Raw genomic sequence first — 144,179 nt, 5'->3', positions numbered from 1 at the left:
ATGGGTCAGAGGTCAGGTGTAAAAAAAAAAATGAAACCACACAACTACTAGACGAAAACGTGGGTGAATTCTTATATGATCCCTATATGAAAAGCCTTTTTGTTATGACTCAAGCAAGATGCAGTTAAATAAAGAAGCTTATAAATTTCATTATATAAAAGTAAAAAACGTGTTGCATAAAAAAAACGAGATTTGAAATCAAATAAAAAAATTTGGAGAAGATACCTGCAAATATAACACAGATAAAGGGCTAATCTTCCTAATAAAGAACTTCTTAAAAATGATAGGAAAAGAAATACCAAAAACCTGATAATAAATGGGAAAAAGACACAGTTGACAGAAAATACAATGCAAATAGTCTCTCAAATAAAAAGATACCAAATTTTTTCCAAAAGAATAATGTAAATCAAACTATAGTGAGATCTACTTCTCATCCATCAGATTGATAAAAACTCCAAAGATTGGCAACACGCTCTATTAACAAGAGTCTATATTGTCAGTAGGAGTGCAAGATGGAACCACACCTATGGAGGGGAATTTAATTCTATCTACACAACATAAGTATTCATTTACCCTTTGACCCAGCAATTTCAATTTTAGTAATTTACCCTGGAATTACACCTTAACAAATACAAACAAACATATACACAAATTTCTTTATTGCACCACTGTTGGTTGTAATGAGATACTGGAAACAACACAAATGTCCGTCCACAGAAGAATGCTTGAGTGACCTTTGCACAGCAAAGTACTATACACATAAAGACACACAGAATGAGGAAAATGTCCTGAACTGTGATACAGTGATTTCCAGGATATACTGTCAAGTGGGAAAAAAAGCAAGACTCAAAGGATTAAAAAAGTTCACACTGAATCTAGCCTTGAAGCTACAATCACACGAAGCAAACTGTGGAAAATCACACAAGATATCAGACTGCAGGACGCTTTAAAAATGTCAGTGTAATGAATGACCAGAAAAAGAGAAATATACAAGGCAGTGGACCTGTTCTAGATTAAAAGACACTGGAGAGACTTGGCAACCAAATGCAGTCATTAATTTTTGATTGAGTCCTGGATCCAACAACAACAGTTATTAAAGACATTTTTGGAAAACTCGAATATGGACTGCATATTAAATCACACTTTTCAGTGTTAAATTCTTAGTCGTGATATGGGTATTGTGGTTGTATAGGAGGATGTTTCTGTTCAATGTAAACAAGGTACATGCTGAAGTATTTAGGGATGAGGTGTCATGATATCTGCAACTTGTATTCAAAGAGTTCTAAAGAATATATGTAGATAGATAAAGGTATATAGGTGCTCAGTGTGCTCTTCAACTCAAAAGCAGATTTGAGATTATTCAAATAAAAATGTGAGAGATAAAAGAGAGGTCAAGAATGAAAGATAATTTAAAGTAGAGCTATGTCTTTTATTTATTTTGTAATTCACTGAAATTTAGACTTATATTTTAATAATGTTTAAAGGTAAAAATTTCATTTGATTCATTCATTGATGCCTGTTATATTTGAGGTATGGTAGAGGACAAAAGAACCTAATGAGGTTCCTAAAGAATAGACATATGTAATAGAAGGAGAAAAGAATCAAAGGAGAAAAATGATCAACATACCGGGCCAAGTTTTAGTGAAAACGTGAATGTAGGATAATTATGTTGTGTGTCTAAAAAGTTGGTTTTCGTTTCCTCTGAGAGCTCTCATTAAAAAGAAATGTGGTCCCTTGTATTAGTTTCCTGGAGACTGACATTCCTCTTTAAAGTTCAAAAACTAAAACCCTGGCTCCAGTTTCAATCTAAAGAAGTATTTTTAGCAACTGATGATTGCTTATAGTGTGCAGTACATGAAATTACCTAGTAAATAGAGTCAAGGAATGCTTCCTTGATGAAATGATGTCAAAATGAACTCTGAAGGATGGGTAAGAATTAACTAGGTGGGGCACCTGGGTGGCTCAGTCGGTTAAGCGTCAGACTCTTGATCTCGGCTCAGGTCGTGATCTTATGGTTGTGGGATCAAGCCCCGCGTTGGGCTTCACACTCAGTGAGGGGTTGGCTTCAGATTCTCTCTTTCCTCTCCCTCTGCGCCTCCCTGCTCATGCTCTCTTTCTCTCTCTCTCTCTCTCAAATAAAATCTTTAAAAAAAAATTAGGCAAATGGGTGGATGAGAAGGTGTTGTAAGCACAGGGGACAGCTTGTGTAAAGAACAAAAGCAAGAAAGAAACATGGCACATTTGGGAACTACGAGAAGGCCAGTATGGCTAGAACACAGAAAAGGAAAATGGTAATAGTAAGAAAAAAGATCGCATTTTTTTTTTCCACTCGCCCCTCCCCCTACTGCTCAGTTCTGCCATCTGTATTGGCATGGCAACCACAGGGGGGCAACCCAAGACCTGATACCTGCTCTGTGGCCCAAGAGCCATCCCAAAGGTATTTCCTTTGTTCTTTATGGTTCTGCACAACCATCCTGGGCAGCTCCCACCTCTTTCACATATACCCCTGCCAACTGAACAGCAACAGCAAAATAGAAGTGATTAAGTTTCAAGTTGCTGTCACCACACAATAGATGCCATGTGTCTCACTCATCCTCCCTCTTGGGTTAGAAATTGAGATAGCTGCCTGGACACGTGGGGATTAACAGTACCTTCCCCCTTCCATTTAGAATGCCCCCCGCCTTTTTCTTTCTTTCTTTTTTTTTTTTTTTTTTTGCTTTGGTTCAACTTCAAAAAGACTAATCTTTCAGGGTTAGGGACTTGATGTTTTTACAGGGGAAAAGAGGAGAGGAGAATGTTTGGTTTCATTTCTTACAATGCCCCTATTGTGCCTGGCTCCCCCACCCCCCACCCCCAACACACACCTTAATAGACATTGTATGGTACAAAGACATTTAGAAGTAACTCAGCATGCCTGTTCAGAATGAATTTGGATCAGTAGGAATATTGAAACTTCTGATATTAGAAGTATGAGATACCAGAAATCTTAGGTTTGGTGAGATAGAGTGAAGCTTAAAATGACCTTAATAAAACAAAAATAAAAGACCTGAGGGAGAATGATGGCTTTTTCTTATCCATTTCTGTGTTTGTTATCCTCAGCTTTATAAACGGAATCAGAAGGCACAGTGACTTTTGAGTTGGTTATAGACCTATAACCCTACATTGGGCTTACTTTGGAGGACACCCAGGCATTGTCAGACCACACCACCTATCACAGTCTGGGCTCCTGGTTCCCAGGACTGGAGTGACTTGGAATGGGCTTCTGGGTTCCAAAACCCTAATCAGAATTTACTCAATAACCCATCCACCAGACACTGCCCCCATATATTCTACAAAACGGAAGGCAATTAGGTAGAACAGAGGAAATTCAGCTACCAAACTCTCACTTTGTATCCTGCATGTAATTGGTCGGGACCCTTCTAATAAGAAAAGATGTTTTGTTATCTAGCTGGCATTAGGTTGAAGAAACAAAACTTATCAGACAAGTATTTCTTCTACAGGAGTGATACGACTGTAGATTGGAGGACAGAGTGACTGCAGTGTATCTTGATTCTGTGAAGATTGTTATCTATGCATACTAGTGAAAACAATGGGAAGAACAGCCCACCTGATGTTTCACAGTGTGTCCCCACTATGAGCTAGATGACAGATGCACATTTTATTGTCAGCTTCTTAACTACGTGAGGGGTCTTAGTTAATGAAGTAAAGGGCAAGATCCCTTTCCTTTATGATGGTAGATGATGATGCTACTTAATCAGTGAACTGTGTTTAACTAGCTCTAAAGGTAATAAAACTAGGTAAGTTTCACTATTAATTGGCAGAGCAAAGTCAAATAAATTATGAAGCCAAATCTGAATTTCTCAAGATCTCAGTTAGATGGAGAAAAATTTCTTTCAGTTGTATGTATACACTTAAAATTTATTTTTCACTTAACAGTATACCTCAGGGGATTATTTTTGCACCAAGAAAGCCCGCTCATGGATCTGAAAACCAATTTAGCACTTTTCTTTATTTCCAGAATTTAGCAGTATTTTGGAAGTGGCTAAAGAAAAAATAATAACTAAGATGAGATGGAATTCAACACTTCAACCCCAGTGTTCAGCCAAACAGAATCTTAAGGCTCTGAATTGTAAACTCATTCCATTTGACTTGATTTTAGGGTCACATTGAGCCAAAACTAACTTATGTGTCTTGAATTCACTGCTTTGAACTGAACAGTAAACTGTTTACTTGCTCCCAATGGGAATACATTATGCTGAAAGATCACTTCCTGTTTGTCCTAAAGGGGTTTCCCCTTCCCTGAAAGAAGTCATAATTTAGGTCAGCTGTCTCTGCAGGGGCCATCCCTGACAGCTTTCTCAGGATAAGTGAGATCAGAAAAACACCAGGCTGTCGCAATATATGAAACTAAAGTCTTGGCATGGCCCCTCTCTCTGCACAGGGCTTTAACTTTAAAAACGGCCTGAATGCTGAGGACAGGGAAAAAGAACACATTTTGCCCCAAGTGACTCCTGCTGACTATCCCGGTGGATTGTTTCAGATGCTCCTGAAAGCAGTAGGAATGCTACCCCATGTGGATATTTTAGACCCTCTGTAGGAGGAGTGCCCAGAAAATGTTGTACCTTTTTCTAGTGTGACATTGGGAGGTGCTGGAGAATAAAAATAATCCTGCATCCACAGGAGTTAAACACTGCGCTTGTCCATTCTGCAATTAGGGAACAAAAACTTAAAATGCCACCTTGCCAAAAATAACGGGCCGTTAAAGCATGCCAAATTCATGATACTGTATGTGGTAGCCAAGCGTTCTCCAGAAGCATCATTATGGAGGAATAATTATACTGGAGTTCTCAGTCATTCACTTCACCTGATGTTACCTCCTGAACTCTTAACCTTCTGCATTTGAAAAGAAGTAAAGGTGTCTCTGTTTTCCTCTTCTGGATTCGTCCAGGGTAGGATCATCCCTTCTGCTTATTATTTCTGATCACTGTCACATCAAGGAACTACCGTGCCCTGTTCCGGTAAATTGTAAGTATGAAATGCTGAATTCTGGCATGAACTATTATTGCCTGAATGAGTCCCAACAAGAAAGTGTGGACATCCAAAGATTGGCCCCTGTTCACACATCTGGGAAAGTCAATTCAGTTGAAAGCACATATGCAATCTTCTTCAGATGTGATGGGCGGCATATTACTAGGTCAGTGCCTTCATCATTCTTTCTAGGGAGGCCCTGTGGGAGCTGGGCCAGAGATTCTGACTCATCTTCGCCGAGTGCTTTCATTCCAGCATGCCCCGGAAGGCAACCGGAATTGAAGAAAAAATGGAAAACCATTTGAGGTGAAATTGGAAGGGACCAAGGAGCTTAAAGGAGACAGTGACTGTCAGTAAGACAACAATAGGGGGCTTTGCTAGACCCATGCCTTTTAAATGTGGCTACCCTCAACCACAGTGTCTTTCTGGCAAGTATGTAACAACAACAAAAAATGATGAAAAGTGTGAAAAAGGTGCATGCACTGTGTAGCATGACAGGGGATGAGAAGGTGGAAAGCTACATTTTCAGAGGATTCAAAGACCATTATTTTAAAACAGATGGAAATGCAGTTCTAGGCCTTGAAAACCACACTTGTGAAATTGTGTGTTTCACAGAGTTGTCATCCCAGTTCTAAGAGTAAATAATGTATCCTTCTCATAGCAACAGTGTAAACAGAATGGGAGAGAGGGAAAGGATACTGTACAATTTAAAAATAGTGGTAGTGATAGAAATAAAATTCTATGACAGAGGTTACATCAGGATAAGAAAAAACCTAAACTGGTGAAATACAATTGAAACATAGTGTATGGAGTATATAAATGGAGAAAAAAATTTTAAATGGAATTTTTCAGCAACAGCCATACCTCAAGAACAATAGGAACAGGCTCGAAGGCATATGGCCTAGGTATTTCTTGTTACCGTGTGGGCTGTGTGCTGTGGGATGTGGGATATTCTGTGGCGAGGCTTGAGAGATCCTGTTGGATGTTGTTTAACGGGTACTAAAGAAGTGTGGAGATTTTGTAAATTACTATCACTTTCAAGAAAGTAGACACACAAGCAGATCAGACAGGGCACACAAGTTCATCCAAGAAATGCAAAAAATAAAAAAAATTAAAAAGTGAAATTTCTAGTAGAAATCCACAGTGGATTATAGTTAACATTGATACCCAGGAAGCGTGAACTGAAAGACTTGTCAAATCACCTACAGTGAGCTTGTGTTACGAAGATCATCTGGAATGAGACAACAGTGATGGTCCCTGAGGAAGAAGCCATTTTACTTTTTCAAGGGAAAAGTGAAAGGTTTGGGGAAGTCCTCTACCCTGATTTACTAGATTCCAAAAATACTTGAAATGATAGTCCGGGGAAGAATGTGGGAAACTCCGATTTTGAAAAGGCCGAAGAAAACTGAAGAAAAGTATTAAGATGAATGAGTATTAAAAAATAAATTAATTAAAAAAAGCAACATGGGTGCCTGGGTGGCTCAGTCGGTTGGGCAGCTGCCTTCAGCTCAGGTCATGATCCTGGGGTCCTGGGATCGAGCCCCATGTCCGGCTCCCTGCTCAGTAGAGAGCCTGCTTCTCCCTCTCCCTCTGCCTGCCACTCTGCCTACTTGTGCTCTCTCTCTATCTCTCTGTCAAATAAATAAATAAAATCTTAAAAAAAAAAAAAAGCAACACAGACAGGGAGGAGAAGAAAAAAAGGGGGAATACATTCCTAAAGTTATAAAAACAGTTTTGAGGTCTGTTGGAAAGTATGATGTCCATCTAGTCCTTCTTAGATGAAAACAACAAACCATACTCAATAGAGCATTAAAGAGAATTAGGGCAGAAGAAGCCCCAATACTACCCACGGGAGGAAAACAAAACAAAACAGGACTCATAAACCCTTAGTAAAGGGATATTCATGACATTAGAAGGTTGCTCTCACTTGTGAAAAGAATGGCAAGCCCTACTCTAAACTCCTGAGACCCAAAAAAGTAGTTTCCACATCTGTGTGGTCATACATGCCAAAGAGCACCAGAACAAATTTAATTAACATTTTTAGCTATTTTGACACACAAGGTGATCAGTGTTAAAACTTTGGAGGAAATCTCATCAGATAGTTAGCAAACTCAATGAAAGAAAGCTTAAAGCTGCTGTTAAAGTGAAAGGAAAAAGTGAAATTCCAAATAAACTGTTAAACCAGATAGTATTCAGTGCATTAGAAATGACCCAGTGAGCTGAACTAAAGGTGCGAAATTAGTGTGATTTAATACTGTGACTCAGCCAGTGATTCACTGTTAGCATCAGGTACGATCCGATTGCCATGGCCATGGGATCCTATATTTACCATCCTACTTTGTGCAGTCCTTCATAAGCCAACATAACAAATGTTCCTGGGTTCCTTGTTCACTTGTAAGGTGGGACCCTATATTTACCATCCTTCTTTGTGCAGTCCTTCATAAGCCAACATAACAAGTGTTCCTGGTGGGACCCTATATTTACCATCCTACTTTGTGCAGTCCTTCATAAGCCAACATAACAAATGTTCTTGGGTTCCTTGTTCACTTGGCTTGACTATCAGAATTTGTCTGTAGTAGACCTAGGTGGTATGAGTCCTTTGGTGTCATTATAGAACAGGAAACAAGGAGAGAGCATTTTTTTAAAACCAGATTTCCCATGAACTCCACCTATTTTGGATCCAAGTATTTCACCACCTAAGACTTCACCCTCTAGGTAGACCGAGCAAGCTGAGTTCACATCTATAGATCAAAGTCCCTAACTCCTTAAAATGATAGGCAGAATTTTGTCTCTACAGATATGTGGTCAATTTTTTGAGGAGAGAATATCATTGGTTTTTTATCTGAAATGGTTAAGAAAGACCTTTTGTTAATTCAACGATATAGTGCCTTAGGTATATATGACAGCAGATTCTGTGATTATAAAAGTGAATGAGACAGTAATTGCCCTTAAGCCGTTCCGAGTTCACTGGGGTAAACAAGACCCAGCCAATTCCAACAAATGCATTCTGCATTACGGTAAAGAGACACACAGAGCTAATGGATCCAGGGAATTACAGAGGAAAAAGCAACAAGATGAAAGTTTCTTCCTGAAATTGTCTGAAGTGGTGGCAATTAGAAATGAAAGTTGAGACACCAAGGCAGGACAGTTAAGTAAGTAAGTCCAGAAACCTAAGCCCGGGTGTGAATGGGAATGTATGGAGGCAGGCAGCAGCTGGGCTTTGCAGGGATTTATTTTGAGCAATTGATTTTTAAGAGTGTGGAATACTGAGTTTATTTGCCATCTTGCCCACACATCTGGAAGGATGCTAGGAACCTCTGACAGAGCTAATTAAAACAAATGGCTCTTGTTGTGGCATTACCAATGGCTGGGCAAGCAACGGCTCCCTTTCTCTAGCACATTCTGCCATAGCCTAATGGAGGAAAAATGTCCAAAAGTCCTGCCAGATGTCTTTCCTAATTGATACAAGCACTTGATGTGCGGGGATGATAAATGCCAAAAAGAAAAGAAGGTATAAAGAAAAACAGATCCAGTGTGTTGGGTTTGGAGATTACATTGTTGAGAATTAAAAAAAAAAAAAAGTAATCATCTAACACGTACACTTTAGGAAAGGCAAGAGTTAAAAGCAAGTGATCCTTCTCTACTTCTCATCTGCCTTGAGCTAGAGAAAAATTGCTTGAACTGCTGATTTTAAATGTATTTTTGAATTAATCCAAAACCCTGATGAGAGTTCAAAGTGAGTTAATTAGATCCTCTAACCTGAGAAAATGCTGACTGTTTAAGAAAGGGTCAGCATCCATGTGTTGCTCTATAAGGATTTGTAGACTACTTTTCAGCCAAGCGTAAGGCAGGAAAATGCTGATGAGATTGTACACACACATAGACACACAGAAGAGGGAGCAGGTACCATGGAAACCTACATGCTGAGTCCTGCTGAAGTCCCCCACATGTGCCTTGGGAGTGGGGGCTCATTAGGAGTGTCTGCATGGATCCAGTGAATCACTGGTGCGGATACAAAGTGAAATGGAGAACACGCTCTGCAGAAAACAGAAAAGGGGGTTTTGGAGATGACCATACTGGGCTGGAGGCATGTTTCTAATTGATCAGCAGAGATAAATAAATCATCTACCATCTCTTTGTTTCTTACATCCAGAGTTGCTGGAGGTTTATTAAATAGAATTCGCAGTGAAAGTAGAGTCAGCAGGAATGTAGCTAATCCAAGTGTTTGGATTTTTTTTGCCCAAATCAAATTGAATACTTGCCTGTCTTAGAGCAGAAGGCAAAACCAGTTTCAGAAAAGAGTACTTTCCGATTAAAAAAAAAAAAAAAAGTTAAAAGACTCTTTTTAGGGAACATTAGAGAAATAAACAAGAGTAAGAAGGGATAAAGCCAAAGTCAGGTAGTTCTCAAGCACAGTCATGGAACCATGGGAAGGAAGATCACCAGCTTTGGGGTTGCATACACCTGTGCAAATTTCTTAGATGTGTTGCACAAAAAGCTTTCTCTTTTTGAATCCCTTCAGCTTCAAAAACCATCTCTAATAGTTAAGTCCCAGATCCACATTCCCAGTCCGGACATTTCCTCAGAACTCCAGACATCACATTTCCACGTGGACATCTAATAGGTATTACACTTGGCATATTCAAAACTGAACTCTCCATTTCTCACCCCCAATCTGCTCCTTCTCCAATCACATCCCAGTCAGTAGCATGATCCATGCCATTGCTGAAGCCCCAAATATAAGAGTTGCTCTTGATCCCCTCTCTTCATCAGTCCAGAAAATTTTGTTGACTTCACTTGTAGAATATATACTGATTCTATTCACTCCTCTCTACCTCCACAACCTTGACCCTAATCTAGAACTGCCATCCCCTCACACCTGGGTTACTGTGATCATTCTGACTGGACTCCTGGCTTCCATTCTGCAAGCCATTCTTCACATAGGCATCACATGAGTTTTATGAAATGTGGATAAGATCATGCTGTCCTCTTACTGAAACCCCTCCAATGACTTCCCTTTGCTCTTGGAAAACAAATCTGAACTCCTTACACTGGTTTACAGATCCCTGCAAAGTGGCATCAGCCCTCCTCTGACTTCATGGCCTACTTGAGGCACATTGCCCTTTGTATCCTTCAAACAATCAAAGCACATCTCTCCTACAGGTTTGTACTTGTTTGCTCCCTCCGCCTAGAATGTTCTTTGTCCATGTCTTCCCGTAACAGAATCTTTCTTGATATTCAACTCTCGGCTCAAATGCCACCTCCTCAAAGAAACTTTTTCTGATACCCCATTGACTCTGCATTGGCCTACTTAATTCTTAGCCTTGGCATTTCTCAATATCTGGGGGATTTCTTGTTTTTCTGGTTGTTAGGCGTTTGTTCACTTACTCGTTTCTACCACGCATTGCAGACAGTATGGTGCCCGCTGCCAACATAGGGCTGTTTCCACATACAGCTAGTGGTTACCATATTGGACAGTGCATATATGCATTTCTATCATCACAGAAAGTTCTAGTGGACAGCACTGCCCTATATCGTAAGCTTCGTGAGAGCAGGGGCAGGGTTTGACTCATTCACTGCTGAGTTCCCCCCCACCCCCGACAGTCCCTGGCACAGGTCATAGACTCTTAGAAATATTTGCTGATTGAGTGAATGAGCAGATGAACAAATTATGTACATAAAGAGGAATGTAATTTTTCAGGAGGAGATACCACCTGGAGATATCACAAAGAGTTAAGCTGTTGACTGTGGCTCTTTTACCAGAGAAGTTTCCTTGGGAGCATTCTGAAGATATAAATTGATCCACCCAGAGGGGCTGGGAGAATTCAGCACTCATATTTGGCATTTAACAGTTGTGCTTCACAAAGAAGCTATCAGCAAGACAAATTAGTCCCACTTCACCTCAACTGAGAATCCTACACTCGCCATAGAACCAGCTTTGGGGCCAACTCGAAATTTATTTTTTCATGTATCCCTTGTGGACAGTAGTCAAGCTCAGGTGCATAAAAGGCCTACAATGTGCTGGGCTCCATTGGGAAACACGGTTCAAAGAGCTCCCGATTCACAGCCCCTTAAAGAGACCTATACGTACACAACCATGATGCCCCGTGGCAGGTGCTGTAATGCAGGTGGCAGGAATAGGGGCGGAGCAGAGGAATACAGGATTCTCCCAAGTCTGGACGGGATGAAGAGATGTTATGTCAGTGTCTCAAGGAGGGGTGACCTTGAGCTGGGTCTTGCAGAATGAGTAGGAACTTACTAGCAGTTAGGGAGAGGCCTTTTTTCTTCTTCTTTTTTAATCAGAGAGAACTGCACCCATAGACAAAAGAGAGTTGTGATGGTTCAGTGCATCTGGGAGCTTGAAACAGTTTGGAAGAGATGAAATGCAGAGTACAAGGCTCAGCACACAGGTGGCAAGGCAGTGGAGGGAGAATAGATCATGGAAGGCCTTCTGTGAACCACAGAGGATTTGAACTCTATTAGGCAGATGACCTGCTACCATTAAGGAAGTTTAAGGGCATAACATTATGAGAACTTTATTTTAGAAAGATCCAGAGCGGAGGTTCTTAATTCTTGTGTGTGCATGCCAGGGACTCCCTTTTAGCAGTCTGGGAAGGCCAAAAGATCCCTTCTCAGGATTAAAAAATAATAATAATAATAATAGACACCTAGAATTTCAAAGGAGACCAATTACATTAAAATACAGTGATCCAAATATAGAAAAAAACACAAATTTTTGATATAGCTATGTATGTACTTCTGTATTAAAGGTATTAAATAATAAGATCTAGCAACAAGTCTAATAACTATGATAATTTTGAGTGGTGGTGAGCATACATGATAGTTGGGAATATTTATTGCAGCTATAATTAGATAGGAAAGTGTGATTTTGTTCGGTGACAAAGGTCACCGCTATGACAAAGAATATTGTGGCTTGTTGTCTCCATTCTTGACAGAAAGAAATGCTAAATGTGAAAATACAGGGTTTTTTAAAATCCAAGTTGATGGACCCTGCTCGAGGTGACACAGGGGATGAACTTGTGGTGGGAAGGAGTAAGAGCAGGTGTTGTGAGGCTGAACACAGGGAATGCGGTTAGAAATCCCTCAGCAGAGTTCCCATGAGGGAGGAGGATGCCTGAGTTGAGCAGTTCCTTTAAACCAACGTGGCACATATTCACTTCTAATTTAGAACATTTAAAGGGCAATTATTCGTATCAGAAATGATTCATTGTAGATCTCCTACAAATAGGCACCCCCCTTACCTCATTTAAGGTATAATGTAATGTATAGAACTTGAAGATAGGCAAGCTTCAGAGACACAGTATTGCTGGAGAGATACATTGTGCTCATTCTATTTCCAGAGCTCGTTTGGAACATGGTGGGAAGAAAACTGAGTAATCCTAAAATATGTTTTTCACAGAAAAGAAATCCCTTTTGTGCATGTTATGGCTTTGTTTTGTTTTTAAATATGTACACACACAAACACACAGTTGAACATCCTGACATCAGTGACATCAGGACCGAGAGGAATGGATTGTGCCTTCCTTCATTTCAACCTGAGCACAGAGTGTTTTAGACCCAAGAACATGTGATAAAGGAACAGGGATCCAGGGAGTCACCTTTCAAGACCCATTTATCTCATAACTTGAACTGAAAGCTTCCGTCTTGTTAGAAACTCTTAAATTGTACTGTCTGTTTTATGGCGCCTTATTGAATTTTCGAGGCTCTAGGCAGAAGCTTTAAAGTAGGCTTTCTTATTCTTCATTTTTATCGCCAGTAGCAGTGGTGAAGAAGAGAGAAAGGTTTGGACTCGATCACCGTTTCTAAAGATGTTTCCTTGTCTCACACCTGTGCATTTTGCCTCTCCAAGCAGAGAAAACATGCTCTGACATGAAGGTCCTGCATCTTCTGCTGAATGCTGCACTTTGCAAGCAGTGGATCTGGGGACTGAGAGGAATAATACCTCTCATCTCAAAATAGAAAAGGCACTAAATACACAACTCGAGAGCCAGAATTTCTGGGTTCCCAGCCCCTCCACTTACTAGCCATGTGATTTGTGGGAACTTATTTAAATACTCTCTGAGTTTCCTCATTGTATAAGAGGCACAAGGTTAGAACCTGAGACACTTTTCTCAGAGAGATGTTATCAGAGTTAAATCAATACATCTAAAGTGCCCACAGTGGGGTCTGGCACATAATTGCTCAGTAAATGGGAGGTGCTGTTATCTATGTGGGAAATGCACATGCTTCCTACACCAGTGGAAATGGCTACATAGAGTCGCTTTAGGCTATAAAAAGAAGGAAAGAGATCGTTAGGCTTCTATTAGATCAGACTTCAGGGAGACTAAAGATGATTTATTTTTACTTGAAACACATTAAAAGATACAGTTACTAACCTAAGTTCCTCGTTTAAACAATCCAAACCAACTGGGATTGAGTTTGAACAACATACAAAGCTTACTGTTATTACGGAAGCCTGAAGATTTTCAAAGAAAGTCTTGATCTTGGTCCAGGTCAGAAGGGCAGAAAGTGCCAATCCCTTCCCCGCAGCAATAGAGAAGGACTAAGGAAACAAAAAGTCAACAACAGTAATCGGGGAGAAAGCTCCTCATGGTTGTAAACCTTTGGGGATTGCTGTTTCTCCAAGTTAAAAGTTCAGTTGCTGTTTCTTCTACACTCTTAGCTAAGCCTGTGAGCAAGATGGGAAGGTTATTTCACTGTAGGGCATTTATAACAAACTAAACGAGATGGAGTGAAAGAGATGTGCATTTATGTAGCCCTCCGTGATACGTCACAATAGTAGATACGTTGTTTTTCCTTCCATTTGTCCCTTGGAAGACAAGAACTGTCACTTCGTATTTGTATTATAGATACAAGCCTAGGTGGGTGGCAGAAAAGGCAAGAGGAAGAATTTGTTCTTCAAATAATGTTACCTTTTTTTTTTTTAAAGATTTTATTTATTTTTTAGAGAGCGAGCGAGAGAGAAACAGCATGAGAGGGGCAAGGGTCAGAGGGAGAAGCAGGCTCCCCGCTTAACCATCTGAGCCACCCAGGCGCCCAAATAATGTTACCTTTTAAAAATGTAATCATATAGGGGCGCCTGGGTGGCTCAGTCATTAAGCATCTGCCTTCGGCTCAGGTCATGATCCCAGGGTCCTGGGATCGAGTCCCACATCGGGCTCCCTGCTCAGCGGGAAGCCTGCTTCTCCCTCTCCCACTCCCCCTGCTTGTGTTCCTGCTCTTGCTATGTCTCTCTCTGTCAAAAAAATAAGTAAAATCTTTAAAAAAATAAAAAAATAAAAATGTAATCATATAGCACAATTACATTGTAGATATTTTCTTCTATTGCCGTGTAACAAATTGTCACAAACCCAGAGACTTATAACAATACTCACTGTCTGAGTATTGGGTAGATCAGAAGTCTGACACAGCATAACTGGGTTCTCAGCTCAGGGTATGGCAGAGTTGAGATCAAGCTATCAGCCAGCTGCATCCTCATCCAGGGACTCAACTAGGGGAAAATCTCCTCCGAGCTCCTTCAGGTTCATTTCCATGCACTTGTAGGACTGAGGTTCCCTTTGTGGGCTGTCAGTTGGGGACTGATCTTAGCAACTACAGGCCACTCTCAGGGCCACACCATGTGGCCCCATGCAGTTCACAACAGGGATGTTGACTTTCTTCCAGGCCTGCCTGAGTGCATCTCGCTGACTCCTCCAGTGCTTTTAAAGGGCCCATGTGCGTTGTCTAAGTTCCTTATATATCATCTGCAAATATCTTCTCCCACAAAATAAGTTGTGTTTTTGTTTTGTTGATGGTTGCCTTTGTTGTGCAGAAGCTTTTTATTTTGAGGTGGTCCCAAAAGTTTACTTTTGCTTTTGTTTCCATTGCCTAAGGAGATATATCTAGAAAACTGTTGCTGTGGTCCATGTCAGAGAAATTACCGCCTATGTTCTCTTCTAGGGTTTTTATGGTTTCAGGTCTCATGCTCAGTTCTGTAATCCATTTTGAGTGTATTTTTGTGTATAGTGTTAGGAAGCGTCAGGAACCAGTTTGATTCTTTTGCATGCAGTTGTCCGGTTTTCCCAGCACTGTGTATTGAAGAGACTGGCTTTTCCCCCATTGTATATTCTTACCACCTTTCTCATAGATTAATTGACCATATAATCATGGGTTCATTTCTGGTGTCTCTATTCTGTTCTGTTGATCTGTGTGTCTATTTTTGTGCCAATTCCATACTGTTTTGACTACTACAGCTTTGTGGTATATCTTGTAACCGGATTTTGTGATTCCTCCAGCTTTTTTCTTCTTTCTCAAGATGGCTTTGGCTATCTGGGGTATTTTGTGATTCCATACAAATTTTAGGATTATTGTTCTAATTTTGTGAAAAATGCTAGTGGTATTTTGATAGGGATTGCATTCAGTCTATAGGTGGCTTTGGGTAATATGGACATTTTAACAACTTACACACTCAACATAAAAAAAATGCAATTAAAAAATGGGCAAAGGACCTGAATAGACATTTTTCAAAAAAAAAAAAAAGACATACAGATGGCCAACAGACAGGTAAAAAGATGCTCAACATCACTAATCATCAGGAAAATATAAATCAAAACCACTATTAGATATCACCTCACACCTATTAGAATGGCTAGAATCAAAAAAACAAGGAGTAAGGCTTGGTGAAGATGTGGAAGAAAAGGAACTCTTGTGCACTATTGATGGGAATATATATTGGTATGGCCACTTGTAGAAAACAGTGTGGAGGATCCTCAAAACATTAAAAATAGAAATACAATATGATCCAGTAATTCTATTGGGTATTTACCCGGGGAAAGCAAAAACACTAAATCGAAAAGAGATATGTACCTCTATGTTTATTGCAGCATTAATTCCAATAGTCAAGACATGGAAACAAGTTAAGAGTCCATCAATAGATAAATAAGGAAGATGTGGTATGTGTATGTACACACACACAATGGAATATGATGCAGCCATTAAAAAGGATGATATCATGCCATAAGTCAGAGAAAGACGAGTGCCATATGACCCCACTCATAAATGGAACCTAAAAAAATGAATCAAGCAGAATCAGAACTATAAATACAGAGAACAAACTGATGGTTGCCAGAGGGAAGGGAGTAAGGGGTTGGGTAAATGGGTGAGGGGGAGAGGAGATACAGGCCTCCACTTAGGGAATGAACAAGTCACAAGAATAAAAAGCAGAGCAGAAGGAATACAGTCAATGATAATATAATAGTGCTGTAATGGGACGCTTGGGGTGAGCATAGCATAATGTAGAAACTTGTCAAATCACTATGTTGTAACCTGAAACTAATGTAACATCATGTGTCAACTATACTCAGATAAATAAATAAATAAATAAACAATAAATAAATAAATAAATAAAAGAAAGCAACCTCCATAACAAAGATCCAGGAAATGTCACGAGGTGTCATCTCATAGGGGAACAAGCTAGAGTACATTAAAACCTTTGAAATAAAAGTTATTTAACCCAAAAGAAAGGTTATACCCTAATTAAATGGTAAAACTAACACAGATCACCAGGTATAAGCCTAAACATAAAAATAGAACATATGGGGCACCTGGGTGGCTCAGTTGTTAAGCGTCTGCCTTCGGCTCAGGTCATGATCCCAGGGTCCTGGGATCGAGTCCCACATCGGGCTCCCTGCTCAGCAGGAAGCCTGCTTCTCCCTCTCCCACTCCCCCTGCTTGTGTTCCTGCTCTTGCTATGTCTCTCTCTGTCAAAAAAATAAGTAAAATCTTAAAAAAAAAAAAAAAAGAACATATGCTCTGATCAACTTAAACTGCGAAAGTCAAGAACCAAACTTAAGGACATTTTCTGGTCATTAAAAGCTTTCAACTTGTAGCTGAGTAAAGCCACTTTGCTCTCAATAAATAAATAAATAATAAAATAAAATAAAATAAAATAAAATAAAATAAAAGGCTCATGTGATCAGGCCAGGCCCACCAGAATAATCTTCTTAAGATCAACAGATATGGGACTAAAAGTCCTTCACAGTAGTACCTAGATTTGTGTTTGATTCAATAATCAGTGATCAGGAATTTTGGGGGACCATCTTACAGTTCTGTCTATCAAAACATACATATGCAAGATAAAGCATGGTAGATACTTAGATATATCTACAGGGTTTGGAAAAAAACCCTTGTCCTTGGGTTTCTATTCTAGATCAGGTGCTATTGGAAATGTCACACTGATTAACATTTTCTCTTCTAACAGCCCTTCCAATTTATAGGTGAGATAATGAAGGCTTAGAGACTTTAAGTAAAGCATCTTAGGTCACTCAGAAAACAGCAAGGCAAGGTTTCAAATTTTTGAGTGTCTGGATTCAAAGTCTGTGTGTTTGACTCCATACTAGTGGTTCTCAACATTAGGATGTATTTGAATCAATAGAAAACTTGTTAAAGATGTTAATTTCTAGGTGCTCCTCCAAGACATTCTGATTCTCTTGGTCTAGAGTTGAAAGAATCTCAGTGGCTAGTGTAAACTCGCCTACTTTAAGAACAGATATTTTAATACCCCAAAAATCTAGAAAAATGTCATTACAGAATAAAACACAATCATTTATGCCCTTATTTTTCTAACTTTTCCATGGAATGATAACAGATTTGTCAGTGAGTGCACTAATCCCAGGTCTGGCATTTGGGAACCAATACTCATAGTTGGAGTATTTTTTGATTAGTTATTTATATAACATGCATAACATTACTTATTCATGAAAAAATTTTCATATACTTTAAAATACATGAGTATTTTAATATAGTGTTAAAAATTTTTTAGCACTTCAAAGACTTTCACAGTCCAACAGATAATTAATCTTTGTTCTATTGGTATGCAGAGATTACTTAATGGAAAGTTCCAGCTGATAGATTACTAGATTAATAATATACTGTGTATGCATGATTATATCTTCAGTATGATAATAATGGCAATAAGAACTTCTTTGATCCTCTTTTCACAAGTTCTATTCCCAAAGAGTTTTCATTGTTCACAAATATAGTAACTTATGTGTGTGTGTTTACCCACATAGAATCAAGTATGTGTGGGGCGCCTGGGTGGCTCAGTTGGTTAGGCGACTGCCTTCAGCTCAGGTCATGATCCTGGAGTCCTGGGATCGAGTCCCACATCGGGCTCCCAGCTCGGCGGGGAGCCTGCTTCTCCCTCTGGCCCTCTCCCCTCTCATGCTGTTCTCTCTCTCTCAAATAAATAAATAAAATCTTTAAAAAAAAAAAAGAATCAAATATGTGTGAACACAAATTCTGATTTGTTAGTGACAGTTGATGTACCATATATACTTGTCTCTGGCTTTCAAGTTTCAAAAAACACTAGAATTAGTCATTAGGACATAATCTCTATGGCAATAAACTAATAACACATCAGAAATAATATTTATGAAATGTTGGGGAAAGTAACAGATTTTAGAGACCTCAGAAAGAAAAGGGCACAAGAAATGGAAGAATGAAGCAGAATTTCCCAAAAAATTGGGTATATTTCAACTCCTATCTACATCAAATAGGGTACATTGAAGTCACATCTTACTCATCTTACTGTGCCCAAAATTCAACAGGAGACGCAAAAGTTACATGAAGTCAAAATTATCTTCACCAACCAGATAAAGGGATAGAACAGATCATACTTTCTTCAGTGAAGCATGAGTTCAGATATTTGACTTAAGTTTAAGGGCTGTTTTGTATTTAAACAAAACATATCAGTTCTTGTTTGTTGCCGTTCTTATACCATCATTGTTATTGTGTTGTTTTTGCTGAGTCCACATGATTTCACTTGAATTTAATGGACATATAATACAGTTCCACTTTTCTCTTAAGCTTCTTGAATTGGATTTCTATCCCTCACTGACTGGGGCGGGGTTTGGTTACAGAGATGGTGATGTTTGAGCTGAGTAATACCACTCAGTTTGAACAAGTATGAAAAAAAGGCATAGAAAGAAAGAAGAAATGAGCTGAGGATTTAAAAATAAAAGGCAAGTGTCCACATGTGTTCCCACCATTATTTTAAACAACATCTCTCAGAAACTGCTTTCATGGAAGCTAAAATAGTATTTTTAGTTTTGTTGATAAGGAAACTGGGAATTTTTGCTAGGCTTGCATCAACAAAGTTTGCAAACCCTTGCATTTTACTTTTTTTTTTTGTAATTAAAAATTTTTTCCACCTTCACTGATTTCACTCCTTCCCCAGCACCCCACTCCTTCATTCCCCAACTTCTGGCAGCTACCAATCTGTTCTCTGTATCTGTGAGTTTGATTTTGTTGTGTTTTAGATTACACATACAAGTGAGATCATACGGTATTTGTCTTTCTCTGACTTATTTCACTTAGCATAATGACCTATAGGTTTATCCACGTTGTCACAAATGGCAGGATTTCCTTTTTTATAGCTGAATAATATTCTATCATGTGTATATACATATATATGTATGTATCTTATTTTTTTTATCCATTTAGATTGAATAACACTCTATTGTATACATATATACCACATCTTTTTTATCCATTCATTCATCTGTGAAAGAGATTAAGGAGACCTATGATCTGTTTCTGTACTCTTCAATAAATTAAATGTAAATAGAAATTAGGTAAAAGTAAACAGAAAATCTAGTTTCTCAGTCACACTCGTTATAATTCCAATGCCTCTGCACAACATGTGGCTAGAGGCTACCATATTGGAAAGATACAGCAGAGATACAGAACATTTCCATCATCCAGAATGCTCTATTAGAAGATATTGATCCACCATTGGCTAAATGATTCTCCTTGAAGGGTAAATGTGACCTGTGGTCTTCTGAGGTGTTAGTCTTTTTTTTTCTAATACCAGAGATCTGAACAGAGTCTACTAGATTAAATATCTGTTTTTGCACACCTGCCTGTATTCTGTTGGTCTACATTTTTGGGAAATCATAAATGCTAAAGAAAGAGGCAGATTTAACTTCCAAAGGCCAGTCACCCTAGGTTTCTAGGTTTCTGAAATGGGACAACAGTAGTGACCTCAGGTAGAAATTATCTGATTTGACTTAGGTCATTCAAGGGGAAGATATCTCAAAGCAGATGGTTCTGAATCATAACAAATTTGCTCTCGAAATGAACGTATAATCAATTCTGTATGTTTATTAAAGTATAAATAATAAAAAGATACGAATATCAAGGCAAACGTATATATTACTAAAACCCAGTTGCAACCAAAGAATTATCTAGAACTTGGACTCAAAAAGTATTTCTTCCAGGAGGAATATTTGATCATTGAAATTATTTAGAATTGCTCGTGTATGATAAAAAGCAGACTGAAATTTTTGTCAGCTTTATTGTTGGTTTAAATTCTCTCCCTCCTGCCTGTGGTACACCTGGGTATTCAATATACCTGTTTCAGTGGCTCATTCTCTCTCCAAACTCTTGGCTCTTTGAGTTCCCCTCCCCCTCCCTTTTTAAAGATTTGTGTATTCTGTGGCTAGAATCTCTGCAAACAGAATGTTTCTCTTCCCCTGATAGGTTATAAGTTTCGTGAGTACAAGGATCATATCTGGGCCATTTTTATGCCCCCCAATATAGCAGTGCAAAGTCAGTTCTCAGAAAACACTTGACTTCTGAGCTGAGATGACTAACAAGTACTTGAGATGGATTTAGAAGCCAAACGTTATCAATTTTATTTTTATTTTTTATTTTTATTTTTTTAAAGATTATTTTAGAGAGAGCACATGAGTAGGGAGAGAAGCAGAGGGAGAGGCAGAGAAGCCAACTCCCTGCTACACGTGGAGCCGGATGCAGGGCTCTGTTCTAGGACCCTGAGATCATGACCTGAGCCAAAACCAAGAGTCAGAGGCTTAACCAACTGAGCCATCCAGGTGCCCCCAAGCTTTATTTTTTAATGTAGCATTTTGGTTATAATGCTTTTGACCACAAGTGATAGGATAAATTTCTGACTAAAAATTAATATAGAAATTCCATTGCCTATTTAAAATGAAGTTTAGAAATGTGCATTCCCCATGGCTGATTCAGAGGCTCAGTGCTGTAAGAACACTGGATTGCCCTCTCCAAAATTCTCTTGATCTTTTCCTCATGGTCCCAAAATGGCTGCAAGAGTTGTATGTGGCATGCCCTCACATCAAGCATGCCAAACAGGAACAGAAGGAAAGGTCCTTTCTTCACCCATCTCTCTTTAAGAAAAAATTCTTTCCCAGACATCCTCTAGCAGAAGTCCCTCTAAATTAGCTAGCACTGGGTATCTGGGTTACCCTTGACATTTTCCATCTAAGGAATGTCCGGTACTGGCCCCAACAGCTGCTGCCATGGTACAGCTAGCCCTAACTGCTATAGGTAATAATGCCATAATTAGACCTTCTTTGTGATCTCATGTCCTTTTCTTTTTCTTTCTTTTCCCCCATCTGTTCCTGCGGCACTCCATGTCATCTGCTGGGTATTATTAACATCTGCATCTTAAAGTATATTTAATTTGAGATAACCCAACAACAGAAAGCTGGAAACTGGGATGGAGATGCAGGAAGCTCCACATGACCCCATATTCTGTGGGGTAAATGAGACAGTGGATGACATTACTTTCCTATTGTTGCTGTGACAAATGATGACAAATTTAGTGGCTTGAAATAATGCAGTCTATTCTTTTACAATTCTGGACAAGGAAGTTTAAAAGGAGTCATAAGTGGCTAAAATCAAGGTGTCAGAAGGGCTGTTGCTTCCTGGAGGCCCCAGGGAATCTGTTTCCTGCCTTTTCCAGGGGGCATGAAGTGCCACCCCCCTCTAAAAGCGGAGATAGGCAATGAACAAAATCCCTGTCCCTGTGGGATCTTGCATCTTGAGGCAGCATGCTCTCCTTTACAAATGAAGAGATGTGACTTACCTGCATTCACTGTTTTGGAATCCAGGTCCAAGACCAGGGGTCTGAGTCACAGCTTCTAACAAGGATCAGGCAAGAAAAATGACCCATCAAACACAGCAGCGTATTAACACTATTGCGCCTGCCCAAACGGATTATGTGTGATATGCACAGGAGCTTTATTTTGTAAGTTTTTAAGGAGAAGTTAATCCTGGGGGTAGCAAATCAGAAAAACAGCAAAGGAAGCTTCTGTTTTCACACTGCATCTCATCTCCTTTCTACTTACTATAAACGTTATTCTCATTTATTTTTAAGATGTCAGGTTGATACAAAAAAAAAAAATAGTGTGGATACCAGTGCCAATGACAGATAAAGTATGAAGTCATAAGAGAACATTTTTTAAAATTTTTTTAAAAGATTTTATTTATTTATTTGAGAGAGAGAGCACAAGCAGGGGGAGGAGCAGAAGGAGAGGGAGCAGGGAGCCCGATGCAGGGCTCGATCCCAGGACCCTGGGATCATGACCTGAGCCAAAAGCAAACGCTTAACCTACTGAGCCACCCAGGCACCCCGAGAACAGTTTTTAAAAGGCCACTTTCTGAAGTGTTTTCCTGGTTCCAAAAGAGGATTTCCCAAATCAAAGGCACTTTGAGCACAAATAAGGTGGGTTTGAGAAATGCAAACAGCACATAACCAGTATTTATTAAGTGCCTAAGGGCTACAGAGCATTACTGTGCCTTGAGAGAGTAGTTACAGGGATCCTTGAGGGGGACTCATGCATCCAGAAATAAGCAAGAGGTTGAACCATGGGTGGAGGTGTTTTGGGGAAAATTTCTGAGGATTGGCCTGGAAACAGACTTTAAATGAAGGAAGGGTGTAATAACGAAGAGAGGAGGAATTCCCATAATAGCATCTAGGTACTAGGTACTCAGCCTGATACGCAAATAATGGCAAATCCTTACTATGTGCATTGCCCAGATTGTATAGGGAAAAGTTCTGAGGCTCCTGGGGTTATAGAGCTCATCAGGAGCAGGAGCAGAGTTCCAAATGACGGTCTAACTCTAAAGTTCACATTCCCTGCACTACTCTGCTATGCATCCTGTAGGGACTAAAATGTTTATTTCTTGAGTAGTCAAGAAATCTTTCAGGAAACAATGTGCTAAATTGACAGCCCCCTTCCTTTTGAATGCGAAGTGAAGAAGAAGGAATAATCTGCCATGTATTTGTGTCAGAATGGACAAGAAATCTCTCTCTTGTTGAGATCACACTAACAATGTCTAGTAAATATAAAAGGAAAGAAACTTTCCATTAAGCATATAACAAGAGAACTTGATTTGGACAGGGGATTTTGGAAAGGCTTCCCTGAAGCAATGCTTTAGCTTGAAGAATGAGTAGGAGCAAATTCAGCAAAAGAGGAGGGGTGCTTGCCTTCCAAATGGTGGGGGGCAAAGTTCAGGAAGGAGCAAAGTTCACTCAAAGAACTGAAATAAGTCAAGCATGATTGGAATACAGACAGCAAGGGAAAGAGTAATAGATAACAAGGTGGCTGAAGACTTAAGCAGAGGATGGGCTGTGGAGGACTGTTGTAGGCCGAGCTAACGATTTTGATCTTGATCCCAAGAGTGAAGCCATTAAGTTTTTGGTTGGATAGGAGCGGAAAGACAGGTTCATTATATGATCAGATAAGCAATGAAGGGGCTCTGGAGCAGTGCAGAAGAGATGTTATAGTAACTGATAGCAGCAAGCATGGAGAGACAAGATGTCAATGATACTGAGGAGATGATGATGATAGGAAGAATTTGGTGATAGGCTGGAAAATAGGGAAGTGGATAATAATTTCAGCCAATATTTATTAAATGTTTACCATATGAAATGTGGTAAACACCTTTTTTTCATGAATTACCTTATTTTTCATAACACCTAGAAAATAGCATTATCAGTATATTTTGGCTTCTGGTCAAAGAAATGTTACTATGTTGCAGAATAATAGCCAGCAGGTAGGGTAGTTTTGATGTGGAATGAATTCATCAGCTCTATCATGTGGGACCGAGAGTCATTCTATATCCACTCTGTCATCGTCAGTGAATACTGTGACAATTCTTTTTTTTTTTTAATTATGTTATGTTAATCACCATACATTACATTGTTAGTTTTTGATGTAGTGTTCCATGATTCATTATTTGCGTATAACACCCAGTGCTCCATGCAGAACGTGCCCTCTTTAATACCCATCACCAGGCTAACCCATCCTCCCACCCCCCTCCCCTCTAGAACCCTCGGTTTGTTTTTCAGAGTCCATAGTCTGTCATGGTTCATCTCCCCCTCCGATTTCCCCCCATTCATTCTTCCCCTCCTGCTATCCTCTAGAAGAGGATATTTTTTGTATTTTTTGCTTCAAAGGTACAGATCTGTGATTCAACAGTCTTGCACAATTCACAGCACTCACCATAGCACATACCCTCCCCAATGTCTATCACCCAGCCCCCACATCCCTCCCACCCCCACCACTCCAACAACCATCAGTTTGTTTCCTGAGATTAAGAATTCCTCTTATCAGGGTGCCTGGGTGGCTCAGTCGGTTAAGCGGCTGCCTTTGGCTCAGGTCATGATCCCAGGGTCCCCGGGATCGAGCCCCGCGTCGGGCTCCCTGCTCGGCAGGGAGCCTGCCTCTCCCTCTCCGCCTGCCTCTGCCTACCTGTTCTCTCTATCTCTCTGTCAAATAAATAAATAAAATCTTTTAAAAAAAATAAAAAAGAATTCCTCATATCAGTGAGGTCATATGATACATGTCTTTCTATGATTGACTTATTTTGCTCAGCATAACACCCTCCAGTTCCATCCGCGTATTGCAAATGGCAAGATCTCATTCTTTTTGATGGCTACATAATATTCCATTGTATATATATACCACTTCTTCTTTATCCATTCATCTGTCGATGGACATCTTGGCTCTTTCCACAGTTTGGCTATTGTGGACATTGCTGTTATAAACATCGGGGTGCACGTACCCCTTCGGATCCCTACATTTGTATCTTTGGGGTAAATACCCAGTAGTGCAATTGCTGGATCATATGGTAGCTCTATTTTCAACTTTTTGAAGAACCTCCATACTGTTTTCCAGAGTGGCTGCACCAGCTTGCATTCCCACCAACAGTGTAGGAGGGGAAGTTCCCCTTTCTCCGCATCCCCGCCAACATCTGTCGTTTCCTGACTTGTTAATTTTAGCCATTCTGACTGGTGTGAGGTGGTATCTCATTGAGGTTTTGATTTGGATTTCCCTGATGCCGAGCGATGTTGAGCACTTTTTCATGTGTCTGTTGGCCATTTAGATGTCTTCTTTGGAAAAAGGTCTGTTCATGTCTTCTGCCCACTTCTTGATTGGATCATTTGTTCATTGGGTGTTGAGTTTAAGAAGTTCTTTATAGATTTTGGATAGTAGCCCTTTATCTGATATGTCATTTGCAAATATCTTCTCCCATTCTGTCGGTTGTCTTTGGTTTTGTTGACTGTTTCCTTTGCTTTGCAAAAGCTTTTTATCTTGATGAAGTCCCAAGAGTTCATTTTTGCCCTTGCTTCCCTTGCCTTTGGCGATGTTTCTAGGAAGAAGTTGCCACGGCTGAGGTCGAAGAGGTTGCTGCCTATGTTCTCCTTTAGGATTTTGATGGACTCCTGTCTCACATTGAGGTCTTTCAACCATTTGGAGTCTACTTTTGTGTGTGGTGTAAGGAAATGGTCCAGTTTCATTCTTCTGCATGTGGCTATCCAATTTTCCCAACACCATTTGTTGAAGAGACTGTCTTTTTTCCATTGGACATTCTTTCCTGCTTTGTCGAAGATGAGTTGACCATAGAGTTGATGGTCCATTTCTGGGCTCTCTATTCTGTTCCATTGATCTATGTGTCTGTTTTTGTGCCAGTACCATAATGTCTTAATGATGACAGCTTTGTAATAGAGCTGGAAGTCTGGAATTGTGATGCCACCAGCTTTGCTTTTCTTTTTCAACATTCCTCTGGCTATTTGGGGTCTTTTCTGGTTCCATACAAATTTTAGGATTATTTGTTCCATTTCTTTGAAAAAAGTGGATGGTATTTTGATGGGGATTGCACTGAATGTGTAGATTGCTCTAGGTAGCATTGACATCTTCACAATATTTGTTCCTCCAATCCATGAGCATGGAACGTTTTTCCATTTCTTTATGTCTTCCTCAATTTCTTTCATGAGTATGCTATAGTTTTCTGAGTACAGATTCTTTGCCTCTTTGGTTAAATTTATTCCTAGGTATCTTATGGTTTTGGGTGCAATTGTAAATGGGATCGACTCCTTAATTTCTCTTTCTTCTGTCTTCTTGTTGGTGTATAGGAATGCCACTGATTTCTGTGCACTGATTTTATATCCTGCCACTTTACTGAATTCCTGTATGAGTTCTAGCAGTTTTGGGGTGGAGTCTTTGGGGTTTTCCACATAAAGTATCATATCATCTGCAAAGAGTGAGAGTTTGACTTCTTTGCTGATTTGGATGCCTTTGATTTCTTTTTGTTGTCTGATTGCTGTGACTAGGACTTCTAATACTATGTTGAATAGCAGTGGTGATAGTGGACATCCCTGCTGTGTTCCTGACCTTAGGGGGAAAGCTCTCAGTTTTTCCCCATTGAGAATGATATTTGCTGTGCGTTTTTCATAGATGGCTTTTATGATATTGAGGTATATATCCTTTATGCCTATACTCTGAAGAGTTTTGATTAAGAAAGGATGCTGTACTCTGTCAGATGCTTTTTCTGCATCTATTGAGAGGATCATATGGTTCTTGTTCTTTCTTTTATTAATGTAGTGTATCACATTGATTGATTTGTGGATGTTGAACCAACCTTGCAGCCCAGGGATAAATCCCACTTGGTTGTGGTGAATAATCCTTTTAATGTACTGTTGGATCCTGTTGGCTAGTATTTTGGTGAGAATTTTTGCATCCATGTTCATCAGGGATACTGGTCTGTAATTCTCCTTTTTGATGGGGTCTTTGAGTTTGGAAGTTTTCCTTCCATTTCTATTTTTTGGAACAGTTTCAGAAGAATAGGTATTAATTCTTCTTGAAATGTTTGGAGAATTCCCCTGGGAAGCCATCTGGCCCTGGGCTTTTGTTTGTTGGGAATTTTTGATGACTGCTTCAATTTCCTTAGTGGTTATAGGTCTGTTCAGGTTTTCTGTTTCTTCCTGGTTCAGTTTTGGTAGTTGATACATCTCTAGGAATGCATCCATTTCTTCCAGATTATCTAATTTGCTGGCATATAGTTGCTCATAATATGTTCTTTTTTTTTTTTTTAAGATTTTATTTATTTATTTGACAGAGAGAGAGGAACACAAGCAGGGGCAGTGGGAGAGGGAGAAGCAGGCTCCCTGCGGAGCAGGGAGCCCGATGCGGGGCTCGATCCCAGGACCCTGGGATCATGACCTGAGCCGAAGGCAGGCGTTTAATGACTGAGCCACCCAGTCGCCCCAATCATAATATGTTCTCATAATTGTTTGTATTTCTTTGGTGTTACTTGTGATCTCTCCTCTTTCATTCATGATTTTGTTGATTTGTTGTTCATTTCTCTTTTCTTTTTGATAAGTCTGGCCAGGGGTTTATCAATCTTGTTAATTCTTTCAAAGAACCAGCTCCTTGTTTCGTTGATCTGTTCTACTGTTCTTTTGGTTTCTATTTCATTGATTTCTGCTCTGATCTTTATTATTTCTCTTCTCCTGCTGGGTTTAGGCTTTATTTGCTGTCTCTCTCCAGCTCCTTTAGGTGTAGGGTTAGGTTGTGTACTTGAGACCTTCTTGTTTCTTGAGAAAGGCTTGTATTGTTATATACTTTCCTCTTAGGACTGCCTTTGCTGCATCCCAAAGATTTTGAACAGTTGTGTTTTCATTTTCATTGGTTTCCGTGAATTTTTTAAATTCTTCTTTAATTTCCTGGTTGACCCATTCATTCTTTAGTAGGATGCTCTTTAGCCTCCATCTATTTGAGTTCTTTCCAACTTTCCTCTTGTGATCGAGTTCTAGTTTCAAAGCATTGTGGTCTGAAAATATGCAGGGAATGATCCCAGTCTTTTGGTACTGGTTGAGACCTGATTTGTGACCTAGGATGTGATCTATTCTGGAGAATGTTCCATGGGTACTAGACAAGAATGTGTATTCTGTGCTTTGGGATGGAATGTTCTGAATATGTCTGTGAAGTCCATTTGGTCCAGTGTGTCATTTAAAGTCTTTATTTCCTTGTTGATCTTTTGCTTAGATGATCTGCCCATTTCAGTGAGGGGGTTGTTAAGTCCCCCACTATTATTGTATTGTTGTCGATGTGTTTCTTCGCTTTTGTTATTAATTGCCTCATATAATTGGCTGCTCCCATGTTAGGGGCATAGATATTTACAATTGTTAGATCTTCTTGTTGGATAGACCCTTTAATTATGATATAGCGTCCTTCCTCATCTCTTACTACAGTCTTTGGTTTAAGATCTAATTTGTCTGATATAAGGATTGCCACCCCACCTTTCTTTTGGTGTCCATTAGCATGGTAAATGGTCTTCCACCCCCTCACTTTCAATCTGGGGGTGTCTTTGGGTCTAAAATGAGTCTCTTGCAAACAGCGTATCGATGGGTCTTGTTTTTTTATCCAATCTGATAGCCTGTGTCTTTTGATTGGAGCATTTAACCCATTTACATTCAGGGTAACTATTGAAAGATATGAATTTAGTGCCATTGTGTTGCCTGTAAGGTGACTGTTACTGTATATTGTCTGTGTTCTTTTCTGGTCTGTGTTGCTTTTAGGCTCTCTCTTTGCTTAGAGGACCCCTTTCAGTATTTCTTGTAGGGCTGGTTTTGTGTTTGCAAATTCCTTTAGTTTTTGTTTGTTCTGGAAGCTTTTTATCTCTCCTTCTATTTTCAATGACAGCCTAGCTGGATATAGTATTCTTGGCTGCATATTTTTCTTGTTTAGTGCTCTGAATATATCATACCAGTCCTTTCTGGCCTGCCAGGTCTCTGTGGATAGTTTCTACCACTGTAGGTTACATATCTCTTCTCCCGAGCTACTTTCAGGATTTTCTCTTTGTCTCTGAGACTTGTAAGTTTTACTATTAGATGTTGGGGTGTTGAGCTATTTTTATCGATTTTGAGAGGGGTTCTCTGTGCTTCCTGGATTTTGATGCCTGTTTCCTTCCCCAAATTAGGGAAGTTCTCTGCTATGATTTGCTCCAATATACCTTCTGCCCCCCTCTCTCTTTCTTCTTCTTCTGGGATCCCAATTATTCTAATGTTGTTTCATCTTATGGTATTGCTTATCTCTCGAATTCTGCCCTCGTGATCCAGTAGTTGTTTATCTCTCTTTTTCTCAGCTTCCTTTTTTTCCATCATTTGGTCTTATATATTACTGATTCTCTCTTCTGCCTCATTTATCCTAGCAGTTAGAGCCTTCATTTTTGATTGCACCTCATTAATAGCCTTTTTGATTTCGACTTGGTTAGATTTTAGTTCTTTTATTTCTCCAGAAAGGGTTTCTCTAATAACTTCCATGCTTTTTTCAAGCCCAGCTAGTATCTTTAAAATCATCATTCTGAACTCTAGTTCCGACATCGTACTAATGTCCGTATTGAGTAGGTCCCTGGCAGTCAGTACTGCCTCTTGTTCTTTTTGTGGAGGTGATTTTTTTCCGTCTTGTCATTTTGTCCAGAGGAGAATAGATGAATGAGAGAACAGAATGCTAACAGGGTAACAACGTCCCCAGAACATATACTCTAAACAAATCAGAAAAGACCTTCCAGAAGGTGGTCGCTTTTCTGTTCAGAGAGTTGCTGCTATTCTTTTCTTTGATCTCTTGTTGAGTTCGTAGGTGTTCAGAATGGTTTGATCCCTATCCAGCTGAATTCCTGGGACCAGACAAAATCCAGGTCTCCTACTCCTCCGCCATCTTGCTCTGCCCCCACTGTGACAATTCTTTACATAGCTCCCATCATGGTTGCAAGCTGGCTGCAGCAGCTCTGGTCATCACTACTCACCCAGCTAAATCCAGAAGGAAAAACTTGCCACCTCTGTCTCCTTCTGTTACCTTCCTTCTTCTTTAGTAAGTATCTGTTCTAGTTTGGGGGTTATCCTTACATTGTGTCTTAATGGAAACAGAAGCAAATATGTAGATGCATATCCCTTCTTTCTTTTATAAAGGTAGCATGCAGTACACATTGTTCTGCCCATATATTTTTATCACTTAATATATCTGTAAGATCACTCATATAAAAGGTCTTCCTCACTTCTTTTTATAGCTGCCTAGAACTCCATTTGTGGCTGTCCCATAGCTTATTCGACTAGTCCTTTATTGATAGACATTTGGGTACATTCTAGCCTTTTGCTGTTACAAGGAGTGTTATACTGAGTAAGCTGCTCATACGTCCTTTCATATTTTTTCCAGTGTATCTTCACTACTGATTTCCAGAAGAAGGATTGTTTTGTTAAATGGTAAACACATGGCAGCTGTAGCAGGCCATACCAGATTTCCCCCCACGGTGGTATGCTGTACCTCTTTGTCTTCCCGCGAGCAACATATGAATGTTTGCTTGGTGATAGCCTGACCAGTGATGGTAATTGTCAGCCTTTAGGTTTTTGACAATCTGAGAGGTGACAAGTGGAATCACATTATATTTAATTTTGCATTTACCTTATTAGAAGCATGGCAGAACATCCTGTCCTATGATTAGTGCCATTTATTCTGTGAGCTCTGGTCTTATCATGTGCTCATTTTTCTGTTGGCTTGTTAGTCTTAATTTTGGGAAGGCCTTTATATATTATAGGTTATAGTTCTTTATGATTTAATTTGCAAATACTTTTCTCATTTTTGTCACTTGGCATTTTATTTTACTTCTGACGCTTTTTGTCTGGCAAAAGTTTTTACTTTTATGTAATCAAACTTAGTGGGGGTTTTTTCTCATAATTAATTAATGAAAGCACTTGTGTGGGTTAAATTTTTTTTATAATCAGTTCTTTGCTCTTACGTGGAATTAGTCTTGGCTTACTGTATGAGCAGTTCATCCTGTTTTATCTTTTTCCCTGTTTTCTCTCCATTGTCAAAACTTGGTAACCTTATTTCCCCTCACATCACTGATATGAGATGTTGTACTTATCATATTCTAAATTTTCATCTGTCCTTGGGTCTATTTCTGCATTTTCTTTCCTGTTCTATGGGTTTGTCTCTCTCCTCATTACATCATTGCATACTATTTTAATTGTAGAAGCTTATATAATATTTTAATATCTGTTAGCCATCCCCAACATTGCATTTTTAAGTTTTCCTGGAAATTTTTGCTTGCTAATTTTTCCAAATAAGCTCTGTGGCGGACTTATCTGACTTCAGAAAAAGACTGACTGGTGTTTTCATTAGAATTGTGTCACATATGTGAATGAACTTGGGAGAATTGACCTCCTTTTGATATTGAGTCTTTCTTTCCAAGAATGTTGGATATCTATTTGCTCAACTATACTTTCTTTTTAAAGCCCTAATTTTTTTAAGAACAGTTTTAGGTTTGCAGCAAAATTGAGAGGAGGGTACAGAGATATCCCTTATACCTCCTTCCCCGACACATGCACCGCCTACCCCACCATCAGCATCTCTTACAGGAGAGGTACGTTTGTTGCAATTGATGAACCTATGTTGACACATCGTGATTACTCAAAGTCTGTAGTTTGTATTATAGTTCACTCATGGTGTTGTACATTCTTTGAGTTTGGAAAAATGTATAGTAATGTATATCCACCTTTATCATGTCATACAGAATAGTCTCCCTGCCCTGAAAACCCTTTGTGCTCCACCTACTCATCCTCGTACCCCCAGTTCCTGACACCCACTGATATTTCATTGTCTCCATAGTTTTGACTTTTCAAGAATGTCATATAGTTAGAATTATGCAATATCTAGCCTTTTTAGGTTGGTGTCTTTCACTTAGTAATATGCATTTAAGATCACTATATGTTTTTTCATGGCTTGATAGCTCATTTTTATCACTGAGTAACACTCCATTATGTGGATGTTCCACAGTTTATTCACCTACTAAAGGACATTTCAGGTGCGTCAAAGTTTTGACAATTGTGAATAAAGTTGCTATGAACATTTGTGTGCAGGTTTGTGCATGGATATGTTTTCAACTCCTTTGGGTAAATGCCAAGGAGCATGATTGCTGGATGGTATGGTAAGAATGTATTTAGTTTTGTAAGATCCTGCCAAACTGTCTTGCAAGTAGTGAATGAGCATTCCTGTTGCTCTACATCCTCACCAGTATTTGCTATTGTCAGTGTTATGATTTTTGACCATTCTTAGAAGTGTGTTGTGTTATTTCATTATTGTTTTAATTTGCATTTCCTTGATGACATATGAAGTGGAGCATCTTTTCATATGCCTATTTGCAACCTGTGTATCCTCTTTGGTGTGGTGTCTCTTAAAGTCTTTGACCTATTTTTTAATTGGGTTGTTTTCTTATTTGTCAAATGCCTTTTCTGTATCTTTTGAAATGATGATATGATTTTTAATCCTTTTTTCTTATCTATGTGACATAACACATTGATTTGCAAATATTGAACTACTGTTGCATCCCAGGAATAAATCCCACTTGATTGTGGGGAATGACTTTTTCAATGCATTGTTAAATTTGGTTTGCTAATATTTTGTATGATTTTTTTTTTGAGGATTTTTGCATCTGCGTTCATCAGAGATCTCGGCCTGTAATTCTCTTTTTTTGCAGGTTCATTATGTAGTTTTGGAGCCAAGGTAATTCTGGCCTCATAGAATGAAATTGGAAGCTCTCCTTCCTCTTTTACTTTTTGGTGTAGTTTGAGAAGATTAGGTATTAACTCTTCTTTAAAAGTTTGGTGGAATTCACCTGTGAAGCCACCTGATCCTGGACTTTTGTTTGTTGGGAATTTTTTGATTACTGATTCAATTTCTTTGCTGGTAATAGGTCTGTTCAAATTTTCTATTTCTTCCTGATTCAGTTTTGGGAGGTTATATGTTTCTAGGAATGTATACATTTCTCCTAGGTTGTCCTGTTTGTTGGCATATAATTTTTCGTAATACTCTTGGTATTACGAAAAACTTGGTCAATTTTGTTGATTTTCAAAGAACCTGCTCCTGGTTTCATTGGTCTGTTTGTTTTTTTGTTTTTAATTTCTGCTCTAATCTTTATTATCTCCTTCCTTCTACTGGTTTTGGGTTTTGTTTGTTCTTTTTCTAGCTCCTTTAGGTATAAGGTTAGGTGGTTTGAGGTTTTTCTTGTTTCTTTAGGTAGGCCTATATTGCTACAAATTTCTGTCTTAGAACAGCTTTTGCTGTGTCCCAAAGTTTTTGGACCATTGTGTTTTCATTTTCTTTTGTCTCTATGTATTTTTTTTATTTCCTCTTTGATTTGATTTCCTCTTTGATTTCTTGGTTGGCCCCTTCATTGTTTAGTAGCATGTTATTTAACCCCCATGTATTTGTGTTCTTTCCAGATTTTCTCTTGCAGTTGATTTCTAGTTTCACAGCGTTGTGGTCAGAAAAGATGCATGGTATGTCTTTGATCTTTTTGAATTTTTTGAGACTTGTTTTGTGGCCTAACGTGATCGTTCTGGAGAATGTCCCATGTGTTCTTGAAAAGAACATGTATTCTGCTGTTTTAGGATTGAATGTTCTGAAAATGTCTGTTAGAGCCATCTGGTCCAATGTGTCATTCAAAGCCACTTATTGCCTTGTTGATTTTCTGTTTGGATGATCCGTCCAGGTGAGTCAGTCAAGGCATTTGCCAGAGATGCTGAAGCACTGAGCTGCAGGGCACTTTTCCTGTGCATCCCCCGAGAAGCTTTCATTGGTGGACAGCACCACAGTGGGACTGGTGTGTGTGTGGTTATCTTCCCCTCACTCCCCTTCCCTTCACCCCTCATCCCCCTTCCCCTTGGAGTTGGGCCTGCCCCTGTCAGGGTTGCTCGCACACTGCCAGGCTTGTGGAAGTGCTTTGGTTGGGCTCTGGCCATGGGCGTATTGGAGGGGTCAGATCCAAGGAGAACAAGGTCTGTGCTGGTCCTCTCTGTGGGAAGGGACTTGCAGCGACCTGGAAAATTCCTGCCAGGTCAGGTGAGTTGGAGGGGGGTGAATCCACCTATGTGCACAGGTGCACCATTAGCAAGATAGGTGGAGAGTGGGGGGCTGTGCTGATTCCTGTAGGTGCCTGCATGTCTAGGCTGGGGAGCTGGGGAGGGAAATGGCATCCACCAGCTCCTTTTTTCCTGGAGAAGTCTTGCAAAGATCCCTGTCCCTCTAGTCCATGCTCCGAGATTAGTAAATAAATCTCCTTCCTGGGAGCGCCTGGGTGGCTCAGTTGGTTAAGCCTCTGACTCTTGATTTTGGCTCCAGTCATCATCTCAGGGTCATGAGATCGAGCCCCACATCCTGCTCTGCTCTGGACATGGAACCTGCTTTTCTCTCTCTTCCTCTCCTTCTGCCCCTCCTCCCCGACCCCCACTCATGCAAGTGCTCTCTCTAAAAATAATTTATAAATAAATATAAATAAATAAATAAATCTCCTTCCTGTACACCCCAGGTGGTTTTCAAACTGGGCTTCTGTGCTGTATCTCCGTGGGCTATTTGTTTTGCTGTCTCTCTAAGGGTGGGGACTCAGTTTCCTATTGCATATCCGCTCTCCCAGAGCAAGCCTGATGATTTTTGAAGTTCCAGGCGTTAATTCCCACTGATTGTAAGAACTTATGAAATTTGGCCCCTCTGGTTTTCAAAGCCAGATGTTATGGGAATTCATTTCCCTATGTGAACTCCCTGGTATGATAGTCTATTTCTCTCCCCTCTCCACGCCCATGGGCCCCTTCCTCTGGTGGCCAGACCCATAGGGTTTAACTCCCCGCTGCATCTCCACCCTTCCTACACTCTTCAGGGTGGCCTCTTCTCTTCATTTAGCTGTGGGGAGTCTGTTCTGACAGTCTTTGGGTCATTTTCTGGGTTACTTAAACTGATGTGTGTTATCTAGTTGTATCCATGGGACAAGATGCACTTAGAGTCCTCCTACTCTGCCACCTTCCCCGGAAGTCTTGGATAACAGTTCTTTATCAGATATGTCTTTTTTTTTTTAAGATTCTATTTATTTATTTGAGAGAGAGAATGAGATAGAGCATGAGAGGGGGGAGGGTCAGAGGGAGAAGCAGACTCCCCGCTGAGCAGTGAGCCCAATGCGGGACTCGATCCTGGGACTCCAGGATCATGACCTAAGCCGAAGGCAGTTGCTTAACCAACTGAGCCACCCAGGCGCCCTCAGATATGTCTTTTGCAAATATTTTCTCCCAGTCTGTGACTTCCTTTCTCATTCTCTTGACATTGTCTTTCTCAGAGCAGAAGTTTGTCATTTAATTAGGTCCACTTTATCAATTATTTCTTTCATGGATTGTGCTTTTGGTATTATATCTACAAAGCCATCACCAAACCCAGAATCATCGAAGTTTTCTCCTATGGTCTCTTCTAGGAATTTTATAGTTTTGCATTTTACAGTTAGATCTTTGGTCCATTTTAATTTTTGTGAATCTTCTAGAGTCCATGTCTAGATTTATTATTTGCAGCTGGATATTCAGTTGTTCTAGCACCATTTGTTGAAGAGATTATCTTTCCCCATTGTATTATCTTTGCTCCTTTGTCAAAGATCACTTGACTATATTTATGTGGGTCTATTTGTGGGTTCTCTATTCTGTTCTGTTGAACAATGTGTCTGTTCTTTACCAATACCACACTGTCCTGATCACTGTGTCTTTATAGTTAGTCTTGGAGTCCAGCAGTGTCCTTTCTGCTTTGTCCTTTTCCCTCAATATTGTGTTGGCTATTCTGGGGGTTTTGCCTCTCCATATAAACTTCAGTACCAGTTTGTCAACATCAACAAAATAACTTGTGGGGATTTTTATCAGGATTACAGTGAATGTATAAATCAAGTTGGGAAAAACTGACCTCTCAACAATATTATATCTTTATCTCCATGAGTATCTGTCTATTTATTTAATTTGTCTTTTTTTCCTTAAATCTTTTTTTTTAAATTTGAGTATAGTTGAGCCACAATGTTCTATTGGTTTCAGGTATACAACATAGTGATTTGACAAGTCTGTAAGTTAAGCTATGCTCGCTACAAGTGTAGCTACCATCTGTCACCACACAGCTCTATTACAATATCATTGACTATATTTTCTATGCTGTGCCTTTTACTCCTGTGATTTCTTTATTCTATAATTGGAAGCTAGTATCTCTCAGTCCCCTTCTCCCACTAATTCAAAAAGATAAATGCACTCCTATGTTTCCTGCAGCACTTTACAATAGCCAATATATAAAAGAAATCTAAGTGTCCATCTATCGACAAATTGATAAGGAAGATGTGTGTATACACACACACATTCACACACACACACAAACACCCTGGAGTATTTGTGGCCATAAAAAAGGATGAAGTCTTAACACTTGCAACAACATGAATGGACCTAGAGGGTATTATGCTAAGTGAAATACATCAGACCAAGAAAGACAATTATTATGTGATTTCACTTATATGTGGATCCTAAAAAACCAAACAAATGAATAAACAAACAGAAAGGAGAAATCAGGCCTATAATTACAGAGAACAAACTGATGGTTCCCAGAAGGAAAGGTGGGTGGGGAAGTGGGCAAAATGGGTATTTAGTTTGTCTTTGATTTCTTTCATCAGAGTTTTATAACTTTCTTGATGGAGATCTTATACATATTTTCTTTGATTTATACCTAGGCATTTCCTTTTTTTGGATGCTAAAATGAATGGTCTTTAAAATTTTTAATTTCACTCTTTCATTGCTAATATATAGGACAGTAATTCACTTTTGTATATTAATCTTATATCCTGTAACCTTGCTATGATCACTTATGATCATGTTATCTAAAAAGGTAGGTTTATGCTTTCCTCCCCAATTTATATATCTCTTATTTCCTTTTTTTATTGCATTAGTTAGAACTTTAAATATGATATTGAAAAGGAGTGGTCAGAAGGGACATTTTTGCTGATCTTAGTGGGAAAGGCTTGATTTTCTCACTAGTAAGTATGATGTTAGCTGTAGATTTTTTATAAATATTTATCAAGTTGAGTAAGTTCCCTTCTGTTAGTTTTTTTAAAGGCAAGAAAAATATTTGTGGAAACCTCTCAGCCTATTTATTATTCTATCTTATTAGCCAGAATTGTATCACATACTCATTCCTAAAACAATTGCTGGTAAGGAAATGGAATTGCCAACATCGGCTCAGACTAATAACGATTTACCATAGAGCTGAAATGAGACTAAAGTTGCCCTAAGCACATGATCAATTTATACATGGACATAATATTTTATCAGGGAGAAAGCAGTGAGGGAGGGGAGACAGAATGAGAATGACTGTTGAATTGGCTGCCAGCAGCATCTGCCAGAGTCCACCTCCGTTACTGCCCAAGGCCCATAACATCCATCACCCCACACACTCATCGAAGAATGGCGTATCTACATAAAATACACTTGCCTCCTCTCCTATGAAGAAGGTTTTAAATCCTCAGCAGTTATTTATTCTGCTGGGGTCCCTGGTGAGACGGTATTCCCCCGCATCAGGTCTGGAAATGATTTCTCATGTTCAGGTCCTCAAACTGTAGAAGACAAGTTGTTCAACCCCATTTATACCAGATTGCTATGTCAAAGAAGTAAGTGGATGGCTACAGTTAAAAGTACTTTTCAGAAGAAGGGAAAGATGAGAAGTGACACAGATGTTGAAAAATGGCATATATCATATCTCATTTTACAGGAAAGTTGAGAACTCTCCACTCTGGTAGAGGTCATTCAGCCAGTCTGGTCTTCCTGGTTCTGCCTTAAGATCTTTCTTATCTGTTATCTTTCGGAGTGATATCTGTATATGTATTGGGTAGAATGTCCTTTTGAGCCACACAGTTTTAGCCATCCACTATGGAGCCATCTGCTCCATATTGTAAGATCAGAGCCAACAATCTCCTTGTGTGTAATCCTTGGAAATATCTGTCTTCTGGTCATTTGTCCATCTCTTCGGCTACTCCCAGTAGCTTTTGTTTTAATGGCTCCAGTTAAAATATGAAATAGTATCTTTAGTAGTATGGGAAAGCACCTCTTTTAAGCTTGTCTTTGCCATTACTTTTCTCCTTCATCAAGCAGAAAATAACTAAGAGGAGATGCTTGGAAGATGCAGCAGGGTTGGGTGGGGCGGGGGTGCATAGTTTTCTCAACAGTGTACTTCCTACCTCTGTCTGTGGGTTTACACTAATTTGAGGTGAGAATTAATGTATTTTAACACTACAAGGTTTCAAATTATAGAAGTCTTAGTTGATTTAAATTTCTAGCTATTGGCAGAAAGAGCTTCTCTTTGCAAGTTTGACTCTTAAAAGACTATACTGAATTCTGCAAGGCTAACACAGAAGAACAGGCTGAATTTTCCTTATTTTAGTATCAGCCTTGTTAGTAAAATTGTCTTCATTCTAAAGTAATAAGGCAATAACCAATCCAAACGTTTTGACATTGAAAGCTTATTAACTTGGAATCTTAGAGTTCTCAGCACCCCCATCTCTTTTCTTCTTTCAATCAAATTCTCATTTTAGGCTCTGTTACTTATAATGTGCCATTCCTGAATATCCTTGGACCAAGCACATAGCTACTAGATAATGCTGTTAACACTCTTAGAAAAGTGTGGGTAGACAGGAGTCCATCAAAATCTTAAAGGAGAACATAGGCAGCAACCTCTTCGACCTCAGCCGCAGCAACTTCTTCCAAGAAACATCACCAAAGGCAAGGGAAGCAAGGGCAAAAATGAACTATTGGGACTTCATCAAGATAAAAAGCTTTTGCATGGCAAAGGAAACAGTCAACAAAACCAAAAGACAACCGACAGAATGGGAGAAGATATTTGCAAATGACATATCAGATAAAGGGCTAGTATCCAAAATCTATAAAGAACTTCTTAAACTCAACACCCAATGAACAAATGATCCAATCAAGAAGTGGGCAGAAGACATGAACAGACATTTTTCCAAAGAAGACATCCAAATGGCCAACAGACACATGAAAAAGTGCTCAACATCACTCGGCATCAGGGAAATCCAAATCAAAACCTCAATGAGATACCACCTCACACCAGTCAGAATGGCTAAAATTAACAAGTCAGGAAACGACAGATGTTGGCAGGGATGCGGAGAAAGGGGAACCCTCCTACACTGTTGGTGGGAATGCAAGCTGGTGCAGCCACTCTGGAAAACGGTATGGAGGTTCTTCAAAAAGTTGAAAATAGAGCTACCATACGATCTAGCAATTGCACTACTGGGTATTTACCCTGAAGATACAAATGTAGGGATCCGAAGGGGTACATGCACCCCGATGTTTATAGCAGCAATGTCCACAATAGCCAAACTGTGGAAAGAGCCAAGATGTCCATCGACAGATGAATGGATAAAGAAGAAGTGGTATATATATATATATATATATATATATATATATATATACAATGGAATATTATGCAGCCATCAAAAGGAATGAGATCTTGCCATTTGCAACGACGTGGATGGAACTGGAGGGTATTATGCTGAGCGAAATAAGTCAATCATAGAAAGACATGTATCATATGACCTCACTGATATGAGGAATTCTTAATCTCAGGAAACAAACTGAGGGTTGCTGGAGTGGTGGGGGGTGGGAGGGATGGGGTGACTGGGTGATAGACACTGGGGAGGGTATGTGCTATGGTGAGCGCTGTGAATTGTGCAAGACTGTTGAGTCACAGATCTGTACCTCTGAAACAAATAATGCAATATATGTTAAGAAAAAAAAAAAAAGAAGATAGCAGGAGGGGAAGAATGAAGGGGGGGAAATCAGAGGGGGAGCCGAACCATGAGAGACGATGGACTCTGAAAAACAAACTGAAGGTTCTAGAGGGGGGGCTGTGGGAGGATGGGTTAGCCTGGTGATGGGTATTAAAGAGGGCACGTTCTGAATGGAGCACTGGGTGTTATGCACAAACAATGAATCATGGAACACTACATCAAAAACTAATGTAATGTATGGTGATTAACATAACAATAAAAAATTAAAAAAAAAGAAAAGTGTGGGTAGTGGCTTTTGGTTAGGCAATAACTGTGTCAGACTTGGATAAGTCTCTCGTTCTACTGATTTTTAGTTTAAGTAAACTAAAATTAAAATAAAACTTAAGTACCTTATCCAGTGTGCACAGCTCATGTGTGCTGGACCTAGGAAATAAACAGTGTGACTCCAGAACTCATATTCTTATCATCATTGCTATATTGCCTCCTTAGCTTCTGCTTTACACAGCTGGACAGATGGAGTTGAGAGACTATATATACAAATGGGCAATGGGAAGACTATATATAAAATAGAATTCTGACCCAGCAGAATTCTGATCCTGCAGCAACCAGCCCAGGAAGCTAACCTACTATATATAGAGTACCAGTCCAGGAAATCAGACAACTGGCTCTAGCAACCCATTTAGGAAACAAATAATAATCCCCGTAACAATTGGCCCCAAATGGCCCAGGCTTGATTAACAACTAACATCTTTCCTAATTTTTGCCTCCACTTCCAGTATAGCACCAACTGGAGAAAGCTAAATAGGCACCCTAACCAATCACATAAGACGCCCACGTCTAGTTAGCTCGCCTACATTTCCCCATGCCAACAGCCTCTAATCAGGCATACTTGAAGCCTTTTTTTTAATTCTCCTCCACTATGAAACATTCTTACTCCTCTGCCTGCCTTTGAGTCTCTGCCAAACACCAATAATGGTGGCTGATTCCCTTACTCTTAATAAATACAGTTGACCCGTGAACAACATCAATTTGAACTGCATGGATACACTTACATGTGGATTCTTTTTTCAATACATACACTGCACCCCTGTAAATATATTTTTTCTTTCTTATGATTTTCTTAACATTTTCTTTCTTCTAGCTTAGTTTATTATAAAACAGTATATAGTGTATATTCAAAATATGTGTTAACCAACCGTTTATGTTATAGGTAAGGCTTCTGGTCAATGGTAGGCTATTAGTAGTTAAGTTTGGGGAGGAGTCAGAAGTTATGCACAGATTTTCAACTGCACGGGGGTTCAGTGCCCCTTACCCTTGCATTGTTCAAGAGTGAATTGTAGTCTTTACTTGCTCTCATTTGGGTGATCTTTTTTATTTCCACAGATATATCTTTCAATGAGAGAGAAAATGCTGTAGTGAGAGAAAATGGATCTTGGATAGGGTAGGTTTGATGTCTTTGCAGCCTTGAAGTCCACATGTCAAGTCGGCACTTAGATATACTGGTCTGAAGGGTCTAAGCTATAGAGGGTGGGTAAAGTTGCCTAGCAAAAGGTATAAAGTGAGAAGATATGAAATATTAGAACTGATCCTGAAGGAAAAAGCAGCATCAGCCTAGAAAAGAGTGTGAAGAGATAATAGAGGGATAAGGGAAAAACTAGGGTGGTGGGATCATGGGCATCAAGGGAAGGGAGGTTTCAGAAGGAAGGGACTGACACCATCTAATGCTGAGAGCCGAGTGAGTTAGCAATATGGGTGTGTGTTGGCCAGGATTCCAGACTCGTGGAGGTGGAGTAGGAAGAGAGATAAAGGAAGACTGAAAGTTTAGAGAACATGAAAATGTACTGGGAGCTGGAGTAGAATGTGAGGATCAGAAAGCGTTACTTGAAGACGTAAAGTTTGCATTCATTTATTATTATTATTTTTTTAATTTTAATTTTTTTAGAGAGAAAGAGCATGTGTGAATGGTGGGTGGGGGAGGGGCAGAGAGAGCAGGAGAGAGAATCCTAAGCAGGCTTCACGCCAGCATGGAGCCTGACGCAGGGCTCAATCTTAGGACTCTGAGATCATGACCTGAGCCAAAATCAAGAGTCTGATGCTTAACCAGCTGAGCCCAAGTTTGCACATATTTAAATGTTCACAGGGGGACACCTGTGTGGCTCAGTCAGTTAAGCGTCTGCCTTTGGCTCAGGTCATGATCCCAGGCTCCTGGGATCGAGTCCCACATCAGGCTTTTGCTCAGCAGGGAGCTGCTTCTCCCTCTCCCTGCTGCTTCCCCCTGCTTGTGCTCACTCTCTCTGGCAAATAAATAAATAAAATCTTTTTTAAAAATTAAAAAAAATGTTGAAGGGTCTATTTGAAAGGGTTTGGTTGACTAAATGGGAGAGGAAAATAAATAACCATGTCATGATCCTGAGGAGAGAGAGCAAAAGCTTAAATGATAGAAGGAATAACTCCTTTAATCTAACAAGAGAGAAGATGAGGATTGTTGTGTAGGTCAGTGGGTGTGTTATTTTTATGAGGGTTCCTTTGGAAAGCTTTGATTTTCTGAGTAATATGAAGTGAGATTAGAAATGTTTCCAGTAGTCACTGTGGAAAGTGGGAGATGCAGTTTATGCAGGAAATGATGGAAAAAATTCCAGGCATAGTTGAAGACCCATTTGAGGTTTAAATCTTGAATGTATTTTTATAACAGTAAATTGACCCAAGAATATGGGGTTGTACAGGGAAACTGGGAAACTAAGGTTTCTGGAGCCTCAGGGCTTGCTGGAGGTCCCTCTGCTAGGGAGGGATGGTCCCAGAACGAGAAGCCAGGCAGGACCTTCTCAGGCGATATTGTGATGTCAGCAGAAGTGATCTCCAGGAAATTCCCAGTTGTCCTGTAACTGTCTCCCTTTACTTTGCCTTCTCAGACCTTGCCAGACAACCCCACCTCCCCAACATGACACATCTTCCATCTCCTTTCCAAGCAAAGCAACAAGAACAATCTTTGCTGATGGGTTAATCATGTACTCCCAGAGGTCATATTCATAATTTATTAGGAAACTTTCTGAAGACCGTGGCCTAAATCAAAGAGATCGCTCTAATGGTGCTTTTACTCTCCCATTTTCAAGCCATTCTGTGGTATAAGGCTGCAGAGGAGAGAGCAGTACTGTTTTAATACACTAGGGCCCTAAAATCAAGACTTCCAAAGCTCTGGACCAAATCACACTGTCATCTTTCTCAGTAGAAGTGAACGGGTCTGTGTGGGGTGGGAAAGGAGAGACCTGACAGACTCTAGGCTCATCAGAGCTCATGCTAATTTGGAAACAACTGCTTTGATGTGGCTCCTGAGAGTCCCAGTCACCAAGAAAAGACACATTCATTTTTTGTTTTTTTTGAAAGAGAGAGAGAGCGCGCAAGCAGGGAAGGAGCAGAAGGAGAGAGAGAGAGAATCTCAAGCAGACTCCACATTGAGCATGGAGCCCAACTGGGGGCTCGAGCTCATGAACCCGAGATCATGATCTGAGCTGAAATCAAGAATTGGATGCTTAACTGACTGAGCCACCCAGGTGCCCTGGAAAGAGGCATTCTTGGGCATGTGTGTGCCCATGCAAGTGTGTGTGTGTGCCCTGAAATTCCTTTATGTTTCTGTTTTGTGTTCTTTTTTTAAAAAATTCAGCTTTATCTAAGTATGATTGACAAATAAAATTATAAGCTATTTAAAATATAGATGGTGGTGATTTGATAGATGTATATATTGTGAATGTGTCCCCTCCCCCCATCTAGCAAATAACATGTCCATCACCTCACGTATTCGTATTCATCTTTTTGTGCGTGTGAGATAGATTTCTTAAAACAAATGAATATACTGTGTGCTTCCTGGCTCCTAAAATGTAGGCAAAGGTGGGAAAAGGAGAGTAGGATACCGTCATGTGCCTATCTCCGTGGTGAAACAACATTTAGCTTACATTCTGGGCCAAGTCAGCAGAATGCACCCAAAGATGGGGTTCTCACATTTAAAAAAGAGTTTGCTTGGTTTTTAATCACCTGTGCCCACTTTTTTAAATTTATTTTTTTTAAGGATTTATTTATTTATTTTAGCGAGAAAGAGAGCAAATGTGTGCGCATGTGCAAGCAGGGGGAGGAACAGAGGGAGAGGAAGGGAGAGAATCTCAAGCAGACTCCCTGCTGAGTGTGGAGCCGGACACAGGGCTCGATCTCACTACCCTGAGATCATGATCTGAGCTAAAATCAACAGTCAGACGCTTAGCCCACTGAGCCACCCAGGTGCCCCTGTGCCCACTTTTTTAGAGAGAAGATCAAGGTAAGGCCGCTGAGGGGGATATGTATCAGCAGGGGCCAGGATGCTACTAAACAAATTAATTGGGGGTGGGAAGCAATGGGGTTGGAACTAGATGAGTAAGGATAGAGGGTGAGTAAATCAGGCAGCCTGGAGAGAGTTGGAAATAACATAAGAAAATGAAGCAGGGAGACAGACCCCCAGGGAGCATCAGACAGAGGGAGTAAAAGAAAAGTGAACACCTACACACAGCTGGTTTTGATGAGCTTCCTACGTTAGGAACACAAAGGCAAACCACTTAAAAACCACTTTAGAAAACCAAAGGGAAAATAGGAAAACCCTCCCCGACGGGCCTCTCCGTGTCTTTCTTTCTTCTAATTCTGATCCCTCTCATGCTGCTTGCTGCCACTCGAATTATTATCCTCCCTGTTATCACTTCAATCTGTCTTTTCTGCCCTCCAGATAGCACCAGAAATCCCCAGTTCTCTAGAAAGCCTTTCCTGGCTCAATGGAGAGAGCTCACACTGACCTCTCCCTCCAGCAGACTGTCAGCACGCCTCCCAGAGCATACGGTGAGCCTGCTTCAAGAAGCTTGTCCTCAGTGTAAATGTTTGATCACCAGTGGTCTCCCCATCTCATTAGCTCTTGGCTTAGCGTGCCGTGGGTGTGGACTGCTGTGGACTGAATTGCGCCCCCGCCAATTCATTGGTTGAAGCCCTAACCCCGAGTGTGACTGTATTTGGAAATACGGTCATTAGGAGGGAATAAAGGTTAAATGAGGTCCGATGGGTGCAGCCCGAATTTGAAAGGGCTGTGGCTTATAGGAAGAGGGAAGAGTGAGATCCCACCTTCCCCCTAAACCCCCACCTCTCACTCCCTGCCACCACCTGAAGACATGCAGGAAGGTGGCTATCTGCAAGTCAGGGAAAGAGTCCTCACTAGAAACTGAACCCTGCTTGAACCTCGACCTCGGACTGGTGGTCCTTCTGAACCGCGAGAAGCTTCGGAACCACAACAACTTCTGTTGTTGACAGCACCCAGTGTGCTGTCTTTCGCTATGGCCACCAGACCCGTCTCTGGCTGTGTGGGGGTGGTGGCAGTTGTGAAAAGAGTGTTGGCTGAATTTAGGTCACCCGTGATAGAATGCAACTCCCACAGGGCAGAAAGTATCCATTTAACTGCGTTTACAATAAGCAGAGTGTTTATATAAAGCAAGTATCTAGTAAATACCGGTAAATTCTGCTGTTTCTCTTAATGTGGGGGTGACACATGTCTTCTGCCTCTTTTCGTTCATGCTTCCAGTTGGCTTCCCCCCTCGACTTTCCCTCTCTGCCTTTTGTGAACTTGTGTTTACCTGACACCCGATACAGCAATACTGCATGGTCTGAATTGTGCAGGACAAGTGTGGAGTCAAGGTAGCTAACAGCCTGGAATGTTGAAAGGCTGTGCAGCCAGTTAGGGGCAGATCTTTCACTCTATAGAAGTTCCACTGAACTAAAGCTGTAGTCATCTGTATGCATCTTCAGGTGTAGCCTTCAACTCAGAGAGATTGCTTCAGGTAAGGACTCCCACAGTTATCAAGAAGTAGCCGCTCGTGGTGAGCGTTGAATAATGTATAGAATTGTCAAATCACTATGGTGTGTACCTGAAACTCATATAATGCATGTCCACTGAACTTCAATAATAATTTTTTTTTTAAAGTAGGTATGTAACAGCCTAGCTGAAAAAGTGCCTCTCCCACTACCTTAATCACTATGTTGTGACACTGTCTAGAAACCTGGACGTAATTAGGTGCTCTTAAAAGGCGGTAGAAGGACAAAGCTTTGTTCTCGTCCCTGAGCCGACACACCCACACTATAATTTATATCAAGGAATCCTTCCCTCTGACTCAGAAAGAGGGTGGTCCCTGCGGGGCTACTCAGGTGGGGAGTAAATGCCCCCTTGCAGACCCACCCTCTTTAGTCCTCAGATACTCCAGTCCAGCAACATGAACCTCTATGAAGAGTATTAACAAGGTTGGCAAAAAGCACGTGTTTGCCTTCTTGGAGGCTTGAGAGCCAGCTGGGAGAATAAAATGGCAGTGGCTGGTTAGCAGGAAGATTAATTCTGGTCCTATTCCCATTATGGTGGGGGAGAGGGGTGCATATTGAGATCTTCATTTTTCTGACAGTCATTGTTTTTTCTACATTATATACCTCACCACCCCAGAAGTTTTCTCTGTGCTGGATTTTGTATTGCATGTATCAGTGAGCCAGGCTGATCCCTAGCTCTTGCAGGATGCTGGCCAGTAAGGGGGAGGGGAGGGAGCCCTTGCTCGACACCCACCCCTCCCACCTCCATCCTTACCCTGTAACCCCCATGAAATCAGCAGAAGTCCCAAGGTCAGGAACCAGGGCCCAGAGTTGTTCCCTCAGCTGGGACCACAGGTATCTTTCTCCCCACAGAATGGCAACCTGGGTGGGATTAAGACCTTTGAGGCCCTAGGGGCGCCGCCTGGGTGGCTCAGTCAGTTAAGCCTCTGACTCTTGGTTTCGGTTCAGGTCATGATCTCGGGGTTGTGAGATGGAGCTCTGTGTGGGGCTCTGTGCTCAGCGAGGAGTCTGTTTGAGGATTCTCTCCCTCTGTTCCTCCCTGACTCGTGCTTGTACTCTCTCTCTCTTAAATAAATAAATCTTAAAAAAAAAAGGTAAGACCTTTGAGGCGCTAAACCATCATATAACAATTTCTCATACATAAGTCAAATGTACAAAAATGTAAACAGGCCTAAACAGAACAGTCGTGTAACTTACCCAGACCTCAACACTAGCAAGAATGCAAGAAAGGGCCCATTGACACACAAATGCTGGAACAGTGGGTGGGAACCAGGAGTGTCCTGAGCAAGGGGGTGCGTACTTCCCTAACCCCAAACCATAAAAGCGGTTTAAGAAAGTTCTGTTTTTTGTGATGACTGATCTGATTTGGAAATTTGGAGATTTGGAAATCCTTACCAAAAATATTTTCTCTTCTATACTTGTTTTTTTGTTTTGGTTTGTTTTTTTGAGTTGATACTTGGTCTGCTCATTGTTGTTAATGGTTCTCAAGTGTAGTCCCTGGACCGGTTTCATCAAGAATCGTGTGAAAGGGTGTAAGAAATACAAATTCTCAGGCCCGTTCCACACCCACTGGCGTGGGGCCCAGCGGCTCGTGTTTTAACAAGCCCTTTGGGCAATTCTGATGCCCGCCAAAGTGTGGAAAATGATTGTGCTGGTCTGTCCAGCCCCTGAGGCAGCTTGTTAGGGAGATTCTCCTGGTATTTGCTGGGAGTGGTTTCCTCTCCAGTGGGAAAGGGAAATGCACAGACAGCTGGTAACCCTGCTGGGGGCAACCCCTCCCGTGCCGAGTTGCCTGAATCTGAAGAAGGCAGCCTCTGCACAGGTCATACATAGGGTTTTATAAATTGCTTTAGTTCCTTGGGACTGGTCCTCAGTGTAACGCCTGCAAATGTATTGTTTGACTTTCAGGCCGTTGTGTTTCCAACATACCTTCAGAAATTTGTTATGTGTCATAGAGGCATGTCTGGACTTCCTGGCTGTGTGACACTGGGGAAGTAATTTCTCCATCTTCCACGCATCGATTAGGGTAGGTTAGATAGTGCTCTGCTCTCAAACAACCCCCAAGTCTCAATGGCAAGACAACAAGGCTTATTTCTTGCTCATGCCTTATGTCTGTCATAGTTTGATAGAGTGGGGGAGGTGGGAGGGTTCTCACTGGAATAACTCAGGGATCAAATACACCATCCACAAGCATTGCTGATCGCCATGCAGAAGACAAGAGAGTTCTAGAATGCCTCACACCAGCAATTAAGTGCTTTAACCTGGAAGTGACACATTTAACTTCTCACAGCTCTTGGGCAAGAAGCAGTTACATAGCGCAACCCATGAGGGCATCAGATATTAAACACAAGACAGAGATAAGTTTCACGGTAGGTGAGAAAGTGGTAAATGTGGTGGGGGAAGAAGACCAAGCAGGTAAAGAGGACGGTTGTGCTGAGTGAATGAGGAAGGGCAGAAGGTTACAGTTTTAGGGTGGTTAGGGTAGATCTCAGGGATAAGGTAACTTTTGAGCAAAGACCTGAAAGAGATGAAGTCAGCCATGAAGATACCAGGGGGAAGAACCTTCTAGGCAAAGGAACAGAGGCAAAAGGTAATTCAAGCACAATGCCATTATGTTGGAACACAGCAGATGTGTTCAGGGCCAGCAAAGAGGCTGCTGGTATGACACAGTGGGGGCAGGGAGGGGGTGGAAGAGGTCAAGCCAGGGACCAGACCTCAGTCTTTATGAAGATTTTGGCTCTTACTCTGACCATATTGATGACAGCCTAATTACAAGCATTTGGGAAGGGGACCTACATGATCTGACTTGCATTTTGAACTGCCTTGTTGAGAATGGACCATAGGATGGCAAAGGTGGAAGGAGGGACTTTATAGGAAGCTCTGTCATAATGTGGGCACAAGATGGTAGTTCGAGCCAGGGAGGTGGCAGAGAGGTAGGGAGCAGAGATCAGATTCCAGATGCATTTGGAAGGTAGAGACAATTGAGATTTCGTGACAGACTGGACGTGAAGTGTCAGAGAAAGAGAAGAATCCAGGACCCACTTAAAGGATTCAGCCCAATAAGTCAGGGAAATGGAGGGGCCATCCCCTGTGATAGGGAAGGCTAAACGGGCTGGGGGGGTGGGGAGGGGAGTAGGCTTGTTGCGGGGGGAGGTTGAGAACTCAGATTTAGTGTGAGATGGGGAGACAGCTTCCTTCAAAAGGCAGCCCAAGGGCGCCTGGGTGGCTCAGTTGGTTAAGCGACTGCCTTCGGCTCAGGTCATGATCCTGGAGTCCCGGGATCGAGTCCCGCATCGGGCTCCCTGCTCGGCAGGGGGTCTGCTTCTCCCTCTGACTCTCCCCCCCTCTCATGCTCTCTCTCTCTATCTCATTGTCTCTCTCAAATAAATAAATTAAAAAAAAAAAAATCTTAAAAAAAAAAAAAAAAAAAAAAAAAAAAAAGGCAGCCCAAACCAAAGCTTTGACAGTCTTTAAGCGTCAAGTAGAAATAGAGAATCCCACATTTCAGCGCAGTCTAGCTTACCTGATTCCACTGATCCGGTCAGATACAAAAGAGACCTGGGACAATTCTTTAGACAAAGGCTATGATTTTCCTAGTTATTAGATGTTTCATAGAGATGCCTCAGAATGCCATAAGCTGACTGAAGTTAAAAATTAGAAACCTAGTGATTTGCCCTATTCATCTTTGTATTCATCATGAGTAGAAAATCCATGGCACATAGGAAAATGCAAATATTTTATAAATGAACGAATGAAATCCCCGCCCCCTGCCCCTCGCCCTCTGTCTCCCAAGGATGAGCAATGGCATGACCCAGAGAAATGTAACAGGAGGTAAGAAGAACCACTCGAAAGGCTTGGGCGGAAAAGACTAATCACGTGTCCCAAAGTCTTGACCTATCACTGGTATCAAGAAGCAGGACACAGCCTTCCCTTAGAAGTAGTTATATTGGTTAGAACTTCTTTCCTGCTCTAGAAAAGTCTTTCCCCGAGATAACTCATCTCACGATCACTGCCAGGACAGTAATATTCAATCTTCTGATTTCCTTTCTTCCCTGTGGGGGTGGGGGGGAAAAATCTCTCTGACATTTGTGGAAAAGGTATCATTGTACCATTCTGGAGCAATTGTGTTCATTTCCCTAGAATATGGGTGGCGTCCAGCCTCGGTGTTTTATGTCGAAGGCCCTGGCAGGGTACCCAGTGAGCTTGTAACCATGGCACTAACTTCCTCCCATCCAACAGAGGCACCTGCCCCTGAAACAAGTTCATTTCCATTTCATGCCATTTATATTTTATGAAGTTGTTTAAATTATGCTGATGGGAAATGAACGCTAAGCTAAATGCCTTACCCCGTGACAGGAGCTACAATACTCCCTGGTGAAGGCAGCGTTTCAGGAATTTATCTTGCAAACAGAAGCATGGAAATGGCAGGCATGCTGATGTTTCTGAAGGCCTCGCTGTGTCTCTGTTGTAGCTGCAACTAAATAAACAGGATTGTTTCTGGGAAAAGAGAACGAACCCACGTTTTGGAAAGGGAGAAACCCATAAAGGGATTTTTTTTCTGAGCAATGTCAACGGACTGCAAAAGAGCAAAATACATTCTATACTGAAAGATAGTCGGGTGGGCCTGGGGCTGGTTTTTCCTACACTCAGCAAGCTGAATTGCATTTGCCTCCATCACTAGGCAGAAATATCTAAGCAAGCAGCAGGCCTGAGAAGCATCCAGGATGTCTTTTTATTTCACATGTGCTCATTAGTCAAAGCTGTGCCATAGATAGTGGGGAGGGGGGTCGCTAACACACCCCGTTTCTCCCCAACACACAGGCAGAATGGGTTTTCTTTTTTTTTTTTTTTTAAGGTTTTATTTATTTATTTGTGAGAGACAGAGAACACGAGAGGGAGGAGGGTCAGAGGGAGAAGCAGACTCCCCGCCGAGCAGGGAGCCCGATGCGGGACTTGATCCCGGGACCCCAGGATCATGACCTGAGCCAAAGGCAGTCGCTTAACCAACTGAGCCACCCAGGCGCCCTAGATTGACTCTTTTAATAACAAGTAAGGAGGTATCTTAACCTCGTTAGATGTAGGTACAATCTCTCAATATATCTGCAGTCTTTTTTATTTATTTTTTATTTTTTAAAGATTTTATTTATTTATTTGAGAGAAAGAGAGAGAATGAGAGACAGAGAGCACGAGAGGGAAGAGGGTCAGAGGGAGAAGCAGACTCCCTGCCGAGCAGGGAGCCCGATGTGGGACTCAATCCTGGGATTCCAGGATCATGACCTGAGCCGAAGGCAGTCGCTCAACCAACTGAGCCACCCAGGCGCCCTAAAGATTTTATTTATTTATTTGAGAGAATGAGAGAGAGAGAGAGAGCTTGAGAGGGGGGAGGGTCAGAGGGAGAAGCAGACTCCCTGCCGAGCAGGGAGCCCGATGCGGGACTCGATCCCGGGACTCCAGGATCATGACCTGAGCCGAAGGCAGTCGCTCAACCAACTGAGCCACCCAGGCGCCCCAGAATGGGTTTTCGATTCTTAGTATTCAGATGTATTTCTTAAATGTTTTTTTGCCCTTCATCCTTAAAGTAATGCCGTGCCTTGCTTTTCTTCGCCTTCTTTAAAAAAAAAAAAAAAAAAAAAAAAAAGCTCTGTAATTAAAGGAGAATCACATTAGGGTGATTCACAAATGAGAAAGTCGCAATTCAAAAGGATCGTTCAGAGGTTTGCCAAGTGCTCAACAGCAGCAGTACCAAGGGCCCTTCGTTCTCAGGCAAGGAGTTTTTGGTATTAATACCTTGTTGACAGGGCGCCTGGGTGGCTCAGTCGGTTAAGCGTCTGCCTTCGGCTCAGGTCATGATCCCAGCGTCCTGGGATCGAGTCCCGCATCGGGCTCCCTGCTCCTTGGGAGCCTGCTTCTCCCTCTGCCTCTCTCTCTCTCTGTCTCTCATGAATAAATAAATAAAATCTTTAAAAAAAAAAAAAAAAAAATACCTTGTTGACAAAGCACCCATTACATCGCAGTACACAGGGCATTGTCTCATTCAGTCCTCACCATAATCCAGGGAGGCAGAGACTCTTATCCATACACTTCCAGAGGAGAAAAGTCAGGCCCAGGGGTTGCGTTGACTTGCCCAAGGCTGCACAGCTTCTAAGGGAAGGAGGCAGGCGTTAAAGACAATCTGATTCTCAGATTCCATGCCCTTTACCGTTGCATACACTACCTTTGTAAAGACAGAAGCGCTTTCAAAGAAATGAACTTCTTTAGAAGCTGCTTGCAAATTGTAGCATACCTAGGAATCTCCAGGAACCGTCTGATTTAGAAACCTTTTCTGGGCGCCTGGGTGGCTCAGATGGTTAAGCGTCTGCCTTCGGCTCAGGTCATGATCTCAGGGTCCTGGGATCGAGTCCCGCATCGGGCTCCCTGCTCCTTGGGAGCCTGCTTCTCCCTCTGCCTCTCTCTGTCTCTAATGAATAAATAAATAAAAACTTAAAAAAAAAAAAAAGAAACCTTTTCTGTTCATTTCCCTGTGGCTGGATCCCGTGCTTTGAGAACATTTGCCGTCTGGGATGAGCTAGGATGCTTTTGAATCTCTTGACTTGAACTTGTACTTTGGACGTTCTGCCCAGGGCCCTGGTGTCCTGAGAACTTTACCTGTGTGTGGCTGTTTGTGAATCTCGTTAAGAAATCACCAGCTGTGGTGACCTCCTTGGAAGAAGTTGAGCTTCCCTGGTCTGTGTTTGCCTTCACAGGGGACAAACTCTTCACCCCCTGCGGTTTGGGCTCACAGGATAATATTTAATTCACCTCGCTCCTTCTTGACCAATGTCTCCTGCTGAGTTGTTCTTCGCCAAGAATGTGAGCCTATCTGTGCTCTCCTTCTTCTTGTCCGGGGAATCTCGCCATGGCTTGTGGGCTCTGCCCTGGAAGGAGATGGCCTCTCACTAAGTAATTGTACTGAAATTGTGTGCTGGACACAGTGAAAGAGACCCCCTGGATTCAGTCTCAGGCTGGGACTGGAGATCAGGCTTGGGGGAGGAGGGATGGAAAGAGGGGAAACTAAGACATGTGTCCTAGGTACTGTGCCTGATCATTTGGTTAAATGATCTTCAAGGAACCCTGAAGCTCATGAAGATGTCCATGTTCTTACAGATGAGGACCCTAGGCACAGAGAAGTTAGGTCACGTGCCCAAAGTTGTATAGCTAGAAGATGACGGACTCAGAATTTAACCCCAGCTTATCTGATTCCGAAGACTCTGTTCCATCCATGATATCATGCTGGCTCCTGAGAGGAAGGCTGGCCAACATAGGGCAGGCGGCTAGCTGGAGTAAGCTCCCGGGTGATGCTAACACAGCTGAATACAGCATCTTTAACCTTTGAGCTGCAGCTGCCTTCCAGCAAGTGGGAAGTCGTCCCTGAGAGGTTCCCTGGGCCAAAGGGCTTGCATGGCGTCGATCCCCTGCCACAGATTCAAGAAACTTCCTCAGAAATTGTGACTACTTGATGTTAGATAACTGTATGTATACACACCTAGTTTTTACTGATAGGAATAAAATACACTCTGGCTTAAAGCCCTGGGTGGTATTCTGTATGTGTTCCAAGAGGCGCATTAAGATGTTCATAACTTTGTAGGTTTTTCCACGAAGTATTTCCTAGGAATGGCTGTGGTGCGAGTAAACAAGCTCTTTTCCCAACAGGATCCTAAATTCATCTCTTATTTCTTACTCTTGAAGGCACATTTTGAAATAGGAGTACCTTGATACAGCAAAATGGCTCAACAATTCTGTTGCTGGAGTTTCTTTCTTTTTTTTTTTTTAAGATTGTATTTATTTATTTGTCAGAGAGAGAGAGGAGAGAGAGAAGGGGGAGAGTGCCAGGCAGAGGGAGAAGCAGACTCCCCGCTGAGCAGGGAGCCGAAAGTGGGACTCGATCCCAGGACCCTCGGATCGTTACTTGAGCCCAAGGCAGATGCTCAACCGACTGAGCCACCGAGGCATCCCACGTTGCTGGAGTTTTTTTAACAGACATGGATGGTCTCTCACTCTTGTGGAATTGCGATCAATTTTGAATTTTTGTCTTTATGAACATTTATTAACCTTCCCTGAATTTCACAATTCTCTTGTTAAAAACAAACACACACACACACACACACACACAAACCTTTCTCATTTATGTCTGGGAATGGTTAATATCACTCAAAAAGAATAGTGCATGTGAAAAGCTTCAGTAAATTTATCATGCTGCACAAAGAGAAGGAATTTGCTTTCAAACCCTGATGACTGGAATACTTTTCAGGATTAGCCTGCTGATTCCTTTGGTTGGTAGGCAGTTCATAACATCTATATCATTCCTTTTTATTTATGTAGTACACCTATGTACCTCACTGACTCTATGCCAGGCATTTTGTGAATAATAACTCATTTAACTTACTGGGAAATATTATCCTTTTAGGCATCAACCCCTTTAATAAAATTCTTTGTCCATTGGTGAGGAATTTTACCATGTCTTTGCAACTGACCAGGTCTGTGCTGTGTGATTTGTAGAACTTTATTTAAAAACTGTGTTCAGTGATGTCTTTGTTATAATTAGTAGTCCTTTTCCAGTGATGTTAGTCTGGGTTTTTAAATTCTTTCCAGTGGGAGATAGTTTTCACCCAGTGGTGTGCAGTAAATGTTTAATAACCAGATGGATGATGTTTAATACCCAGGTCAGGGGAATGGATGGAGACCCTAATTTGTATCATTTGCCAGTTCCCCTGGTGTAAATACTCACACTGTGGCTGATGTAATGCTCCCAACAGGACGTCACAATATGGAACTGGGAAGAGATGCCACCAATCAGATCCCTTAAGTGTAGTATTTTTATTTCTTATTCTTAAAATGCTGTAAGTTTTATCTGAATTTAAATTAAAAAAAAATCTATACATTTGAGGTTAGTGAGAGGGACCTAAATACATAGATAAGCTCAGAAAAATGTAAGTGTCTCATAACGTGCCCAATATTAGTTGCCTGACAGTTACTACTTTCCCGTGTAGGTATAGTTGATAAGGTTTGAGATGTCAGGTGGGCAGAAATCAATGGGAGGACCACATAAGGAGGAGTACACTTGCATGAGTCACTTCTACTAGAAATTAAATGCATTCCCAACTGAATGGGAACTCCTTGTACTTAGATTAACTCAGCTAAAGTAAGCAGAGTAAGCAGTGGCCTTGTCAGCATGATAAGAAGACTAAGAAGGAGAGGCCCCTGCTAATATTAACCCCCTAAAACCTGTCCCTGATGTGATCAATCAGCCCTTTGAGTTGGGAAGTGGTTGTACATAGTACGGTGTAAAGGGGACTCTTGGCTCTCATGCAGCAGACTCAAATTCTGGGGTTGCTTCCTGCCTGTGTCTCTTAAAATCTGACTTAGGCACCAGTTTTTGTATTTTTACATTGGAAATAATCATTATTATTGAAAGTATAAATGCCAAGGTGCTTTAAAAACCAAAGGTATTATACAAATATCACACATCAGTGACGAGGTAGCAAGAGGATGCTTATAGCTTATGTAAGGATTAGATTCCAAATCAGGACATGAGAAGGCAGAAGTCATGTGTAACCTCCGTCCACGCTTCCAATCTTTTAGGATAGCAGAGTTTTCATAGGAAACAATAATAATGGTGGATCACACTGGGCGTCCAGCTGAATGACACTAGATGAAACCTTACTTACAGATGTGAGCCGGTATCATCCAGGGTCTCTCTGCCCCTGGAGATGGAGGGGAAAAAAAACAAAACAAAACACATCTGCAATGGTACAAGTCCAAAGATCTCTTCAAAAACCTAAAAAATTCCTGGAGCACTGAAGCTCTTTTTAAAGCTACTCAGCAGCTTTGTAGAGAGAGAATTCACATACCATAAAGTTCATCTTTTATTTATTTATTTATTTTTAAAGATTTTATTTATTTATTTGTGAGAGAGAGAATGAGAGACAGCACGAGAGGGAGGAGGGTCAGAGGGAGAAGCAGACTCCCTGCTGAGCAGGGAGCCCGATGCGGGACTCGATCCCGGGACTCCAGGATCATGACCTGAGCCAAAGGCAGTCACTTAACCAACTGAGCCACCCAGGCGCCCAAAGTTCATCTTTTAAAAATACAGAATTACCATATCCCTTAGCAATTCTTATCCTAGGTATATGCCCAAGAGAATGGAGAATGTATGTTCTCACACAAAAACTTGTATATGGATGTTGATACCAGTATTATTCATTATAGAAAATGTAAACGATCCAAAGGCCCATCAATTGATGTGGAATACCATACCATGGAATGTTATTCAGCCATAAAAAGGAATAGACTTGTGATACATGGTACAACATAAATGAATCTGGATGGCATCATGGTAAAGTGAAAGAAACCAGACATAAAAGGCCACATATAGTATGATTTGGTTTAAATGAAGTATTCATAGAGGCAACTCTATATAGACAGATTGTAGATTAGGGTTTGACAGGGGCTCGGGGAAGGAGGGAAATGAACACTGACTTCTAACTGACTGGTACAGGGTTTCTTTTGGGGGTAGTGAGAATGTTCTGGAATTTGTGAAAGAATGCACAACGCTGTGAATATCCTGAATCCGTTTTGAGCTATTTTTTTCTATATACAGAGATACGGATGCTTTGATGGTACTTCTGTCTTTGGGCTATACGTGGCCTTTTAGTACAGAGTGTCCCCGTTCTCACATTGACACAGAGGAAAACCAAGCCCTTCCTTGATATGTATGCACAACACATGGAGACACACACACATATACCCAAACTCCTCTTTCACAAAACATCCATGGCATAGACGTCACAAAAGTTTTAGTAGTCACATCATGTATCAGATGAACAACCTAAAATCACATTTTAGATATCTCTAACCTTCAAAGTTATTTTGGCTGAGGGATGTTTCACTGTTAATTATCCCCATTATAATCCCCTTCCTAAATTGTTCTTCTCTTCAACTTGGTCCTTTGTCTCTCCTGCTCTTCTCTCCAGGCCTCTCAAGAACCAAAACACAAATTTCTCTCATTTCCTCATGCAGCACAGCTTAATGTCTTCATTTCCTTACTTGAGTTCCTCACTTTCTTCCCCGCAAGAATTTATTTCCCCCCCAAAAGACAGCTGTCTCGGTAACAGTTCTGGTACCATTTTTCACACCATGATTCCAGGCAAGTTGGTAGAGTAATGGATGGAGACTGGTCCTGGGGGTAGAGAGCCCGGGTACCTGAAAAGCAAAAAAATAAGAATCACCAAATGAATAAAAGAAAGGCACCAAAAGGGGAGACCAAAACCACTTAGGATGATGAGCTTCAACTATTTCTGCATGTCGCCAACAACTGAGGTGGCAGAAGGGGTCGGTCATCTGGAGATGGTGGGGGTGGGGGTTGTGGAGACATTAATCTGTGGAAGGGGGAAAGAAACCCACTTTTAAATATACAAAGTTATGATATTTGGGCTATACAGAGCTACATTCCATTGGAGCTACCTACGTTTTGTAATTCAGTCTTTTTCATATCTTAGAAAAGTATTACAGTAGATGTACCATATGTTATATAATACCCTGGTAGGGTTCGAGGCAGCATGCCATAATCAGACACAACAGCAAATGAATATAACACAAAGGGGGATGAAAACTCTAAATAGTTTTGTATCAGTTTAGGTCTGGTTTCGTTGCCAAATGAATTAGAGAAAAAAATTCCTATTTTCAGTTTTGGTTTTTCTTTTCTTAGTTCTAAGTGCCATATTGTGGAAATACAAGATCTCTGTGTAGGCGATAAGCCGCCCTTCAAATGTTCTCTTTTGCTGAGACCACTCAGCCAGGCCGGTGATGATGAGGATGTTTCCCAAGTGCTAAGCTTCTTTCTAGCCAGTGAGTTGTTTGCCAGTCATTTGCCATTAAGATGAGCTTTGCTACTCAGAAGCATTCCCTTTAGCCTCATCCCCCCGCCCCCACCGTCTTTCTAGCTTCCATCTTTTATAGTTTACTGCAAGGAAAATAGAATGTAAGATGATGAGCAAATGCTGTTCAGGACAGTTATGTGAGCTCAAACAGGAGAAAGAAATCACTACAGAGAGAGAAGAGGAGGGCAGAAAAGAGGGGACCAGACCAGGTTTAGGAGATTGCTACGCTTCCCCAGCAACAAAGGGCCCATTGGCTGTACCAACTGTCTTTGGAGTGCCTTGAATGATAACAAATGAGCACAGGGATCTGACAGGAGTGACCGGCAGCCTTCATAGACTTGAATGGTCTTTTGCTTAAAAGGGATTCTGGTGCACCTTTGTTGTAGTTTAAGATGCTCAGAATTTGGATTCAGGGTGCTGGGTTTTAGCCACCCTCTTCCTCCATATGACCCTAATGGGCATCATTCAGTTTCATTAGTGAAGATCACCATTTTGTCAGAATCATTGTGATAGGAACTTTTTACATAAATCAGCTCGCATATTCATAACAGCCCTGCAGTCCAGGTCCTCACATCCTCCTGTCATCAGTGAAGGAATTGAGGTTTGAAGAGGTTAGCTAACTGACTCACGTTGTACAATAAATGATCTCTTCTACTGGCATTAGACACAGCTCTATCTGTCTGATGCTGAAGCTCATGCTCTATCACTCAGTGTATATCTTTGTCTACATGGATGTTGAATTTACTGCTCAGTGTAGAGACCCACAAACCTGGTTTCAAATATAAGCCTTACCATATGCTACTTATATCACCGTGGAATAGTAATAATGGTAGTAGTGGTAATATTTACTCTTTACTACGTATCAGGCACTACTCTAAGAAGGTAACTAGCGAGATCTTGCCATTTGCAATGACGTGGATGGAACTGGAGGGTATTGTGCTGAGCGAAATAAGTCAAACAGAGAAAGACATGTATCGTATGATCTCACTGATATGAGGAATTCTTAATTGCAGGAAACAAACTGAGGGTTGCTGGAGTGGGGGGTGGGGTGGGAGGGATGGGGTGACTGGGTGATAGACACTGGGGAGGGTATGTGCTCTGGTAAGCGCTGTGAATTGTGCAAGACTGTTGAATCTCAGATCTGTACCTCTGAAACAAATAATGCAATATATGTTAAGAAAAAAAAAAGAAGAAGAAGAAGGTAGCGGGAGGGGAGGAATGAAGCGGGGGAAATCAGAGGGGTAGACGAACCATGAGAGACGATGGACTCTGAAAAACAAACTGAGGGTTCTAGAGGGGAGGGGGGTGGGAGGATGGGTTGGCCTGGTGGTGGGTATTGAGGAGGGCACATTCTGCATGGAGCACTGGGTGTTATGCACAAACAATGAATCATGGAACACTTCATCTAAAACTAATGATGTATTGTATGGGGATTAACATAAGAATAAAAAAAAAGATAACTAGCTAGCTAGCTGCTAGATAGATAGAGGGAGACAGATTAGATAGATAGATAGATAGATAGATAGATAGATAGATAGATAGATAGATAGATACTAGAGAGAGAGAGAGAGACAGATAATGGGATAATGACACTAGGTTGGTTTCCATGGAGTCCACATGGCATAATGTGAACCAGCATTTTCCAGGATGCAGTATAGGGACTACTAGACACTTGAAATATCCCAAGAGAATTTTATGCGTTAGCCTTGGGGGTTTCCAAATATTTTGACCATAGAACCTCTTTATCCAGAATTTATCTTTTAACATCTACAGGTTCCATGGGACAGACTTTGAGAAATGCTAACATACATGCATGTCCTTTGCATGCTTGTATAAAGGACATGATCACCCATGTTATTTTGCTTAATTATAGTGTATGTTCACAAAGTAAACAGTTTCTTTGGGTCAGAAAATGTGTCTGACACTAGCTTTTCCTTCTACCCATGGGTTTTGTCTATTGGATTTTTTTTTTTTTAAGATTTTATTTATTTATTTGTCAGAGAGAGAGAGAGTACAAGCAGGGGGAACGGCAGGCAGAAGGAGAAGCAGGCTCCCCGCTGAGCAGGGAGCCCGATGTGGGACTCGATCCCAGGACCCTGGGATCATGACCTGAGCCAAAGGCAGATGCTTAACCGACTGAGCCACCCGGCGCCCCTTGGACATATATATATATTTTTAAATAAAAAGCATTTTTAGAGTTCTGTCTTACCATCCAGTTCACCCCACTCAAACCCTCGTCAAGGTTTCTCTCTTTTACAAAATCTTCCCAACACTCCCTCGCCTCTTGCCCACAGGGATCCCTCTGTTCTCTGACCTGTCTTAGCACTGACTGTCCCCAAGGAACTGGGTTTTTGCAGTCGTCTCTAAGAAACTAGAATTATGCAGAATTAAAATGTCCCACATTTGATGGAATTGAATAGGATTAGAGTGAAATTTGTGAGAAAACCACAGTTGTAAAAGAAACGGCAGCTTTCTTCCTTAGAGTTCCAGAAAAATTGCACACAGGGAAGCTGCTTCTTTTTTTTTTTTTTCTTTATTTTCCTTCTTACTTCTTGTTTTTTTTGTTGGCACTATGATTCAATCCTGAGTTTACAATTATAAAAATTTCATTTATCCGGAATAGATAGTAAGTTTGAGTCCTCTAAACTTGGACATGGATTTCCATTTAAATTCTCATCTTTTTGTAAAAATACAGCTGCAAAAGATGATAATGATTCTCTGCCCTGTATGAGTCCTTGATTATTTTTGACCTTCAGCTCTTTCCAACTATATTGAAAACTATGAGTTTCTATTCAAGATCACTTTTTAAAAAGTGATGAAATGCAGCATTCCTAATTGAAATTTATCACATTATTTGTTACCAGGGCCCCTTTTATTGAAGTTGTAAAATCAAAGTACAATGTTTACTCAATGTAAAATCTCATAAATATGCTCAGTGCTGCTCTTGCAAATGAGATGCTCTTTGGCCTTCTGACTAATGCACTGATGGAAATATTATCTGTGGTAAAAGAAAATGCCCATTAGCCACTTCCACTGTGAATTTCAGGGGGAAAAAAGATAGCTTGAGGGCATGACACTAGCTATCCTTGGAGAAGCTAGGTATCAGACTGAGGGTGGGGATGAGTGAGTTAAAGAATTACAGAGTAGTAGGATCAGCAACAGTGGGGTATAGGTAGAAAGAGATGGTGTCAGATGCTAATTTACTACACTAAAAACAACTTCAGTGTAGTGTTCATCGTATTATAGACAGAGAATTAAAATTAGGCAGAGAAATAAAGATTGATACAAATTTCTATTTCATATAATAAAAAAGTCAGAAAAGATTTGATTTTGACAATCATGCAATTTATGAAAACAGAACTAAACCGCTAAGCAGGATCTTTGGAATGCAAAGAATGATTTCTTTAAAGCCCTGTCCTTAATTACAATATCATTATTCAAATCCAAGTTGTGATTGAGGAAAATGAGTCAAGGTAAGGAATCATCCCTGTGTCTCAAATTCAAATTATTATTATAATTCACATTGGTTCAGAATATAACTGGAGATCTGTCTATGAGCTCCTCAACCAGATTATTCCCACCCCACATACAGGCCCTTGAATGTAGTAACCTCTCAATAAACACTTGCTGTCCAGACTAGTCTTATTGGTAAATAAACCAGAATGAAGAACCACAAGGAAACAAATAGCAGTCAGCAAGATTATTGCCTTGACTTTAGAAAAGTGCTTCTGCCATTTACCAGAATGCCTCATAATTTTTAAATTATTGTTATTCTATTTCTGCTCTGTTAATTCATGCATTAGTTTAAATATCCATTCACTCAGAATTTCTTCCTTGAGCTTCTTCTCTGTACCTGGTGCTGGGTACGCACTCTGCCCTCGTAGGGTTTATGATCTAGTAGGAGAGATAGGCCAAAAACCCTGAAAAAATATATAAAGTCAAAGTTGGGATAAATAATAAGAATAAAAATGAAGACAAATGATGACAAATATCCAGGAAGGAGGTACTACTTCAACATGGCCGCTGTAAGTGAACAGAAGTTTCACCTTCCTGTGAGAAATCATTGCATTAAACTGATTTGTATTCACTGATATGCCAGCAAAGCACGACAAAATTTATGTATTTTTCCAGTTGCTCTCCATCCTTGCCAACGATTGATGTTACCTAATACTCTTTTAGTTATTCTCATGAGGGTATCCTGATATCTCACTGTGAATGTAGTTACTGTCAGGACCAACGGTTGTCGAACATATTCTTAGGTGCTTATTGACTCATCCATTATTTTTTTTATAAAGTGCATAACCTTTATTTTGCCTATTAAAAATATTAGACTGTTTATCTTTGGATTATTGATTTGTGGGACTTTTAGAAATATATTCTGGATTCAGATCCTTTGTTAGATATGTATGTGGCAAAAATTTTCTCACTTTTCATTTTTCTTATTGTTGTCTTTTAAGGAGCAGAAATTTTTAATTTTAATTAACTCAAATTGATCAAATTTCTCATTTTAAGATAAGTGCCATTTTTGACCAATTTAAGTCTTTGCCTACTCCATCAGATGCTTTCTTATATTTTTTAGAAACTTTATACTTTTGGGGTTTAATAAAACTCTGATCCATCTTGAATTAATTTTTCTGTATGCTGTAAGATAGGAGTTGAGGTATTCTTTTTTCTGTACAAATATCCAGCTGTTTAGCATCATTTTTTTTTTTTTAAGATTTTATGTATTTATTTGAGAGAGAGAAGGAGAACAAGTGGTGGGGAGGGGCAGAGGGAGGGAGACAGAGAAGCAGACTCCCCACTGAGCAGCGAGCCCGATGCGGGGCTCGATCCCAGGACCCCGAGATCATGACCTGAGCCAAAAGGCAGACGCTTAACTGGCTGAGCCACCCAGGTGCTCCTTAGCATCATTTCTTGACAAGACTTTTTTTTTCCTTTTTGAATTGCTTATATGACTTTGTCACAAATTACTGGCCCGTCTATTCAGTTTTAATGATCTATTTATCCTTATTTTACTGACTCGGGTCCCTGGACTCTCCAAACAATAGAAATTTACTAGAGGCCAAACCAAGCTGTTCCAGACCAGGCTTTTACTGGGGCTGATGCCTCAGTTTTAAAGGTTAGAAACCATTCTAACTCAAAGAAAACATTACCAGAGAAAACTCAGTTTGCAAGGAAAAAAAATAAATAAAGATGATAAGCTCTTGAATATCCTTCCTTAGTTAGAAAACAACAAAAGAATTTTGCTTTAAGGGCGCCTGGGTGGCTCAGTTGGTTAAGCGACTGCCTTCGGCTCAGGTCATGATCCTGGAGTCCCTGGATCGAGTCTCGCATCGGGCTCCCTGCTTGGCAGAGAGCCTGCTTCTGCCTCTGACCCTCCCCCCTCTCATGTGCTCTCTCTCTCTCTCATTCTCTCTGTCTCAAATAAATAAATAAAATCTTTAAAAAAAAAAAAAAAGAATCTTGCTTTAAAACATTTCTTTCTGATCCCAGACAGAAGTTTCTGGACCACAGCATAGCCTACTATTGATGCAGAAGACTCATTTTTTATTCGCCCTCTTTGAAGACAGCAGAGCTTGGGGAAGACTGTACATTTTCATGCCCTGTCTGAGAAACACAGATAGGAATCCATACCCTTCCAAAGGTTTTCCACATGAACTTCAGAGCCTCATTTTTGTAAGCATTTTAGTTGAAATACAGCACACTTAAAAAATGCACAAAATATGGCTGTATAGCTCAGTGAATTATCACCAAAAGAAATCTGTGTAGCCACCCCCCAAACCAAGACATGGGCTGTTGCCAGCCCATCAGAATCCCCCCTTGGGGATTGGGGGCACTTCTTCCAATGGCTTCCCCTTTCTCCTCTCCACAGTAACCACCTTCTTGACTTAGTTTTCACACTAAAATTTTGTGTTGTACTCTTTTAAAACCTTTATACATACGAAATCAAACTAGATGCACTGTGGGTTGTCTGGCTTCCTACACTGAGGCACACTCCTATGTCTGTAAAATGGGAGGAAATGTTGTGTACCTTATACTGTGATCATGATAACTAGGTGGGGGCTATGCAACGTGTGAGGGGCTGGATGGAAGTCCAGGTGCTGGAAAAGCTGAGTGTTTTACCCTCCCGAGTTCTGTGCTCACAAGCAGTACGTACACATATGGAAGTGCTAGTGACAAGGAAGGCAGTGGATGTGGAAACGCTGGATAGACCTGACCTTGGCTCGAGGTCTACCACTAAAACACCGCCCTTGATCCTGCCGTTAATTCTTCTCTATGCCGTTCCCTCCTGGGCAATAGCTCTTCCTGCTGCATTCATCTCCAAACACACTCGGTTGGTCTGTGCCTTGGAAGATTTATAGAAGTGACCCAAGCAGGTTTCCAGATAGAACAATAATCACAAGTAATCTCTCATGAAGCCTCATTACGGGCTGAGCACTCTACTGATCACCTCCCATGCTTTATCTCATTTGAGCCTCACTGCAGCCAAATGAGGAAGGTATTCATATTATTCCCATTGTAGAGATGAGGAACTGAGGCCAGAGAGTCTTGAAAGTTGACCTAACCACTAAGAGATGGAGTTAGGATTTCAACGTAGGCTGTTGGTCTCCAGAATGTGGACTCGCTGCTGATAGGCTGAGCCCCAGTACAAACAGAGCCTGTCTTTTTTTTTTTTTTTTTTTTTTTACCGCAATTGTTTAGGAGATGCTGTTGGTTGTAGATTTCAGCTTACCACTGGAGAAGGTCTTGGTTGGAAAAATAACAGGAAAGTCAATTACACAGTCCTCTGTATCCTTACTAGGAAATGTCCTCAGTGTCTCACGCTGAACAGAGCTTGGAGGACACAGGCCATATAAATGCCTCATTGAAAACCCTAAAATTTAAAGCCCAAATCTATTTTTATTGTGTTACTTATGCACTAGAGCATTTCAGTCTGTCTGGGAAGAGCTTTGGGGGATTTGAGTGCCTTTCTGGTTGTACTACCTTTCTCTTCTTTTTATCTTTGTAATACTTGTACCTGTTGCTTTATTTTCCGTTACTGACCAGTAATCACAGCCCTACAGAATCATCCTGTGATGCAGCTTTAGAAGTCTCGAGAGCCTCTGTGAAAACCCATTGCCAGGTTTAATCCTATGAAGTTGCTGCTAAAAAGGGCTATTTGCACATTTTATAATAAATCTTAGAGCATTATTTCATATGTCTCTGTTGACAAAAAAAAAAAAAAACCCAAAAAAACAAAAAAACACCTAACAAATACCTATTTAGTGCTTTCTTTGTGCATGATATGACCCTAGGAACTGTGGGTAAAACAAGAAAATAATATGACCTAAGCCCCATCTACAGAGTCCTTAAAATTCAGCTGGGGAGGAGGACAAAAATATAGTCACAGAAAGGTAAATATTCGTTCAAAGTCGTAGTAGAAATGTTATGGTACTACCTGTAAGTAAGAGGACATCAGGAGTGGTTTCAGAATAAGTACTAGAGATGTCCCGAGAAAGCAGGAATCCCTTGGTCATAAAAGAGGCGGAATTGAAGGTGATCCTGGAGAATGAACAGAATCTGCAGTGAGACTGTAAAACAGTTGGCTGATAAAACATGGCTTTCACAGGGATTCAGGAAGATGAGGGGAGAGAAGGTACAGGGTGTGTTCCCTTTGCTGCTGTGACAGATTTCCACAGACTTGCTGGCTTTGGGTAACAAATATATTATCTAACATTTGTGTCCAAAATGGGTCTTACGGCTAAAATCAAGGTGTCGGCAGAACCGCATTCCTTCTGGAGGCTCTGGGAAGAAGCTCTTTGCATGACTTCCCCAGCTTCTAGAAGCCACCTGCATTTCTTGGCTGGCGGCCCCATCCTCCATCTTCAGAACACATTTCTCCAACATCTCCCTATGTCATCACATCTTCCCTGACTGGGACCCTCCTGCCTTCCTCTCGTAAGGGTCCTGTGGTTGCCTTGTGCCCACTGGAAAAATCCAAGATTATCTCCTCAGGTCTAAATTAACTCAGTCACATCCACAAAGTCCTTTTTTTGCCCAGGTGAGGTGACATAGTCGCGGGTTCCGGGAAGACGACCTAGACATGTGTGGGGGGGCCATCCTCCTGTCACTTATGGTCAGCGCCATGTTGAGGAGCTTTTTAAGCAAGAGGCTTTGAAGTTTATCCTGCATGACTCAAAACCACTGAACGTTTAATTGTGGGGAGTGACACGCGCAAAGCACAGAGTAAAAGGCAGAGCCCTGTGAAGAGACGTGTAGAGACAGGGAGACCAAAGCAGAGGTTGCTGAATCTATCATTGGACGGTGTAAGTGTGGTGTGGTGTGGTGTGCTTGCTTGTCTGTGTGTTTGTCACATGGGAGCAAGGCAGCGCCCACATGCCCGCCTACATTTGTACTTGTGAACACAGTCTTTACTTACTCCAAGTGGTATTTGCTTCGCCAAGGAAAAGCAGCCCCCTGAGGAGGACTGTGACCCTTCCTGCCTCCCAATATGCTAGAGTAGGAGTCATAGACACATATTTTGGTTTCTGAGGAATCACTGCCATGCTCAGAAATAGGGGCTATTCAGAGAGCTGGGAATGACCTCTCCAGACAGACTTCCCGGGGGTTCCCAAAGGGGTTTCTAGTTAAAGAGATAAAGTAGTCAACGCTGGACAATTCTGCAAGCCGTAGTGACCTCCCGGAGAGACAGTTTTTATTGGTGGTAGGGACGATCACGTGCTGGCCGCCAGGAGAACTGGTCTGATTCAGAAGAAGCCTGAATGATGTTCACAGCAGAGTTGAGACGCTGTGCATGAACTCTGTGTTGCTTTCCCTTTCCATGTTGTCCACAACTTAAAATAAGTTGTCACATGCTGTGAGTTTTGACTCAGCTATTCCTCTATTGAAACTTGGGATAGCGATGGCGCCATGTGGTGTGAAATTAGGAGAAAAACAAAACCCAAGAATCAAATGAGTGAGCAGACGTGCAACAGACCAAGAGATTTTTTAGGGGAATTCTCACTAATGGGAGCAAAGGCTGGAGTTGCCTCCCCGGGTACACAAACTCAGATAGTTCAGGAGTTAGCAAGCCCAAATGGTTTGTTAACTCATTAGGGGGCCCTATTACCAGTATAGTTGCTTATCTAGGGTAAAGCAATTAAGATGGGATCAGATAGCTGTACGACTTGATAACATGGAATTTTCAGAACAAAAGTGTGTGCACTCAGCAATGGGAGAGGAAATTATAATGTTGGCGTTCAGACTTGGAAGAATTATGATACGATCCAAGAGGGATGGACGGTACAAAATGATCACGGTCTCCTCTTTCCAACGCAGAACATGTGGCAGACTCATTTTGGTGGCTTTTAACTATTACGATGTTCAGTAGCAAAGAAAGATCGTCAGAAATAAGCCCAGAAGTCTCTGAGGGAAAACATAAATACTCAGCTGTGTTTTTAAAGACTCGGTATTTTCTTTCTTAATTGTGTTTACCTTTTAAGCAACAACAAACAGAAGCTAAAAACTTGGCAGAGGGCTGCTTTTTAAGGAGAATGTCTTCCTTTGCTGCCAAATGAACATGCCTCTCTTTTTTTCCTCAAAAAAGAAAAAAAAAGTGATCTTTCCCATTTCCTTCATTCAAGAACATTTTACCCTTTAGCCATCGGGAGTACTCAGACTTTAGAATGTGGGGGTCCCAAAGAGGACAAGTCAAGGGCTACGCTTATCGTTATGATCGTCACTATTGTTATATTCTTGCATTAAATTATAACAAGCATTTTTTGAAACAGGGTATAGGGCATTAGAGGTACACTAGATTGAGAGAAACATTTTCATAAACAAATAATGACTGCATGATACAGTAAGGCATTTGTGCTTAAAAATTACTGAGAGGTTTATTATGATCAAGGGAGGTGACCTCTAGTGACTTCATGCACATGTTTGCTACCTTTAAAGAGTCCTTTACCTTATAGAACAAAACCAAACAAACTGCAAAGCAGTAGCAACCTACTCTTTTTGTCCCTGTTTCCCATGCTCGGGGTATAGGACAAAGGGGACCACTGCTTTGGAGTCACTGAAATCAGGTAGTAGCTACAGTGGTAATCAGGAGAGACCCCAAGGGGAAAGTGACCTCATGTCAGGGACCTCCGGCCACCCAGTGTCCCTTTCTATACTTCATCTGGAAGTTGCAAGGCTGCACATCTAGTTATGTGTCTCCTGCATGCTTTTCCTGATTTTCTGGTGGTTAAACCCTCTTCCTTGGGCACCCAGAGAATATCTCCGGAGAAGTTTGTTCTGAAGGCAAAGCACTCTCTTTTCTTACATGATATTCCTTTACAGAGGCTAAAGATTGGCAAGAGTGCTGAAGAACCAGGGGGAGTTTGACACGATAGGAGAAGAAAGTCTGTTTCCTAAATGTGAAAAGCTCTGTCTCTTCTTACTGATTGTGTCTATGTGGGCACCACAGACCAGATGATGTCTGGGGAACGTAGAGCAGGGCAGCTGCTGGGTAGAGTGCTGGAATTATTGTGACGTTTATGGAAACTGAGAGGAATGAGCATTTATGGCCAACTGTGAGCCAGGCACTCTGCGAAATAATTTAAATACCTATTCCATTTCATATACCTTTCAAAACAAACTATGAGGTTCACAGATGTGAACACTTACAAGAAATTACCCAAATACATGATCGTTCCACAACCATTGGGTGGCAGAGCTTGAGTTTGACTTTGGTCCTGTTGACCCCAGAACACTTTTCCACCTCAGTGCTGATACCACCTGGGCTACTGGGTAACATACAGTCGGTTCTTCCTAAGTGATTATTGGTTCTAGACTTACTAGGTCACGTGTTCTGTCCCGAAGCTGACTTTGTCGTTGCGATTGTACACAAGTCTACCTCCAAAGCATTTGCTTTAAAAATAAAACTTCAAAATTTAGGAGAATTTTTAATGTAAGAAGTAAAACCATGCAAACTTTCATTCATTGAGGCATGATACGCTCATCAGCACGTGCACATCCAGCCATGTCTTTAGTCAACACTACGTTCCTACAGATTTTCAACATCTCTCCCTTTGCTTTAGGAGCTGGCTGCCACTCTTCTATTTGCCTTGCTGACATATTGCAGTTTATATATTTTTCCTTATTTTTTACATTTAAAATTTACTATCTTTAGATGGAAATTTTGAATTTATTAATTGAAACCAATGCTTTCTGAAGTTAAAAATGTACATTTCTCTTAGTAGAGTCTTAGCTATTTTTATTTACATGATTAAAAAAACCTAAGAGACACACGTGAGTGGCTCAGTCAGTTAAGCATCTGCCTTCGACTCAGGTCATGATCTCAGGGGCCTGGGATCGAGTTCCCGCATCGGGCTCCCTGCTCAGTGGAGGTCTGCTTCTCCCTCTGCCCCTCACCCTACTCTTGTGATCTCTTTCACTCTCTATCTCTCTCTTTCAAATAAATAAATAAATAAATAATCTTCTAAAAAAATGTTTAAAAAACTAAAAAAAGTCCTAAGAACTATCCAGATTCTCCATTTATTCATACATTCAGTATCGCCTGTGGTCTGTTACTCTTGATATTACCCAATTCCTTTATTTTTATTCTGAAAAGTTTATGTTTGAGTAAGCAAGAAATTCTGTCCCTCTGATTCTCAGTTGAGTGCCCTTTAAGTGACATTGTCAAATAGTCCAATTAGAATCTTGGGAGTTTCTCCAATATGAAAACTCATTCAGTAGATATTAGACCACTTGACTAATTGGTATTAGCCACTGAAAGGTTGTCAGAGATAATGATATATTGTCACTCTCATTATTATTATACTTTGTCAGTATACCAAATATATTTGATGCCAAATAGCAATCATAGAGCTGCCCCCGCAACGATCGCGCAGTTACCCATTGAGCTTGTTAAATTAATTTGAATGAGATTCAAAGCATTGACAAAGACTTGAAATGTATTCACACAAAAGAAACGTGGTAACTCAAGAGTTCATAAGGCTTAAACTCTAGGAAATTTCCCAGATCAGGAAAGTTACATGCAAGAGTTGCCATCTTAACTTGATGAGATAGTAGAATACTATCAGACTCGCTAGAATAGTAGTGGTCAAAAATCTTGAAGTCTAGTCCTAGCACATTCCCTGCTTTTCTAGGTGGCCTCGAATGAATCACTTAACCTCTCTGGGTCTCAAATTTTCCACGTATAAAATAGGAAAATATAATGCCATTCCATTCAAGTGATAAAATTACCGTGAAGATCAAGTGAGATAACATATATTAAGTGTGCATTAAAAAGTGTTAAGAACTAGAGAGATGTTAATTGCTACTGCTATTATTGTTATACAGCCACGTGGGTAAGTGGAGAGTATCTACAGACAGGAGCATGAAGTATAAATAAAAGTAAGTGCATGAGACAAGGGAACTAAATAAGGCCAAAGAATAGTCCTCAGTCTTCCTGTAATGTCTTTTGTAACACAGAAACAGCTTCTAAAAAGGCTACCCCATAGCTGTTAAAAGAATCTGTTAGCTGAAAGCAGAGGAGTGCTACATAGGAAGAAGAACGTGATTGTCACTTGTTTTCAGTCACTCTAAGCATTTCGAGCAGGAAAGAATGCAGTACAGGGAATTAGAGGCTGATAGAACTGTTGGAAGGGCTGCAGGAGCAAAGGTGGTGGGGGAGTAGGAAATGCTCCTGGTTTTCAGGAACTTTGCAAATGCAGGAAACATCGAAGAGCTAGTGCTAATGATCTCCATCACCTCCAACTCCCAAGTGAGTCACAGGCGCTCCCCTAAAAAGCCCCTGGCAAAATCTTCCATAGATGTCTGTCATGCTCTCCTGTCTATGGCTGGAGGCTGCAGGCTGTTCCTCCTCCTCCTCCTCTTCCTCCTCTTCTCTCTAGGTTTCCTACAGGTGATTCCCACGGGCAGAGCTCATGTGGGAACCTAGCTGACAAGGGATCCCAGGAAGTGGGAGTCCTGGGCTTCTCCCCAAGGATGAGGAGTGATGTGCAGTTGATAGTAGACAGACTAACACCCCAGCTGATCCTTCCCTTCAAAGCCATTTCTTTAATAACACATGAAAAGACCAAAGTTACAAACCAAGGATTTCAAAGATTAACTCAGGATCATTTGAGCATGTGAAACTAGACTTGATTCCCATGCTCTTGGACGTTATACTACTTCCCCAATTCCAAGTTTCCAGTGCTTGGGATGCACCATTAACTTAAGAGCTTTTAAAAGAACAACAGCGACGTGAAAGGCACACGTCAAAGTGAGACTTGCCTTCCAGTCACTGCTGTTAATAGTGTAAAGATGAGTCTTAGAGACAAGAAATAGGATTTCACTGCAATTTGGGGGGTCTAGTGGACACAGAAACCCCTCATTCCCTCTCACATACCTCTACACACTTATATCTGATCCTTTAACAGAACTAGATCAGGATCAAGGCATTTCACTCCTTCACTGAAGAGGTCTGGTAGACATGCTGAAGGATTTTATATCGGTCATTGAGCTGTAGGAGTAACAGGAAATGTTTCACTGTCCTGAGCAGAGAAGGAAGGAAGGAAGAAGAGGGACTGTCACAGTCTCTCTTAGTCTACATGGATTTTCTTGCAGTACACTAGAGAGAAGTAGCTAGCGCCCTCTTTGTCTTTGGTTTCCCTCTGATCTTTGTCCCCATGTGACCAGAGTGGAGATGGTCCCTTTTCTTCTGGAAGAAGCCTAGCTTTTTCTCCCCTCTGTTTCTTTGTGGGATGCTATTTCTTCAGGGATATTCCTGATGACCCCAGCCTCAGAAGACCTACGCAAGCTTTTCTAGACTAAATCTGCAGTAGGCATTGCAGAACACGTTTCTTTGATCTTCCTCTTTGAGCTCTTGGGCTGGCTCTGTATGAGAGTCTTTGCAGTGGCATGGTGGGGTCTGAGATTTGGGCTTGGGCACGGTGGCCCCCTCAGTCTGCCTCAGCCTTTGGTCTTTTCAGCCAACCTTGTTTAAGCCATAGGGGTTGAACCTAGGGCCCCTCCCAGGTCCCTGGGAGTTCTGCACTAGAGCTTGGACATTATGTGTCCAGAAATTTCCTTTGAGACCTGGGGAGCAATGGCTAGTTTATGACCCAGATTCTTGGGTTCTTGGTCACATTCTTTTTTTTTTTTTTTTTTTTAAGATTTTATTTATTTATTCATGAGAGACAGAGAGAGAGAGAGGCAGAGGGAGAAGCAGGCTCCCAAGGAGCAGGGAGCCCAATGCGGGACTTGATCCCAGGACCCTGGGATCATGACCTGAGCTGAAGGCAGACGCTTAACCATCTGAGCCACCCAGGCGCCCTCTTGGTCACATTCTATAGTCATCTTACTCCATATTGAATAATGCCATTTTTATTGCCTACAAAATAATTTCTAAGAATGTTAGCATACAATCCATGTTGAACAATTGACATATGTTGCCTCTTATCAGTAGAAGTTTGAACACTTCTGCCCACTCCATCTTGGTATCAAAGTCACCAAGGAAAACAACGCAGTCAAACACTTGCAGAAATAATGCTTAACTCACACAGACCAGTAGTAGCTTCAGTAACGGATGTTGGTCCCACATGGCCAGTGAGTCCCTCCCAGCAGCCAATGTAGGGCCATTGGACTGCCTATCCCCCAGTTTTGCCACTGAATGAAGGACCCCCACTCTCCTTCCTTCAGAGGACAGATACAGCAATGGGGCCATGTGACACAAACCAGGCGCCATATGCCACAAACGCTTATGCTGGGCGGAGGAGTACACACTGAATCTGTGAGTCTGAAACAGAAAAGATAGTCTTGCCTAGATGGTAAGTCCAGCACAGGCTGTGAGGATTTTTTTTTTTTTTTTTTTGTAAAAAAGTGTTTTCCATACAAGGCCCATTCTTAGGCAGCTAAGAGGTGGTCAAAAACTACATGTCTAAAACTGTTTTCTCAACCCTCAGGATTCTCAAAAAATAGATTTCCTGGTTTCTAAAGAGTATGTGTTCATGATGAAACATGTAAAATGCTTGACAATATCACAGATTTTTCCGGAAATAGTGTGTTCTTACTCTAACTTATTTTTTTTTTGGGGGGGGGACTAGAAGAAAAATATTATCCACAATAATCTTCCCCAGGGATAGTTAGTTCATTCTTCACTTTGAAAGAATGTCTGTGGGCCCCACACCCCAGTCATAGGTTTTAAGATGACAGCCTTCTCTTTGGAGTCTCCGTTGGGGATGACCATGAAAAGCAAAAGCACTTTGAAAAATTCAATAACCATGACATGGTCCATTCTCAGGCAAACCTCCCCGCCCCCCATCGGAAAAGAAAAGAGATTATAGAAGTTCCGTTGAGTGGCAATGGAGCATGAAACATTTGGTGTCTCACAGCTATGGCCCCATCATTTGACTTTAGTCCGTATACCTGTATAACCAGAAAAGAAGCACCTAGTTTTCAGTCTATTTTTATGTTATTTGGGTCAGGAGAGAAACCATTTTTGTCACTACTTGGCATAGCTCCAGAAAAATGGCTTGAACGCTCTCCCATTTCTTTGAGGATTCTAATTGGTTTTGTCACTTCCCTGCTTAAAAATTCCTTCAGTGGCTCTCCCTTATTTTCTGAATAAAGTCCAGAATCTTTCACATGGCTCCACTAGGCCTGTCAGCAACTGGTTCCTATTTCCCTCTCCAGAGTCAGCTCCCAGTGACCTCCCACAGGCTTTCTTCACGGCAGACTCTGTAAACTGCTGTCATTTCCCCCCAGCATTCTGTCTAGATTCCTGTCTTTCCCCATCCTCCCTCACGTCCTTATTCAGTCTTCCAGGTGAATTTTTACTTACCCTTCAGGAGACTACACTTTAAACTCCTCCCAGAATTGGCCATGTCTCATTCATCTCCAAATTCCTGGAGCCTGTCAGAAAGCCTGGTCCATCACAAGTGCTCAAAACAATTAGTGTGCCTGAAATGAGCTAAATAATTGTACATTTTCTATATTATCTCTTTCCCAGTGTCAAGAGTCTTCTGCTTATGCCATGTAAACAATTATTAGAAACTGCTCATTTAATTTTTTGTGACATCTCGCTAGCAAATCTTTTTGGTCCATTACCAAAGTGCCTATTAAGAGCTGGATTATGAATTTCACCCATAAAAACATGTCCTAACACACCATTTAAGAATTCAACATAATCGCGGGCGCCTGGGTGGCTCAGTCGGTTGAGCGACTGCCTTCGGCTCAGGTCATGATCCCGGAGTCCTGGGATCGAGTCCCGCATCGGGCTCCCTGCTCGGCGGGGAGTCTGCTTCTCCCTCTGACCCTCCCCCCTCTCATGTGCTCTCTCTCATTCTCTCTCAAATAATAAATAAAATCTTAAAAAAAAAAAAAAAAGAATTCAACATAATCGCAATTGTAGGAGCAAGATATCCCCTGGCTATGGGTTCAGGCTGTAAGATGAGCAATAAAATTTTGCTGCTCAAGAAAAATGTGTTTTCATTAGTGCTATGAGTACATCAGATATGAGAGTCTTAGTTGAAAGACAGTGAGCAGATCTTTTAAGGAAGAAACATGGGCTTGTGGATGATTAGGAGAATGGCCTTTTTCTATTCAGGGAATTGCATTTGTTTTCTGGAGGATCCAAGACTTCTTGGTTCATGGATCCCGGGAGCCCCCTGACCTTGAACATTTTGGTCTGCCCTAGAACAGCCACTTCCACCAAATGAAACAGCCTTGATGTCCAGGATGAAGTTTTGTTCAATGGATCACAAATTCTAGAACGCTGAAATGCAGTGACACAATTTATGGTGGTTTTTTTTTTTTTTTTTGAATGCTTATTAGTTGGTTTGTTTAAATAGAATTCGATCCTCATTACCAAAACACTTGGCATGTTGAACGGTAATAGAAAACAGGAAAGAACAAGAGGGCCTTCCAGAACACATTCCTTTCACTCTGCAAAAATCTGTATTTCTCTGGAAGTTATTGGAGAGACACTCAAGAACAGACTGTAATAGAAATGTTATCAATGAGTGTCGCTGCCCCTGGGTTATGTAAACAACAACACTTAACTAGTTCTGTTCTATTTCTCAAATTCTAAAAGTATCATCATGGTACAATATGATTTATACAGTGTGTTTTGTGAAGAGCCAGGAATGTAATAGGATAAGATTGAACAGAGGGTTAGTACATTTTAAAAGATTTAGTTTACCTCTTCATGTTGTACTTCTATTTTCCTTCATCTTTTATATGCACAATACGTATTTTGACATTTAAAGCAAACTCCTCTAGTCCATGTTATTACTTACAGAATAATAGAATGCTGTCACCGTCCTCTTTTTTTTAATCATCATTATTTGTTGACCTTCTATCTCCCCACCCATTCAGATATAATTATTTGTTGACCATCTACAAAAGCTGACTCTTAAGATATGAAATCTAACAGTTGTTTTCCCCAAGCTAAGTTGATTGAATCAGAATATTTTCCTATAAGAGATCAGGAAGCCTTGAAGGTTGAATAATTGAAAAACAAATCAAGCAAACCAGCAAGGTTGAAGTGCTATATGAAAGACTACATGTAGACTGGAAAGGATGGGTGAGAGTGAATGGGCCTTTTCAGATTCTTAATTTCAATGAACGCATAGGCCATCGTGTCGGCTTTTCCTCTGCTCTTCATTTTGGTTAATTCCATTTGCCTCAGAACCCATCTGCCCATTAACTGTGGAGTGACCTCCATTCCCGGTGCCTCAACTCAAAGAATCCTGTTTCTTGAAAGAGGCGCATTTTCCAAAGGATTCTCATGCAATCCATGTAATACTAGGCGGTCTCAGTTTTATCTATTCTCAACCATGTTTTTTTCTTCAGTGACACTGTCATGTGCACACGACTAATACAAGACCCAAAACCATGAAAATATTGTGGAGGTTTACCCATCGAGGTTTGATGGATCAAGTCAAGAATGTATTCTAGTTACTTGAAAAATAACACCATGAGCTTGTGACAGCTCTTTGTTAAGAGCAAATAGAGATTTCTGAAAAGGTTTTCTGAGGCCACAAATCATGTTCTGCTGTGAGTTTAAATGCATCAATACTGTGGTACTACTTAAAAAGAAAGCCATTGTGCTCCTTAAATACTTTCTAAATTGTTTAAATAAGGCAGCTTTAGAGGGTTTTGCTAGAAACTACAACTCTGTACAGACTTTGCCATCTCCATTTAAGAGAAAGATCATGACTGCACAGAGCTTTCAAAATCATTTTTCTTCAAATCTAAGTAAACAAGGTATGAACATCTCATCAGTCGTGCCAAAGTGAATTGCATTAGCATTCTTCCAAGCTGCAGAGCCAAATTAGTGTCTGGGAGCTTGCAAGTTGCACATGGACTCCATCAGTGGGAATCAGTTGGCCCTGTGGCTCAAGCATGGGAAAGAAAAGTGGACTACCTTCACCGGGCACTGACTCCCATGTCTCAGAGGAAGGAGACGATTCTTACCACTAGAAATGAAAGAATGTTGAATCTCTTCCAGAAACTTACATCATTTTTAAGAAAAATAACTCCTGTGAACACACATCTGATCATCATTATATTTCCTTAGTATCTTCCATTGGCTCCGCATTCATTATCTTTTGGAATTTTTTTTTAAGATTTAAAAAAAAAATTTTTTTTAAGTAATCTCTATACCCAACGTGAGGCTCAAACTCATGACCCCAAGATCAAGAGGCACTTGCTCTACCAACTGAGCAAGCTGGGCGCCCCCCATTATCTTTAGGATTAAGTTCAAACTCCCTGACATGGCAGAGAATTCCTTCCAGAATCTCACCTCCTCCAAGCTCTTCAGGCTCACTTCCTCCCTCTCCCTGAGGCTGAAGCCATATGGAAACCCCTGTAGTTCTGCACGTCCGTCCCATGCTATCCACACACAGCCACATCTTCTTAGAACACCGTGCCACCCCCACCTAAACCATTCCATCTGTCCCTTCCTATTTTCCCAGGCTCACCTGATGAATTACATCCTTCATGAGAACTTTCAGACACATGGGACCACTTCTGGCACCCAAAGGACTTTATATACCTATTACTTTTTTGTGTATCTCAGCTAGATTGTAAGCTATTACGAGGGGAAAATGTCATGTTAGTTCTCACTGTATCCCCAGTGCTTGACATGCTTAGCACATTGGAAAGCACCTTTTTTTTTAGGGGTGTAGAGAAGGAGAGAGAGAGCACCAGCTGGGGGCCAAGGGGAAGAGGGAGAGAGAGAATCCCAAGCAGACTCTGTGCCCAGTATGGAGCCTGACGCAGGGCTCCATCTCACGACCCTGAGATCATGACCTGAGCTGAAATCAAGAGTCAGACGCTTAACTGACTGAGCCATCCAGGTGCCCCTGGAAAGCACTTTTTTTTTTTTTAATTCAATTAGCCAACATATAGTACATAATTAGTTTTTGTTGTAGTGTTCAATGATTCATAAGTTGCATATAATGCCCATGCTCATCACATCACGTGCTCTCCTTAATGCCCACTTTTTTTTTTTTTTAATTTTGATTTATGTGTGAAAGAGAGAGCATGAGCAGGGGGAGAGGCAGATGGAGAGGGAGAAGCAGGTTCCCTGCTAAGCAGGGAGCCTGACACGGGGCTCAATCCCAGGATCCTGGGATCATGACCCAAGCTGAAGGCAGATGCTTAACCATCTGAGCCACCCAGGCACCCCCTTAATGCCCACATTTTAATGGCAGGTGAAAGAGAGAAGGGAGCTAGCCATAAAAGAGATGACATTATGCGATCACCACTACATAAATAGATTTTTATACCAGTATGCTTTGAAATTACTTCACTGGAAGACTTTAGAAATGGAAATACAAAAATGAGTTTTTGTAAAAAGGAACTTGCTTTATTAATCTGATTATAAAAGTAATATAGGCTAATTATAGAAGTGCAACACAATACAGAAAAATGAAAAAGAAAATTAAAATTGTTGTCCAGATATAACCACCATTAGTATTCTCTATTATGTTCTGTCCTTTTCATGCAAGAGTATTTTTTTTTTTAAAGATTTTATTTATTTATTTGACAGAGAGAGACACAGCGAGAGAGGGAACACAAGCAGGGGGAATGGGAGAGGGAGAAGCAGGCTTCCCGCGGAGCAGGGAGCCCGATGCGGGGCTCGATCCCAAGACCCTGGGATCATGACCTGAGCCGAAGGCAGACGCTTAACGCCTGAGCCACCCAGGCGCCCCTTCATGCAAGAGTATTAAAAACATGTTAGACATACTATCTGTATAGTTGTGTAACCTCCATCTTAGACTTTGCAATGGCCAGCTTTCTAAGTCAGTAAATGATGATAACAACATGCAACATGCAAAGACATTTTTTTAATTCCTTTACATATATTGACTCGTCTAAATTTCAAAACAGCCCTATCTTAGATTATTTTCCTCATTGTATATATAAGATAACTAAAGCACAGAGAAGTTGTGTAACTTGCCCAAGGTCACACAGCTACTGAGTGACTGAACCTCAGTTTGGACAGAGGCAGTTTTGTTCCAGGAGCTATCTTCAGAACCATTCGACACCGCTATCATCCATCTCCAATCATATTTTTAATAAGGAATACCTTTGAATTATAAGTATAAGCCTTAATCTATGGACTAATCCCCTTATTGTTAGACATGAGACTTATTTTTTTCAGTTTTCCAGTAGGATAAACAATGCCATGATAAATAGCTTTCTGCAATCATCCTTGTACAATTGTCCAGTGATTGCATTATGATAAATCCCCACTTAAAACTTGTTCTTCTCTTGCCTTTGGAGACCATGCTCCTGCTACATGTGCCTTCTGTTAGTTCTACAAACTCAGAAATATCTTCCATAACTGTTCTGACTGGATCCCCACCGTGGATATTCACTATCATTGCGCATAATTTATTGCCTTTAAAGCATTGACATTCTCATAAAATAGATGTCTGATAGTCTACCTATTTATTGCCTCCTCCCTCACCCTCAGTGGACTATGAGCTCCATGAATCCATAGATCATGCCTATTTCATAGAACACTATTTGTCCAGGGTTTATTTCCCTGCTCAGGCTGTAGTGGGAAATACTAATTAAATGAACAGATTTAAGTGTAATTGCTGAGTCAAGGAAATGTCATGAAAATTTAAGCTGAGGGCACTCTCTCCCGAAAAACACAATGTAGAAAAAAATTCCAGAATCAACAAAACAGCAGACCTGTGTAGTAAAGATACAATATGATTAAAACTTTGAAGCAAAAAACTTAGCATCTTCCTGCATTAATTACCAGGAAAATCCATGTCCAAGGTGACCCTGGGTCCAATGTCATGTTGGGAGTTCACCAAGAGCGGGGACTACTTTTTGGACCGGCCACCTACCATGAATAGTGGCCGGAATACCAACTGCCGGGAACAGCGGAAATCCTGTTTGCTGATTCTAAATTCCTAATGAGGGTGCTGTTTGTTTAATAGTCTCTCTTCTGCCCAAGCTGTGTTTTGGAAGACAGTCTTTGCAATTGTTAATGGCTTCATTCATTTTTAACCTACAGCCCAGACTGCTGGTCACAGTCTCAATTCTTCATAGATGTACCGAAACCAAAGAGCATGCCACACTCTAAAAACTTACTGCAGTCATCAAAGGGCTCTTTGTTTTTCAAGCTTAGTGTTTCATTACAGAGAAAGACAAGGAAAGATCAGAATAGGGCTGAATGCGCCCATTGGAACCCTTAAAGGATATTTTGCTTTCAGCAATGTTCAGATTGGCACAGGTGATTAAAAATGTACCTCCCGACCCAAATTTCCCAAGCTAAAAAAAAAAAAAAATCATTTTAAATAATTTATATTTGAGAAGACTTCTTGAGGAAGAAGTTTCTTTCACATCAGAAGAAAAACTCTCTGTGATTTGGCCCTAAGCCAAGAAAATAAATTCATTGGTTGGAATCCTTTTATGAGAATGAAGAACAATTTAGTGTTTTATATGAAAAGTTTTTAAAAAGTTGGCTTTTGAGGGTGAGAATGAAAATGTAGGAGCTAGGGGAGGGGTGCCTGGGGGTTCAGTCAGTTAAGCGTCTGACTCTTGATCTCAGCTCAGGTCATGATCTCAGGGTTATGAGTTCCAAGCCCCATGTTGGGCTCATGGAGCCTACCTAAAAAAAAATAAAAAACATATATATTATATATATATATGTGAATATATATGTTTATATATATTAAAAAGCATATGGTTATATGTGAAACATATAAAACAATTATACTTAAAACATATATATATATCAATAAATAAATATGGGAGCTGTATCCTGGATGATACGAATGCTGTTGTTTATAAAATCAAGTGAAGTTACGGGTGCCTGGGTGGCTCAGTCGGTTAAGCATCTGCCTTCGGCTCAGGTCATGATCCCAGGGTCCTGCGATTGAGCCCCGCATCAGGGAGTCTGCTTCTCCCTCTCCCCTTCCCCCATGCTTGTGCTCTCTCTCTCTCAAATAAATATTTTTAAAAAATCAGGTGACGTTAAGAAAGCACGTGGTAGTCCTGTGCACTGTTGTAAATAAAAATAAAAGCTAAAACAGGGTGTTTTACAAGTGATACATCTTACAATAGCAACTTTTCTCTGTTTAGCATCCCTGCCAAAAAAAAACTTTGCAGGAAGTGAGGGAAACTTAGGGATACCTCTATGTGTGAACAATGAAAGTAAAACTTAAAACCCCAAACTGCAATCCTGCATTGCCCTGCAAAATACTCACAGGCTTTCTGTATTTTCATTGTTCTCAACATACACCAAACGTGCTTCCCCACTCACACACCTGGCTCTGTTTCAGACTTAAATGTTGTCAAAGCACCTTGCAGTGACTAAAAATGGTGTCATGGAGCCTCCAAAAGTAGGTCAGCTTCCCTTATTGTGTCCACCTTCCCCTCCCCTGTGCTCTGAGCTGGCCTGCAGAGCTGAGATAATTTTTTAATCCCGCTTTGAATGGCAACAAAAGGAAGAGCAAAAATGTCTTTTATGGAAGACCCCCTTTCTTCCCCGCCATTATCAGAAGATAATTCTCTAAATTACAAAAGGGGAAAAAATGTGAACACAAAATAAAAATAGTGAATATCTTCAGTTTCTAAATCAGGACTTAGAAGTCTCTGAAAACCTTTGGAGGGAGAGGTTTTTTTTTTTTAGAAAAAATGGGGGATGCAGAGAGACCACAGGCTTTTGACCTAAAAAAACCTAAGTTTAGTGTAAATCTTGGCATTACTTCACAGAGGAAGAGATCCGAGTGCCCAATAAACAGGTGTTCGATTGTTAGTCATCAAGGAAATGCAAATTAAAATCACAAGGAGGTGCCTCTCTGCCCGCTCCAGAATAGCTGTAGTAGAAAAGACAAAGACGTAGACTCCCTTTCACTCTGGATGGGCTGTCTCTTGTACAGCCACTTTGTTTTACAGCCTAGTCTAAAGCTGACTGTGTTCATACCTGGTGAGCTAGAAATTTCACTCGTAAGCATGTAACACATAAAAATGTGTACACGTGCTCACCAAAGAGCGTTGGGAGAATGTTTATAGTGCAACGATTGATAGTAGCTTAAATCTAGGAACTACTCAAATGCCTATCTACAGTGAATTGGATATATAAATTGGTAAATTTCTAGTACCATACAGAAAGAAGAATAAAGGATTTTTATCTATACACAGCAACATGAATGCATCTCATAAATATAACGTTTGGTGGAAGAGATCAGATGAAAAGGGTATGCATTGTGTGGTTCCTTTTATGTAAGTTACAAAAACAGGAACACCTTGTGCTGTGCGTGAGAGGTCAGACTGTGGATTAATCTGGAGGAGGGAGGGTGATGGGACGGGAAGGGGAGCATGAGGGCAGCTTTTGGCTGGAGACAATGTTCCGTGTCACGGTCTGGATGCTGGTTGCATGTGTGTTCAATGTGTGACATCCATCAAGATACATACAAATTTTACAAGCTTTATAAAAGTTCTGCTTCTCTATAATCACTAGCTGTGCATGCTTATGTATGATTGGACAGTACCCACTCTGTGTCAGTATTCTGAGTGCTTTGTAAATGGTAATGCAATTAATCACCCTAACTACCCTAGATGGTAGTTACAGTCATTATCATCCCTGCCTCCCAGAAGAGGAAACTGATGTGTGGGCACGTAAGTACCTTGCCGAGGGTCCCGTGGCTGGTACGTGTTAGAGCTGGGTTTCTAACCCAACCTGTCTCCCCACCACCATACTGAGGCTGCTTCTCTAGGAACTAAACATCTGTGAACTACCATTTCCCCTCTTCTAAAATTGGGATAACAATACATCAAGAATCCTGTTGTATTAAGGATTAAATTATAGTAATATATGGCAGTCACTAGGGCGCCTGGCTGGCTCAGTCGGAAGAGTGTGTGACTTGATCTCAGGGTCGTGAGTTCAAGCCCCATGTTGGACGTGGGGTCTACTTATATATATATATATATATGGTGGTCATCTAGCCCACAAGGGACTTAACGTTGATAAAAAGCTTAACTGTTCTACCTTTCTTATCATAGCTGACCCTAGACCATCCCAATTCAGGGTCAACAAAGTTTGTCTCTCACATCCTTCTCTCTCCTTTTCTGGTCTCCTTGGGACCCCATGTCCTCCACACCTTGTCCCATTTTTCTCCCCCTCTCCATCCTCCTAGCCAGTTCTTTCTACAAACTAGGGCTGTCCTGCCTGAATATGACAGAATGTCCCTCAATTTTACATTTATTTCAAAATTAACTTGTTCTATATTTTAGAGTTGCTAATGGTTGCTAAGTGACAAGAACTCACCTAATTAATATTATTCCACCAAGGTAAGCAATTTACATTTTAACAATAGTCAGCCAAAAGCGAATTGAGGGAATCTGATGTTGGAAATTATGAGCCAGGAACTATTTGGGGAAATGTTTTGGGTTAGATAGTGTCTTGTAGTAGTAAGGATAACATTTCTTGGCATTTCACACCATCCACTTTAGTTTATGTAGACACAACTTCACTGGATCGTCACAGCAATCCAGTTGGGTAGGTAGCAGTATTTTGCTCATTGCAAGATGAAAAAGCTGATGTGTAATGGATTTAAATTCATCTATTTGATAAATAAATAATAGAGGAACTACCCTATACCAAATGTTGTTCTGGGTTCACTGGAGCTTCCGTTCTTGAGAGAGGAGAGGGGCCATACACAACTAACACACAAGGCTATAAAGGTAATTGAAATGGTAGTAATGTTATGAAAAAAAAAAATGATGGGTTAGAAAAGAACTTGCAGAGCTGGGCAGGGGCTCCGTTTCATCCTGAGAAATTCGAGGCAGGATCTCCTCTAACTTCTCCCTTCCTTGTAAATAATATGTCTCCACTCTGGCTGCATATAAGTATCACCAAGGAGCTTTTAAAAAATACCTGTGCTCATGCTCTACTCCCAGAGAGACTTTTTAATTAGACATGATACCTTTACAAGCAAAACACAATTGAATGTGGCCTTAAAAATGACACTTGCTTCTGTCGATGCCTTAAGTTTAATGTAAAACATGGACACACATACTTAGGTCTCTGATCACTAGCAGTTTTACTGAAGCTTTTATGTGTTGTCATTTTTTTTTCCCTGTGAGCATCTAATCTATTTCTATGCAAGAGGAGAAAATACAGCCTACAAAACATAAATGAGCAGAAACATTTCCTTGCAAACCACAAACGATCCCTGTTGAAAATTTAAAAATCAGAGGATTAATGCTGTCCTTCTGGCCATTTTAATCAAGAAATCTTTGGGAAGTCCTAAGGGAAATCTTAAGTTGTGCTATTTTCCTAAATGTCTCTAAATCAAGTTTCCCCTGCTATTGTACACTCTCTGCATGGAGGAATTTCACTTGGTATCAAATGACATTATCATCCACACTGAACCCCTTCAGGCATGCGGGGCGTTTCTGGGGAGGAGGAAAGGGAAGTCTTCATAGGAAGAATCTGGAATAACTCCTGACTCCGTTACCTCATTCATTGAAGAATAAAGAGATCAGAAAAAAAGGAGACAAAGAAAAGGAATAAGAAAATGAGAGAAATTTGGGGGCGTGGAAATGAAAGGGAAGGATGTGGGCTCTGTGGTCGAAAGCCCACTCAGAAGTCGGAGAACAAAATAAGGAAACACCAGAGAAACACATCCTTGTTCCAAGGCTGTTGCTCACTTGGGCTTGTGGCTTCCTTTTTGCTGCTTGGAGAGGGATTATTCAAGCAGGGTGGTCATTAATGATGCTGCTGCTTGTTTTCTCTGGCTCCATTCATCTCCCTCCAGCCCTCCTACTACTTCCTTCTTTGTACCGCCAGCTAGAGCTGAGGCCAGACCCAGCTTGCTTCTCTGTTGCCTGTGTAACCCTATGGAGTCCCCTTTTATATATATATATATATAAAATTACTTTAAAATCATCATCATCATCATAATGACTAATGCCCAATACAATTATTATTCAATATCAGACACTTTGGAGACCTTGAAATCCACACAAAATCTTTTAACCAAATGATAACATTTTCTTAATTTAATGAAGGGAAAGAAAGACTTAGCTCAGAAGCGTAGTTCCATAACCCTGACCCATGTTTGTGGTTAGCTATGATTTGGATCAGAAGAGGAGATGCACATCGTTAATAAAAATAACTTCTAACCCAACAAAACAAAACATGTTACCAGTCAGTCATTCTGGAAGGTCAACTCAGGGAATTGAGTGGATGTAAGAAACCAACAAGTTTTACAGGAATTGCGTATTACATAATTAAAGTGTTCTGTGTCAGAAATTGAACTCAGTTTCATGGGTAAATGCATTCAGTGGCAAACATGTATTCAATTTCTATATTCAAGAAATGTGTAATCTATTGGAAAATTCTTGAAGGCGTTTTCACGGAGCCAAATCCACACAAGTTTTGTGTCTAGACAGTTCTAAATGGGTAAACACAAATGTAGGAAGAGACTCTGCTTTTGCCAGCATCCATGAATCACCTCCTGTGAGTCACCTGATCTCATTAAATTCATGACCCCTCAATGTGGGAATTACTATCCCTATCTAACAAATGAGTACATTGTGGGTCACACAAGTTGAGTGACTTAGCCAAACCTAGTAGGAAGTAGAACCCACCAAGCAAGTCAGGTCTTAGACTCCAAAGACAAATCCCCTTTCTATTTTACCACAAAATCCCAGTTAGAAAACATTTGTGGATGCCCAGGTGCTTGTTAAATTAGCTCATCTTTAATCTCCCAAATCAGTGAGTATCAGAATTGCCTGGGGAACTTGATGAACCTACAAATGCCCAGACCCTAGCTTCCTTTAATGAGCTTGACTTCTGTGTTCTTTATTAGCTCTCCACCAAAGTTTGAAAGCCACTGGTCAAAACCATCCATATTACAGATGATCTGCAGAGGTTAGTAGTTTCCCCAAAGGCAATGGTGGAGCCTAAGTAGAGCTCCAAATGGTGGAGCCAAGGCTCAACCCAGTCTGACCCCAAAGTCTTTGCTTCTGAACTTAGAATGCAATACCTGTAGAGATAGAAAGTATGGAAGGCATATGCTACATAGAACTGATACTCATTGCTGAAGAAGATAAAAAAAATATGATCACTGATAAAGAAAAGAAGCCTTGCCCAGTGAAATTTCCAAGCACTGTTTTGATCTCTAAGAGCCAGAGTTGATTTATGAATTACATGTCCGTGTGCCAACATGCTTGTTGATACTGGGATGCTTACCTCTTCTTTCTAAATCTTGCCATCATTTTCCTTTGGCTCTCTTCTTGGACTCCCATGCATTTTTGGCCTAAATGTGTTTGTCAATCTCTGCTTTGTTTGAGACTCCCTACTACACCTAAATGGTTAATTCAACTCTGTGTGTGTGTGTGTGTACATGAACATGTAAGTGTCTGTTTGAGATTCTCAAGGTAAGCTCTAATGTTAGGGTAGAGTTTTGGGAAGGAAGATTGTCTCTACTTTTTCAAAGGTCTGTTTCTGGAAAGTATCTCAGTCAAAGGGTGGTCAGTTGTTCCTGCTAATGCTGGCTAACCTGAGCTGCGTGACCCATTTGTCTCACACATGAAAAGCAAATGGCATCTAAAGAGAAGTTGAAAAGCACACATAGGAAGATTTTATAGGAAAAAACCTACAGGTTTAGAGCAAAATATTTTACAAGATTTCCAAGAGCCTCTACTGATTGTTTTTGGAACTGATAGAGACACTGTTTTTTGTTGTTGTTGTTGTTGTTGTTGTTTTTTTAGTAATGATTTGGGGGTGGAAACTACTTGCTGAATTGAAGAGTCAAGATAAACAGTAACCATACTCATTTTTCCAGAGTCCAATGAGTTCCCAGAAGGAGACTGAGATGCAGGGGAACAAAATCTGATCAGATGCTCATTTGGCACAATGCAATCCCTCTGGGTCTTTCACAGTGTGAATTGGAAGCTGGTATTTTGCCACTTTCAGTAAAATGCCTCTTGCTTTTCTGCATCGGCCTGTGCATCAACAAAATCTGCAGGACATGGTGTCACCGCTCAGCCCAGGGCAGATGCCACACTGATACCCTTTACTTTACACTCAGATTTTGCTTTACGCTCCAGAATGATTTTCAGATTCTATTCTTGCATTCTTTAGGTGCAAACTATTAGAAATCACAAAGTGTTCATCATTTCAAAGAGGAATCTTAAGTAAACGCTTCAGCTGTAATGCTATCTAAAAAGAGAGTCAGTTTTGTCCCTCATTAAGACACCCCAACGCTGGCCATCCTTCACTTATTCAGATATGAGCTAGCTCCTTCTCTCCTCAAGCCCGGGCATGGTGCTCCCTCAGCATCTAGCACTCCCCTTCTCTCCACTCCCCATCCTGGCCCCCCACTTTTTCCCCTTCCATCTTAGCCCAACTGCAGCCTCCCTAGAGAGGCCTTTTCTAATGACTTAATGGGAATAGGTCCGTGCCTTGGTGTTCTATTTGCTTCATGATGATTTCTTTCTTATACACTGTTATACACACACGCACACACACACACATTTTTTGTTTACTTCCTTTGTTGTGGCCTTCTTTGTTCCCCAATATCCTGAGAGCCCCCATAATGGCAAGGAACATCCCATCACCTAGCATCGCACTTGGCACACAGTAGGTGCTCAAGAAATTTTGAATCGATGGACCAGCAAGACTAAGAAGTTGAGACTGAGCCACTTTCTTGTCTCCATTCTCTACCAATTACCCTCCAATCATGTCTTTAAATTCCAGGGGAGCCCTAACGAGTTTTCAAATAAGCTTAAAGGGATACTATCACTTGATGATGAAAAACATAAGCTCACCCCCCAGCTTTGCCACTTCATAGAGAACTTAAGCAGAATGTTTTCTCTTTCTGTGGTTAAGTCTCCTCATCCATAAGCTGGAGATAATGACTGGTTCTAACTCAAAAGGTGGTAAGGACTCTTAAATAAGTTAACACATGTCATGCGCTTTTTTTTTTTTTTTTTTAAACAGTGGCTGGCACATATTTTCTGGCTAGAATTCCTCAGGAAATAGCTCCAAAGGCCTCATACAAGGGTTCTGGCACCTGCAGGAATCCTAAGTGCACTGCAGGAGGTTAAAGCCACCCAACTGAGCGCCGGTGTTGTGTGTTTTAAATAATGATTCCTCACTCTAGCTTCTTGAGCTGGAAAGTAGGGTACTGTAATTATAATGGAGACTATGCTTCAGCAAGCTGAATTCCAAAGGACTTTCAGCACTCTGTATCCATGCCACCTTCACGCTTCAAGAAGCAGCATCTTATGTCATTAGCAGGATTAATTAATTTTACCTTAATAGATGGGTACATGGAGGAGAAGGATGCCCCGGGGCCAGAGGAAAAAGTGAACAGAGATGCTTGGGAAAGGTTGTAGCAACTCGAGTTCATAATGCAACACTCAATCAGAACACGGAGCTCTCTCTCCTTCAGATTTCCTCTTCTATGTCTCAATATAAATTTTAATTGGATTTATCTTAGGAAATTTCTCTTTCCAATTGTTTGCTGGCAAAATCAACCCTCGTAGGCATGTCCGATCACTATAATGCAATTAGGAGTTTGTTGATTTATCTCAAGAAACTGTTCCTTGAAGCGTATTAGGTAAATCTCCCTGCTGCTATTCAGATCCTGTACTGCTCTGAGCAGTTGGGCTGACTAATATTTGCTCTCCTGCTGAAATCAGAGTGAGAAGTCATTAATCTTACTGAATAATTAACATATATGAGAGAAAGGGAGGCGTTACTATCCACAGCTGAGGGCAGTTTCAGGGGCAGTTGGGTAATTAGCAGCAATAGTAGGTGGAACCTCTTGCTCACTTGCGAAGGTTCTATCATCAAGAGAGACAATAGCTTTGGTGAGAATTTTGGTAAAGGGGAACAACTTTAAGCAAACAAAGAGTCGTTGGTGACCCTAAAGAGAGCAGGCTCGGGGCTCGGTGAACTGAGAAGGGAAAAGGACCTGAGGAAGGAGAGATGATGTGGCTGAAATTTGTTCTTCAGGATCTACCCAGATGTCTGGAGTGTTAGAAGCAACCTCACCTAACAACTCAAAGCTCTTGACAAAAACTTTGAACACTGTAGTCTGCTCTGCCCCAGCTCTGCATACCCAGCACTCTTGCCTTTACCACGTCCTAGTCCCCATCGCAGCAGATGTAAGAGTCCTAAGAGTAGGCCTCCGACTTCTGCTTCCTTGACAGAATATACTGGGACACTAAGAGGAGAGAGTCCTCAGAGGAAATTAGAGAACATATTCTCAGAAACCAACTAAGAGGTCAATATTCAGAACAGGAATTCTTCAGAAGCAACCCCCTCCCAAAACATTGCTAGCTTTTAGTCTGAGAATCTAGCCAGGGCCTCATCTGATTTCTTCAGGATGTAGGAGAATCACAAGAAATCACAAATATAATTTCTGGAACCGTCGTACCTCAGGAACTTGGAATGATTTCACAATCTACCCAGTAAGCATTCAAATCTCTGTTCAATGATGGCCACATTTTCAGTCAGGCACATTTTGAGGCTGCTTTCCTGGTGAGATTTCCACACTAAAGAATCAATGAATATGCTACTTAAAAATATGTTTAATTTATTTTAACCCAAGAATGGCAGTCAATTAAAATATTGTGTCTTGCCTTGCCTTGCCTTGCCTTCCTCTTCCACGGGGAAATTTGTATTGACTCAGTAACTGGATACTTCTGTCTGGAATGTCTTACAAAGTTATTTCAGCAAGAATGAAATGAAATATTCTAAAATATTGCCATGTTTACTGTTTCCACTACAGCATCTTACAATCTAGATCCTCAAAGGATTGATTTTAGAATCATAAATAAATCTTTTCATGGGGGTGTGGTGATGCACTGAAGGAGAAGTAGCTAAGAGATTTGCCCAAAGATGCTAGTTTGTGGCCAAACTGCCAAGGGAAACTAGAGAATAGAACCTAAATCTAATTCCAAGCTCAGTGCCTGTTTCTATGCCTGTCTCCTTTTAACTAACCACTTTGAAAAATTTATTTCATTTTGAAATGCACAATTATGAAGTTATCTCAACTCTTGCCATGTGGGGAAGTTGCATCAAAATGTATAACATTGTTCCTTTAAAATTCTTTTTAGTTCATGGCACATTTCCTCATTGTGTTAGTATTGAACCTTGGGCTGATTTGCTTCGGAAGGCGTATGAGATAGCAGATTGAAAAGGGGTGATAAGCCAGGTATCTTTTGTATGGTCTGGGATCTTGAGAGTCTGCAAGTTCTTGATAAATACGAGTTAGAGCAGAGAAATCATATTTGAATTTACTCTTCAGGATGCCAAAGCCTGGAGTCATATGAGCTGAGTCAGAATGAGCTTGGTCTTAGTTACCATCACCTACACAGGGACTGCTTTTCTTCTGAGCAGAGAGTGTGTCCCATTGAGTCCTAACGAAAAATCTATTTACTGAGTCAGAAGTACTCTAAGCATAGGAGGTTCATGTGAAACAGAAGCTCCCAGAGCCCCTGAGGATAAAGATGGTAGTTTCCAGTTCAGCTGAACCATTACCCAAAACATCCACTATTGGTAGTGATCAAACCATGGTCGGTGCTGTTTGCCTTTCCGCTACTAACCCATAGTGGTGTCAGAATAAAACACTTGCTCTCCAGCTGAGCTTTCCCATTTCTACCAGTTCAGCCTGGTTTCCTTATCTGATTCTAAAGAGTAAATAATGAAGCATTTTATCAGAGGCTATAAAGTACAGAACCCCACTCTTAGCTGAAGCTTAGCAGAGGACGGACATACTTCTCTCTCTTTCTCTCTCCATGGCTGCCAGGTCTTCATAATAAAATATACTGAATGGACTTAAGTTTTTGTTATGTTTTATTTTGTTTCAGAAATCCCTGAAAATTGAATCAAAGTGAGCAATACTATTGTTCACATCTAAAGATAGTCCATTTAGTCATTTCTTGATGCGTTAACTGGCTACGCTTATTGAACTCACAGTACATTTATGCCATACGATTAACTGTAAAAGCCTTACAAACTGTAAATTATAAAGTTACTTCTATGGAACCATTGCCCCAAGAAAGCTCTCTCTTGCATGTTTTGGGGCCAAAGTGAATCCTGTTGCTAAGCAATGCCAGGTGTCCTTGGCATTACCAGAAAGTGTTTGAAGAAAGGAATGTGTATAAATACACAAGTATTTGCAGGCTTGTTTTTTTCCAGCACTTACTGGACCACCAATACTCCTTTTCCTAAGCCTTGCAGCTTTGAAGCATATGAGAGCAAATTTGAAAATGGGGAACTGACCCCAGCGAACCGCATAGCAGAAGCTACGATGCAGAGCACGTATCAGGCGAGGGGAAAGAAACCTCTTTCCTCTTTTTGAATTTACAAATATAAACAAGATTTTCTTTAAGTCTTTTCCAGAGACCACCATGTAGATGTCAATCTATTCTTGGAATCAGACTAATGATGAGATATAGCTAGTTTGTCGGGGTTCCTGGTGCTCAGTGATCCGCACAAATATATAGAACACACATCACTGAGGAAAGGGGGCAGAGTAGGTGCAGAAAGACAGTGGATAATCTGTTGCATTTTCAATATGTGCAGCTCAGAAGGTAGGCATATTTGCAGGTCACCTGTAAAGAGTGAACAGCTTCCTGTTTCGATGGCATTATTTTGTAATATTATGAGATACATGTTAGATAATTGTGCAAGCCAGCCTTGTTATTTAAAATATCCCCAGCACTCATTCTTTTTTTTTTTTTTTAAAGATTTTTATTTATTTATTTGACAGAGAGAGACGCAGCGAGAGAGGGAACACAAGCAAGGGGAGTGGGAGAGGGAGAAGCAGACTCCCTAATGAGCAGGGAGCCCGAGGCGGGACTCGATCCCAGGACCCTGGGATCATGACCCGAGCTGAAGGCAGACACTGAACGACTGAGCCACCCAGGCGCGCCCCCAGCATTCTTTCTTGACGTCATCTCATGCTTGTTGAACGCCATGATCGTCTGGCACCATGGTAGACACTGATGCCATCCCCAAAATGAATTGAGTTCTCCCCCGGCGTGCTCACAGTCCGGTGTGGAAGTCAAACCCATTAACAGATAAATTCAATACAATCCAGTAAGTATTAAAATCGAGATATGCTCCAAGGTCTCAGAGTGCTGTAAGCCTAGAGAAGAGGGGAAAACCAACTACCTGGAGAATTTGGGAAGTCTTCACAGAATATTTGAGCTGGGTGAGTGGGAGTTAATGAGTTAATGAGATAAGCAGTGGGTGTGGGGAGGGACAGAAAGGGCTGAGATGGAGAGAATGCTGTAGTTGCAGAGCAGGGCATTAAATCGCCTAGGGCTGTACCTTCACAGCACACCTCATTCAACTTTTGTTCTGAGGGAAAGGGAAATTTTATTGTTGTAGGCATTTTACATACAGCTCCATGAGTCTGTGGTCCTAGGCATTATTCAGTCCTCATTTTTAGGATGAGGAAGTTGAGGAAACGCATACTAAGAGTAGTTACCTTGCCCAAATTCACCGTCATACTAGCTTTGCAAGTTGTACTTAATGTATTCCAGGTGGTATGCACATTATATATATATGCATATATATATATATATTGCCTGCTTTAATCTTCACAGCCCTATGAGATCATATTTTATTCCCTTTCAGTGTTGAGGACACTGAGGCTAAAGGCTAAATCACTTGCTCATGGCACAACTAGGATTTGAACCCAAGTGTAGCTGATTCCCAAACCAATTTTTCCCCATAACGGTCACTTAAACTCATAAAGCAAACCCCAAGTGCTCCCAAGCTTTTCCCAGGCCTGATCCTGGAATCATCAAATATTACATTTTTCTTGCCAAATCTTCCCATCATCCTTCCATGCTGCACATTTATCCTTCACGTCCTTCTTTGTTATTCCTGAGTCTGTCCAGGACTCAGCACACGCTGATCCTGTCCTGTGTATTCCAAGGACTTGGGTGCACTTTAAAAAGAAGTTGACAAATACTTGTTTTGGACAGGCAAGAGAAAATCCTTTAGCGTCCAGCAGGTTGGGAAAATGATAGAAACCAGGGAATGTGATTATATGACTTAATTTCAGGGGCCGAGTTTAGAGTTGATGCACTGAGGAGAACGTTCGATTATATGCTCATTAATCTAGAAACATACAAACGTATGTGATAGGAAAACTGCAAGATTTATCATAAAATTGTGATTTTAAAGTTTTCCGCTAATCCAAAAAGCACTGGTGAAAATACTAAAAGATGTGTCATTTGGAGAAAATAATATCTTTCCCCAGAGAGTTCATTTTTCCATTTCTTGTGGATCCTTCTTCTACTCTGAAAAAAGCAAAGAAAAAAAGACTGAAATGGTGTTTGGTCCTGCGTTTCACTTGTTTAAATGAATTTTTTTTTTTCAAACTTCATTTTATTGTTGCCAGTTGAAAGCCAGGAGGTATAATCTTTGGATATAGCTCTATTTTCCGGGTTCTGTCTCTGTTCAGCTTTAACCATCAAGAGTTCACATTTATGAAGCCATTCTTATTTTTCACTATGGACATATTTTCTTTATGCATTCTCTTAATACATTTGAGTACAATGTCTTAAAATTACATAACCTTTGCATTTTTGTTTCTTGGATTCTTTAGGAAATAAGAGTTTTTAAAATTTACTCATAGGTTGTTTCCCAATGCAAATTACACATTTAAAATTATTCTTGAAACTTATAACTTACACATGCGTATAAATGCATTTACTGTAAGGACAGTGATTGTTATGCAAAGCACCCTATGGAACATGAGTTTCTGCAGATGCTGAACATTGTCTACCCAAAGTCACATTGCTTATCATTATTCTTATATAACTCATAAAGGTAGGAAACAAATTGGTTACATTCAAAAACTGAAAAATGACTTTTTTGGAAAAAAGTCAATAGTACGCTCCTTTATCCAATCCAGAGCTTGGAGGATATGGTAACGCTGGAGCCCCAGCGTTCAAGGTTACCTGCATCTTCTCAGTTGGGTTACTGCATCTGATGCAGGGGACTATGTGTACTATACTTCTCCTCAGCCATTTTCCTCTACCCTGCTTCTTCTGGTCTCTTGAGCCCCACATCTCAGCTAAACATAAGACTTGGTCTTGTTTTTAATGAATATTGAAAATGAATTCTTCTGGCCTTTGCTGAAGTGTTTATGGAAATGACTTTAGATATTTAAGTTAATGGAGTTTAAATCATATTTCCTTACAAGAAAACAGCCATGCAATCTTGTTCCGGGACATCCTCATTCCTCGGTAATCCTGCATTTCATTCTGCAGCAACTCCTAGCATACATTAGTAAGAATATGTGATGCTCTGCTCTGTCGGTAATTTTTTATCTATTGTGGGCTCAAATCATAATGTGGCTTAAGTGTTAAGATTTAAATACGTAGGCCAATGACATACAAGTTACACTTTTTAAATAATCAAAAAACAATTGTAAGCAGAAGGTAATAAAAGATGATAAAAAGAAATAGAAACATTCACCCAGATACACAGTCTTCATGGCACTGCTGAATCCCCACATGGGACCTTACTGCATCTGCACGAAGTAACAACATGGACAAATTCTTGAACTGCAGTTTTGAAAATGATGATAAGAAGTAGCCCTCATTGGGGCGCCTGGGTGGCTCAGTTGGTTAAGCGACTGCCTTCGGCTCAGGTCATGATCCTGGAGTCCCGGGATCGAGTCCCGCATCGGGCTCCCTGCTCGGCAGGGAGTCTGCTTCTCCCTCTGACCCTCCCCCCTCTCATGCTCTCTGTCTCTCATTCTCTCTCTCAAATAAATAAATAAAATCTTAAAAAAAAAAAAAAAAAAAGAAGTAGCCCTCATTTACTGTTTGCTCTCCGTGTAAGGCAATACTCCAGGAACTTTACAAACGTGACTGTATTTCTATTGTTTTTTCCCACCCCGCCCCCACTCTTCATTGTCTCCTGTAGATCGCTTCATTTCTCCCCTCCCCCTATGGATGGATATAGAAAGTAAAACTGTGGGAAGCTCAAGATACTGCCTCCCACCTCCACCATTTACAATATGTACTTTGTCTTCTTCCAGAAAAAAGGAAAGAGCCTCAGTTGCAGAGGTAAAATGGAAACAAAATACCTACCTCATAAAAAATGTTGTGAGGAACAAATCACACTGTGTACATCCGGTGGTTGACCCTTAAGATTTCACAGTTTCTTTAGCTTCTAGCAGGCAGACTAAAGAGCTGACATTTTGAGAGTTAATTCTAATTCTATACAGGGAAGGGAGGCTAGAGTGAGGGGTTGGGAAAGAGGATTGCAAAAGTGTCCTAAGAAACAAAACAGAAAAAACTCTGTGTTCAAGCACTTAAGAGAAGCTGTTGGTTAAGGTAAGGGCTCTGTGCCAGAAGCTGTGGGAGAAGCCATTTTTTTTTTGGAGTATTGTTGCCACACAATGTTACATTTGTTTCTGGTTTACAGCATAGTAATTCACAACTCTGCAAGTTACGCTGTGCTCACCACAGGTGTGGCTGCCATCTGTCACCATTGGACACTATAACAGTACCACTGACTATACTCCCTATACTGTGCCTTTTGTCCTCATGACATACTCTTTCCATAAGTGGAAGCCTGAACCTCCCACTCCTCTTTCACCCATTTTGCCCATCCCCTCACCTCCCTCCCCTCTGGCAACCATCAGTTGTTCTATGTATTTATGGGTCTGTTTCTGTGTTTTGTTTATTCATTTGTTTTGTTTTGTTTTGTTTTTATAGATTCCATATATAAGTGGAATCATATGGTATTTGGCTTATTTCATTTAGCATAATACCCTCTAGGTCCATCCATGTTGTCACAGATGGGAAGATCCCGTTCTCTTTTATGGCTGAGTAATATTTCACTATATATATATATAGTGAAATATATATGCATTGCACATCTTCTTTACCCATCTGCCTAACAATGGGCACTTGGGTTGTTTCCCTATCTTGGCTATTGTCAATAACACTGCAGTAAACATAGGGACCTTTTAAATTAGTGTTTTCATTTTCTTTGGGTAAATACCCACTAGTGGAATTAGTAGATCATATGGTATTTCTATTTTTAATTTTTATGGGAACCTCCATACTCTTTTCCACAGTGGCTATACCACCAATTTACATTCCTGCCAACAGTGCATAAGGTTTCCCTTTTGGGAGAAGCAATTTTTCTCTGTCCATGTTAAGGATAGATTTTCTGGCTTTCAAGATCAGCTGTAAAGAGACTCATCTAGGACCCAGTAAACATGTGATTTGGATAGAACTGTCCTCAAAGACCACCCAGAATGTGTGATTTTTGTAAAACGCAACTGATCATGTGGCTTAGACTCCAAAGACATGAAAAAGTATGAGGAGGAATTACATTTCAGAGATGAGGCAAAAAAGAAGGCAATGTTTGAAGACCACTGTTATTTATCAGCTGCTAACTAAATAAACCAAGAGACTTTCCACTCTTTGTGAAAATGGCTAGAACAACTATGAGAATGTCGACTCGCTTCTCCCATAGTCTTCCTGGGACTGTAGTCTTCCTGGGAGAGTCTACTCTTCCTGTAGAGGAAGCCACAGTTGGTTGGCCAACTAAGAATTAGTAACTCACATCTCACATGGTGCTGTGCCAGAACAGGAGCCTAGGGCCTTTTTAGGGACAACTTAGTTGCAAGCTATAGAACCCTATTCCGGCTAGATTCTGGGGTAGGTGGTTCATTGTCAGGACAAACTGAGATAACCAAGGGCAAGAAGCAAAGGTAAACCAGGTCTCTCATGAGGTTGTGTGATACCCTGCTCCATCCTCTCTCCACACACCTGCTTTGTCCTCCCATTTCTCTCCGTGATCATGTTTCTCAGAACCTCCTGGTTTCTATTCCTCCATGTCATCAGTGGCTCAGGTTTGTCATCTTTCCTTTGGTTCCAGTTGAAAATGTTCAGCTGCGAGATACAATGAAGCATCCGGAGGGGCAAGCCCATGTTGATAGTCAATATCACAGAGTTCCTGTGCTCTGTATTGTCTCAACTATATATTTTGTGTGTGTCTTTTGGGTTAAATTCTCAAGAAAGACACCATAATTGGCTGTACTTAATCCCTAGATGGGTTCCCTTGGGATCACGTGTCCATGTTGCTCTGTCAATGTGGCCAGAGGGTCCAGATCACCTGCATTACGTCTGACTGTCCCTAGGATCAGTCTTTTAGCATAAATTGAGGAGAGAAGGCAATTTTTTTAAAAGGAGTGAGGGACATGGTCTGTTCAGACAAGGCCAGATGCTTCTCACAAAACATTAGCTTGCAATCCTGGCAGTCCATAGATGAGGAAACTGAGCCTCCAAGACATTAAAACGACCCTTTTCACATACCTAGTAAGTTACAGAAATGGCAACTGATCCCAGATCTCTCTCTCTGACCCCAAAACCCATGTTCTTCCCATATTGCCTTACTAGCTAAATATTCAGATGGCCTGCAAAGATGGGAGCAATTAGTTTGAAGTCATGAGAACTCAGAAGGAATGAAGGTGTCTAAAATAGCTTCTACACTTCCAGGCAGTATGCTCATTATCTTGGAAATAAGAGATTTCTCAGAGAAGTTATTAATAAAAAATAAATGCTGCCTATAAATGCTATTAGAAACTAGTAATTCATGAGAGGTGAAGAAGCTGCTCCTGACCTGAAAATGGGGAGGAGGCAGCTTAAATTTAGGGGGCAGTGGGTGATACCCAAAAGCAAAAGAGAGACCTGGTTGATTGTGCTGGTCTCATAGTTTTGCCCTAAATCATTCCTGCTGGCAGGACCTATAAACTGCTGTGATTTTGCCACATCTCCCTTTTTTGTAAATGGGAACTTCAGACTCTTTGTGTCCCAACCTTGGAGAAACACTGGAAGAAGAAAGAATATGGGAGAAAAATATTCAGAAAATACTTGTGAATAGCAAAGATCATTAACCCAGTCATTGGAAGCTGGCAACACAAGGAAGGATGTAATAGAACATATTCTCTCTCTCTCTCAGAAAACCCTAATGTACTTTTCTAATTTACAGAATTAAACTGGAAGATTTGGATGCCTTTAGGCCTTTGCTAGTTGCAATAAAACTTCTTTACCTTTTCTGATGCTGTGAATTTCCCTAAATTTCTCCATAGCTGTCGGACAATTGCTTTGTGGATGGCGTTTGCCAGTGTCATTCAGGGAGCATTCAGTAGCGCCTTATCTGTAGCTTAACGTGTTTTTACCTCCCCAACATAATAGTATGGGGGCGCCTGGGTGGCTCAGTCGTTAAGCGTCTGCCTTCGGCTCAGGTCATGATCCCGGGGTCCTGGGATCGAGCCCCACGTTGGGCTCCCTGCTCGGTGGGAGCCTGCTTCTCCCTCTCCCACTCCCCCTGCTTGTGTTCCCTCCCTCACTGTGTCTCTCTCTGTCAAATAAATAAATAAATAAATCTTTAAAAAAAACACACCAAAATACTATGCAAGGAAATGTAAATTTCCATAAAAGGTAAGGAGACACTCTCCCTCTGTCTTCCACATAAGAGAATTTTCCATGAAAGCTTCCCATGAAAAGAGGGCAATAAATTCAGATACAGTGATGATAAACAGAAAAACATTTCAGTATGTTGGTAATAACGTGTAATATAAAACCATGATCAGTAAGACTGAGCTCTTCAATTGTGACAGTCATGGAGAATTCTAGAATAAAGTTGCGTGTTATTTGAAATGGAATTTCCTTCTATATGGTGCATTTTCAGGCTAGCATTCAACCTTTAAGCTGGAAATTTTCTGATTAAACCCAATGCCTGCCATGGGGAGAGCTGTCAACACAGGTCTCCTCTGATTGCAAGATCTAGCTGACATGTTCTGCGTTGTGGATATCTGTGATCTCAAATCTGCAAGGTTGCAGACACCTTTGAAAATGTAGTCTTTAAGATACCTTCCCTATGCACACCCAGCCCCGAGATGATTTCCTACCAGTTATAATGCGTGCAGGAGCAACAAGCCAAGTGCATCAGATAGATATGCAGAAGACTAAGTAAATTATAGCAAATTTCAAATAATGGGCATAGAGAAGTGGTTCTGCTTGTTAACTTCTATTATTAAAGCCCCGGACTGGGTTGTGAGTTGAATTAGAAAGTGCTGTCGTGTTTCTTTGAAGGAGTAATAGGTGAAGAAAAAGTTGTGGCTTTTTTCTGGGATGTTTTAAGATCTAAAAAAGAAAGTCTACCTTTGGTATCATCCTGCCTCCTTTTCCAATGCCACTTCTTTTTGGGAGAGCCTACTTTTTCATTTTTTGGTGAATCTCTCCATGGAATCACATGCAGTCTTGAGATTCTGCAGAAGATTAGGCTTCATTTGTTAGTATCTCTGATTTATATAGCCCTAAATCTTTACAAATAAATACAGATAACTTCACAAGTATGTTAGTTGGGGCTGGACCTGAAATACTTTACAAATGCTGCTCTGTCTCACTTGAGTCTTGGGGACACCGCACTCTGAATGAAGGTCACACAAACTCAGATTTTTAGTTTATTTCCATTTCTTGTCAAATTACTAATTTGGGAAGGAAACCATTATAGGTCATCTTCTTGTCAATACCATTGATTATCAGTCTCTTCACCAGCAACCTATGGATCGTCTTCAGTCTTCCTGAGACATGGATGACTTTTCTGTGTGGATTAAGAGTAGTTGGTTGAGATACGCAGATTGTACTTTGGTTTTAAAGGTGGTTGGAGGTGTTTTGGATTTTTTTCAAACACACCTTTTTATTTCCTAGTTATGAGCAGATCATAAGATGCCTCACTGAAACTGAGCTCTCGCCAAAACTGATGCTGTTTTGAGAGGAATCAGTCTGGCTTCATTTCTACATTGTAAACAATTTCTGAACTCAGGAAAGGCGCTGTTCTCCTCCAAGCCCTAATTGTGTTTAAGGGAATGTCTAACTTGTATTGACAGTGAGAAATTTGTCTCCATTGGGCTGGCTGAAAGCAGATATTGTGCTTCTCCATCCATCTTAACATTAAATTATTTTGGAAGATGAGACACTGCTGATGCTGCCCTCCAGCACCCCTCCCCCCACCATCTAATCCATATTCCACCAACACTTGTACTGGGATATCTACCATAGAAACAGTATAGGATCTGTAAAATGACTCCTAATCTTTCTATAGCTGCTCTGTTTGAGACCCACCCGGGATTCCTATGTAGCCTCCCCAAAACATTTACCTTTGTGTCTCTAGGAAAAGGGTCTGGTTTAATAGGTCATTGCTGTCGGGTGGTGATTCATCATTTATTTGCCCTTAGCACTCTCAAAAACGTATTTTTCCATCAATACTGAGCAAAGACTGGTTTTGTGTTTGAAATATGCTTCTCATTTTCAGGTTCAGTTGGGGCTCGTGAGCAATTTCAATAATATCCATATGCAAAGTAGACTTCATTGAACACCCTTAAGCAAGCCTGCTCAAATCAAAAGTTGCTATGTAGCAAATTTAAATGTTGGAAAAACAGCACCATCTGCTGGAAAGGGGCAGGTAGGGAAACACTTGTTAGCCAAGTATTGGAGAATCTGAAGGCCAAAATCCTTGATTAGCTCAAATCTGTGCATGTCACTGAGTAGAAAGTGCACAGAATGAAAGTAGGCTTCTTATCCTGGTTCAGCCTTCTTCATCTTATTTTGTCTTCTTCTTTTTTTAACCTGCGTGTCCTTGAGGAAATCGCTTCTTTAAAATAAGAGTGCCTTGGGAGGGAGTTAGAGATGCAGAGTAAATAGGGGTTAGGAATCCAGGCTGTGATGTCAGCATGGCTGGGTTCAAATCCCAGGACTTCTGTTTAATAGATGTGTGGTCATAAGCTGGCTCAAGCCCTCTTCCTCATCCTCAGCTGTAAAATTGCTGGAGGGGTGGTAATCAAAACAAAGCCATTGAATGGAATGAATGAATGAATGAATGAATGAATGAATGAATGAATGAATGAATGAATGAAATAAAGAGTTCCTTATGTGTGTCTGGTGGGGGGGTTGGGAGGAGAGGGAAATGGTACCTAAACTTCCTGCCTCCCATTAGTCAGCTGAGAGAATGGTTGCCAAGGTACTTAATACCCTGTACGTCACATTAGAGCTAGCTATAAGATATAAGTATTAGTGTTAGCATTTAGTCAAATTTTAACTGAGCAAGATGTGGTAGAAGCAGCATGGGGCTGATGAGCACTCTAATACACTGCCAGAGAGAGCAGTGTTAATTGAAAAAGTAATTTGGCAACAAGAGGAAAAGCTTTAAAAACATTCATTGAGTTTGACTCAGTAATTGTACTTCTAAGAATCCATCCAAAGAAAATCATTAGAGACATGGAAATAGGTTTATGGTAAAAAATGTTCATACCGGGGCGCCTGGGTGGCTCAGTTGGTTGAGCGACTGCCTTCGGCTCAGGTCATGATCCTGGAGTCCCTGGATCGAGTCCCGCATCGGGCTCCCTGCTCAGCAGGGAGTCTGCTTCTCCCTCTGACCCTCCCCCCTCTCATGTGCTCTCTCTCTCTCATTTTCTCTCTCAAATAAATAAATGAAATCTTTAAAAAAAAATGTTCATACCAACATTGTTTATGATGTTGAATACAATGTATGATTATCAGGAAGGAATAAATAAATCACATGATAGAGTATTATGCAGCATTAAATATCATATTTTGAAGTTTCCTGATTTAAGGAAATATTCAGGATATAGGGTATGAAAGCAGATGGCCAGTGTGATTATAATTTTGGGAGGAAAAAGAAAAGGAATCAAGGAAGGAAAAAAGATATTAATGGACACTCAACAGAATGTCAAGAGTGGTTATTTCTGTTATTGGAGGATGTTCACAAGCACCCCTGGTCCTCAGAAATGACACCCAAAAATGTCTCCAGGCTGTTAAATGTTCTCTGAGGTGGGGTGCAGAATCACCCTTCATTGAGAACCACTGGGTTTTTTTGTTTGTTTTTTATTATGTTATGTTAATCACCATACATTACATCATTAGTTTTTGATGTAGTGTTCCGTGATTCATTGTTTGCGTATAACACCCAGTGCTCCATGCAGAACGTGCCCTCCTTAATACCCATCACTGGGCTAACCCGTCCCCCCACCCCTTTCCCCTCTAGAACCCTCAGTTTGTTTCTCAGAGTCCATAGTCTCTCATGGGAACCACTGGTTTAAAGGAAAGAAGTAAAATCAAGTTACTTCCATGCTTGCACATTATTAGGCCCAGCTTGATCAATAAACTGGTTAGAGGTATCAAACTTGAAGAGTGACTTACCAGCTTTCCAGGGTCTTGCCTAAAGAAAATTCTCAGGAAGTGGATTTGACATCTGGCAAGAAGGACTCATAGGAGATAACGGATCTATGCACACACTGAAAAAAAAATTTTTTTTCTAACTCATGACCTGAGAACTGAAGCATCTTTCCCTTTATATCAGCTGTATTACTTTGCAGTCATCTCTTGGGCAAAAGAGACTCAATTCTCATCACTGACAAGTGATGATGGTGGGTTTTTTTTCTTATTCTTTGTATTTTTTCCATGTTCCATACTTGGCTACAATTAACATGAATTAATGTTATCAGGGAAAAAAAAAAAACTTAAATATGTTTAAGAACCCCCTGCAGCAGTCTAGGAAGCAAATGCTCCAACCCTGGCTTGGAATCCTGACACATTTCATCTTCTCTTTGTACCCCTTCCATCATCTTAACGTAGGACAATATGCATAATTGCAGTAGTAAATATGAACATGTACTGAAAAGTGTGAAATGCCATGGGGATGAAAACTTAGTTGCCTTAAGTCACATTTCCCTTCGGGTTTTCTAGGCTTTGTTTTCGTCAGCTCGTTTCCCCAGCTTTTCAAAGAAATGAACCAACCGAGCCATTTGTAGGATGCAGTTAATTGTCCCCGGAGACCCACCGTAGTTTCGGATAGGTCTGCTAGCCTACGCCATTTAGGAAGCCAAAGTCAGGAAGGCCAGTCACTTTTGCCCTCGGTGTGGGCACGATTTCTGATAAGCCAATCAGGAGCCCTGTGGCAGATGAGCTTATAGCTGATGAGCTGTGCAATGTGCTTACGGAGTCTCTTCTCTTTCCTCAGTGTCCAAACATTACGTTCTATATAACCTGCTAGTTACCTGCAAAATCTCCTTTTGAAAAAGAATCTCTTTGGAGGTCCAGCCTCAATATGTGGAGGAAAAACAAGCGTGAGACCACTTAGCTCCACAACAATAACCAAAATCAAATAAAATGAGCTGGCCGCTTCCCTTAACCATTTTTTGAAATGAAATTTTCTCACCAGTGGAGTATCAGTATGTGAGGGTTTAGCCACAAGCTAAGTTAAAGGAGTTGTAATAAGTTCTGAAAGCCATGACTGAGTAGAAAACATGGTAGTCAGAGGAAAGGATTATGTATTTTCTAATAACAGCAGGTAGAGTATCTGCAGAAAACACACAGATGCAAAAATGTAGACTCACTTTGTGTTATGTAAACTCCTTTTGTGAATAGCTTTATCGAAGTTGAATTCACAGAACATTAAATTAATTTATTTTAGGTGCGTCATGCAGTAATTTTTAGGAAATTTACAGAACTGTGCATTTTCAGCACACCAATTGAACTTCTTTTTGAGGCCTAACACATTGGATTGTCCAAGTCTACCATAATAACGTAATGCATGGGGACACGTGTGTGTGGCTGAGGACAGGATTTGGAGAGGTGGTGTTTATTCAGCATTGAATTCCTTTTGCCAAGAATAGATTCTAAAGGAACGTAGGGCATGAGAAGAGAAAGATGCGTAGGTTCTTCAGAGTCCTAGTTCGGAAAATCTTTCATCAATCTGCACATAGATATGTATGGAATAAGGTATTCTTTGGTATGTGAATTTCCGCTTAACATTATGTTAATGAGATTCACCCACATGGGTGCACATAGGAGGAGTTGATTCTTTCTCACTGCCACGTAGTATTTCATTGTGTGAGCATGCCACAATTCACTTATCTCTTCCACAATGAATAGAAATTTGGATTGTTTCCAGCTTAAGGCTACTATAACTAATGATACCATACGCGTTCATCTACATGTCTTTTTCTGAACACGTGTATGTGTTCCTATTGCTATTTGCCTGGGAGCAGGATGGCTGGATCCTAGGGTATGCATATATTCAACATTAGTAAGAAATTCGAGGTCGTTCTATCAGTTTACACTCCAACTTATAGCAATGTATGTCCCGCCCAGCATTCAAGAATTTCATTCTTGCCTCATCACCAATATGTCATATTGTTGGTCTTTTTACTTACAGCCATTAGGTGGGAATGTACCAGTATTTCAGTATTTCCTTGTGGTTCCACTTTTCATTTTCCTGAATACATTTTATTTTTTTTATTTTTATTTATTTATTTATTTATTTTAAATATTTTTATTTATTTATTTGAGAGAGAGAATGAGAGAGAACATGAGAGGGGGGAGGGTCAGAGGGAGAAGCAGACTCCCTGCCGAGCAGGGAGCCTGATGCGGTACTTGATCCCGGGACTCTAGGATCATGACCTGAGCTGAAGGCAGTTGCTTAACTAACTGAGCCACCCAGGCGTCCCTCCTGAATACATTTTAATATGTTTATTGGCCATTTGGATTACTTCAAAGGATCTCATCAAGTACTTTGCCAACTTTTCATTAGATTGTGTGTTGGACCCAATTTCTAGGCTCTCCCCCAATTAACGCAGTCCTTCTAACCCCCACTCTTGGACCCTTAGCTGATTGCTCAACGGACTGCCTAAGTGGCTAGTGCTGTGGTCTCCTTTCCTATGCCGCAGGCTGCTTAGGGCTCCCCCAGCCTGAGGGGCTGGTCATCAGCATGGTCTTCCTCATGCCCACCATGCTGGAGCTACAGCGGTTCTGGCTCCCAAGCCCAACCTATAAGACTATGGAGAGTCTACGTCTCCCACCACCTCCCTAGGGCTACCTGGAAAGGCAGGTGACCTAACCCAGAAATGTAAAACAGTTATTGCCCTAGTGCGGAGTACTTTGACAATGAGAGACCGGAGCTAGAAGAAAACCAGCATACAAATTCTTCCCCTTCCCTCCTTGCCATATACCTTTCTGACCTAGGTATTTGTGTCCTGTCCCTATGTCTTATAGGGAGACTGAGCAGTCTAGCAAGTTCTGGGTAGCTAGGTATGTGCCTTCCCTTCTTCCCTACCTCTCTTCCCTATCTCCCTCACTCTTTGCTGCCCTGGACTTATTGTGTTCCAATAAAGCAGTATCTCATGAGCTTTCCCTCAGGGTTGGTTTTTTAGAGGACCTGGACTATTGATTTGTATTTATTGATACAAACTCTTAATTGATTAGATGTATTACGAATATCTTCTATCATGTGACTTGCCTTTTAATTCTTATAATGGGTTATCTCTTGAGCATATTTATTAGCTCTAGAGATGACAAACGGGTATTCATTGCACGTCTAATTTCCAGGTATTCACAAAGTGCTGTTGCATCTATTTATGGCAGTAAATCTGTTGGTCTCTTTGTACGGTGGTAGGTCACTCCTCAGAGTAATCAAATTCACTTTATTGAGAGAAAAATGGCATAATTACAGCTAAATAGAGGCCATTCCCCTCGGTTGGTTTTAATGACAGTGAAAATTCTAGCATAGGTACTTTGGTATCTTCTGCAAGACGTTCGCAGTTACTACTGGTCTCTACATAAAGGGAAGAGGGACTTTTAATTAGTTTTGAAAATGTTGACTTAAGAATTAGACAGCTTTCTTTACTGCAATATTTATGCTCTTTTGTTTTGTTAATATGTATTGTGTATTGGGTATCTCCAGAAGGAGATTATAGTGTGTACACTCTCAGACATACTTAACTTCAGATGTCTATTAAGCAACATCTTACAGGAATAATGCTATGAAAGGCATAGATTTGGAAATAGTACTCCAGAATGTGACCTACATTACATTTGTAGGCTTAGACATTCTAGTGGAGGAAAATGGATAATTAATGATTGGCAGGAGCCATATCTATTTATTATTGATGCCCAGGAGATGGCTTTTTAGGATTACTGGCATCTCCCCCGCATATCTTGAAACCTGCCAGAACCGTTGAGTGTTTGCTTACCTGCTGCATTAAACCGCACCGAGTGAAGCAGATGTGATGAGACTTGGGGACCATTAGAAAGAAAGCTTCCCCATCCATAAGGAAATTCAGGCTTCAGAATATAAACAAAAATTTTAGAAAAGCTCCTTTCAGATTTTGTTAATACCCGAAGAAGCGAATGTTCAGTGAGAAGACCCCCTTTGCTCCTCCCTAAAGATGTCATTAAGTTAGTAAAACTTTACTTCAACACCTTTGAAGAGAAAATATTCTAAATGATTACCCTGTCTTCCCAAACTCAGTACAACAAATCCAATTTAGTCCTTCCTTGAAAGGGGCATCATTTTGTGACATTTTATGTTGAAAGTCAGCACTGCTTCACGTCCATTAATATATGTTGGCCATTTACCTCATCCTTAGGTAGCCCAGGTTGCTCTGTTTTCTGAAGTTACTTCTTATCTGCCTTTGAGATCCTTCCTTATCCCCCTTCTTCATGCCCCTCCCCAGACTGCTTCTAATTTGCTATGCTCTTGGAAACCATGTTCACACACCTGTTGGTAGTGAATTAGAGGAGCGGGTCCGTCACCAACATCTAAGTTGTGCTTCTTTGATTAGAAAGAAGTAACTTCTCAGAAACTTTCTTAGTTTTTTTCTTATTAGGCAAGTATTCGATCAACAATTATTATTATGGCTTGGGGCTGTGTTATGGATAGTCATGTTTGCCAGAAAAGTAAGGAATCTTTATTTGTATTAATTAATCTTTATTTCTGTTAATTAATTTCAAATAAAAAAGAAAATATATGACAACTTCAAATTCTATGTAATTCTTTACCTCAGAGAAAACATTTTCTCCTTTCTATTTTTACATACACACGATGAATGCTTAATTAAAAACAGTTAAATAAACTCATTTATTACCTCTTATATATGAGAACCCCGCTATTTGCAAGAGATACAGCCAAAACTATGGTATATTAGATCCTAGTAGTCCTAGCCAATAAAGTGAAAAAATACTCTACAGTAAAATTTAACTTAAATCGCCTCTCAGTGTTTTATATTCAGCATTTTTTTTTCACTTTTTAGTGATAAACTCAACAAAATTTCTTTCAGTGCCCCTGTCAAGAAAAAAAAAATACATGATTCCTAATTGTGATCCCTTTCTTTTTACTCAATTCCATAAAAAAAAAAAATTCCAAGAACACTTTAAACAGAGTATTTTAAGGGAAATTATCTTTTTTAGAGAGGTGAGCAGAAGCCACCATTCACACTTTACGAGATGGAGAATGTTGGCGTAGGGATGCCAACTTGGCATTTCCATACAATGAAGCTAATCCCCACAACCAAACTTGTCAGTCATCTCTCTCTGTGTATTAATGCCCAACTCTCATTTAAATAGCCAGGAAAACTCTGATCTTTGTTTTAAGTGCAAAGCCCTGCTGATGAGCCAATTTTGTTCAGGCCTCCGGCACATTGTTTGTGCTTCATGACCTGGAAAAAAGACCCATTATATCTGAAAATGTTAATGTTTCAACACAGGAAAGGACAGTAAGGTACAAACCAACACGGAGTCATCTTTCCTTTGTACTGGATTTGGTTTCTGAATTATTTCCTGGGAAAGAGCTCTGGCCGTAATTCCGCCCCCTCCCCGACCCGGCCATCTACATGGATAACATCTTCACATCCCCCATCCCCTTTGCCTTCTCTTTCACATCTACAGCAGAGTACATCCTTGTATTATGGAATCGTATGTGTCTGGGGCAACCTTTACACCAGACTATAAACCAGAGGCAGGAACAGGGTTATGTCGCTCTATTTATGGCACAACAGTGAGCTCTGGGAAAGGGTTCTGTGACTTATTCTGATGAGATCCGAGCCAACGACTTTCTTTTCCCCGAAACAGTATTATGTGCAAGTCAGAGGTCATTCATTCATTCATGTATTCATTCATTCATCAAGGTTGTATTAGGCATCAAGCACTGTGACATTCTTCAGGGATCCCCAGCACCCCGCGCATGGTGCCTGGGGCTGAGTGTGTCCACAAAAATTGAATCACTGAGTGAATGGCCTGTGTTTAGCTCATTGTAGCTTCTCTGGAAGAAGAAAAAAGCAATTAACATGATTCTTATTCAAATAATAGATGAAAGATTGGGAGGAAAACCAAAGCCACCCTAACTTGTCTCATACAGATGCAAAGAATTTGTGTCTCTTGTACAAAATCTGAAATCTGTGTCCCTCTCTTATCTTCCTCCAAATTAAAATGCTTTGGCCTTCAGAGTAACAAAATAAATCTTAATTGGTTCCCATTCAATCATCAGCATTTATTAAATGAGTACAATAAGCTTCAAGCACAAAAGAGATGACGCATCCCAGATCTTGAGAGTGATAAGGTCAAGCATAACCATGGCTTTGCTGAGTATGGGGCGTGAAGAGATGAAGGGACTTGCCTAAACCAGAGTGGCAGCCATGACAGACCTTGCAAGATAATGCGTATTTGCACGTCAGACTTTTCTGATCCTGCCTTTGCTATGTATCATTCGTTTGCAGGTGTGGTGAATTTGGATCCTTATCAGCTAGCCATGTTGCAGAGAAGCAGGCTTAGTAAAAGGAGAGTTATGTAATATAATTACAGCTGTATGATATTCAGTGTTGACCCTCATGTTCTATATGACTGCACCCCAACTGCCGAAGAACCAGAATGTCAGCCCATAAACCTTGCTTTGTGTGGCCACAGGTGTCTGTCAGTGTCATCTTATCCTAATTGTAGCAACAAGCACAATATTTAGTAGATGCGTAATGATGATAATGGACATTTATCAGCTGGTTGAAAGTTTACACAACACTTTTACCTATGAGCTCTTGTGTCCTCTCCTATCAGAAGCCATCCTCGGGGGACATTAATCAATTGTTAATAATTTGGAAATTAGGGGCGCCTGGGTGGCTCAGTTGGTTAAGCGACTGCCTTCGGCTTGGGTCATGATCCTGGAGTCCCGGGATCAAGTCCCGCATCGGGCTCCCTGCTCAGCAGGGAGTCTGCTTCTCCCTCTGACCTTCCTCCTTCTCATGCTCTCTGTCTCTCATTCTCTCTCTCTCACATAAATAAATAAAATCTTAAAAAAAAAAAAAAAAGTCTCAGTCTCCGGGCGCCTGGGTGGCTCAGTTGGTTGAGCGACTGCCTTCGGCTCAGGTCATGATCCTGGAGTCCCAGGATCGAGTCCCGCATCGGGCTCCCTGCTCGGCGGGGAGTCTGCTTCTCCCTCTGACCCTCCTCCTTCTCATGCTCTCTGTCTCTCATTCTCTCTCTCAAATAAATAAATAAAATCTTAAAAAAAAAATTAATAAAAAAAATAAATAATAATTTGGAAATTAATAACTTGAAAACAAAACTCAACTTCTCTCTATTCTTTTGTGCCATTAAATAATATCAAAACATTAATGCTTCCGATTGTCCAAGTCCCATGATTGTTCATAGCTGCATATGTTTCTGCTCCTCCCAAGGTAAACATTTTTTTTTGAATGCTTAAATTTTGTAAGTATTTAATGAATTTATTTCTGGATATAAAATAAAATTCCTGAGTATATTCTTTCCACAGTATATTTCAAATTCCATAAAATGGTTTACCACTGTAGGCATGTTGCTAACCTAAGTCACATTTAACCTACCTTGTCAAGGTAGAAAAGGTGAATGTAATATCTTCATAAGTTACTCACACAAGATAAGCCATCAGATTAAGGAATGTACCTCCGAGAATGTCAATATTTCGAGCTGCCTCATGGGGATTTTTCTGTCCAAGAACTGGCTCTCTGTTATTTGGAAATGCTTCAGGGGTCCTTAATCTACTGTCCCCTCTGAGTTTAGTGATGAAGGGTGTTTCCCTTGGTTTTAATTTCTTGTGATCACAGCCACACCCATAACCGTTGTGTAGGTCATTACCCTATGTACCTTCACCTACTTCCTATTTACATTTTCGGTCCTCCCCCCACTTTTTCTTTCTTTTCCATACCCCTTTCATTTTAGGCTGTTCCTGTTCCTTCTGGAACAAGGCAGTATAGAAATAGTGCTGAAACAAAGCACAGGGTTAAGGCAAACCAATCAGGAATTTCTCTTGAAAACAGATGAGGGGGCGGGGGGAGTTGCCCTCTCTATCCCACTGCAAATACAGAACACAGTTTTTTGTTTTTTGTTTTTTTTTTTTTAAGATTTTATTTATTTATTAGAGAGAGAGAATGAGAGACAGAGAGCACGAGAGGGAAGAGGGCAGAGGGGGAAGCAGACCCCCCGCTGAGCAGGGAGCCCGATGTGGGACTCGATCCCGGGACTCCAGGATCATGACCTGAGCCGAAGGCAGTCGCTTAACCAGCTGAGCCACCCAGGCGCCCCAGAACACAGTTTTGAAAGCTCTGTATAAACCTCAAAAACATAAGTGTTCAAAGTGTCTCTGGCCCAGAAGGAAACTATTGCCCTCACGAAAGTATTTTGACCATAGCTGCCTCTGAGACCAGACAGATTCTTCCTCTAGGCTGATGCTACTCTCATCATTTTCAGTCCTTTGAGTCTGGACCATCAGCATGATTTAGGGCGGAATCAGAAGGCCTGCCCTACCGTCAGGTTGTGTAGTAACTTTGGCTAGGAGAAAAATGGGAAGAGTGTGTGTGTAGAGGTTGGTCCAAGGGAACCATCCACTTAAAGTGGGAAAAGACCAGAGATTCTTATTAATAGATATTTGTGGAGGGGCACCGGGGTAGTTCAGTCCGTTAAGTGTCTGGCTTCAGCTGAGGTCAGGATCCCAGAGTCCTGGAATGGAGCCCTGCATCAGGCTCCCTGTTCTCAGTGGGGAGCCTGTTTCTCCCTCGGCCCAACCCGCCCCCCCAACTCATATTCTCGCTAGCTCTGCTCTCTCTCTGTCTCTGAAATAAATAATATTTAAAAAAATAAACAAAAGATATTTGTGGATACTTCCTAGTTTTGTGCTGTAAGTTATAGAATATGCCTTTTGAGGTGAAGTATGTAATTACTTGATTCTCTTTTAATTTTCATAATGTATTTCTATAATGCTGTGGTCTATTTTTTTCTTTTATTCCTTATTTATATTCCAAATAAGTTCCAAACTCCGTTACTGGTTTTTTTTTCTTTCTTTTAGCTTTCTTGATCTCTGCAAGAAGTCTCTAAACAATGACCCACACTTGCACCTCATCCACTTGATTTTCTAGAGATCTATTTCTTGACCTCTAATATGTTTGATTATATCTATGCCATTAAAGTTATAATTCCCATAGTTGGAACTTGATTTTTCTATCTTGATGAATTTATTTTTAAGGGCACTTTCAACCCTGAGATTCTCTAAAATGTCTCTTTTGTCCAAGAAAGGAAAGGATAATGAGGGTTTATACAGTGTCTGTCCTTACATTTTTTATGGATACTTTAAAGCAATTATGATGCCACAATAGTATAATTAAGACCAATGTCTTCAAGTATACATTTATCCAGTGGTTGGTAAATTGACCCATTCATTCATTCATTCTTCAAACATTAAGTGACTTCTCTATGCAAGCACAGTGCTAAGAACTATTTCTATGGTGATAAAGCAGAGAGGGTTCCTAACCTGGAGGAGTTCACAGTCTGGTGGAGAGAAACACAGTTAAGCAGATGCCATAAAGTGTAATCATTACTATGGTCTAGGCATCTGTGGGGTGCTTTGGGGCACAAAACAATGGGTGATCAGGTCTCCCTCAGATATAGGTAAGAAAAAGCTTTATAGACGGCCTCATGATTCAGTTGAGTTTTCCAAACAGCAGATCCCTAAGAGCCCAGGGGAGGGGACAAGAACTTTGGTGGTTTGGGTGGAGGGTATAGTACAAAAAAACCCAAGGGACATAAACTGATATAAGCAGCTCAGGATCTCAGATGTAGTTTTGTGGCTCAAGTGTGAGGTGTGAAGGGGAGACTAAGTAAGAAATGAGTAAGGATAGAGACGAAAAGGGCTCAGAAAGCCATAAGAAGTTTGGGCACAAATCTTCAGGCAGTGAGGATCTATTTGAAGGATATGGTCAGATTTGCCTGAGAGACCATGTTTTCATACATAAACTCTAACTGTAGGATTACCTGTAGGAATGGCAAGTCATCTTTTAAGGCTATAACAAAATGTGGTGCAAGTTTACAATCAAGGATGGTCGTTTGGGTTATCTGAGAAAATGAAAGCTCTCTTTCCCTCTTTCCACTTTGGTCTGCTCTATTGCTTTTCCATCCCAGTTCTACAGATATCTCTCAGCCTTTTCCTAGAGGCTTCCATGCCCTGCTCCCTTCTGTCTGTAACATCACATTTCAGGTTCTTTCAGTACTTTATGCAGGCACTGGCCCTGGCTTCAGCTCTTTTCCCTGGCTGCTTCCTACGGAGCACATAGATTTCTGTTGTCCAAGCTCCACGTTGGTAACAAGCTCGCCAGTTAGGCACACATTTCCCAGAGCCATTTGGATCGCCTTCACTCCCAGGAAGGGTTTTGCTTCGAGAGACTTGTTCAGCTCAAATTCCATCCCAAGCTTCTGCTATCCTCCGTCTGCTTTCCAATTGGTAGAAGTAGAGAAAAACCAAGAAAACCTTTCAAAAACATTTACTCTGAAACTTCCGGTGAGTTGCTGAGTGAGAGTTTAGGTTCCCACAAGGCCAGAATAAAGACGGTACTAACGGGTCGCTTAGCACGTAGCACTTGTCAGGGATCTCATTCGGGCACGGGTATCTCCAGAGCTAGGAAAGCTCCAGAAATTGGAGTTAACGCTTTATTTTATCTTGAACTGTTAATTATCTATGGTTTAATGACAACTGCCCAGACAGCTTGAGCCTTGCTATAATTTACCAGGCTGTCCCTCCTTGACCTTCACAAGAGATACTATTAACAGCCAGTGAGCTGGTGCACAGCAGTCCAGAGAATTGTCTTCTAGGTCATAAGCATAATTTAGAAGCCATTGTTTGCTTAATTTACAATCCATTAGCATACTCTGCTTCTTCCCTTCACTAAATGTAATCACTGCCCTCTCCGAAGTGGAGACATCTACCTGTAGATTTTATAATTTTTTCTAGGAGCCGGCCTCTGGGAAAGCAATCTCCTCTTCAAAACTTCAGCCTAGACTTTTTCAAGCTTTTTGGAGCTATCCAATATAGTCAAAGATCTCTACAAGGAATGGTTGGAAAATCTGGATCTAGTTCCAGCCCTGGTATTCACTATCCCTGCCGCACCTTGGTTTTCTCACCTGTCAAAAAGATTAGTCAGAATGTCTGCTTTGCGCTAAAGGGCTCCGTGGTGCCAGGCAATTCTTTGCACTGCTCCATCACATAAAAAACTGTAAACTAGAGAAATTGGTTTTAAAAAGACCTAAATCTCTTGGTTGAGGCATTAGTCCCTATAAATCTCTTTATTGTTATTTGTCAGAGGTAATCTTTTAATTAAAATCTGCCTAACCTAATCCAAGAGTGATATACAATGAATTTTGAGGCTTTTATTAATAAATGTTAAAGTATCTCACTGCACAGTGAGCCTCAGTCGTGATTAAGCAGCTGTATTTTTTTTGTTTCGTTATTGAAAGTACTCATTGTCTCTACAAGTTCACAAATTGATTACTGCTTTTTTTGTATAATAATTCGTGCACATTCACTTTGGAATTCTTTTGTCTTCTAGCATCTGGTTCTTTATTTTCTGTGACTGTATCTCAAAAAAGAAATCAAAGATTTGGCGGTTATCTGCTTAATGTAATCAATATGTGTAGCTGAAGTCGAAAACTCACCCAGACCCTCAATATATTTTGAAGGGTGTCAGCCTTCCAGTGATCAGTTTCGCTGACTACATTTGTAAGATTAAATCACCACTTTCTACCAGACTGTAGAGTCATACTGTGCACCCAAGCCTTATCTAATCCTTGTGCTGTCTCTAGTCAAATTTGCTCTCTCTTCCAGATGTGTTCCTTACGCCAATTACCCCTTGGGTTTTGGGGGTGTTTTGAGGGTTAGTTGGTAGTCTCTTTTTGTAAATGATCAGTATCATTTAATTTTTGAGGTCCTTCTATACAATATATTCTCAGTGCCGTTTCCCTCAAAATGGCTTGTGGCACAGGAAATTCCTTGAAAATGGTGTTTGAAAATGTACTCCAATGTAGAAAATTATCTAAGGGAATTCTCTTCACTCACATATACTGGGAATTTTCTGTAATCCATTCGTCTTGTCATAAATATTGGGAGTTGCCACAGGTCACCTTTAATCGATCTGCTTGTTGTATTAGGTTAATTCTAATGAAAATATCAGATGGGAAGGAAAAGAAAGAAAAGTTGGGATTCTATGCAGTTATTAGTGACACAGTTTCCTTTCAGATAGCTTGGGCCAGTTAACATGCTCCTCTAGATTTTCAGTGATGTAAGCTATTTTGTAGATAGATGTGCATCGTTGGAATGGGACGCGTGGTCCTGCCCCGTTGTAGGAAATTTTAAGGACTTAAAAAAATCTTCTGAAAAGTTAATATGCATGAAACATGAGAACAAAATTCAGGGTGGTGCGCACTTGAGAATTCTATAAAGAACATAAAATGCAGCAGAGTCCGAGCACAGATCTGTGTGTGTTTGGAATGGCATACAGAATTGTCATACCACTACTTAATGCTTATATCGCACTTGACACTTTGCCCAGTGCTTTCACGGACAAGATCTCATCTGATGTTCAGTACACCTGATAAATAAGGACTCTTGTCATCTCTGCGGGTTGCCAGTAGAGGCTCTGAAGAGTTAAGGATCTTCCCAGGTCCTGGCCCCAGCACTCAAACTAGCTGTTGTCTGACTTTTAAACTTGTGCTCTTTTGCTCACCTCAGATTCACAGACCTAGCAGCAGCGTCCAAGTCCGAGTCCTTTAGTAGGTCCTGTTAGAATCAGTGTGGCAATCAGATGTAAGCTTCTTAGAGACATAAGCCCTCAAGAAGGTCTGTTGTGAGAAGTGGTATTGTCATGATACTAGTAACATTTATGTAGCAAACTGTCAAGTGTTACATAATTGTTAGTAATACTGGGACAATTTCCTGTGACAGCCCAAACAGAGATCTGGGCCTTATTTTCTATTCTTTACAGAATTCGCAAGTGCTCATAACCTTGTATTTTATTCTTATCTTCAATACTCTTGATCAGTGCTGTACAACTAGGTGCCTACAACAGTGTCTGGGACATGGTAGGTGCCCAAGGAACATTTGTTGATAGAAAGTCATGAGAGTAACCCTGGTCTTTGGACTAAAGGCATAGACCTTGATATATGCAGAGATATTCCATGAGATATAAACACTGAATATAGCAAACCCGGATGAAGCAGTCCCAGAAAGCCCATGTAATGTCCCAGGGTCCCGCTCACCCAGGTATCCATTTACCCCATAGCCTCAGGCAAACCTTGGCTGGGTCCTAAGTTTGACTCTGCTCCCAGATGGCAGAGCCATTGGACAGCTCCACAGAAAATGTGCCTTTTTCTTGGCTTATGTAACAGTCCCCAAAGTGTTTTCACAGACATTGCATTTGAGCTTCAGAACAGCTCTGAAAGGAAAAAATCACAGGTCCTTGCACCTTCCCGGGCTCCTTGATCTCTAAAGTTCTTTGCCATTCTGGTGCTATGATACTCTTTCCTCACTTATAAGTTAGGGGCATGCAATGAAATTACTTCCCAACTTTTAAGCAAAGCAAAGTAAATTTTTCCTCTAGTAGTTGTCTGCATATCTTACTTTTTATTTTGGTCTTAGATCGTATTCCTGATTGTTTATGATAAAAGCACCCAGAACCCCCACGCATGTGCATGTGTGTGTGTTCTCTGGCTACACGTCATAATTGGATGACTGCGTATGTACAAACACAGACATGTGTCTTCTGCATTTGTACATAATGCCATATAAGAAAACTTGTATCTTGTAGCTCAACAAGAAGCACATTAAAAAAAAAACTTGTTGGTGTTAAAAGGTGGTGGGATGACTTTAGACACCTTTTCATTCTATCTACTGTACATGCTCTCCTCTAACTCTTCCAAACAAGATTTTCAAGTTCCTGGACATCCATGACCCAGTTTGCCTTCCAGTGTAGTATGATTTCCCATATGTGGAGTCATGCCTTAAGCGTATTATAATTTCTGCTATTTTCCAGTAGAAAAAAATTGTGCTTACCTCCTCATATTTTTCCACTTCTTTAAAAATAACTGAGAGGCTTAAAATGCTTTGCATAAGGACTTCTTTCATGTCCCAGGCCTTCTTTGGGAGAAAAGAGAAAGAATCCTTTGATGTAAATCTTTTTGGATGTAATCCTTTTCTAATATTAATCTTATTCACTGTGTGTCGATCTTTAATTGCCATTAGCCCTTTAATCTGACCACGTGTGGGATTTGGGGTGGGGGGTGCTTTACTACCACACTAACACGACTCTAGGTGCATACATTTCAGTTTTCCTTTTCCAAAAAATAAGACTACAGAGCCCTAACCATTCCAAGTCTAAGAGGTATACTTTCAATCCCAAAGTTATCAAGATACAACTAAAAAGTTGATGGTCACCATGGGGCTTCATGATATTTATGTTATGCCATTATTTGTATTAGTAGTCATATCATTATAACTTGTATCTTTGTGGTACTTTAGCATTAGGGAAAGAGTTTCTTGTAGAGTACCCTTCACATCATGTATTCATCTGAGCCTAGCAAAAGCCCTATGAAGCAAACAGGCTTCCTTTTTATGCATGAGAAAATTGGGGCTCTGAGTGTTCTGGTTTCTGCCCAAGGTTCCTTGTGACGAAGCCAGCTCTCTCACCCCAGCCCCAAGCATGGTCCATGTGACCTCACCAAGCAAATTTCTGCATTATGCGGTCCTTCCAATTTGGAGGACTTAAGGGGAGTAGTTTCGTGAGCAAATGTGTTACTGCTGTCTCAGATATTGAGACACCTGCACCTTGATATTATAATAGCCATCCAGTACAGGAGACCATGCTCTGGGGAAAGAGATCATGGTGTTGCCTCTTTTATAGAATAGGCTGTAGAGGGATGGTCCTTTGTGCCTGTTTAAAATGCCATCTCATGGGGGCGCCCGGGTGGCTCAGTCTGTTAAAGGTCTGCCTTTAGCTCAACTCATGATCCCAGAGTCCTGGAATCAAGCCCCACGTTGGGCTCTCCACTCAGCAGCAGGAGTGCTTCTCCCTCTGCCCCTCCCCCGCTCTCTCTCTCTCTTTCTCTCAAATAAATAAATTAAATCTTTAAAAAAAACAAAATGCCATTTCATGTCGCAAGTAGTTAAGCAGCTGGCATATTTTCTCAATCTTATTTAAAAGCATATTTGGTCATGTCACTTAAGTGACGTTCCCAGACATGTTCAGGTAAGTAACAAACGGAACAAGGAAACTATAGCAGTTTTTTATTGTTCAAATTACTTCCTTTTCCACCTGTGGCATATGTATGATTAAAATAATAATTGCCAGTATTAACCACTTACATCCTCATATTGACTAAGAATTAGAATAGCCTGTTTAACTGAAAATCCTTAAACTGCATTCAAGTATAGATTCCCTTAGAACTGGTTTTAACCAATCGTCAACATGATAGTTTTTCATAAATGCTTGCAGATCGGCTAATTTGATGATCCTCTTTTTTTTTTTTTTTTTGAGGTCAAACAGGCAGGTATAAAGCTTGACTCCAAGGTAGAAAGAAAAATGTATTAATTTGAGACTTTTTTTAAATTCCAAAAGCACAAAAAACTGAAGTAACAAAAATTGAATAGAACCACAGTATTTCTTTCAAGATAATTATTTTAAAAATAAAAAGTGGCACAGTGTCAGTAAATCAGCTAAAAATATTCCCAATGTAATAAAATTCCAGAAATTGGCTTTATTTTTAATCACAAAACTCAAGGTCTGACTCCATTAACGTAAAGGAAGAAAGTGTTGATCTAGGAGAATTATCCTGTTTCTAGATATTCCTAGCATTTCACAGATACCTAGTTTCACATTCTTACTGTAATAGGGGCTTCTTTCTCTGAAAGACATTGAATATTGTTGATTCATTCTACTTTTGGTAATGTATACTATGCTATTGACTAAAACAGTAAATCCTCTACCCCCGCGAAGAGTTAATTTCTAAATATAGTTTTTCTTTTTCTTTTTTTTTTTTTTTAAGATTTTATTTATTTGACAGAGAGAGAGATAGCTAGAGCAGGAACACAAGCAGGGGGAGTGGGAGAGGGAGAGGCAGGCTTCCTGCCGAGCAGGGAGCCCGATGAGGGACTCGATCCCAGGACCCCAGGATCATGACCCGAGCTGAAGGCAGACGCTTAACGACTGAGCCACCCAGGCGCCCTAAATTTAGTTTTTCAAAACTTTTTTTTTTAAATCTGTCTTTCATGTTAGAGGCTTTCCTCAAGTCCTAGAAACATTTGGTTATTATTATATCTTAAAGTGAGGCACTGAAGTGTAAACTGGGAATTCTTTGTCCTGAGGTAGGACTTACTACCTGGTGACCTGTTCAGTAAGGTCCCCAAATTTTGTTGAGAGAGCCCCCAAAGCCAAGACCATTAGGTCCTTGTTTGGTGCTCTTTAGTGTTTCCAAAGAAAAGTCCTCCAGTGTTGTACCTGAAGATGTGTGCAGGGTGGGGTAGGCGTGGGCAGGGGTCGTGGGGAAGATATTCAGCCGTGTTCCTCATGTTCTAGCAGCTGAGAGAGGCAAGGAAACTAGGGGCTCTCAGTGGCCCTTTTGAAGACTTTCACTTGATCTTTTTGTTTCCAATCTGGTGCCTTATGCCTTCTCTCAGCTGTGCCTCAGGACCCAATCCTCTGAGGTTCAACTTTTCAAAAGAATAAACCTCTGGTTTTCTACCTGTATAGAAAAGGGTCATTTTCCTGGCTATGTAGAGTGGAAGAGGAAATTTGGCTGCTTGTCTTAAAGACTAAACCAGTTGTTCATATGGATTTGACCCTACAACCTAACCACTTTTCAGCCTTCAAAAATACCTGCTGCCTCCATCCCTGAGCCTATCTGAGATTCAGCCGAGTGAACCAGCCTGTTTCTTGTTGGCTTATGCCACGCTTTCCAGTCACTTAATCTTAGAACAATCCCAGTCAGGTCTACCAGTTACCACTCATCCACTTAAAGCTTTCAAAATCCTGTTGGCATCCATCATGAATTGCCACCTTCTTCTCCATGCTCTTGTCCTTGGGGGATATGCCTTCACTGTCATTTTAGGAGAATATTTGAGAGGAACCAGGAAAAATGCACATATTCAATCTTCCATGTTTGATCAGAAGTGCTGTGAATGAGCACTCTAAAATGTACATGATCACCTTATTCCAAATGTACATCATCACCTCTTAAGGTAGACGAAAGTCAGCCTGAAGGGAGCCATGCCTCCTTGCTATTCTCTATGCCCTGGAGTCAAGTCAGTGTGTCTACTGAGCTGAAGTAGCCAAATGGAAATGGTTAGGGAATTATCACTGGCTCAGGAGGAGGATATTGTACAGCTAGCCCTCCCAATTATCACAGACATTTTTTTTAAATGGTATGGATTATACATTAGCAATGGTGATAAGACAATAGACAAAGTTGAAAGCAAAATATGTGTCTGTCAGTGACAAAATAAATTCAAAAACAAGATCCCCTAATGAATAAGAGATAAACTTTTGAGAAAAGTCTTGGAGTATATATACTATTGGATCAAGTATTTCCAATTTTGTCTTAATTACCCAGAAAATTTTATATCCAAGATTGGACAAACCACACACACACACACACACAAGCAAAAAATACTCTTAATTCCTATTAACCCAATAAAAAATCTTAAAAAGTGAATACATTGTCTTAAAAATTCAAATTTTCAGGCAACTATTATGTGTTAGGTGGTTACAACAGTTGATAGTAAAGACTGAAGCTAAGCTTCCTTCAGACATAGAAAGCCTCATCATTATAGTGACTTAGGGATAGCCAAATCTAGTTAATACGCCTTCTTGGTTCTATGGAGCATACTACAATCTGTGCCAAATGCAATTAAAGAATGGTTCAAATGGCAATCTGTAGAGCTTTGAAGATATCCGTGGGAAATAGGCTGCCTGGCTGTTCATTACTGTTGTAATAGATTAGAAGTGACATTGGTTTAAAAAAAAAAAAAAGCAACTCATCATTCTGGTCCAGTTGACCAATTAGGGCATTCACACTTGTCATACTGCAGTTGCACAATTGTTGACATTATTTTTCATCGGATGATGGTTATGGGAAAGATACGTGGTGTTTGATAGACTCTCATAATATCTCTGCCTCAGACCAAATTTAAGTCTTCGTGCACATGTGAGTCTACATACGTGTGTTACGGCACAGAGGTAAAATGGACCAGACCAGCATCTGGTGACAAGAAATAAGTGGGTTGATAACTTAAAAAGCAGATGTTGAAAAACAGATAACCAGACAGCAAGAAAATACAAGATTTGTATGAGCTGCCTCACTCCCCTGAGACATAAATGAGAAGACTCATAACTACAGGCATAGGAAACTTATAGTTCCCTGACAGAGTTTCTTCTTGTCATTCCAGATTTCCAGGGAAACTCTCTTCTATAATAACTCATCAAAAGAAGGCATTTTATACTGACATAAATGTCATAGTGTGAAATTATACCTGTAAGGTTTGCATCACGTATCCATTCCAGAATGCTCTTTAAAAATAGAACAGGAAGCCTTTTTTATACTTATGATCCTTATATTGTTTCCCACTGTTTTATTAGCACTTCAGATGAGGAACAATATAGTCAGGAATCATTTTGTCAGTGAACAATTAGCTCTTCGAAGATCTTTCCAGAACATAAATCGTCTTCCACTTTCCTTTTGTAACTTCAGCACCAAAGTTAGGAAGAAGACCGTATGTAGATGGGCCACAATTTGGACTTAATAAGACCTGGACCAACCTAAATTAAGTCACCTGAATTCCTGTTCTTGGCCCTCTCTCTTTCTAAGCAGGAATCCAACCAGCTAGACGCGGGTGATGTGTTTAAAGAAATCCAAATGGCATAGGACATACTGGTAAACTCTAGGCAGAATTATAGATTTTCATGAGGAAGGAAGGGCCTCTTAACCTTTGTTTTTGGTTTTATTTCCTCCAGATTATCAGTTGTAAGTGTTGACACCTTATAAATGAAAACAAAAGCTCTCAGAGGACCTCTCCCACCACCATCATTTCTTCCTCAGTAGTCCCCACCCCACCGCCCTGAAGCCCTGGTCTCCATCTCCCTCTGAATTCCAGGTAGTTAAGGTGGTAGAAATAAGTGCTTTAGACCTGAGGCTGAGACTGGATGGTAGGTGTGGACCGGATGCATCTGTTACGCAACAGCAAGAAAGGGCACAAGGCAGTGAGGGGAAAACGTAAGACAAGTTAATTGCTGTGAATTACTGCAATTGTTAAACCAATAATAGAGTAATTCCTAAAACCTAGGACTCCTCGGGAGTTCTCTTTGTAACAATTCCACCCAAGGTACTAACACAGCACCTGCCTGAATCAGTCCTTTTCAAAGATTACTTGAGGTGTAATTTATATCTATTAAAGGAAAGGAAAAGTACGAAAGTGAAAATGGCTTATGGGCTGGTTTGGGGGCGGGGTGTGGTTTTACTTCATAGACGCTGCTTATGGGTAGTTTGGTCACCTGTTCTTACTAGTTTTCACATAAGTCTAGTTAAGGACTTAATGCCACTTCACTGTTCTGACATGTTGATGGCTAATACCCTGGCTCTAAGCATAATGCTGCAGGTCTATAGTACACACATTTAGTTTTATTTCCATTATTCCTGGCGAGTCAGTTACAACATGTGGATTTAAAAAAAAAAATGTTAACTTTCTTTGGTGGACTTTATATGTCACATTTTTATTTATTTGCACAGATATTATTAAGGGCCAACTTGTGCTTTCCCTATGCTAGGTGATAGTGACCTGGGCAGAAATAAGGTCTGGTCTTTGCAATCGAAGGGAAAGAGATGGGCAAAACTTTGGTTGCAGGACAAGTTTGAGTAAGTTCTAAATAGAGGCACAGGGGAACATGTGGTACCCACGGAGGGAGTTGACATAACTAGGAAAAAATCAAGAAAAACTTTGGAGAAGAGGAATTTTGAGCTAAGCTTTGAAGGAGTCAGGTTTTCCTGGGAAATCAAGCAGAAATGGAAAAGGACACTCAAGGCCTGAGAAAAAGGAGAAGCAAATGTACAGAGGTGTGAATGGCTTGGTTTGGTGAAGAGTGAGGGTCATTGAGGAGTTTAACAGTAGACAAGGCTGGAAGTGTGGTTTGGAGATAAGTCACACAGGTGCTTGAACACCGTGGTAAAACATTTATACAATAGAGGAGACCAGCCCATTCTTCCCTAAGGTTTGCGAACTGTGGTTTTCAACCAAGGTCAATTTTGCCCCAAAGGGACATTTTGCAATGACTGGAGACAGCTGTGGTTGTTGTAACTGGGGTTGGGGATGCTACTGGTTTCTAGTGGGTAGAGGCCATGGATGTTGCCAAGCCCCCTACAAGGACAGGACAGCACCCCACAACAAAGAATTATTCAGCCTCAAATGGCAGTAGTACCAGGGTTGAGAAACTCTGGTTTCAGAAGATATTTCTATGGTACCAGGGAAGATGGAAGAGGGAGAGGGGGCTGAGGGCAGAAAGGCCTGCAAGAAAATTCCAGTCACAGTATCGGAGCGGGATGACAAGACTACAGTAAAGCAGCAAAAGAGGGTTTGGTGCATTGCAAGGAATCCTAAGTAGACAACTTTGAGGAACTCAGACCCCAGCCAGTGACCAAGAGGAAACATTAGCGGTGTATCTCAGAGAGTCGTTCACAGAATCGTCTGTGGTTGTTACTTAAAAACTGAGATGGGGCGCCTGGGTGGCTCAGGGTTGGTTAAGCGACTGCCTTCGGCTCAGGTCATGATCCCGGAGTCCTGGGATCGAGTCCCACATCGGGCTCCTGGCTCAGCGGGGAGCCTGCTTCTCCCTCTGACCCTATCCCCTCTCATGCTGTCTCTCTCTCTCTCTCTCTCTCTCTCAAATAAATAAATAAATAAATAAAATTAAAAAAAAAACCAAACTGAGATGCTGGAGACCGCACCTTACTGACACCTTATAAATGAAAACAAAAGCTCTCAGAGGACCTCTCCCACCATGAGCAGAATCCATGAGCAAGAGACCAGCATGCACATTTTTCACAAGCTCCTGGGATAATTTTTCAGCAGGAGTTCCCCCTCAAATCCTTGATTGCTAAACTTGTTTTCTAACACGTCAAGGATGTTTATGATTATCTCCCAGATTGCCCTGATTTTTTTGAATCACTCAAATTAGAAGAATACATGTCCCCCCAGCTTGTGAAGCAGGGACATAGAGCAAACACAGTTAAGATGTTGCAAAAACAAAGGTATAGATGTGTCTTCTGTATACGGGAACTATTTGGGGTATTTGTATGAATACCGCATCTCTCCTGAAAGAAGGCACACCTTCACATTTCACATGCACACTTTGTCCCATGCTGGGGCCATTTGCTAGTCCTGCCACTCACATGCCTGGTCAGCACATTCTCAGATGAATGGTTAATTCAGTTCTGCATGCTCTCCCTGGGTCACCGCGTCCCAGGGGGAAATCAGACATTTGTCTTGCAGGCTTCTGGGCTATCCTAAACTTTTCTACCAAGAATATATGCCAACATGTTACCAGAGTTCTCTCCGAGTGGGAGTCGGGATTAGAGGTAATGGGTATTTTCTTCTTCTTGTATAACTATTTCCCAGAAGGCCCTCACTGAATCAGCACAGCTTTTGTAATACAGAAAGAACATACAAAACGAGTTGTCAGAAAGCAACTTGATGAGTTTGCATTTGGGCACCGTCCCTGCAAGAGATCACTGTAAACCATGCCCGAATACAGAAAGACACCCGGGGAAGCCCTTTGTTGTCAACAACGGCAAGGATGGAGCCCAAAGGGGATGGATTTCACTATAAATATCTGTCCCTATATTTCTTGAGATCCTTAAACTATGTTTTCCAATACAGTCCAGAAAGTAACTGCCCAAATGTTGAAAGTCATGTTCCTTTAGATTCGTCCCATTAAGTGAAATGTTGGGACAGGCAAGACCCATGGATGTCAGAGCGAACACTGTGATTCCAAGTGCAAAATAACAACTCGGATCCTGCCGCTGGTACAAACAGAATGTATCAGCTTTTTTGTACTTGTCCTTCAAATTAACCCCTTTCCAGAGATGAAAATACTCTCATCTTAGAAGCCAGCCAACTCTGCCTTCCACACAGAGAGGTGAGTATGATGTGTCTGGGTCAGAATCGTTGGCTTGAATCCTGGCTTTGCTAGTTGCTAGTGGTGTGACCTTGAGCAAGTCGTATCCGCTCTCTGAATGTCAGTTTCTTCCACCATGGCGCTCAGGTAGATCAAATGAGATGCTGCCCTTGAGAGCTGGATCTGTGACCTATGAAGAAATAAGGTTTTTTTGGTGTCTTTTGGCTTATTTGATTTTACTGGTACCTCTCCTAGCTGCACTAGTAAGAATACACTTAAGTTACTTCAGGAGAGCAGAAATTACTGTGAGCATAGAAATCGACTGGAATTGAAATGGGAAAAAGATCAGGAAGCAGGACTTTTCCCTTCAGAATCTCTCTGTCTTCTGTAGGCTACCTGGTTTCTCTCTCAGACACAGCATTTCTGCTTCTAACTCCACGGGTCCTATAGAGGACTCTGATGATGCATATGTTCCCCTTCTCCAGTTTCTACTTAGCCACAGGTGTTGTTGCCTTTTTGGAACTTTCTCTCCCTCAAGACTTCCCTGCATTAGTTCCCCATGGTTCCTGGCTCGTTTTTTTTCCAACTCTCTAAGTCCAGATTTCCAAGAAAAAGAATATGAATGATCAGCTTCTCTTTGGGGGCTAATGCATAAGTCAAAGGGAGTGGCCCACCTAACAGTTTTTTGCTGTGGAGTCAGGCACCATCACTGGTCCACTGATCTGTTCCGCTCTGACCATTGGGGCTGGGCCAGGAGGTAGTATCATAATAAAAGTGGCTACATGTGGACAGAAAGGCACTGACTGAGAGCTCTAGGAAGTATACTCGTGTAAACACTTGACTCTAACTCCTGGCTTTAGCACTCTTACATATGTATCCTTTTGAAGTTTCTTACCATTCTGTTCTGTTCTGTGATATAGGAACATACATGTCTAGGGATGTTGCCTTTGGGAATTGGGTCCATGGTTTACAAGGTCTGCAGTCTGGAAAAAAGTCACTACTCACTCAGGTTTCATTCTCCTTTGCTCTTTATGCTATCATAATGAGTTTCCATGACCTACAGCCAAGCATCCTTGCTAAGTCACTTGGTAGAATCTTTAAGGGATAACTTTATAATAATTCAATGTAGACCTCATGCGATCTAGAGAATGAAGTGGGAGACAAGGAAGTGGGATTGAGTTTTATATTAATTTTAAGGAAAGTGTTATCTCCCAGAATACTTAGCATTGCTTGGCAAGTTTGAGGTTTGGGGTGTCACTCTGAAAAAGTAAACTGCCTGAAAAGGCAATGGAGAAAAAATCCAGTATCCATCCCTGAGACCTGAGTCTCCACACCTGCAGTCTTGCTGATGTTCTAATATTCAGGGATAGAAGAGGGAAAAAAAAGAAAAAAAAAAAAACTGACTTTAGAAATTCATTTCCAGCCATTTCAAACAGCTTTGGCATTTCCTGTTAAGAAATGTTATTTATGTCCGCTTCCCCAATGTAGCATTTTCCACTGTCTGGCTGGTGACCCCGTTAGAAATATGGTAGACCAGCAGTCCAGCGGAATAAGGACTCTTTCTCTTCACGCATGCCACCAAATCAACAGAAGTCAGGACTGGGTCATGTTAACACACTAAGTTAATCTGTTTAGCCAACTGACTCGGGCTAAATGCTCTGTGTGGCCAAGAATCTATCAGATAATAAATCATCATTTCACTCATTGATACGATCTCTTTCCTCTGTTGATTCAGTCTTTTTACTAAAACAGCAACTTGACACCCCATCTAAGACTAACTTCCTGGAATTTGAAAGTTTGGTGATAATGTCATTTGCAAGCATACTTTATAATTATTTAAAATAATTCCTTAATTTGGTGCACAGACTGAGTGTCACAACAGTCAGATGCTGTACCAGTTGCTAAGGAATCATATGAGAGACCGGGCCTCTGCCCTCGAGGGACTTACAATCTGGACAAGGGGGTGGATGAAAAATTTTAGGGAAAAGTTATGACTAAGGTAGAAGACAGCCTGCTCTGAAGTGAATATTTGAGCTCAGGGCTCACGTTTCATGCGACTACATGTGTAATTGCTCTTGAAGCGAAGTGATTTACAGGTGCTAGGTTTGGGTGTCACTTGAGAGAAATGCACAGAACTCCAAAGGCCAGGCTCCAAAGGAAACTGCAGAAATGCAGAAATGGCCCAAAGCACCATTGTGATGTCGCCTTTTATTAGCCCACTGAGGAGATGTAATTATTCTGCTAAGTCTTTGTTTGCTATTTGAGAGCAACGAATTAAACCCCACTAATCTACCTTGCTGGATGGTACTTATCAAACCTAAGAGGCTTCAATTATCAACAGCTTAATAAAGTTACTAATCTGCATTAAATGAAATCCTTTGCAAAATCACGTTGAAACAATGCTTAAGTCATAATCAGCCTGCCTGGTGTCTACAGCCTGATGTAGCTGAGCCCCCAAAAGCACTGTGTAATCAAATTCCATGTTACTTAAGCTCAGAAAAATTCCCATTGGGTGTGTGTGTGTGTGTGTGTGTACTTTTTTTTTAGTCACGTTAATTTATAGAGTGCCTTTTTAATCCAAAGAAAATTGACATTTAGGTATAAGACAAACAAGAATGTCATTTAAAACTGCTTAAATTCAGCCACCTGTTATACAAAGTTTAACGGAATGTTTTATTTTGCATACAACAAGCTAGCACTGTAGCTAACAAGTCTTCATATGATACTCAGAGAATCCAAAGCTGTCAGCATGTTATCAATTTAGACCACAGTACCGTGGGAGGTAATAAGAGATAGGCAGTATGCTTTACGTTTGCAAAAGGAGAAACTGAGGCAATGGAGTGCTTTGTCCTCAGTCATAATCAGAAACACAAGCAGGCTATCATTGCATCTCTCTCTCTCTTTCTCTCTCTCTCTCTAAGCAGTCCAGGTAAGAGAGGACTGTAAGAACAGAATCACTAACTGAGTGGTTTAGCATTCACGTAGATATTCTCCAAATTACTTGTGTTGATGTCTGGCACAAAAGCTCAAGTTGATAGTAACAGTGTCTTGAGGAACTCATCAATCAGGCCTGAAGTGTTAAATAATGGGCAGAGCAGTACAGATGTGGGTAGGAATTGTGCATCTAAGAATACAAAGAAAGGGGGCCATAGAATTAAGCTGAACAAAGCACTTCAGGATGTTGTCCTCAATCTATGGACTAATTTATCATTTAAACCTGTCCAGGGCACACAGAACTCCACACATATGCAAATACCGACTAACATCCAGGCATTTAGGATTCTTGTGGAGCAATTTCATTTTTTTAGCATAGAAAATGCAGAACTTTCTTTGTTGGATAGAACAGAAGCTAGCAAGGACCCTCATTTAAAGGCTACCTAAGAAATAAAAGTCCTGATCTCTGTTATTTTGAATGACACCGACTAAAATTATTTTTCGGATCATCTACCATCAGCCCCTATTTTGTAAGACTTGAAAATTTTTGAGCAAAGGAGTGGTATAACATGATCTAAATTCAGTGGGAAAACATAATCGATGGGCAATTATACTACTTAACAAACAGCTGAATTTAAATAATGACATCTGTTGACACTAAGAAAAGACTTTGTGTACCTTCAAAATAACATGGCAATCAGAAGCCTTCCTAAGGTTTCCAAAATATTGACTTGGAGGCCCATGCATTCAAGAATGATAGCATGGACCCACTGTCCTTCGAATGTGCAAAGAAGCTATAATGCCAATCAAAGGAAGGGTGGAGATTTGATACATTTTAATGTATTTCTCTCTTTTCAGTGCTTTTCAGCATGTTTTCTGTAATGTAGAATTGGTGAAGCAGAACTTGGAGTGTGTCTACCAGATTCCAAAAACATAAAAAAAAAAAAACCCACCACGTGCCTGGGTGCATGCACGGCGTGCACGGACACGTGACCCCGCATAATCACTCAGCCACTTCAGTAGCGAAGCCTTAAGACTGACAGGTACATTTGGCCCAGTATTTCAGGCTCAACAGTTCCACTGGTGCAGAACAGGTTGGGAAGATAGAAGAGCGAGGTGTTCCATTAATGAATATCTTAAAGCATGCTTCATCCACAGTCGCTTGATCTTTTTCTTGATAACTGTGTAATATTATCCATTATTTTATTTATTTATTTTTTATTTTTTTTTAAAGATTTTATTTATTTATCTGAGACAGAGAGAATGAGAGAGAGAGAGCACATGAGAGGGGGGAGGGTCAGAGGCAGAAGCAGGCTCCCTGCCGAGCAGGGAGCCCGATGCGGGACTCGATCCCGGGACTCCAGGATCATGACCTGAGCCGAAGGCAGTCGCTTAACCAACTGAGCCACCCAGGCGCCCCTATTATCCATTATTTTAACAAATGTTTCTTGAGGGTCTATTAGGTACCAGGCACTGGGGTTAGGGAAAAGAGTAAAAAGGTAAGTAGATAATGGCCCCAGCCCTAAATGAGCATGAGGATATAGAATAACTGCATACCGTCAAGAAGGATAGAAAGCCTCAACAGGCAGGGAAGGAACAAAGTGCTTGTAAGCTCAGGGGAGAAAACACTTTCCATTGTAGAGATGGAAGGAGGAGAGGAAAGGAAAATTAAAGCTATATCTTAAAAAGTAGAACGCCTAAGAACAGCTCATTAGATTGAAAGCACCTCCCTGAAGTTAGAGAAACACTGAAGGACAAAAGTCAATTAATTCAAAGGAATGCAACAAAAATCACTGAAGTGCCTCCCCGATGCTAAGAGCACTAGTCCTCCAGACCCAGCCCCAGTTCCTCTCTTGGCCAAAAGTGACCCTTCCCTCCTCTGAACATCCCCGCTCAGTCTGTCTCTATGTCTCTTATGTCACTTACGCTAGTCCGTGCGCCTGCTTTCTGCTCCCTAGCTGTGTGACGTTGAACAAGGAGCCTGACTTCTACTGCCTCATTGTCCCTGTCTGTAAAACGAGCACGATAAAAGCACTTACTTCACAGGCTTGTTAGGTTCAAATTAGTTAACGTAAGGAAATAATTAGACCAGTGTATATATGCATATTGTAAGGGCTATAAATCTGCTACTATTGCTATTATTTTACGTTATTGTAGCTTTTCTTTCTTTCTTTCTTTCTTTCTTTCTTGCTTGCTTGCTTTCTTTCTTTCTTGCTTTCTTTCTTTCTTTCTTTCTTAGGATTATTTGGGAGAGAGAGAGCACGAGTGGGAAGGGGGCAGAGAGAGGGGGAGAGAGAGAATCTCAAGCGGACTCCCCCATTGGACGCAGAGCCCACGCGGGACTCAATCTCAGGACCCTGAGAGCATGACCTAAGCCAAAACCAAGAGTCAAATGCTTAGGCAACTGAGCCACCCAGGCACCCCTATTGTAGCTTTTCATCCATCTAATGGATTTCCCTTCAGAACAGCGCTTTTCCAGCTTTAATGTAAAGGAATCACCTGGAGATCTTCCTAAAGCTCAGGTGCACGTTCGAGGGGTCTGGAGTGGGGCCGAGGAATCTGCATGTCTAACAAGTTCCCGGATGCTTGCAGATGCTGCTAGTTCGCGGGCTACACATTGGGTGGGGCCTTCGGGTCCGTGAACTGGTGCTGGCCCACAACCTGTTTGTGAATGACGAGAGAAGTGCAAAAGCTGAGAATAAACATTCCGAAATTCCTATAGCAGTTTACCATTAGCCACAAGGTCCAAGTGCATCATTTCGTGGCATTTTACAAAACTATCAGTTTGTAATGGATTGAACGTTTTTTTAAATAATGATCCTTCACCGCAGATCGCTTGAGAAGCATCGTTCTAGCACACAGCATAAACCAAAAAGCGGATACAGGGTCTTTGTAAAGTTTTGTAGTTCCTCTGCAACTAAAACAGTTTTGCACGTGATCAGTGTTCAACAGATATTCTTGAATGCTGATGTAAATTAATTAAAAAATAAGTGAATGCAACTCTGATGGCCCATTTTCAGATTCTCCATACAATGGTTAAGAGTCAGAGCTCCAGGGGCGCCTGGGTGGCTCAGTCGTTAAGCGTCTGCCTTCAGCTCAGGTCATGATCCCAGGGTCCTGGGATCGAGCCCCGCATCGGGCTCTCTGCTCAGCGGGGAGCCTGCTTTTCCCTCTCCCACTCTGTCTGCTTGTGTTCCCTCTCTCACTGTCTCTCTCTGTCAAATAAATAAATAAAATCTTTAAAAAAAAAAAAAAGAGTCAGAGCTCCAGGTAGCATCAGCTTTAATGAAGTACAGTTAGCAAGTCCACAGCTAAGCTTTTGTTTACATTTTATTCTTAAAATGTTGTTTAAAGACTTCTGCATTAGAACTGTTAGCATAGAGAAATGTTTTCTCTACCTGGTTCTCTCTTGTGGAATATTAGATTTGCACATTTGTGAAATGCATGCCCTCTCTCATAATAATTCACTTTCAAATAACTTACCCTGGGATTTGAAATGGGACAAAATACATACACACGTGTGTGTTCATATGTGTCCTATACTTCATCATTGTTCTTCATTTACTGTGACCTCGGGTAGACTCAGTATTTAACAATAATGCACACCTCAGTATCACACGTGGTACTCAAAAAGGAAAAGGAAAAAGAAATACCTATTTGAACAGAAGAAACACAGTATTAGTGTGTGTGTGTGTGTGTGTGTGTGTGTGGAAATCAACTAGTACTACAGTCTATTACATGCCTTTACCTGAAGTGACAGTTTTAATGAATGGTCACATACCATATTTTAATACAGGGATAGCAGTCCAGAGTCAGGAATTTCATGTGAGTGTGTGTGTGTTTTATGACTTTCCTTTGCATTTACATCATGAGCTAGAAACAAGGTATCGTTCACCAGAGAGAAGTTAGTTTTTTACTAACTGTTGGAGAAAGGACTGAAGATCTCTTGCAAACTTAGGGTTTGGAGTTTAAGTTGATCAGTGAAACAGGGTACTTGGTTTCTGCTCCATGATTTCTCAGTGATTAATGACCTGACTGTACTTCCAAAATAGTTATCGCACGTATCCTTCATGTGCCAATAGGAATCTTAGGATAGATGACATTATCAAATTAAATCAATCTGTAGAGAATTGCCACTTACGAAAATTTACATTTGAAACATCGAATCATCCACAACCTCCTCCACTCAGGTCATGAGTATTATCTGTTTATATTTCCTCAAAAACTAATTCCAATTTAAGACTAACTTATATTATGGCATTTTTACTCTTCTGTCTCTTTATCTGGAGCAATCACAGATCTGAAAGAAGGTTGGTGTGGCTGCAGGTAGTGAGCTGGGATGTGAAAAGTATGCAAAGTTTGGGACCAGTTGAGGAATCTAAATTTTCTTCTAGAAGTAGTGAGAAATCACTGGATGATTTTTGGGGCCAGGGAGATGGGATGCCATGAGCTAATTCATTATTATTTTTAATATTATTATTATTATTATTATTATTATTATTATGAGAGAGAGTGTGTAGGGGGAGCAGGGCAGAGGGAGAGAGAGCATTTTAAGCAGGCTCCATGCCCAGTGCAAGGCCTGATGCAGGGCTCGATCTCACGAGATCATGACCTGAGCCAAAACCAAGAGTCAGATGCTTAACCAACTGAGCCACCCAGGTGCCGCAACTAATCTGTTATTTTAAATGGTCATCACTAAAAGTCTTCCATATGATGCCACAAGATAGAGTCATGATGCTATGCATTTGGCAAAACTCAGAGAACTGTACAATACAAAGCAGGAACCCTGATATAAACTGTGGATTTAACTGAATGAAAATGTATCAATGTCAGTTCGTAAGTTGGAACAAATGTAGCACACCAATGCAAGATGTTAAATAAGAAGGAAACCATGGGGAGAGGAGAGGGAGGGAATATAGGAGAACTCTCTGTACTTCCGCTCAATTTTTCTTCAAACCTAAAACTGCTCTAACAAAGTCTCTTAAATAAGAGGGGAAAAAAGATTATTGCTGGTTGGACAGTGAACTGGGGGGACAAATTAGGAACCTACCACAGTATGTTTTGTTTTTATTTATTTATTTGACAGAGAGAGAGATGGCAAGAGAGGGAACACAAGCAGGGGGAGTGGCAGAGGAAGAAGCAGGCTCCTGGCCCAACAGGGAGCCCGATGCGGGGCTCGATCCCAGGACCCTGGGATAATGACCTGAGCTGAAGGCAGACGCTTAACAACTGAGCCACCCAGGTGCCCCCACAGTATGTTTTTTGAAATAGATTTATTAGCATAACTTCTTTCAGAAGAAGAGTGCTATCGGAAATTCATTTTGGTATCAAACATTCAAAGATGGGAATTCTTGGGGCACCTGGGTGGCTCAGTCGGTTAAGCATCTGCCTTGGGCTCAGATCATGATCTCAGGGTTCTGGGATTGATCTCTGCTTCAGGCTCCCTGCTCGGTGGGGAGTCTGCTTCTCCCTCTCACTCTCCCTCTGTGCTCACTCTCTCTCTCACATAAATAAATAAAGCCCCCCCCCCAAAAAAAAGAGGAGAATTCTCTACATTGGTAAGGTGAGGTGGTAAGAAAATAGAGGAGAAAAAAAAATCACATTGCCATTCAATGTCACACAAATTGGAGGTTAAATCTGTATTTCTCATTACCTACTGTTTTTACACCTACTTTTGAATTTGTGTTCATTTCCATGTGCATCAAATTTAAATCAATATATTTAGAGAAAGCTAATATATGTATCTGTGTCTTCCAGGACCTAAAATCTTCCACAGAGATTTTATATTATACTAAGATAAGAATAAATCAAAAAGATAGAACTTAGGTTGGTAGTGAGTATGTAAGGGAATACGTTGACAGGATTTTGAAGCTAGGCCTAATGACCTTGAACTGTCTTAAAACTTTAGTACAACATAACCAGAGGCTGAATTTATGTGGATGGTTTTATTTCCTACCTAACAATCTAGTAATTTGACAGAGAAAGACGGCTATCAGACAGAAATACATTTACACTGCATTAACTTAATATCTAATAATTTTTCATTTCCAGAGAGTAATAGGAATAGCTTCGCATTTACATCGCTGCACCTGTTTGCTTATAACTTGCTTCTGATGATAAAAATGGGATTGATTTGATCTCAGCCTCTCCAGTTAAATAATTCTTGATTGCTAGGTTTTAAAAAGAAGAAGAAGAAGTACCAATCATTGGCAGTCTCTGCGTAGTCTCACCTGAATGATCACCAAGATTTGATTCATCATTTGGTGGTAGAGGAGAGCAAGAGAACACCAAGTTCTGGTCTTGAAAACTCTCTCAATGACCGAACTTAGAAATGTCAACTTATTAACTAATTGTAATAATGTCTTAATAATACTTGGAATCTTATTGAAACAGAATTAGAACTTCTCGTGTGTGCCAGATTGCTACACCAGGGGCTTTCTTAAGAATGGTTGGCATCTAGTGAGAATTCTTTCAGGGATTATTTATTAATTCAAATCTCCTTATGTACTTTGTCTTGGTAGGCACAAAACCTCGTGCTCTGCTACATTTTTGTTTGTTATCGAAAGAATAATGATTCCACAAATTTGTAAAAATTAAAACAAAAACACCTCATTTCAAAATGCCTCTGCACGTACTCTCTACACACTAATGAGAGCAGAGTTGTTGGGTTCTGATTCCCTGAATCCTCAGCTCTAAGAACTGGGGATGACCTAAGAGGTCACCAAGATGAAGTCACTTCCCCAAGGTCACATGTGTAGTTTTCAACAAGCCGTGGCTGGATTGTGTATCTCGGGACTCCTGACCAGTCAGACTTTTCTACTGGGCTCTGCCTTATAAGAGCTTTGAATAGGTAAAGAAAATCAGGGCTTCAGAAATAAAATCCCACAGCCAGATTTAAGTCTGTCCCTTGTGAGGGTACAGAGTTTGACCTGAGAATTGAAATCACTCCTTGATTAAGATAAATCAGTATCTCAAATAAACCAGAAGACTTTAAAGTAGCTAGGACTGATGATAAAGGAACTAAAAATAATTGAAAAATGTGTATATATACAAATATTTAGAAGTATATGTAAATGTTATATAATCTTACAAGTATATTTTTAATGTTATGAAATATATTTTATAAAGTATGTAAAATTAAAAACAAATATAAAAGTATGAGTACAGTATAAAAATAGTAACATAGAATGTAGAATATATTATGTCTTTATTATCAATATAAAAATGGAAATACAGACATATGAATATATATTTGGATATATCATAAATTTTATGTATCTATGTATTTATTCATATATCGAGAGAGAGAAAGAGAGAGCGGGAGGGAAGGAGAGGGAAAAGGACCCTGGTTTCACTTAGCAGTGAATCCTGATGTGGGAACTCTATACAAATACAAGTGTAACTACAAATCCATCCTCACCCTCTTCTCAACATCTTGGTCCTTCCAGGGCAAGAGAGGTAAACAAAATGGAGATTAGCTTCTGAATCTATGATACAGTTTGTCACATAAATTCCCCATTTCTACATTAACACAAAATGTTTCCATTTCACGACAGCCTCTTTCTTTGGCTCCTGACAAAGAAGAGTGCAGGAATGAGTAGTGAAAAGTAAACAGAATTAAGAGTGTAGAGGAGGACATCACCTGGCCCCCACTCCTTATTTACTGGACAGAAAATAAAGTTGTATTTCCCATGGGGGCAGCCTCCAGGAATACAGAAACCACCACTTCCTCCCTCCCCCCACCACCCCCCCAGCCTGTCACTGGTTGTGCATTCATACTATTACACAGCTATTTCTAACAAATGACTCAGCATTTTAAACTTCCTGGCTCCTGTGGAGTGGGTCAGACCTCATTCTCATAGTTTTGTTGGTCATAATTTTTTCTTGTATTTTCTCCTTCTCTGGGTGAAGTTTATCCTACTGTCACCTTGAAATAGGGTCGACGCTACTGTAGTTCTGTTTTTCGGTCCCTGAAGGCAGTAAAGTCCCTAAGAGTATGTATGTGGCTTTTAAGTGTTTATGTTACCAGGTATGAAATCAGCTATTACATTCAAACAAATGGTCAATCCTGGACTCTAACCAGGATGCTTTTGAAATAGAGACCTACATCATCATGCGTTGCTTCAGCAGTCTATTAGGCTTGATGCCGTGTGTATATTTTATTAAGATCAGGATGATTAAAGTGCACTTATTCCACTATGAAGAAGAAAAAGATCATTTAGCACCCCTAAAACCAGTCACAGAGTAAAAGGATGCAGGGTTCTCTGTACCCTAGTGAAAGGAATCACGGGGCTTAGAGCCTCTCAGGCTAAGCTGATGACTCATGTGTAACCTCTGTAAGCCCCGGTTTTTTATTTGGCTAATGGAATTTTATAATACCTGCCTTACAGAGTTACTGTGAATATTTCATGAAATGCTATTTGTGAAAGCATTCTGTGAACTGTACAATTCTTTATAAATGTATGTTATTGCCAAGTAGTGATTAGCTGCTTTATGATGAAGAAACAGTTTTCCAAAGAAACGTGGAAGTATATTTTTAAATGGTTTATGAAAATGCTTTTGAGATTAACATTCATATATATATATATATTCATGTTACCTCTACCTAAGAATTCTGAATGCATTTATAATTTATACAGCATGACCCATTGATAAAAAATGGGTTTTATTTTTAATTGTAAAGCATAACTTATTGAATCTTTTCCCAATCTGGTGATAAAATACAATTTAGCTTTATGTTAAGTTGTATATGATTTAAGTGTAGAGGCTATAAAGTGAATTTCTGTACAAATAATTTCAGTCCACAAATCCCCCAAAGATGATTTATTAAAAATGAGGAATTCATAGTCCCATAGAAACCAGGGTAACAAATAGAAGGAAGAAGGGACATGTTCTAGGTGAGGCAGCACCGTGAGAGACCCAGAGCATTGAGTATTGACAATGGTTGATTATAAATTTCGATGTGAAAATAAATCATTATGACCTTGGATGACTTTTCCCCTACTGGAAGTATGGGCAAGGTACATAAGTGGACCGGTAGTTGTGATGATTCACTGTGTCTGGCACTGGCCAGCCAAGCCTCGTAGAGAACACAGTATTTTGTCCAGAGTCTGGAAGAACAAAGAGGCACTTACTAAGTACAGATGCTAGAACTTAGCATTCCAGGCAAATGGGACAGCTTCTTCAAAGGTTGAGAAGTATGTTTTTAATTTTTTGAGGAACCTCCACACTGGTTTCCAGAGTAGCTGTACCAACTTGCCTTCCCACCAACAGTGTAAGAGGGTTCCCCTTTCTCCACAACCTCTCCAACATTTGTTGTTTCTTGCCTTGTCCATTTTTGCAAGTTGGTACAGTCACTTTGGAAAACAGTGTGGAGGTTCCTCAAAAAATTAAAAATAGAGCAGCCCTCTGACCCAGCAATTGCACTACTAGGTATTTATCCCAAAGATACAGATGTAGTGAAAAGAAGGGCCATATGCACCCCAGTGTTCATAGCAGCAATGTCCACAATAGCCAAACTGTGGAAAGAGCTGAGATACTCTTCAGTAGATGACTGGATAAAGAAGATGTGGTCCATATATACAATGGAATATTACTCAGCCATCAGAAAGGATGAATACCCAACTTTTGCATCAACGGGGATGGGACTGGAGGAGATTATGCTAAGTGAAATAAGTGAAGCAGAGAAAGTCAATTATCATATGGTTTCATTTATTTGTGGAACAAAGGAATAGCATGGAGGACATTAGGAGAAGGAAGGGAAAAATGAAGGGGGGAAATCGGAGGGGGAGACAAACCATGAGAGACTATGGACTCTGAGAAACAAACTGAGGGTTTTAGAGGGGAGGGGTGTGGGGGGATGGGTTAGCCCAGTGATGGGTATTAAGGAGGACATGTGTTGCAATGAGCTCTGGGTGTAATATGCAAATAGTGAATCATGGAACACTACATCAAAAACTAATGATGCATTGTATGGTGACTAACATAACATAATAAAAATAAATAAATAAATAAAAGCAAAAAAACAAAACAAAATAAAACAAACAAAGGTTGAGAAGTCTGGAACAGCCTGGTACACAGGAGAACAATCAATAATTTAGTTTACTGGGGCATAATGTGTTCAAAGATTTGGAGGAAAATTGAAAGATTTGACTAAGATACATCCAGGACCAGATCCTAAAGGTTTAAATACCTGATGGTGACCTGATGGTGCTGGGGTTGGGGAGCCATGGAAGGGAACTGACCAAGGGATGGCGGCCGAATCAATTATTTTAGGAAGAACATGCTGGTGGTAGCTAGCTTTATGATGTTTCTCAGGCATTGTTTTTCACTTTATAGGTCAACTGCAACTCTGACTATTAGAACCCACCATATATTTATTTTCAGGCATTAGAATAAAAACAAGGAACATTTAAGAGGGATTGGTCCTGTGTTTCCCCACCTTTAGTCTGTTTTGTGATACGTCATGACTTTTCTCTTACCTACAAATGGTTTTTACTCTAATTTATTAAATATTTTTTCACGACCCCAAAAGGGAAAATGTAGGTCCCCAAGCAATAGCATTTGTGAAGTTGCAGGGTTAACCACTGCTTGTATATTATATTTTAACATAAGCCCAACTATTAAAAATGCCCATCAAGTTACTACCCTAAAATCTCCCTTTAAAACACAAGTCCATCTGCTGCTGTCATCTTACAGGTGAGGAAGTGATGTGCAAGTATGTCAAATGATGTGCCTACATCCTTATGTATGCCTATGATGTCCCAAACACAGTTTTAGGTGCTGGGGCAACAGAAATCACAAAACGAAATCACTGCCCTCAAGCACTCACATTCTAGTGGCCGACGGAGACAATAGACAAATGCAAGGAGGTGCCATACCTACCGCCCCATACTGTGAAGGGCTGTGAGAAAGACACTGTGTGCCTTGAGGTAGCTGGTGGAGGAAAGCCTCTTAGCGGCCCCGATGTGCTCAAGGAGCAAGTTGTGGGATGTCTGAGGATGAAGCTGTCCAGGTAGAAGAAATAAGAGCAAAGGCACCTGGGTGAGAACTTGCCTGCCATGCTCAAGGAAGAGCCAGGAATTGCAAGGAATGGTGCCATGAAAGCCTGGATCTTCGGCCACCACTCCTCCCCTGCAGCCCCATCATGCAGACCCCCTTTTCCTATACCAGGGGCTGACCAGCACACACCAGTCCCAGCCCGCTGCCCGTTTCAATGGAACACAGCCATGCTCGTTGGGTTGCGCGTCGCCCATGACTTCTCTGGTGTTACAACAGCAGAGTTACATGGCACAACAGAGATTATATGGCCCACAAAGAGCCTAAATGATTTGCCATCTGGCCCTTGAGAGAAAATGTTTGCTGACTCCTCTGTATCACGCTCTTTGTTGCTATTGTCATCAAATGTGGACATCACAGGAAAAAAATGCCTTGGACATCTTTATAACAGTGAAATATGCGTTTTTCCATTTTAAAACCTAGTTTTTACATGTAGAAAATCTGATTTCCATTTTTAAAATTGAGTTAGGTACCAGTGGAAAGTTTTTAGTATATTCTATTCGAGTGTGATTTTTTTTTTCTTTAATGATGGATTAGGAGAATAAGGTAAATCTGCCACTGTGTAAAGAACAACCAGAGTCAGCATTACCCTTGTGGTTTCCTCTTGTTAGTATTCAAATTATATTCTCTCTAAACTACAGCTGAAACAGGCTGGAAATATATCCTGTCAGGAGTTGCATTGTTGGGTGATGCACAAGATTTTAAAAAGATCCATATGGACGGTGTGGCCCAGAGCTACAAGTCTCTTTGGAACTAATTACCTTCTCGAATCAAAGGGTCCTGAAGATCATCTGTGACCGCATGTGAAAGCATCGCCGTCTGACTTTACCTGGGGCCTCCCTTTCTCTTAAACAAAAGCGCTCATGGTTCTGGTGATAATTTTTTGTCTTTGGTCTAAAGTTCACGGAAGATGCCTCATATTCTTGTCCCTATCAAATATTTCTCTCTCTAAAGGAAAAGTAAGCAAAAAGGGGGGGGGAAATGAGTAAGACTAGAGAGAATAGAATTAAGAAAAATATGGGGGCAGTATTTAAAATGCTCAGTATGAATGTGAGTGAACTCAAGATTTAAAGTAAGTCAGATGAAGGCTTGAAGTAGTATCTGGTGAGGAAGGAGGTTGAAGAAAGCTGAATTTTTCAAGTATTTCTTGTATCGGAGGGATCATCTGTAACCAATTTATTTAGTCACACAGAGAGCCTACAGACTACCAGCCCCATGTCTCTCAGGTGCTTGCCTGCCCGCCCACCGTCCTCCTCTTCTCCTTCCTCCTTCTCCCCCTCCTCTCCCTTCTCTCCCTCCTACATCTGGTCTTTCTCCTTCTCTTCTCTGTTCCCTTCCCCCACCCCTCCTTCAGACTCTAGAAGACTCACCCAGAACATTATAGAATATAATTTTCTTTCCACATGTTCTCCACTGAGCCTTCTCTATTTTTAAAAGTAATCTCTACACCCAATGTAGGGCTCACACTCATGACCCAGAGATCAAGGGTTGCACACTCTACTGACTAAACCAGCCAGGCGCTCTCTCTTTTGGCTGAATTCTTCCTAAGTCACTTCCTGAACTGCTCATCCCAGTGGCTTCCTGTTATCTTAAGCTTCACAGCTTAAGGAAACCTTCTGATCACAAAGAATATAGTTTTATGACTACAAATATATGATTACAGGAAAAAAAACTTAGGAAAATATAGAAAAACAAAAGGAAGAAAATAAAAATTAGCCACAGTCTCTGCTTTAGTATAGTTCCCACCTATTATGTCTGTAGGTATTTTAAAAATCTAGTTATTATTCACTTACTATTTAATGCCCGCTTTTCACACATAAGAATGTGAAGATAATGTATTTCTCTATGTAATTAGTCTTCTGAAACTCGATTCTGATCATCGTCAAATGGCAAGTACCATAGTTTAATTAGCCTCCCGTTGATGGCCTTTTGTTTCCAATTTTTCTGTATTATAAATAAAGCTGCAATGAACATCTTTGTGTGCTCACATCCCTGGTGATTCCCTGAGAATAGAATGCATGGGAGTGTTCCCACTACATGAAAAGTGGGGATGCACATTACCGAGGCTGTCACTCCATACCATTCTGTAGCCAAACTCCTGAACAAGCGCAGGGACTTCTCCATCATGTGTTTAATGCTAAAGCTCAGTCTGCTGTTCCACTTGCATGTACTGCTTCCTCGGTTGAAGGTCATTTGAAGCAATTTATTGATTTTTGTGTCTGGGGAACCTCTGTATGTGACAGACCAGAGTTTGAAGAAGATCAGTCTTGGAAACAGCAGAGAGGCAAGGAGAAGGTGAAGGATTCCATCCAAGTTTGGAATAAGTCCTCTGGTTATGCTATGACTCCCTGCGAGCGTTCATGTAATGCCTAGCAGGTATTTTCAGGAAAAATGAAGATCAAAGTGGCCCTGCTCTCAAAGATTTACAGCTCAGGTGGTTGACCATAAATACCCCCTCTCTGCTCTGACTTCTGTCGGTGGGGAGAGAGCAGTCCTTTGGAGATGAAATGCTTATATATTTACTTTTTACAAAGTATTCTTGCCTTGTTGAAATTGGAGCTCTTTTCCCTCCCAATTTGTTCACTTACGTAGGTAAGAACTACTGTTATCTGAAAAACTCACCCTTGGGTGTTGTTTGAAAGAGCCCCTTTTGTGTGAGCCAGAAGCTCCCAGTTGGGCCACCGCAGGTCAAAAACCATCCTGGTGTGAGCTGCTTTCAGTCTGAGTCCGTATTCTGGAATGCTCACTACTCCTCTCTTTTTCACGGGGAAACGGGAGAGTGTAGGTTTCTGATCTCACATTTGCAATTGCAAGGGAGGGGCCAAGGATGAGAAGTGCAATCAGACAAGTTTTATCATTTATTGACACTTTAGAAGTTGTGGAAAGCTACTGGCCTAGTCCAACTTTATTCTGCTTGGGCTCATGTTCAGGGACCAAACTATTCTTTGTGAAACGTGCAGAGCTGTGAGCAGTTCCTCTTTAAAGAAACACTGTCATTCCATTCTTTGGGGAGGCAGGAACAATGCCCCTTGTGTGCTCGAACCACTCAGAGCATTAACACAGTTTCCTTAGAAGGGTTTGCTTTCCCGAGTTGAACTTTGCAAAACTCAGAACACCTTATCACACTTTTCAGAAGGCTTCTCTCTGAAAATGGAAAAAGGAAAGGGGGGAGAGCCTGTCAGGACTTGTGCCAATTAAATCCGATCTCTCCGGGGATTTGTTTTTCTTCTGGCGTCAGATTAGATGTTCAAATCAAGCAGTGTTTGAGGGCTGCAAGGGAATGTCCATGGGATTCTTAGTGAGGCTAATCCCAAAGCGGCACATTCCAAGGGGCTAATCTGCCCAAGTTCATTGCTTACTTGAAACGTCTCTTGGGGGAAGAGCTGGGCAAGTGGCTTTTTTTCCAGTGGGCGGTCATAAGAGCATTATTAACGGGATGACCAGCCCCAGACACAGCAAAATGAAAGCAACAGGACCTGCTCGTGGGACTGCCTTTGCCACCACCCAGAGTCAGTGCTCAGGTAAAATGATTTTGGCTCGTTTTCTTCTTGTTCAACCTCCCAGTAGTGGATCGGGGGAACCTAGAGGAAGACCAAAGGAATGCCCAGGTTGATGCTGAAGGAAAGCTAAAGTCAAAAAGGAATACAGGCGTTCAGTACCTTTGGGTCTTCGGTGTTTTGTTCCGATTAGGATAGAGTGTACATTGGAAACAAGAGAGTCTCAAAATAAGGAACATAGTGAAACTCCACTTGGTTCGTTCTATAGATTTAGTGGATTCTTTTTTTCTCTCTCTAATCTGTGATTACTGGTCTGGGTTGTTGTTGTTCTGTTAAGTTATGCTCCTAAAGAGTGGATTGCAGTAGCACTTTCCAAGACTTTCTGGAGACAGATTTAGTACATACTCGATGTATGTACTTGTAAACCATTCCTGCCTGGAGAAGTTCTTGATCCTGTAGCTGGTGGGAAGCCGGGAGTATGAAGCATCAGAGTAATTGGGGGAACTAATGTTTGTAGCAGAATCTTTGTGAAAAAGAAGGGAAACCTGACTAAATGAAATAACCTAATTTTTTTTTCCCTTCAGAGGAGGGAAAAGCTTTTGTTTGTCTGTTTCTATCATTTGTATCCTTTATTGACTGTACATTTTACTTGCAAAATTAGTACTTTATTCTTTGAGGGTAATCGTTATACTTTGTTCAAAATATGAATGTCCTCATTTTTGTTTTCAATACGAAGTCCTTTAATTATTAGCCTTTGAAACCACTTCCCTATTACACATCACACATGACTGATAATGCAGAAAGACAAGAAAGAAAATAGCCCTTCACAAACTCAGTCATGGTGATGTGGCCGTTCTACCTTTAGAAAAGAATGTACAAAGTGATTTTCTAAGGTCTGAGGGAAGCCATCTTTTCTGAGTACATGAGACTTCCGAAGCATATTTAAAAAGAAAAGATTTGAGAGCGCCCTGTCCATTGAAGTTTTGCATTAGAAGAGAATTAAAGGGTCAGTAAGAAACATGGCATGTCAAAACTATTTCATGCTTTCTAACAACAAGAATAGCCATTCTGAGCTAACTTACTTGGATATTGAAGCCAAGGATGAAGCTCACGCAGAGCAGTTCAAAGCCTTTGGACAAAAGAAAAGGGAATTAGTTTGGGGAACAAGTTAAACCATGATTGTACATCAAATTTGCCCTCTTCAAGAAAATGATTTTAAAAATCTAGTATCTACCCACACTGAAGACCTGAATAAAAGCACAATACAGCAAAGCCCACAGTAGAGCATAATCAATTATGCATGATATTTTGTAGAATTTCTAATTCATGTGTTATACATGCACTCTTTCTATTATGTATTGTACTTCTCTCAAAAACAGAGAGAATTCAATTCAATTATGAATGTTGGAAAGATTTTTTTATATTACATTCCTTCCCCACCCCCTCCCAATTTTCCATGCCTTTGCAAGGGAAATGGTTAATCTGCTGGTAATAAGAAATGGAAATTGATCTTCATTCCTTTCACTAACAGTGAGGTAGGATTTTCACCTTCAAGAAGGTAATTAAGTTGCTAAACTGAAACAAGTCAAGTTACTTTATTTTTAAAAACTAACAAGTTGGCAATCTCTCTATGTAGTAATTCTGACTAAAACTTCCAGGGTCTTCCAAGTCGAAACTGGGATCCATGAGTGAGACAAATAATCAAGGTGTCCTTGGAAAGTCTAATTCATCTGTCATGGTCCCCCAGATTCTCAAGTTAGGAATCCTGTTGGAATCACATTTCTTTGTTAGAGCTCTTATAATGATCCACCTTCTTTTACTTCTTGCTCCTATTACAATGTCTTCCTAATGTTCCACCCCAATCCTTTATCCTAAGGAGAGAGGTAGAACACAGAAGAATATGTATTACTCCATGTGTGGGGACAGAAGGGAGGGAAGAGGAGGGAAAAATGCAAGTATGAACTGGGTCTAAGGCATGCCTCTAGGAGTCCAACTCTGCCCAAAAACCAAGGCATTCCCAGGCATGCCCAGATGGCACTGGGTATTTAGTATTAATATTAATAATATGTAATTTGGAAAGGCAGTTTAGCAGAGTGGGTAAGAGTGTGAACTCTAGTCAGACTATGCAAGTTCAAACTCTGGCTTTAAAATGTACTTGCTGCAACTCTCTGCCTCATTTCTTCAATGGTAAAATAGACATGATAGTAGTACTTCCCTCATGGGGTCCTTATGAGGATCCATGGAGATAATACATATATGGCATATTTCCAGGCACATGAGGAGCCCTTCGTAAATGCTAAATATTGAGCGCCTACTGAGTTCCAGGTGCTCTCCCTGAATCATGTGCTTTGGTAAATACAACAATGTTCTGAGGTGGCTATGATTATCCTCGTTTTATAGAAAAGACTCAGGGATATTAAATAACTTATCTATATACCATTTTTAGTGGCCAACTAGGCCTTCTTGGAGCCTATGATCCCCAATGCAAAGAGAAATCAAACTGGGTCAGGTCTATTATAGCAGGTTCATAGTGCTCTTGTGTGAACCTGCATCTGAACTTTTAGTACCAGAACCAACCCAGCACGGGTCCCTTTTCTTGAATTGAAACATGGTACCCAAATAATAATGATAACAACTTGGTGTGTCAGCTATTATTATTATTGTGCCCATTTTATAGATGAGAAAAACTGAGGACCAAAAAAATTATGTAACTTTGTCCAGCCCATAGAGTCCCACTCATGCCACTTTTTCTAACGGCAAACCTCTCACTCTATCCGTAATACTGCCATGCCTTCTTTCTCTCAGGGAATATTGGTTGGCACTCCCCCAAATTTGCAGATCCTTCCCCAAAAGATCCTTCTGAATTCTAGCCAAAATGGGCCACAAAGAAGAAAGGAAAGTGCATTCTCCCTTTCCTGCTCCCCAAGGTGTAGGGAAAGTTGGTTTCAAATGTCCAGTGAGGAATATTTTTACCGTCTTTCTGCCAAGAGATGTTATCAATGAAAGTGTTCAGTGTCTAGGAAAAATCACAGCCTATGAATAGTCTAACTTACAGGCTTTTCACAAAGATAAAGCCTGGTTATCTACGCTGCTCAGCTCATTTCTGTTGCTAAGATGCAGCCACTAGCTTTTCCTATATATTTGAGAAGAAAAATCTTTGTGAATCACACTGGGGCTTTCTTCATGCCCAGCTGACAAACAGAATGGCAAATGTTACCTTTGTGGTTTGAGGGTGCAGAGGGCCACCTGGACCCAGGGATCTCGGAGACGGCCTAGGTGCTCCTCTTTGTATGGATAGTGCATAAACACTGAGAAGTGCAGGCATGCCTCAT

General features: G+C 40.8%; 1 long non-coding RNA gene across 2 annotated transcripts; it reads right to left on the bottom strand.

The window, feature by feature from the left end:
• Window positions 1-56,288: 56,288 nt before the first annotated feature.
• On the bottom strand, window positions 56,289-132,629 carry LOC135362638 (uncharacterized). Of its 2 annotated transcripts, none has more exons than XR_010407561.1 (3): window positions 132,523-132,629; window positions 128,792-128,953; window positions 56,289-56,877 (listed from the first exon to the last, which is right to left on the bottom strand). It is a non-coding gene; the product is annotated as an uncharacterized LOC135362638 (long non-coding RNA). The 2 variants fall into 2 exon arrangements; XR_010407560.1 differs by lacking the exon at window positions 56,289-56,877 and adding an exon at window positions 107,045-107,178.
• Window positions 132,630-144,179: the final 11,550 nt, after the last annotated feature.

Source organism: Mirounga angustirostris, unplaced genomic scaffold, assembly GCF_029215605.1.
Source record: "Mirounga angustirostris isolate CCGP_5_RB_7025 unplaced genomic scaffold, mMirAng1.0.hap1 SCAF_15, whole genome shotgun sequence".
Classification (NCBI taxonomy): domain Eukaryota; kingdom Metazoa; phylum Chordata; class Mammalia; order Carnivora; family Phocidae; genus Mirounga; species Mirounga angustirostris.
This window is presented reverse-complemented; position numbering and strand designations above follow the sequence as displayed.